The sequence below is a fragment of the Magnolia sinica genome, chromosome 11 (assembly GCF_029962835.1).
Source record: "Magnolia sinica isolate HGM2019 chromosome 11, MsV1, whole genome shotgun sequence".
In the NCBI taxonomy this organism is placed as follows: domain Eukaryota; kingdom Viridiplantae; phylum Streptophyta; class Magnoliopsida; order Magnoliales; family Magnoliaceae; genus Magnolia; species Magnolia sinica.
The window spans coordinates 13,222,244-13,325,278 of NC_080583.1; the positions used below are offsets into that span (position 1 = coordinate 13,222,244).

General features: G+C 40.5%; 2 protein-coding genes across 3 annotated transcripts; both read left to right on the plus strand.

Annotated features, from left to right (window-relative positions):
• Positions 1–28,472: 28,472 nt before the first annotated feature.
• Positions 28,473–81,431, plus strand: LOC131218842 (IQ domain-containing protein IQM2-like). The gene is made up of 12 exons (XM_058213695.1): positions 28,473–28,595; positions 28,709–28,789; positions 41,163–41,365; positions 73,698–74,289; positions 74,382–74,496; positions 75,386–75,451; positions 75,535–75,623; positions 78,802–78,889; positions 79,393–79,539; positions 79,837–79,929; positions 80,017–80,118; positions 80,531–81,431. Exons 4-12 carry the CDS (start codon positions 73,793–73,795, stop codon positions 81,263–81,265), a joined length of 1,932 nt encoding a protein of 643 aa, XP_058069678.1. The 5' UTR covers positions 28,473–28,595; positions 28,709–28,789; positions 41,163–41,365; positions 73,698–73,792; the 3' UTR covers positions 81,266–81,431.
• Positions 81,432–90,142: 8,711 nt separating this feature from the next.
• On the plus strand, positions 90,143–99,201 carry LOC131218843 (amino acid transporter AVT6B-like). Of its 2 annotated transcripts, XM_058213696.1 has the most exons (5): positions 90,147–90,816; positions 92,864–93,016; positions 94,441–94,644; positions 97,022–97,487; positions 98,674–99,201. In XM_058213696.1, the coding sequence occupies exons 1-5, from the start codon at positions 90,258–90,260 to the stop codon at positions 98,810–98,812; spliced, it is 1,521 nt and encodes a 506-aa protein (XP_058069679.1). In that variant the 5' UTR covers positions 90,147–90,257; the 3' UTR covers positions 98,813–99,201. The 2 variants fall into 2 exon arrangements, with proteins under 2 accessions (XP_058069680.1, XP_058069679.1); XM_058213697.1 differs by lacking the exon at positions 94,441–94,644 and having other exon boundaries at positions 90,143–90,816.
• Positions 99,202–103,035: the final 3,834 nt, after the last annotated feature.

The window sequence follows — 103,035 nt, forward strand, 5'->3', positions numbered from 1 at the left end:
CCACAGAATCTTTGTGTCTAATCTGTATCCTTGTTCGGGTAATAAATCTAACTTGACTTCATTTATGGTTCGTGTTATCCATGCTATTTCCAATGGTACTCAGATTTGTTTGTCATCCTTAATCTGTCATTTCATTCTTCAGTTTCGACTCCATCCTGGTCATAGTGACATTCCTTTTGCCTATTTAATGACTATATTGGCTACTCATATGTTAGTCGATATGCTGGTTGATGAGGCACCTATCCATCATCTGATTTTCAACAATACTAATATCAATAAGATGAAGCTGGATCTACTTCCTGAACAAGGTGGTGGTGGTGGTGGTGGTCATGAAGAAGCTGGTGATGACATTAATATGGATGACATTTTTGAGGAACTGGATTCTGACTCAGCAAATGATTCAGATTTTGTACCATCTGATGTTGATGCACGTCTGAGTGCATTAGAGGGTAAAGTTGAGAATATAAATGTAAAGTTGAAAAACATGTCTATTGCTCATGATTTGCAATTCAAGTACATGTACAAATATCTTAGGCGCTTGAACAAAGGCATGCACCAACTTGATCCCTCTATTCCTGCTCCATCATCTAGTTCTGGTTCTAACTAATTTTTATGAGTCTTCTGGTCTGTAATATCTTTATAACTTAGCACTTGGTTGACTGATTTTGAGTTGGATACTATCTATGTTTTATGCTGGATATTTATTCTATGTGATGCTATGCTAAGTATCTCTATCATTCTTTTGCTACACTCTCTTACCTCCTCATGTTTACTCTCATATATTCCTTTATTTAGTTCTCCTTTGTCATATTGTGACAAAAAGGAGGAGAATGGTTTGTTCATAACGTTGTGATTGTGAGAGGAGTAGCATTGATTATGTTACTCAGGGGGAGTGGGGGAGTATGTTTGAGCTTGTTGAGAGGAGTATGTTCTTAACGTTGTGATTGTGAGAGGAGTAGCATTGATTATGTTACTCAAGGGGAGTGGGGGAGTATGTTTGAGCTTGTTGGAGTATGTTTGAGCTTGTTGAATGGAGTATGTTTGAGCTTGTTGAATGAAACTGGTTGAATGTTGAATATTGTATATTGATTTGCAGGTATTAACCAGTTGTTTTACTTTTTGTTTATCTTGGTTATGTGTTTTGTCACTAATTTGACAAAGGGGGAGATTGTAAGTGCTATAGTTTATATCCCCGTTTGTTGTCAAATTTGTGGTGCCAAAATCACTGTAAGTGAAGCTCTCTCAAGGATCAACATTCATGAACAAGCTAAGCTCACATCAAGCAAAGCTCACAAGTACAAGGATCAATCTTGAATGCAAGAACTGCTCACAAGACAAGACTCAAAGCATCAAGACTTCAAGAAGAGTACAAGGCAGTTTGTAAATATCTCAAAACTTCAAGGCTCATACTTCAAGGTCACTTGTTCCTAATGTTTCAATGTCCTTACTCCTTGGTTGAGGTTTGACTGACCATAGGTTGACCTTAGAAGTAGGTCATTTTGGATACATAAGTCAAATGTTTATTTTACATAATTTTGGTCTGTTCTTCGACTAGTCCTAGGCCTTCTTCGACTAGTCCTAGAGTTGCTTCGACCAGTCTAAGAAATTTCTCGATCAGTCGTGAGTTTGTTACAAATTTCGGATAAAATCTGTTAGGCTTCGACTAGTCCAGGAATCTGTTCGACCAGTCGTAGGAATAGTGTCGACTGCATTTACGACCAGTCGAAAATCTTCGACTCGAAATACAGTGATGTTTAATAGGTTCTTCGACCAGTCAAAGGAAACCTACGACCAGTCGTAGGTGACCTCGTAGAACGGTCTGAGCATATCACGATCGTAGAACGGTCAGAGCTTATCCCGCCGGATCTTTCAAATATCTGTCATTGCTTCGACTAGTCGAAGAGCTCCCTAGACCAGTCGAAGACACGATCTGCTCACCTATAAATAGTGCACGAATCTCAGAAGAAATCATCGAATTAATTAATCCATTCAAGCCAATCTTCGTCGAACTTCTAAGAGATAATTCTGTGCTCCATCTAAGCTAAGTGTGCTTATTTAATATTCTCTTTCCTTAGCTTTATTTTAATTGATTTTGTTTCTGCTATTCCAATCTGATTTGATAAGAGGAATTATTATTCCCTTTCTTTGGAATCAAAATCAATTAAGGCAAGCCCTATTCGGTTTAATTTAAAATCTATTAGAATTAGAACCATTGTAATTGAGTACTGGACATTGAACTTAGACATTCAATCATCTACTCTGATTTGGTTCTACCGGGCTGCTACAACGAAGGAGATAATCAGGTATTTTAATTTAATTGTAAATTCCTTTCTATTTTGATTTCTTTCAAGATTTGTCAGAAAAATCTTGTTGTATTGGTTATCTGAGGAGAGTCAGGAAAACTCAGAAGTGGGGTTTTTTTAATTGTGTAAGCCCACATACAAAGACACAATTGTAAAGGTTTTGGGTGAATCTGGGAAAACCTATTTTTAGTGAACGCTAATATCCCCTGTGTGAGGATATTAGGAGTGGAGTAGCATTTTATGTGGCTGTTATTTAACAGTTGGTGAACACACAGGCGAACCACTATAATCCCTTGAGTTGTGGTTGAATGATTTATTCTTCTGATTTTTAATTATTCTTTTGTGGGATGTATGTATGGTGGTGAATGTTGTAATCATTTAATTCAAGCATTGTGAGAATGTTGTAATAGTTTAGAATTTATTTTCTGTTATTCCTTTATCGCTTGATATTTTAATTTCTTTTGAAAGTTGTTCCAGCAAGGTTGCCCTGCCATTTTTATGGTGTATGGCTGTCCCTAGAACAATACATTTGTGATTCAATTTATTTCAATTCAGTTTGTATTTGTTTCTGTATTCCTCTTCGATTTGAGATTTGATACAAAGATCTTTCTAGAAATAAGGTTGTCCTACCATAAACTCTGGTTTTTGGTGTAAGGTTGTCCTTAGAATAACATTTGTATCAACCTCTCAAGATCTGAATTTTGAAGTTATTTTACTTTCCTGCATTGTGATTTACTTTGGCTATCATATTCTTTTTAATTCCGCTGTTATATATTTTATTTGGCATTGTCCTATTCACCCCCCCCCCCCCCTCCCTCTAGGACATATAGCTTGGCCTTTTCAGTATGCCTCCCATTCGGCCGTTTAGTTTGTCGGCTGGCTCAGCAGTATGGCATGGGCGGATCAGATGGAAATTATATACCGACGCTGATCTTGGGAGATGATATGTTGAACAATATGAAGATAGGCCCAAAGCAGCGACAGGCCCACATCGATCGATACGGGGACCCGATCGAAGAAGAAGGGGATAGTGACGGAAGCGAGGAGGATGAGGATGAGGATGAGGAAGAAACTGATGAGGTTGAAGAAGCTGGTAGGGAGCCACTTACCGTCCCAGACATACGTGAGCACCTGGATGCGCTCAATGCAGAAGTAATAGAGATCAAGGAAAACCAAGCAAGGAACCAAGCGAAGCAAGAGAAATGGAACAAGAAAATGTACCGAGCTATAAAGGCCCTGATCTACTGCAGCAAAGGGGAAGAAGCGCCGCCACTTCCGCCCGACTCAGACGAGTAGCACCCAACTTTACTGATAAGTAGTAGTTGTTATAAGCCGATTAGGCCAAAATCTCATATACTAGGAGATAGTGAGGGCCCTGGCTTGACTAGACTATATTTTTCCTTTTGTTTGGTGTGATTAGTAATGCTTGTAATCCATGTTGTAACATGTTATTGGTCATACCTATGGCATTTTGAAATTTATGTGAATGTATGGATTGCCTCGAAAACTTTTGTTGCCATGGAAATGCCTATATGAGAGTCGCTAATGTGCACAGATGGATTGTATATGGATCTTGCATATGTACACATAAACCGGGTATGAGCGATGTTTTAGTACCTAACCTATACAGGGACGTTTTTTTTCAGGAATGCCTCCTCGACCAAAGGGTCGATTCATCCGCCTACCTCATGGCGGCTTGGTCGAGAGGGACCAAATCCTCGACGATCAACAAGGCGCACAAGGGGCTAGCGGTTCCCAAAATACAGGTAGTACCACTCAAGAGGTGGCCCCAAATGCACCGCCACCGTAAGCCGCGTCACCCACACTTCCCCCACCACAGGCCATGGATCGAATGGACCAAATGTTACTCATTATATAACAACAACAACAAATGATGGTCACTATGATGGGGGTCATGGCCCAAAACTTGGGCATGCCGCAACCTGAAGCACCCGGATTAGCCACGCCCATGACCAACCCGAATAACCTTTATGAGCGGTTCCAGAGGCATATGCCGCCTACTTTTGCTGGCACCCACCGCCCAGAGGAAGGGGAATACTGGATCAACCGAGTCACCAAGTTACTATGACCTCTCCACTGTTCTGAGGTGAAAAATGTAGAGCTCGTCTCATATCTCTTTAAGCAGGAGGCGGACCTGTGGTGGGAGAGTGTCCTCCGATCCATTCCCGAGAACCACATATGGAGTGGGAGGCATTCGAGGCCCACTTTAATGAGAAATATATCCCTCAATCGTATCAGCATGAGAGGGAGAATGAATTTCTCCGCCTCCAACAAGGGGGGATGAGCATGGCCCAATATGAGAACCGCTTTACGGAACTCTCCCGCTACGCTTCCAAAATGATCGCCAATGAAGCAATCAAGATGAGACGGTTCACGACAGGGTTGAGGAGTGGTATCCGCTCCAAGATGTGTTGTGCCAGCATCAGAACATATGCTGAGCTCGTCGAGATGTCGATACGGGCGGAACAGGACGAAAAGCGGGTCGCACGGAACCGTTTACAGCTAGGGCCACGAAACAGGATGGAGGGACCGTCCTCCTCTTTTGCAGGAAAAAGGACGCGTCCTAGTTCACCACCCCAACTAGCCACCACACCAGCCCCTTCTTCACAACCGGCCTAGATATGTACTTATTGCAGGAGAGCAGGAGACTCTGAGCCCTACTGTTTTACGAGGATGAGAGACCTTGGCTTCACACCGCCACAGCGCAATATTAGGCCCTCGCAGCAGGCCTTGCAGATTCCGCCCCTACGGGCAATGGAGCCTAGCCAACAGTCTCGTCGTCCACCACCACCGTGGGTTAAGCCCCCACAACGGCCCATGCAGCGGCCGAACTTTCCACAGCAGGCTCAGGTGCATGCCCTAGCGGTGGAGGGCCAAGATACAGCAGTCCCTACTCTTACAGCCTTTGAGGTGACGGCCCACATTCATGGTATTCCCATATTCCTTTTGGTGGACACTGGGTCCACTGCTTCTCTTATATCTCATGCAACTGCCAAGCATCTGGTGCTACGCCCTAGCCCCTTCGTGGGGGTGAAGATCATTGCAGCCGCCGGTACTTTCTCAGAAGCGACAAAGATATGCTATGATTGCCCCATCGACTTGGGATGCAAGGTGGCATATGTGGATTTGATAGTGACCAAAATCTTCCATTATGACGTCATCCTGGGCATGGACTGGTTGACAGTGATGAAAGTAGAAATCAATTGTGATACAATAACAATGAAGATACACGAGGACGACGGCACTTCCCTCACATTTTCGGTCCAGGTCAATTACGAACGCAAGATTTTATGTTATGCTTCATTGGAGGACGGATATAGCGGACCCTCGATAACGGACACACCAGTGGTCTAAGATTTCTGGGACGTGTTTAAAAACATACCTGGACTTCCGCCTCGATGTGAGATAGACTTCACGATTGATCTGGTTCTTGGAGTCAAGCTCATCTCCTTGCCTACTTACCGCATGCCCCCATGTGAGATGGAAGAACTGCGAACTCAAATCGATAATTTGCTAGAGTCAGGCTTCATCCGGCCCAGCGTGTCGCCATGGGGAGCCCCAGTCCTATTTGTAAAGAAGAATGACGGTTCTTTACGACTATGTGTGGATTACATAAGACTAAACCAAGTGACGGTTCGGAACAAATATCCGTTGCCCAGAATCGATGATTTATTCGACTAGTTGAGGGGTGCTCAATATTTCTCAAAGGTCGATTTACAATCAGGATACCATCAGCTGCGAGTTAGGGACGAGGATATACAGAAAACGGCCTTCAGGACCTGTTTTGGCCATTACGAGTTCCTTGTTATATCGTTTGGGTTCACCAATGCCCCAGCAGTCTTCATGGACCTCATGAACAGAATCCTTAGGCCATTCTTATACAGATTTGTCATCATGTTTATTAACGACATATTGATTTATTCAAAGAGCCGTGAAGAGCATGGAGAACATTTAAGGGCAGTCTTCGAAACTCTAGAGAAAAATCGACTGTTTGCGGAATTTAGGAAATGCGCCTTCTAGAAGGAGGAGGTCAAATTTCTGGGTCATGTAGTATCTAAGGAAGGGATATCTGTGGATCTCGCTAAGGTGGCGGAGGTACAAGATTGGAAGCAACCGAAGTCGGTTACGGAATTGTGAAGTTTTCTTGGTCTTGCAGGCTATTACCGCAGATTCATTAGAGATTTCTCGAAGATAGCCCGACCGCTATCCCAGCTAACTCGGAAGGACCTCAAATTTGCCTAGAATGAAAAGGCGGAAGCGGCCTTCCAAGAGTTGAAAGATAAACTGACGTCGGCACCTGTGCTTGTGCTACCTGAGCAAGGGGTCAAGTACACCATCTATACTGACGCCTCTCATGTGGGCTTGGGTTGTGTACTCATGCAAAAAGACAGGGCAACTGCGTATGCGTCACGACAGCTAAAGAAGCATGAGGAGAACTACCCTACACATGACCTCGAGCTTGCGGCAGTAGTTTTCGCATTGAAAATATGGATACATTATCTCTATGGTGAGGAGTTTGAGCTCTTCTCTCATCATAAGAGCCTCAAATACATCTTCACCCAGAAGGACCTGAATATGAGACAGTGTCGCTGGATGGAGACGTTGAAAGACTTCAAGTTCGATATTTCATATCATCCTGGCAAGGGCAACTTGGTGGCAGACGCCTTGAGTCGCAAGAAGATAATTGAATTTGCGGCCCCGCTAATGGTGAGAGAGTGGGACATGGTGGAGTTCGTTCGAGACTTCGACACGAAGCTAACCGTGGAGGAGTCGTACGAGATCATAGCCCACATTCAGGCCCAGCCCCTGGTTAACAGTAAGATTATTGAAGCCCAGAGGGGCGATGAGTTATTGAAAAAGATGAGGGAAAGAGCAAGGAATGATAGGAAGTCCGAGTAGAGGATCGGTACCGATGAAGGGTTGTGGTGCCGAGGCCGCCTTTGTGTTACAAACCTTCAGGGACTACGAGAAGAAGTTTTAAATGCTGCTCATAACTCCAAGTTGGCAATGCATCCTGGTAGTACAAAGATGTACCGAGATCTAAAGCGAACTTATTGGTGGGACAACATGAAGAAGGAAATAACGGAGTATGTGTCCCGATGCCTCACCTGTCAACAAGTTAAGGCTGAACACCGCCGACCACTGGGCCTATTGCAGCCCATGCCTATAGCAGAATGGAAGTGGGACTTCATATCTATGGACTTTATTGCCGGTTTGCCCAAGACAAGGAGGGGGCATGACTCGATATGGGTGATTGTGGACAGGCTAACCAAATCAGCCCACTTCCTGCCGATCAAGACTTCTAGCTCCGCCGATGATTTGGCTGAGCTATATATCAAGGAGATAGTGTGGCTCCATGGCGTCCCATGGGAGATTGTGTCAAACCGGGATACTCGGTTTACGTCGATCTTCTGGACCCGCATTCAAGAAGCTATGGGAGTGAAACTGAAGTTTAGCACCGCCTTCCACCAGCAAACAGATGGGCAAACCGAACGGGTGAACCAGATTTTGAAAGACATGTTGCGTGCTTGTGTTCTGGACTTTCAGGAGAGTTGGGACGATTGTCTCCCATATGCCGAGTTCGCCTACAACAATAGTTTCCAAACTAGCTTCGGTATGACACCTTACGAGGCCTTGTATGAGCGCCAATGCCGAGCCCCGCATTGTTGGGAGAAAATTGGCGAGAAGAGTTTACTAAGACCGGATCTTGTGCGGATCACGACTAAAAAGATTAGAATTATCCGACGCCACCTCTTGACGGCTCAAAGCAAGCAGAAAAGCTATGCCGACACAAGGCGAAGAGACTTAGAATTTGAAGCTGGGGACCACGTATTTCTCAAGATCTCCCCAATGAAGGGCGTTTTACGCTTTGGCAAGAAAGGAAAGCTCGCGCCATGGTTCATCGGGCCATTCCAGATTTTGGACCGTGTGGGTGCGGTTGCCTATCGCTTGGCCCTACCCACGCCTCTAGCCGGAGTGCATAACGTCTTCCACGTATCAATGTTGAAGAAGTACGTCCCCGATCCTTCGCATATCATCAAGTGGGAACATATGGAACTTAAGAAAAATGCCACATACATTCTTCGACCCACTCGAATACTTGATAGGAAGGAGCAGGTCCTACGCAACAAGGTCATCCCGTTGGTCAAGGTACTATGGATCCATCACGATGAAGAAGAGGCCACTTGGGAGACGGAAGCAGAAGTCTGCAAGCATTACCCAACCCTGCTTCAGCAATACGAACAAGTACAAATTTCGAGGACGAAATTTATTTGTAAGGGGGGCAGATTGTAACAACCCATCCAACCAGTACAGTGTCATGGGGCGTCCACGTAGGATTTTCCACAGGACCGATCATTTAAACCATGCACGGTGAGCTACCACAAGCAAATCAACCTAGGATTAGCCCATTCGAATAAACCGGTCGGGTCATGACAGGACTCGGTGCGGGCCGTCAAGCCAGATGGCTCATTTGCCCTTAGCGACAGCCCGTATGGGCTACATCGTGACGCAGGAAGGTCAGAAAATTCTTAAAATGAAGGGAACCATAAATCTCACTGGGCTTGTGGACCATCACGGACCACGGACTCAGCAGACACCTAGAAGTGGGATCTGGTACTGACTAAATGCACCCCACCAATGCCAGGACCGGAATCTGGCGCTTGCAAATGAAACCGAGATGTCAAGCTATCCAACCGTCGAATCTCTTCTACATTTACGGTGGAGGTCTAATGAATTTTCCTACACCCGTCCACAAACTCTGGGACCCGATCGTGGAACGGTGACCGTCGATCCCAAATCGGACCCGTACGACCAAACTCCAGATCTGATTGTCCCCAAATTTTGCATGGCCCTTCATCGGGCCATGAAGTAACTATTCTAGGAATTTCATAGCTAGAGGGTCACCCGAACCACTCTAATCACCAGAATGGACCCCTCAGGGCCGTTTAAAGATTAGAACCGTTGACTCAAACCCCACAACCGTCCATCCGTTTGTTTTCAAATTTTACACGGGCCCTAATCGGGCCATAGGGCACTTACCCACTAAATTTGGTGCCCAAAGGAGTGTTTTGGTGCCCAAAGGAGTGTTAGGGCCACGCCAACTTCAAAAATAAGTCCTAGTATGCTATTTTGAGAATTTGAGGAAACTTAAGGCCAAATGGCCCAAGTCTAAGGAATAAACCCTAGCTCTCATAACTTTCTTTCAATTGCTACAACCACCAAGAGAGAAAGAGAGTGAAGGAGAGTAAAAGGAAGAAAGAGAGAGGGAGGGAGATTTAAGGTAGACCCTAGATCGAGGTGGGGACTAAGGAAGCCGATCTTGCATCTCCCTATCATTTTTCCAAAGGAAAAATCCAACACTACAACCCCAAGGATCATCCGTTGATCGTCTAGGTATGATCATTTATCCCTTTTGCTTGAAACCCTTGTATAGAAGAGGAACTTATATGAGATTCTAACATACAATGTATGCTTTAGGGATTCCGGCAATTCGATCCCAAAATCCACGCTCCTAGGTCATTCCCAAGCCTTCAACGAATCCAAAGGTGCGGACTATTGTTCTTAGGTGGCCTAGCACCAATTTTAATACGAGATTAATGATTTTGGTTGCTTGGATGTCATATTTGGGGAATCTAGAGAAACCCTAGGAATTGTGGGTTTGTTGAAATAATATGGAATTGTTAGTTTGACTCTTATGATGATTGTTATTGCTTCTCACATGATTTGGTGTATGGATGATTACATGTTCATGCCTTGTGTGATTTTTCCATGTGTTGTTGCCTCATAGGATGTATGATTTATTGCTCTTGTACATATGATTTCTCAACATGGAGGAAGTGTTAACTTCCTCACCAATCCACATCACACACATACACTTTATTTATGATATTAATAGTTTGCTTGTTAGAGAAATTTGAATTGTATGTTGAGCAACATGAGAACATGGTGTTGAATATGCCTGATGTTGCATTGGTTATTGGCATGCTATGAGTCACTATTCTTACCCCTTGGGTTGGTCAAGAACTTGAGGAGAGATGGTAGTCCCATCGGTAGGACTACGATGTGGTTGGACTTGTGGGTTTGGGCGGGTGTGATCGGGTGGCTGTAGTTCGACTACATGAGACCCTCGTGCCCGGTGTCACACGCTTCACGCTCGCTTGACTCGTGAGGTCTAGCCTACCGTCTGACCAACCTTGATTGTTAACCCTGTTTGCTCACACATGTATGGAACCTGTAATACCCTACAACCGTGGTAGCCCATCAATAACCCACTTGAAATTGGTCCACAGCCTCGTGAGCAGGGCATGGTGGAATGGGACATTGTGTCCGAGTTGTCGGCCTATGTTAGGGTACCGCGCCTCCCCGTAGTGACCACGAGCGATCCCTTTCTCATGGCACTCCTCATGTGCTTGAAGTCGGGGATGAAGAACCCGATGAGATCACGGACCGCGGGGTCTCGGCCTCACGCATTGGGGGGTCTTGGCCTTGCAACCTGTTTAGGGCATTGATACGTGGGGTGTACCAGATTCCCCAATCGGCTGGATGAATAGACCTAACTAATAACTCGGCTAACACGATCGCATTGCATCGCACTAGTTAGGGTGGCGACTCGGCAATCGAGGTCGCACTGAGGGAGTGTTGTCATTTGCGATCGTTAGATGGTGTCGCTCGAGGGAGCGTTGTGGTGAGGGCATGCATCATGTCATGCTGCATGCATGCGCATTAATAAGATTACTTAGACGTATGTGATTGTCTGCTTTTCATTAAGATCATATTATAATTGATGCCTGTAATAACTTAAGGTTAATAGCACCCACTAAGTTGATCACTCACTCCCACTCTGGGACGGTGTTTTAAAACACCAACAAGACCCGTTTATAGATGCAGGTGACTCGGGACTAGAGGAGCCTGGTAAGGCGAGCCTCGATGAGGAGGACGAGCTATCTTATTTTCAGTTGATGGATGGCTCTCCATCGGCTTGATGGGCAGGATCGAGATTGCTGGGTTGTGGGCTCAGCCGTATTATTTTTGGACATAGTATTCTTTTGTTGTTTTGGTTGGGCAACGCTTTGTGCGACCCATTTATATTTTGGACCTGTATATATGATAGATCTCTTTCATCTCAGTAGACTTGTGTGGTTATGTTCATGTTCCAGGAAATTTCAAGCTGCGCAAATTAAACCGGATGAAATGCTCATTAATGAAAGTTGGTTATAAGTGACTCTCGGGAACTCGGGAGTTGAGCGCATGCGTGACCCCCGAACTCCAGGGCGTTACAGTAGATAAGCCCTGTCTTGGTTCGAATAGTAATTCATTGGTCCACCTGAAATAGGGGTAGAATCTCAGTTTGCATGATGCGAAGATTTACACATTTTCGGTTTGACTGAAGAATGTGAATCAATTTGGTTTGATCTAAGGTCTCATTCGGTTTGATTAGGGCTTAGCACGGACGAGTGTTTTCTCTCTAAGGGCAAGGGTTTTACGAGGTGAGGGGGTTTTAAACACTTATCAGGGCTTGGGAAGAGATTTTCCTAAGGGACTGGGGTTTTTCCCAGGGTTGCGCATCACAAGGAGAGATTGGGTTTTTGTGTAATCGAAAAAAGTGAGTGGTGTAAACTCTTAAGGTTTTTATTATAGTAGATTTCTGTCCCTTTGTGTCATGCTTTTTTTCCAGCAAGAGTGTTTCTACATTAAATATCTTGTATTATTTTGTTTATTGTGATTGTTATATCTTTGTTAAACGTGCTTTCACAAAACGCACAAACTAGCAGTATTAAATTCAAAATTTTAATACGTAAGATTAATTTGGGTTTATTGTGGCTCGAGATTACATCACAGTTGTGTGATATAAGTGCTATATCTCTAATAGATATGAGTCTTTTAATTATTGTAATTGATGTCTTAAATCAAGTTAGTTACAAGGCTTGTCGATGCCATCGATAGACTGTTCAATGTCACCTTTGATAGCATCGAACAGTACTCGATTCCATCGAGATTTTCCAAATTTTCTCTAGTTGGTCGCTCGATTAACTGGGTTTGATGCCATCGATATGTGTTTGATGACATTGAAGTTTTGTTCGATGCCATCGAACAAGACTCGATGCGATCGAAGAAAATCGGATTTTCCAATTTGGTCTCTGTCACGCCCCAAACTCGGAAATCGGATTCATAGGAATCCCGATCGCCGAATCTGGTGCCGACAGCCTCCGTAGTACCCCATTGTCGGCTCCTAGTGTCCATACACCAGATTCCGATCCTGGGATCCTACAAGGAGGATTTTTTTTTTGTACATTTAACTCATAATAAGCATAACCACAAGATTACCCAATTCACAAAGACAGCATCATCATCACATATCCACTAATATAATCGTTTGAGTACAATGCTAAAGAAAAAAATACATCAATCGAAAATCAAGCTCCAAAAGACCGCTGCTCGCTCTAAGCTCAACACTGCTGCAACCTAACATCACCTGCACGCATCTATCGTGCATAAGCTTATTGAAAGCTTAGAGGGTGGTGTAAGTGTGTGCACAAGGTTAGTGCCAAGTATTCAATACAATGTCATCATCATACAATACCGAAAATACTGGTAATCCATAAAGCGTACAATATCAGAATAAGCAGAAATACTGACAACAATCATGAATCATCAAAGTAAGTAGAAATACTGACAAGGGCATGAATTATCAGAGTAAACAGAAATAGTAACAAGATCGTAAATCGTATGATAACAGAGTAAGCGAAAATATGGACAAGTTCATGAGTCAATCAATATCAGAATACACAATATAAAACAGCTATGCAAATGAGGAGTCATAAAGAGCTAAATATCAGATGCCGAGGATACAATACAATATGTAAATCCTGCTAAATCTGTCTAGGTCATATAAGTATAGAAAACATAACCCAAAATGCCATATGCATGCGGATGCAATATGCGATGCAATGAAATGACCAAGCTGGATTGTGAGGTCGGGATGATAGTACGTAGTATCGCAGGCTACGGGGTCCATCACAAGGGACTTCTATCCAAACCAGTCTCATACCTAAATTTGGATAGTCAGACTCAATGTGGTAAACTCCTGGTCTCAGGTTAGTCGCGCGCCCAACCGAAATCCTGGCCATGCGAAGGTACACGTAACAAATAGTTACGCACCACCAGCCCGAGTGGATAGTGAATGAATGAATATGCAATTTCTGCTCAATAAGTCCACATATTAGTATGGTTCCTCTCTGGAAAATCACCGGGGTCTATTACACTCCAAACCAGGTTACCGCCCCATCGCGCGCAACAAGGTGAGTGAAAGAGACCTCACTATCCGCCTGCCAATATCGGGCTCAGCTCGTCGATAGCGGACCCATTCCTCGAGCTGATCAGACTCAGCCTAGCATTGCCCCCTCCTCTCGGGCAGGTAAGGCCATACCCCCTTCCAACCGACCACGACACAGTGGGAGATGCGGCCTAACGGTATACATCCCTCATGCGCTCGTGCATCCACTCGGTCTAGACGTTGGAGCAACCTCTGGAACCAAGAGGGTTTAGGGACTTTCACCCAGGGATATCTATAGCACCCCATGTAGAACAGATTTCGGGTATCCCATCTGGCCATCCACGATAAGCCTGTGGAGGCTACGACCCTGATGTTGCTAGGGCGTACAGTAATCATAATGCAAGATGCATGAGTCATACAGTCCAGTCATGCATCAATCCTGCGCATACCGTGTGCTCATGTGAGATTACCTCCGCCTATCAGGGAGTCTCATAACAACATGCTCAATGACATATGTAATGATCAACTTCATCTCATAACAAATATGCAGATGATGCGTACGAGCATGTATCATGATGCTATGCTATCACATACTCGTTATCGGCATCAACAATCAATCTCGACAATGTGGACATTTAACCAGCATTGTCTTCGAGGAATGACCCGCATAAAGCCTAATATATAGTAGACTCATGGCCTCATACAAGAACCTAATATACAACACCATGGGCCTTACTCAAGAGCCACATATACACAACAGGTGGGCCCTCCTCATGGGCTTTAAATACATGACATGTGGGCCCTACACGTAGGTCATGAATACATCAAACGCGTCATACATCACAGGCCTAATACATATCACAATGGCCTTACCCATAGGCCACGAATCACAATAATGAGCCTTGCCCATGGGCCATGAATACATCATAGTAGGCCTCAACTATGGTTCGCATATACATCATATAGGTCTCGACAATCGGGATTGATCGATAATCAGAGTCGACAAATCGGTCACGACAGTCGGATTGATCGATAATCAGAATCGGCAATTCGGTCACGGCAATCGGTCTCGACAATTGAGATCGATCGATAATCAGAGTCGGCAAATCGGTTACGACAATCGGATCGATCGATAATCAGAATCGGCAAATCGGTCACGGCAATCGGTCTCGACAATTGGGATCAATCGATAATCAGAGTCGGCAAATCGGTCACGACAATCGGATCGATCGATAATCAGAATCTGCAAATCGGTCACGGCAATCGGAGTCGGCAATCGGTCTCGACAATTGGGATCGATCGATAATCAGAGTCAGCAAATCGGTCACGACAATCGGATCGATAATCAGAATCGGCAAATCGGTCACGACAATTGGATCGATCGATAATCAGAATCGGTAAATCGGTCAATCGGAGTCGGCAATCGGCCATGACAATCGGGATCGATCGATAATCAGAATCGGTAAATCGGTCACGGCAATCGGAGTCGGCAATCGGTCTCGACAATTGAGATCGATCGATAATCAGAGTCGACAAATCGGTCACGACAATTGGATCGATAATCAGAATCGGCAAATCGGTCACGACAATTGGATCGATCGATAATCAGAATCGGTAAATCGATCATGGTAATTGGAGTCGGCAATCGGTCTCGACAATTGGGATCGATTGATAATCAGAGTCGACAAATTGGTCACGACAATCGGATCGATCGATAATCAGAATCGGTAAATCGGTCATAGCAATCGGTCTCGACAATTGGGATCGATCGATAATCAGAGTCGGCAAATCGGTCACGATAATCGAATCGATAATCAGAATCGGGAAATCGGTCACGACAATTGAAATCAATCGATAATTAGAATCGACAAATCAGTCACGTTAATTGAAATCGGCAATCGGTCACGACAAATCAGAATTGATCGATAATCAGAATCGGCAAATTGATCACGTCAATCGGAACCGACACTCGGTTACGACAATCAGAATCGGCAAATCGGCCTAACAAAGGGCATAAGAGGAGGTCACAATGTGGACATCAAACCATCATTGTTCATCAATGTGATCATTTAACCAACATTACTCCCAAGCAGTAGCCTATATAGGGTCAAACATATAACGGCCTATGACCTCAGACAAGGGCCACATATACATCACATAGGGCCCTAACACATGAGCCGGTTATACATCATATTGAGCCTTATACACAACTCAATGAGCCATGCCAAAAAGGGTCATAAATACACAACAGGTGGGACCTGCACATGGGCCTCAAATACATAACAGGTGGGCCCTACACATAGGCCTCACATGCATCAAATGGGCCACATCAATGGGCCGCACTAATGAGCCACATATAGATCACAATGGGCCTCTGACGCGGGCCACATATATATCACAAAGGGCCACATCCCATATGCCTCAAATATATCACAATGGGCCTCTACCCATGGGCTCCAAATACATCACAATGGGCCTCAACCCATGGGCCCCAATACATCTCAGTGGGCCTTAACAAATGAGTCGTAAATACATCATATCGGGCCTCTCAAATACAACAAGTGGGCCACACTACTTGGGCCACACCATCTACACATTCATCTTTTTTTTTTTTTTGAGATCATTATAGAGCATTGCCTAATCATATCAAAAAATCATCTGGGCCATACTACAACTAACATTGATGATAATGATTTCCACCGTTAAAATCCTACGGGACCCACTATGGTGTTTATTTCCCATGTAGACTATTCATAAGGTCCCATAAACCTGAACAGTGAGGGAAGACAATGTCATATTGGTTCAAAACTTCTGTGGCCTAAGAAGGGTTTCAATGGTGGACGTTCAACACCACTATTTTCTGCAGTGTGGTCCATCTGATACCAGGATCTGTCTCATTTTCGGTCTCAAGCTAGAGACGAATTAGCCAAATGAATGGACGGCTGGGTATAGCACATCCCTCAAGCAGTGGGTCCCACCCGTCCAGCATGGTGGACAGACGTGGCAAAACCCATACGTCACGGTGGCCATATAATAGATGGACAGTAAGGATACAACTCACTCATCACGGTGAGGATCCAAGACCGTGTCCATTGGATGGACGGTCAAGATTACATACCTGCTGCACCATCCAGCAACTGGACGGTGCAGGCAAAATCATACATCATGGTGCGGTCCACATAGTGGCCCACCTTTAGTATAATATATATTATATATTACATAGTTAAATATAATATAATATATAATATATATGAATATACATTTCACACACAGAGAGGAAGTGGTTGCCCACCGTCCAGATCCATCTGGACAGTGCAGATCACCTATGTTAAAGGTGGGCCCCACGTAGGAGTGGCCCACCATAATATATACATTAATATAATATTAGTGTATTATATATTATATAATATAATATAATATAATATTTTATATATATATACTCCAGATCCACCGTCCAGATATATCTGGACGGTGTATATAACGTAAATTAAAGGTGGGTCCCACATGGGCCCACCATCCCATATATACATAATATGAATATTATATTACATAATATATAATATTTCCCCTTCTTTTTTTTTTTTTAAAGGAACAACGTCTAGACATCTAGATCCAGGCCTGGACGGACGACCTGGATGTAGACACATATATCAAAGTGGCCCCCACCGTCCACGCCATGGACAGCATGAATATACCTCACGTGTGGTTCACACATGGATGGGTGGCCTGGTTCAAATATATACACGCAAGGTGGGCTCCACATGAATGAACGGTCTAGATCACTAGACCCTGCTGGTGTGCGGGTCATTGTTGTATTTTCCCTGCATCCAGGCGGTCAGCAGGGGACAGCATTGCTGCTGCTCTGCTGAGATCTGGACCGTGAAGCTGAACGGTGGGAATAACACCCATACATCGGTGGGATCCACGAGTGTGGCCTCACCGCTTAGATCAATGCCAATATTTATATTTGTCCTCAGCAGCCATCCTACGGCGAGTGCGGAGTCAGCTACCCACATGCAAGTGGTAGCCACAAATCGAGAAAAGGAGGAGAGAGAATGAGAGAGACGATACATCAGGAGGTACCCACCGGTTAGATCTCTTCTTCATCGCTTAGATCGAGCCAATGGATGGACTTCAACGGTTGAGATCGGACTTGGATAGTGGAGATGGAAGGAGTTTGAGTGTGGTAGATCAGGTGCATGCATTGGTGGGCCACAAATGCTTGGAGAGAATGAGGGAGAGAGATGAGAGAGAGATTGAATAGAGAGTACCCGATGGGTGAGTGATCTGGTGGGTTACATTCTGCCAATATAAGAGAGAGTTTGACTTTGGGTTGCAAATGGGGATGGGGTTGTACTTTGACATGTGAGGGATGAGAGAATAGGGATAGATGGAGATGGATAGGATTTGATGTGAAGTTCTCTTGGATTTGCCACACGTGGGTTTTCTCTCCCATGGAACGCGCCCACATCTCGGCCGGTATCGCCTCGTGCGAGGCAATCGGAACGCGGACGGCAGACGTCTCTATGAGTAGAGAGATCTGAAAGGTTGAGTCGACTCGGGTTAACGGCATGTGAATCGTGGTCGCCTGTAACTATCGGTATAAGGAGTCGAAGGTTGCGAAATTGGGAAGACGTTAGTCTATGGGAGTGGCAGGATCGGTGCTTACAATCTTGACATGTGAGGTGATATGTAATTGATTGATAAGATTGATTTGATGGGATTTGATATGATGTTCTCTTGGATTTTGCAACATGCGAAGTGTGTTTGCCATCGAATCGAACGCGCCCACATCTCCGACAGTATCGCCTGTCGCAAGATTTGTTTCGCAATTTCATTCGGAATTCCGTTGTAGCGCGGTCTCTATGGTAAAGGTCTTAGGATTGAGTCGAAACGGGTTAACGGCATGTGAATCAGGGTCGCCCGTAAATATCGGTTAAGGGTCGAAGGTTGCCGAAATTCGACTGGGAAGACCGCGGAAGTCTATGGAACGGTACGGTCTAGGATACGGGGCTTACAATCTCTGTACAGTTTAGGTGTTAGTTCGATGTTATCGACATGACTTCGATGCCATCAAAAGATGAGTTTCGATAACATCGAAGTGTGTTCGATGCCATCGAACTGATTGATGCATATTTACACAGAACTACGATTTTGCAAGATTTGTTTCCAATTTCATTTGGAATTCCTTGTAGGCTTATAAATATGGATGTAAACGGGATTAAGAATGTATCCTAGGTTTTCTAATTCGTCCAGAGGGTTTCGAGGGTGTAGTAAGGGTTGATTCGAGTTTGTTCAAATTAGATAAGCTCTTTTCTTTGTAATTTCTTCTTTCATAGTGATATATGTCACTTTATGCCGTGGTTTTTTCCCACAAGAATTTTTATGAGTTAAATTGCTATGTTCTTTTCATGTTTGTTTGGTGCAATTGGATTACTCTCCTAAATTAATCTCTACGTGCTTTCACGGTCCCCCAACATTAACCATTGCTTGGACCTAATCTTTTGGCTCCAAAAAACATCCAGGTTAGGTCAGGCTAATCGACCGACCCAACCCAGAACCAGCCCATTACCACCCATGACTTTTTGACTCAACGACGTCCAGACTCGTTCAAGTTCAAGCCGGGTAGCAACTTTTTTTTTTTTTTTGGTTAGCTTGTTAGTGCACACTAACTGTCAGTACATGCACTGTTTGCCACCCCCACTAGGGATCGATACCAAGACCTCAAGTGTTGAAACGAGGTATATCCACTCAGTCTACCAGTTGAGCTATGGATCAGGGTGTAGCCGGGTAGCAACTTGCCTGCGGCAGGTGTGAATCGGCTCGAGTCGGGGGTGAATCGGCGTACTGACCCACAATAGTCCCCACCTATTTCCGACTCGACTCGGATCGGTGGGGTACAACTCGGAGGTGTCCGAACTCGAACATGACCATTGATACTCAGTCAGCGAACGATGCTTGATACACCGGCACCAAGAAACTGTACACGTGTCATGCATTAACTTATGTTAGACCGCCTAAATTGTGGATCTTACTATCCTAAAGTCGCCATCCCATGATCCAATTGGTTGAACAATCCTAACATTTGATTCGTGGACATTTGTTTGTTAAAATAATACCCTTGGATATCGCACACGTGCCACATGAGTATGTGTTGCCACCCTGGCCTGAGAAGAATCCAAACTGTTCATCTTATGCAAGCCCTCATGTTAGAACTAGATCCCAAAATAAAGCCTTATCCATAACTCAGGTGGGCCACACCAATGGGAAATATGGGGGACAGTGGGGAGGCTGACACCCACGATATAAACGTCCAGATGGAATATGGGGTCCACTGTCTTGTGTATGTGACATCCAAGCCATTCATCTGGTGCGTCTCTCCAGAATGAAGGGACAGTCCAAAACTTAGGTGGGCTACGCCACTTGAATAACAGGCGTGATTGTAAATTGTTCATGTGTTTTTTCCCACCTAAGTTTTTTAATATTTTGTTTATCAGGATAATTTCTTAGGATTTGTGGTAAAGACAGGGAGAGGCACCAGATGGACGGTTTGGATTCAATATACAGATCACACGTGGGCCCCACACAGCACAAAGGCATGGTAATTACCATAGGTTCGAATATACGCGATCATTTCTCTGTTTACATGGCCCATTCGTCCGGTGGGCCCTCTGTGGATGGATAAATGCTCTTACTCATACTGGAATTGCATCCGAACCGTCGATCTGCCACGGCGAACATGACAGTTCAGCTTACAATTGCAACGGTGCACATTCACTTCATCGGTCAAAAGTCCATCAATCTAACGGTTAGGATTGTTCAACTGGTGTGGCATTTCTCTGGGGACCCTTCCACTTTAGTGCCTACTGGACACATGGCCCCCACAGCAGCCATACTGTCTATCTGGGACGCGTATTAGCTACTGACGGCTTCAATGGCTAATCTAGCTACTGTAGTGACGTCACCAAGTTCTATGGGCCCACCATGATGTATGTGTCGTATCCACACCGTCCATATATTTTGGGAGATCATTTTAGGCCATGGTAAAAAAAAATGAGACAGATCCAAAGCTCGAGTGGGCCTCATCACAGGAATTAGTGGGTATTGAACACTTACCATTAAAAACTTCTTGGGGGCCATAGAAGTTTTTGATCAAGCTGATATTTTTATTTTCCCTTCATCCATGTCAGTGTGAACTTATGAACAGGTGGATCTCAAATAAACATCATGGTGGGCCTTAGGAAGATTTCAACGGTGGGCATCACTGTCCCTACTGTTTCCTGTGGTGGGATCAACTGAACTTTGGATCTATCTCATTCTTTGTCTCATGCCTTAAAATGATCTCTCCAAATGGATGGACGGTGTGGATATAACACATACATTTTGGTGGCCCACAGAACTCGCTGACGGTCACTTCAGTAGCTACCGTCAGTAGCCAATCGTCTCTCTGCATCATTGCCATGGATTTCTCTATCTACTCTTTATACAGAAGGGTTTATTCAAAATTCATATATTGAATTGAGAACTAGACCTCCCATTTAAGATATTAAATATTAATTCTAAATTGGGAATCTTTTACAAAAGATTTTCTAGGTTGCATTGAATTTACAATTTACATTGACGCCTTTTTCAAGAAGATTTTATAAATACTACCTCATTAATGAGGATATAATTATCATTTCACTGCTTTCCATCAGGGACTTATGGCTTGGGTGGGCCCCACTGTAATGTTAATATAAAATCCATCCTGACCTCAGATGCATCAAAGTTTGGATAAGGACCAAAAAATCAGCTCCATTTGTTATTCAGGTGGACTACATAATTGGAAAGAGTGTGCAAGATAATGCTCACCCTCCAAACTATTTCCATTAGTGTGGCCCACGTGAGTCATTATATATTTTTGGACTACATGGCTAAAATTTTGTGTGGAATCTAATGGTTGAAGTGGATTTCATATAATTATGAATGCGGGCTCTGCAAAAATTAAAGGTGGATGTCTCTCCCAATTGTTTCCTCCAGTGTGGCCCGCTTGAATCATAGGTTGGTTTGATTATTTTTTTTGTCTCTGCGCCTGATATGAGACTAATATCTAATAGCTAAAGTGGGTCTTATATAAACATGGTGGTTCATGTCAAAAACAAGAGAAGCGTGGTATGTAATTCTTCTTCTTTTTTTTCCAAATAATCTCTCCACCATTGGAGAGGATATTCTTATTTTTTAGGGGCCCCACCATGATGTTCATGTGGAATCCACTTTGACCATTAGATGAGTAACCCCTGTTTAGGCTCAAACCCAAAATATCAGTTTAACTTGTAATTTAGATGGGCAGCAACAAAGAAAAAGGTTGTAGAGAGACCTACATGCTTTATTTTTACAGGTCCACTTTGATGATTATATGAAATCCACTCCAATCATTTTATAAAAAAAACCAAATTTTAGGTCTAGGGCATAAAAATCAGGCCCATCCATGATTCAGGTGGGCCATACTATAGGAAAAAGTTTGGAAGGAGATCGATGTTTTGTACACTCGTTCCAGTCATATGGTCCACCTTAACCAAGTATGGTGTTGATTTATGGGCCCTTGGCCTACCATGAGGTGATGCACCTGGTGGTAAGGTAAGGTGTATTTTACATAAGAATCATAGTGGGCCCACCCAAGCAGTCGGCTCATTTGCTCGCATGCCCTTCTAACGGGTCAAAATGCCATGAAAGGCAGTGGAATGATAAGGCCGTTAAAGAAATGTAGTAGTGTCAACCGATCAGGTTAGGGCTGGGCCACGTTTTGCCCAAGGCCCACAAATTTCAACCTAGGCTCAAACTTGGCCTAAGCTCATGATAGGCCGAGATAGTCCAACTTGAGTTCGACGTGGATTGGTTATACAGGCTTGGAGCGAGCAAGGGCCCAAAATTTCTCTATTTTCTAATTTTCTCCAATATTTATCATGAATATTTTAATAGCAAAAAGGAGAGTTAGAAAATTACCATGTAAAGCCCGTGAAATTGATTATTATTATTTAAAAAAATAAAATTGAGAGAGAGATTTTGTATGCATCTCTCTCTTATTCAAACCTAATCATTAATCTCATATCTGATTTCTATTCATTTCATCTCTCTAATTCTCCCTCATATCTCTCAACCTTCCAATAAACTTTTCTTTTTAAGAAATGTATTGTAGGAAAAGTTTTACTCCAATTCAAATATTAACTAAAAGGCACACTGCGTGTAATTGAGAAAAAGAGAAATGGAAGATTTGGAAACTCATATATGGTATATAACATTGTTTTATTTTCTTTGTGCATTTAATTTATCTTTAACCGATTTATATAATGAACAGTGTGGATTGGCTACACGTTCATCGCATTTGATACGTGGATAAATACGATGTAAAGACGACGGAAAGTTAAGATTCCATGCGAAGTTTCTTATTGCAAAGATTGATTTATATGTATCTAGTCGAATTAAATTAAATTTATATGGATCATACAATCCCTAAGGCCAAAATCTAAAAGGGCCCTAACTTCCAGATCGATCTGACCATCGAATGGGCCACACTAATAAGATCTGTAAGTATTTAATAAAGAAAGCTTAGATTTTTTGCATTAAGTGTTAGTATCACTTGTAATAGAAGGTCAAGATGGGTCATCGATATATATGTGGTTAGATCCACACCATTCATCAAATGTGTAGAGGTAAAATATGCTAATACTTCAAGAATATAGATGATCCAAACATCAGTGAGCCACCTTAATCAATCATTTGCCACTCAATTTCAGAATCTACATATAAAAAAAGCATATGAATGGTTCAGATTAACAAATTAATGGGTCTTCTCTGGCGTTTGAACAAGGAGTGGGCAATGATGGATGTATATATGTCAAAATTGGTTAAATGAACCCAAGACCCCTAAGCAAAGAAAATCTCTCAAAAAAATTTATTATTTTAATCCAGTTAATTTGAGTATTGTCGGTCGATTTTCAATCGATTAATCAAAGTTCTAAATTTTATCCATCGATATATGTACCTTAAAGTGTATTTTCTCGATTCAACGACATTAATTAGCAATTGTCTAAATAGAATTTTGATAAATTGAATTTAATGAACATATTATATATGAAATTTTCAATTATTTAATCATTTAGGGTTTGCCCACCTACGATGTTAATCAAAGGTGGGCCCCACTATGTAATATAATCGAATGAATAGCAATGTCGTGGAATTAATTCATAGGATTTATGAATTCAAAAAAGCTTAATTACCTTGTGGATTCTACACCACTAGACTCAGGTGAGTAACCCGACATGTCTCATATTCATGAAAATTAAAATGGAATTGTTTGTGTAATTGATTTATTGATGTTTTGATCCAGCTGATGTTAATTTATGAAATTGTGTCACATTTTAATTAATGTTTTTACATTTAATTTTTGAAGTAAAAAAATAAATGATGAAATCACATGTTTACATTCTGAATAAACACAAGTGTTTATGAAATGATGAAATTATATAATATCCATTGTATCCGCATGTTGCATGGTCGATCATGAGGGCCCTCCTTAGGGGCATGTTTGGCCGGGCGGATTAAGAGGGATTAGGAGGGATTGGATGAGTTTTAAGGTTGCAGGACTGTGTCCGTGGATGTCAGTTGATCCCATGGGACGGGATAGCTCATGGGATCTGTCCCATGGACGTTTGGACAATCGGTGGGATTGGACGGTTCTCATCTGATCCCACAACAAACGTGTTTGGGAGATGGTGGGATGGCTGTAGACGTCCGACCGAATTTGTATTACAATGATCTTAAAATAGAGGGAGAAAAAAAAAAAAAAACCTCCAACTCCCCAACTCCATCAAGATCTATGACAACAATAACAACAATAAACGACGACCAATCATGTGCATTTCTCTTTCACTCATAAGAAAGCACAATTAGATCTGATATACATTATTTGAAATGAAAAAAACACTCAAACAGACATTAAAGCAATTTATTGCAATACCTTACAAGACCGATCTGAAAAAGAGATCTAAAAAACCACAATGCAAGTTGAATGTACTCAGATTTGGGATTGCATAAAAGTTGGCTAAGAAGGAAGAGGATGCACGCTATCCACTCCTGAGATGCAGGATGTTGTTATATGCATACCATGCCCAAAACAGAGATTGTAGTACATACTTCCTCAGTTGAATATCAAAGTGTAGGAGATACCCACATTCCATGCACCATCAATTCCCTTTTGTGATATCCCAAATCTCCCAATTGGTGTAGGCAAAACGAATCTATGTGCAAAATAATCATAGGCATAACTTTTTCTACGATTATTTAAAAAGAAGAGATGCAGCTATTTACATTTTCATGTCAAATGGTGGGGTGGCACTAATGGTAGAGGGATATGGTGGGATGGCAATAATGGCGGACGGATTGGATCGACTGTCTAATCCCCTGCAAAAGCCTGTATTTACAAACATCTTCATCAACAATATCGGATATCCACTGACAAATCCCCTATAATCTTCAAAGTCATCCCATCCCTCCTAATCCCTCTTAAACCACCTGGTCAAACATGCCCTAAAACTGACAACAGTGGCAAAATTTGGGATTTTTTCTCCCAAAGGTTCAGGTACCTACCTGTTCGATGACCAGGGATCACTGGCCTTATGAAGGGTAGGATGAAGATTCACCTCAGGGATCTGCAATAATGACCACAAACTCCGTGAGTGGCTGGATACATTGTTGGTCGAACTCGTCCGACCGTGGCTGTGAGACGAGGTTGTTGAAGACGATTGAAGATCACCCACCTCAACGCCGATGAGGGAGTCGGACAACCAAACCCATACGATCTTCTGCCCAAACATCACCCGCCATCTACCTTATTTATACATGCACCACCATCCAGGCCGCAGTGCCTCGTCTCTTCCATCAGCCGACCGAAATGCTTGAGCTCGCCGTCTGAAAATCGCATTCAATCCCATCGCGAATCCCATGGGATTTGGTGGGATGGAGAGAAGAGGGGGAGAGATTCGTTAAATCCTGTTGAAATCCCAAGCAACGATTATGAGGGCGGCAAAATCGCCCATACAAGGTCTGCCCAAACAGTTGGTAGGATGGGGGGTTATGGGATAACCCCCGTATGTCGCCGTAAGTCGACATCTAGTGCCCGTCCAAACACGCCCTAGAAGAAATGTCAATCTTAATAGAGCGTTACCGAATGCGGGTTATGCCGATCCTACTGAAAGGTGGAAGCCTACCCAATAGGTGGATGCAGGTTGACGATCTCCAACCTAAACAAATAGATAGACGATCACCCCATGTGGCGTATTCATATATCATGTGCATATATTTTTTCATTCAGTGTTTTGTACTATTTTAATTATTATGTTTATGAACCATGCTGAGTTATTTCAATAAGTCTGACCAACTTATCCTTTTATTGATGGAAAAACCATACAGATGAGTTGTTAGCTGATGATGTAGTGTAGGAGCCAAAAGGGATTACTGAACTAGAACACGACCCACGTGAAACGTGATTATACTTGTCTGAAGATGAATTGACATCATTAGACTATTCTTGAACATTTAATTTATTTGTTAAGGTAGTTTGATTGGCGTATAATGCATATTGGCGTTAATTATGAGATTTTAAACAATTGTTTAAATTTATTTGATTGAGACATTGTGAATATGTAATAAATATATTTATATTAAGATAATACAACAAGTGAATGATGTTTGAGATTTATGTTATTTAAATGGTTATGGAGATTTATATATGCATGGTTGATTGGTGCTAAGTGTTATGTATGCGTGATTGGAATTCAAAAAACTTGGGTGGAACTTAGAATGAATATAATTCTCACATTTGATTAAACTGATCAACATTGAACACAATACACTTTATGTACGAGTTACAAATCGAAACTCATGTATGGGAGAGAGAGAGAGAGAGAGAGAGAGAGAGAGAGAGAGAGGTAATTACCGGGGTGGGCCGGCTTAATAGGCTTTTGGATAGGTAAGTTCAAGCTGACCCATAAACGGGTTTAAGCCTAAAGCCTCAACTCGACCCATAGGTATCAAACTCAAGTTTATGCTCGGCCAAAGGCTGACAAAGCCCAGAAGGCCATCGGGCCAGCCCAATCCATTGACAACCTAGAGAAATGAGAGTTCGGAAGACAGTGAAATTAAAATTATATTCATAACTGGGTAGATAGTTTTTGTATCATTCATTCCAAATTTGACGAACGGTCCCAGTGAGGGCTCTGCATGGCCTACCTTGATTTATGTATTTTATCCACTTTGTTCATTCATTTGAAAGTGAGCTTAAAAATGCGCAGATGGAAGCCTTGAGTGAACCACACCATAAGACCTACTGTTAAAACCTTCATAGGGCCATAGAGATGTTATTTGCCATCTAATGTATTCGTAAGGTGATATGAACCTCGATGAAGGGACATAAATAATAGTTTAATCCAAAAAAATTTTGTGGCCCCTGGAAGGCTTTCAATCCTCACCATTCCCCGTGGTGTGGTCCACTTGAGCCTTTGATCTATCTAAATTATGAACTCATTATTTAAAATGATCTACCAAAATGGATGGACGGCTTGGATGAAACACATATATCATTCTAAATTATGAACTCATTATTTAAAATGATCTACTAAAATGGATGGACGGCTTGGATGAAACACATATATCATGATGGGTCCGTTCTAGCTAGGTCCTGGTGGGGGTAGTATATGGGTTAGTGGGGTAAGAAAGAAGCAGGGATGGAAGGATCTATTGGGAAACGGATTGACCACTCCCCCTGCCACCGACCAATAGCTGATGGTCTGTGTTCTGTGGGCCCCATCATGATTTATGTGTTTCATCCATGCCATCCATATGTTTTTCTAGACCATTTCATGGCACGAGGAAAAAAAAAAGAAAAGACAAAAGACGTATATAAAAATCTCAAGTGGACTACAATACAAGAAATAGTATTGAATGAACGTCAACCATTAAAAACTTTTTGGGGATCATAAAAGTTTTGGATAAACCCGATCTTTGTTTTTTCCATTCATCTGAGTCTGTACGACCTAATAAACAGATTTGGATGTCAAACAAAAAGTACACCGGGCCTTAGTAGGATTTTAATGGTGGATATCCAATCACTATTGTTTTCCTAGTGTGTGATCCACCTGAGATTTATATCCCTTTCATTTTTGGGATCAAGCCCTACAATGATCCGTAAAAATGGATGAACGGCATGGATGAAACACATACATCATGGTCCACGGATTGGCTACTGCCGGTGCTCTGTGGGGCCCACCATGATGTATGTGTTTCATCCATGCTGTTCATCCATTTTTACAGATCATTTTAGGGCTTGAATCCAAAAATGAGAGGATATAAATCTAAGGTTGACCACACTACAGGAAAACAGTAGTGATTGGATATCCACCATTAAAATCCTCCTAATGCCCACTGTACTGTTTATTTGACATTTAATCTGTTGATTAGGTCATACAGACCCAGATGAAGGGAAAAAACAAAGATCAGCTTGATCCAAAACTTTTATGGCCACAAAATTTTTTTAATGGTGGACGTTCATTCACACACGTGTCCTGTAATGTGGTCCACTTGAGATTGCTATATACTTCAATTTTGGTCTCATACCATAAAATGATCTATAAAAATGGATGGACGGCATGGATGGAACACGTACATCATGGTGGGGCCCACAACGTACCGACCATCAGCCACCGGGCTGGTGGCAGGGGAGGAGCCAATCTGTTTCCGATCGTTTGCTGCATGCATGCATCAAGTGCATCAAGTGGGCCCCACATATGTCTGGTATTAGCGGTGGTACGGGTATCACTGTAGCGCTGTCCATTTTTGGCGGTGTTTTCCGATTCAACAGCCGGGTTTCCGATATAACTCTGTAAATACCCCAACCCTCCGCTCTTCCCTCTTCTTCTTCCTCTCTCTCCGTCTCTCATGCGGTCTCTGGTTTTCAATCAAAGGTGATTCTCTCTCTCTCTCTCTCATTTCCCTCTCCTCTCTCTCTCTCTCTCTCTCACACACACACACACACACACACACATTTTTGAATGTGTTTCTCTCATTTCGATTTCAGGCTTTGGTATTCTGATCCTCCAATAGCATTTTTCCTCATTTCGCTGAAGAAGGTTGCTTTGGTTTTGGATTCGTGAATCAGGTGCGGTTGCCTTTATCCTTCTCACTCAAAGCTTCTTAGATTTGAACGCAATGCTGCTGGATTTTTACTTATGGAACGTAGAACCCTCATTTCCCATTATGGTCTGCTTGGATTCGCGGAAAAAATAAATAAATAAGACTAAAAAGAGGAAGTGGTGGAAAGCGGTGAGAAAGGAAAACTGTTTACTTTGATTGTTTTTCCATAAGTTTTTTTTTATATTTTTGAAAATTTTTATTTCATTTTCAAATTTATTTTGTGGGGAAAAAGGAATTTTAAAATTTAGGCAAGATGGAATGTGACACGTGTGCGTTGAAGATGGATTGTGGCACATGGGTCACGTTGTTGGGATGTTGGCACATGTGGACTGCTTGAAGATGGATGGCAGCTCATGTGGCATGTTGGCAGGTGTGGCCCGTGTGGAGCATGTAGAGATGGATGGTGGTATGGCATGTTGCTCAATAGCAAACATGGTACATTGACACGTGGGTTGCCTGCAGATGAGGGTGGCACATTGACATGTGGGGTACTTGAAGATGGGCAGTGGCACATGTTGTGCATGTGACAGATTGGCACATGTATGGTGCTTTGACATGCATGCTGACACATGTGGAGTACTTGAAGATAGATGTTTGCACGGCACTTGAAGATTGTCAGTGGCATGTCTCACATTGGTGCATTTGCACATGTGAAGTGCTTAAAGATGGACTAGGCATGTGGCATATGTGGCTGATTAGCTCATGTAGCACATTGGTACATGTGGGGGCGTTTGAAGATGATACATGGTCCATGCAGCACATTGGAGCATGTGATACATTGACATGTGGGGGCGTTTGAAGATGGCACATGGTGCATGCTGCACATTGGAGCATGTGATACATTGACATGTGGGACACTAAAAGATGGATGATGGCACATATATGATGCTTTAAGATGGATGGTTTTAATGTGGGTTGATGTCGGACGTTGGAAGGTGGGGCACTTGGAGATAGATGGTTGCAATTGCGAGACTCCAATTTCCCCCAATTTCTTGGAAACAACGTTTCTTAGGTATGACAAGGAAATGAAAATGGAGCATTTTTAAGGAAATGCGAATGCTGTTTTCAGAAAATTTTTGAGAAAAACAACAGAGATTTTATTTTCATGGAAATGACATTTCCTCAATTTACTTTCAGTGAATCCAAACAGGCCCTAAGATTTAGGTTTTCTTTTTATGAAAGCTATTATTCCTGTGAATTGATTTCCTGATAATCATAGCTGCCAATTGTTTTTGATCGATTATTGACTTATTTGTTCTATTATTCTTATGAGGCATGCATTGCTGCTTCCGGATGTGAATAATAGGGATTGGGTTTATGGATTTAAGTTTTGACGAGGTTGTATAGAGATGAATATTGGTTTATGCATATTGAGTTATCTTGGAGATGTATTTTCACTACAAGTCGGGTTTTAAAATCTCATTGAATGTTGTTTTATTCAAGTTGAATAATAACTTCTGATGTTTTTTTTTTGGTCTTAGGCTATGAGTTGGAATGTTAATATAACAATAGCCTCTATTTGAGATGATCTTCTTGGTTAGTGTTTTCGGTTCATTGTTATTGCAGTAGTTGATCTAATGCCTGAATCACTGTCAATGTTCTACTCCCAGGATTTCTTAAGGGCACTTTGGTTTCTGCTCACATTTACATATGTAAATTGATTTGCACATGCTTGTTTGCACTAATTTACAGACTTACCCATTTACAAACATAAATGACCAAAAGTTTTTCACATACCAACCCATTAGAAAACACTTTCCTACATAAATTGCCTCATTTGGTTTTACCACTTACAATATGGACTGTCCATCTCCCAAGCCACTAATCGGAAGATTGGTTAGATCATCCAATTAAAGTGATTTGCGAGGGATAGGAAATCAAAGGTGCGCCCCACATGATAGATGGTACACATCAATGCTTATACCTCTTTAGCATATTTAGTATGGGTTGTCCTTATTGAACCCAATAATCTAGTCACTAGGCTCATCTGATCAAAGTGATTTCATAGGAATGAAAGGTCAGTCATACATGATGAATGGTTCACAACAATGCTAAGACCTCTCCAATATGCTCAAGATGAATCATCCATTTCACTAATCAGATAGTTAGGATTATTTGATACAAGTCTATTAAAGGGCCTGTTTGTTTCGTTGACTTCTATAGTAAAGTGACGTAAATGGCCCATCATTACTTTTTTCACAACGTTTGTTTAAGCAAGTATTATGACATATATTTCTTAGGTCAAATACAACTGTAATAGGAGATAGGTAAATAAATTTGTAATCATTATAATTTTACATTGTATCACAATGGAAACTCCAATCCAAACACCAACATTAGTTTATTTTAGTGTTGATTTGACATTGAAGTAATGTAAAATTACCATTATTATATATTTACCATGATAAACCAAATAATGTAATTGATACCATTATCATGGTCAAATGCAGCTCATGTTACCTGATAAGTAAAGTGATTTGTAATCATTGCCTATTTCCTTTATTGTCATAATGGGTAAAACCAATGTTGTCAAAATCCTTATCGTATCGTAAATCATAATAGGGGTTGAATTGTATCGAATTGCAAAGTGTATCGTAAATTGTAATTTTTTTTTCTGATTTACAATATATATATATATATAGGGAAAAGGTACTATGCGCTCGACCTCACGATAAGCTCCCGTGAGGTCGAGCTGTGTGGGCCCCACCGTGATGCGTGTCGACCATCAACACCATGCATTTGATGGGTCCCCTCTAAATTATGGGATATCCCAAAAATCAGCCGTATACGGAACTCAGGTGGGCCATACCATCTAAAATCATGTGAAGACACCGTTAAAACATATAAAAGCACTTGGTGGGGCCCACTTGAGTTTTGAATGTCGCTGAAACTTGGTCTGAACCCTCATCCAAGTGGGACACACATAATGGATGGGCTGGATTTGCAAACCACATCTCGGTGGGCCCAAAAAATGATTATGAATGTTTTAATGGTGCACGGCCCCTCCCCACTTCTATATGTGGTGTGGCCCGCACAAGTCACGGATTGACTTGATTTTTGAGACCCAGGCCCACGATGGAATGGTGCATCTGACTGATGGGGTAGATGTTCGAAACGCATCACGGTGGGGCCCACACAGCTCGACCTCATGGGACGGACTCGTGAGGTCGAGCGCATAGTACCTTTTCCCATATATATATATATATATATATATATATATAACACATGAAAAGATATAAGTAAATTAGAAAAGATTAAAAACTCATCAATCATCTATTTACCATCAACATGTACCAAAAAAGTAATACATGATATTGTCAATTGAGAAAATGTATATGGTATACATATCATGATAGTAAAGGATTCTTGTCCTTTTCCTTTGTTTTCTTTTGTTGTCCTTCGAAAAATTTACTTTACAAGATATACAAGAGTCCTTTAAATTTTTTATTCTTTTGTACCTTTCTTTTGTAAAATCATGTTAGGAAAAATGGCATTTGATGCCATTGTGAATAAAAATATATCTTGATTTCTTTGTTTTGGGATTTTGATAAAAATAATACCTTTAATAGGGGAGAGCCTTTTTCCTATTTTATGAGCAAAATGGTGCAAAGAAAAAGAAAAAAATGAGTAAAAAATAATGATAAATTGATTTTTAAAGTATTTTTGGTCCCATTTACACAGTCCACGGTCATCTTTCGATTCGATATGATTCATATGATTATTTAGGATTTTGGGTGTACGATTCAAATCATACACCCATACGATACGATATGAATCGTATGATTCATATCGTGAATGATACGATTTTGATAACATTGGGTAAAACAAACAAGCCCAAGAGGAATGGGCAATCAAAGGTGGGCCCCACATGATGGATGGTCCACATCAATGCTCAAACCTTTGCAATATACTCAATATGGACTGTCCATTTCCCAAACCACTAATCCGATGGTTAGGCTTATCCAATTACATTGATTTGAGAGGGATGGGCAATCAAAGGTGGGCCCAACATAGTGGATGGTCCAGCAATGCTTAAACCTCTCTATGGCTGTCCATTTCAACGAACCACTAATTGGATGGTTATGATCATTCATTCAAAGTGACTTGAGAGGGATAGGGGATCAAAGGTGGGTCCCACGTGATGGCCAATCCACATCAATGCTTCGACTATTATTCTCTATATGGATCATCCATTTCACTAAACTCCTCTCCAATGGTTAGGATCATCCATTCAAAGTGATGTGCGAAGGACTGTAAACCAAAGGTAGGCCCCACGTGATGGACGGTCCACATCAATCCTTAGACCTCTCTAGTGTATGTAATATGGACCATTCATTTCCCATCCTGTTAATATGAAGGTTAGGTTCATCCAATAAAATTGATTTCAGAAGGATGGGCAATCAAAAGGTGGGCCCCGCATGATGAATGGTCCACATCAATGCTTAAAGCCTCTCTAGTATACTCGATATGTTCCGCCCATTTCCCAAATCACTAATCCAATCATTAGGACCATCTGATCAAAATGATTTTGGAGGGATGGTTAATATTGATGTTTAGACCTCTCTAGTATACTTAATATGGACTGTCCATTTCACCAAACCACTACTCGGATGGTAAGGAAAGTCCAATCAAAGTGATTTAAAAGGGGTGGGAAATCAAAGGTGAGCAGGCATGATGGATGGTCCACATCTTTTCTTAGACCTCTCTAGTATACTTAATATGGGCTATCCATTTCACCAAACCACTAATTGGATGGTTAGGATCACCAATCAATTTGATTTGAGAGGGATGGCAATTAAATGTGATCCTCACGTGATGGATGGTCTATATCAATGATTAGATCTTTTCTAGTATAATAAAATTTTCGTTTAGTATCCAGTAGGACAGTTTTCCAAATAGACCAAAATTTCTTTTGCAAGTTTTCCTCCATCCTTGTAAATACAAGTGGGCAACCGTCTTGGCCAAGAAATTTATCAGCATTCGTTCTCTATTATCTGTTTCCTACATCTTTTTTTGTATGCAATTTATGATATCATTGTGCAGAAAATATATTCCAAGTTCTGCAATTGAAATATAACAAAATAACTGAATTTTTGGAGAAAAAAAAAGACTGAATTTTTGGAAGGATTTTGATTCGAGTTACAAAAAGTTGCTTCAAATAAGTGGTGTTCAAACAGCTATGATGCCAACAGAAATATTGTTAATGTTGTTGCTTGTCATAGATCATGTTGGAATCTAGGTTTCAAGATGGTCGTTCTTTAAAGGATCAGCTAGCTGTTTGGGACTCTTCTGCGAAAGATGAGTTCCATAGAACTAGGGGTGGCAATAGGGCCCCAGGCCTGCTCTAGTCCCCTAAGCCTTGGTCCTAATCAGGCTAAAAGAGCCTTGGCCTGGCCCTATAAGGAAAATAGTGACATAATCAAAGGTTTGAAAAAGTCTAAATCTAAGAAATGATTTCTTATATCCCCTCCATCTGCAATGAGTCGCATCATATAAATGGTTTTGCTAATAGAAACATGATCCCCATATCAAAAAAGCAGACCCTCATGAGCATCTTCAAATAGGGCATCCTTTTGCATAACAATGACCCACTTGATTACACCAGGCCATTTATCATTGGCCATTGGGCTTATATTTCAAGCCCAAGCCCAGCCCAGCCCTTGGGTCAAGTTTAGGGGCCCAAGACTGGGCCTACAGCGCAGGCCTGCTGCCCTGCCCACTACCACCCCTACATAGAACTCTATGATTGGATGCCCAGGTTTGCTTAAGCAACTGGTACCAAAATGTATTATTTCAATTCCCAAAGTGCAAGTGGTTGTAGGGAAATCAATCGGGGTGGGTGTACTGTGTACATATCAACTCCCATAAGGAAAGCCCATATTGTTTCAACAGTACAGTATGAGAAAGTTCAAAGAAAACACACAACCGGCTTTATTCTAACAACACAGAATCAAAAGTGAATGAAACATACACAAGCCCAATTCCCATAATGGCATAAAACCTAAACAAATTAAGAGAAATAATTAATGCGTAATTCCATTTGAACTGCATAAAATCTGTAATTTTAAAGAAAATAAACTCCATAATTTTAAAGAAAGTGTGCAAAGCCCGTTTCATTTAACTGCACAAATCAATAAGATGAATGCTACATGCAATTCTTGTGAGGTCAGATTGAAGGGTGTGAATTGCAACCTTTCAAAAAAAGGGGGAGGGGGGGTGAATTGCAAACCTGCCAACCTGGCACATTGCGAGATCTATACCAATAATTACATGAGGAAAATATCCTGCCTGACCAATGAGGTAGGCAGCAATTACATGAGGAAAATTGATGGTTAGAAAGAATTATCAACTGCCTATGTGCAATGTACACGTATAGCCCGCATGATAAGTGGATAAGCCTAACTTTTGGGATAGGGAATGTTCACTTTACGCCCACTGGATACAGGCTCCGATTCACCTCTTCAATCTTTCATGCAAATCCCTTTAATATTTTCCAACTGAGAAACTCAAACAAAATAAGCAAAACCCATTTGCATTCTTTTTTTCTTTTTTTTCTTTTTTGTGTTTTTTGTGTTTTTTGTTTTTTGTTTTTTTGTTTTTTTGTTTTTGAAAGACAAATAATTATATTAAGAAAAAGCCCGAAGGCAAAGAAAACAACAGAAAAGCAAAACGGAAGAACATAAAAAACATCCTAATAGAGGATCCCAGTCCCTTAAAAGGGAGAACACCTTAGAGACTGCTACTGAGGGGGGACCATTCATATTCCTGAAACAGTGGTTATTCCGCTCCCCCCAAAAGGTCCACGAGGCAGCAAGCATAACCAGCCTCCACTTTGTCATAACGCTGGCCACTGGCATACCATTGTGCCAAGTCCTAAAAAGACCTTGCATGGAATGAGGCATGGTCCAGGAGATATGCACAAACTTAAGGCATGCTCCTAAAGAAACCCATTTTCATTCAACTGCATAAATCAACAAACTCGAAGACAATAAGCGAACTCCATTTTCTGTTAACAGCACAAATCAACAAAATTCAAAGACATTACACAACCAACGTCCATTTAACAGCACCAAATAAAAAAAATGAAAAAGAAGAAACGCAACCTATTTCCAAGTAACTGTAAAAAACCAGTAAATTTAAAGAGAACGCACAAAACCCCTTTCCATTTAACTTTGTAAAATCAACAAGTTCAAAGAAAACACCACAAACCCATTTTTTATTTAACTACAAAGAATTCGAAGAAAACAACTAAAACCATTTTTCTCATTTAATGACGCAATCAACGACCTAAAAAAAAAAATCCTCTATCAATCTCTCCTTGGTTTCCTCCAAGATGAGAATCTCATAAGCTATTAGAGAGAGAGAATTTTATTTTATTTTTCGAAAGGAAAGAGAATTAGTTTTCTTAGATAGCTATTTTTGAGCAATCTACAATGGTAAATTTATATGAGGTTGGGATGTACGAAATAAAATGGGAAAACGTCCTTACACGTACAAAATATCAAGAGTAGGTTAAATGCGCATACGACTATATGCTTCTTCTTCTTCTTTTTTTCTTTAACAAAAAAAAAAAACACGTACACACACACCCACAGTAGTGGGATTTCACCACCTATGGATACTCGAACCCTTTACCGGGTGTCGAAAGTCCTGAGAGTCTACCACCAGAGCAAGAATAAGGATCCATATGACTATATGCTTCTTAAAGATAGTTAAAGCCTTCCAATTGTGCAAGAGATTTGGCCGTACTACCCTCGGGATTCATTTAAGCTTGGCTTGAACCAGTCTTCTAGACTCCAGTGCAGTTGCACTAGCCAGGAAGATACAGTACTTGACCTTAGCTCTAGATGCCCAAAATGAGTAGAAAAGAAGGAAATGTAAGTTGAAGTGGTTCAAGCACCTATCTCCATCTGTTTTTATAGAAGGGGATTGACTATGCAACTAATGAAATGCATAATTCCAATGCAGTCATTGTTAGATGCTTTTAGGTCAAGATACTGTGTAGCTTACCTAGGGGACTTCGAGACTGATGACCTTTCATTTACTTCATTAGAGTTGAGGTCCAACAGATAGGTCCATCTAGAAAAGAGTTGGGTCATGGTGGAGGCCCAATAGTCCGGCCTGACCCTGCTGCGATGTGCCAAGTGCCAAGTGCACTACTAAAGAGCCACAATGTGCCCAAGTAGCCCTACAACCCACTGCCCATGCACGCACTCGGTGCTTCGCACCTCGCTAGACCACCATTTACTTAGTAAAATCTTAAGTAATAGCTTTCTTGGAATGATCCTATCTAAACCAAATTTCAACTTTACTTCCAATAGAACTTTAGAAAACAAGTTTTCGAAGTATGCTTATATACAAAAAATTTAAAAACTAAGTTAACATGGGAGAGGAAGAGGCTATAGATTGCATCTCCTGACTACATGGCTTTGAATGTTGCTGCATTTCGTTTTGCATTGTGGAGGACAAACGGCTATGAAATGTTTTCTTTCCTTTTCTTTACTCAACTACTAGAGATCTGCAACAAGTGCAGGTGCATAACACAAGCGACTTTAGAAAGTTTTCCAATGATCTAGTTGGTTAACATGTGGACCTTGCTCTTAACATCCATTGGATAAAAAATCAAGCCCAATGTACCACCTTTTTCTTCTTTGAGTATGTCATTAATAACCAACACTCCAAGTGGTTACCAGGAGAGAGGAAGAGGTCATGGATTTTTGGAAAAGAAAGGAAATGTCCTTTCCTACCCGAATAGTTTTCCTTATGCCCTGGAAGTCATTTTCCAAAAAGGCATTTTGCCATCAAAGGAAACATTCTAGAAGTCCATTTATTTTCTCACTTCCTCTTGAAAATATGTTCACACTCCTGGTAAAAATGATCTCCAATGTGCCAATATGTCACGTGCAAAATGTGCTAAGGTGCCATGTGTCACATGTACCATGTGCCAATCTCCCACATGTGTGACCCAACTGTGCCAATGTGCAGCATGTGCCACCGGCTAGCTTCAAGTAGCTGTATAGATTTAAGCACCCAACATGTTCTACCTGCCAATGTTTCACATGTGCTTCAAGCATCCCACGTGCCGCATGCCAATATGGCAAATCCCCACAATTTTGCTACTATTGCCTAAGCCTTAGCCCAATTACATGGGGTCGATCACACGAATCCTATTCTGTGATTGTCAAGATTCGTGATAAAATTAGTTTTAGAAGTTTCATGCTAGATGCAAGCTTGACACAACCCTCGTGTATTTAGGCTTGAGACTGGCAATGAGAGCACAAAGCTCCCAAAGGCAGAGTTTGTGTGAAGGTCTATTTTTATCATTGGCAAATCCCAACAACTACAAAGTAAATTTCGCTTGAAAATTTTGTTTTTCCAAGTTAGATTTGAAAATGGCCACCAATTTTGATGAAGAATCTATACTACTATATAAAAGTAAATAGAGTTTTTTTTTTTTTTTTTTTGGACTTCTGCATGAAAAAAATATCCCCTATTAAAATGCAATGTCTCCTCTATCCCCTTTATACTCACACCATCTAACGATTTTTTTTTCTGGGTGGCAATTTCTCTGTAAGAATACTCGTAGGAGCCACACTTCTATGAGGCATGATATATTGCCCTCTTAAAAGTTGTACAGATGACATATATCCACTTTTTCTAAACCAACTAAAATTTGGGGCCTAATGATTTTAAGCCATAGTTTCAAATCAGATTGGTGGGACAATCCTGTCCTTTGATTTACGAGGTATTGGTGTGTTGAAATAAGGCCATTAGGTATTTTTATTTTAACCCTCTAATGAATGTCCACCAATCCAGCAGTTTGGTGCTCAAATGAGCAATCTTTTGGTTCATGATAGGCCTAAACTAAGACCAACAACCCGGACAAGTGAATCTGAATTAATTGCATTGCACTAATCTGAATTTTGGAGTGCACATATGCTATCAATCATGTTCTGCCAAAGTGTCAAAATCATCTTTTATAAAGAAGTCAGTTATTGAGAAGAGGTCGAAGTAGCAACATCTTCTTATATCAAGCGATTTTTCAGCTGGACAAAAAGAACAATTTTCTGGGGATGATGCAGGACATGAAATTCAAGTATGATGTGTAAGATTTTAGGCTTTAGATCACACTAGTTCAGAAACAATTACACAAAATTCCACATCTCACACAAAAGTTCAAACATTCAATCAGGGAAATCTTATGCGGGTCCAGGCCTACACATGCTAGGGCCGGATCAATCAAAATTATAGATAAAACAAGAATTAAAGGAGGGTAAATTCATCCACACATGCACAGAAATAATTCCCCCAATCCAAGGGATTCAGAAATTTCAATTCGGGGAACCCTAAGGTTGAAGAAAGGGCATAAAATTGGAGATTTGAGTAATTTAGGGTTAGGTTTAGGGATTTTGGGTGAAAGAGGAGTGAAAGAGAGGAGAGAGACGAACCAGAGAAGTACTGCACGTGTGGACTGCAGTAAGGGCCCAGACGCACGTGCGTGTGATCCCGACCGCATGTGTGTGGGGCCTACTATTCAGAAAAAGGCCACCTTGGCCATGGTCAGCCAGGGATGGACTCCAAAACTCCCAAATCTCAGCTCGATCCGATGCATGGTTTGTGCGTGGTGCTCCGCCGAAGTTTCAGCCCTCCTGCAGTTCCAGATTCTGGAAATCTGCTATAGAGAGAAAAATGGCTGTAATAGAGGATGGATTTGAAGCATAGATGATTGTAGGAAAAGAGAAATATGGATGGAAGAAGGTGGGGGCGAATCGGGATAGGTGTGGCTTCGCACCACGTTAGTCAGCCCTTAGAGTAAGGGAGGGTTTCGCTTCGAGTAAGGGATGGTTTCGCATCCAATTGAATCTCTACAACTCAGAAATTTAGCGGAGCAGAAAAACGCAGCAATTTTGTTAATCTTCATTGAATGAAAAAGACTACAGGGGGTGCCTATTTATAATGAAACCCTATACCCCAAAACTCGCGCCATGTGCACAACCTATTACTTGGTGACGAAGTAATAATAAGTAACAACTAATCAAAGCAATCTAAACCGTTCATGATACTCCTAATAACAATAATAAGCAAAACCCAAAGTATTAGATTAATTAGAATAGTGGGCCATGATCATGAGAACCCATGGTGGGATTCACATAACTATCGGGTCCACTCCAATGAACCAAAACGTAGTCCTCTAACTAGGAGGCCCTTCTTGGACGTCGTCATCGATCCAGATTGATGGTGGGGCCCTCCTCCTCCTTGTGTATGTGCGTAGGGGGCGTGCGTGTGAGTTCCCCATCAGGGGATCCAAACTGTCTAAATTGTTGGACCATTAATGGATGGATCATGGTCCAAAAATAAGACTGAAGATGTGACTACCATTTGACCTTGCCTTGAAATCTGGGTCCCTTACTATTTCTATTGTACACTTGATAGGCATTAATTAGGTGGTTAGGATAACTTGATTGGTGTGAACTGAAGTATGGCTTTCTATATACATGTAAAGCTAACAGGTGGCCCATTGATCAGGTGGGTGAAAATTTATAAAAAATTTCTGTAAGGCATGGGTGATAACTTATAAAACAAATACAGGTTGAAAAACTATGTCAAAACTTTTTTGCTATCCATTTGTTTTAGACATTATGACCCATGTAAATGGTGAATTCCATCGTGAAGCTAGCCCAATGCAAAACCAGGATGATCGATTCATCAAGTTGCTTACACCAGTAAAATCAACTGACAGTTGATAATGGAATCCCATGTACATGTGCGGCCATGGTTTTGGATGTCAGTATCGGTCGACATATCGGCCAAGTGGAATATGTTATTATTGCTGAATTTTCCTTAGTTCCTTCCTGTTTTATGAGATATAATGCTGAGTTTTTATTGTTAATGCTTGCATAAATTTGCCCCTTTTAAATTCCGCATTCATTTAGGGTTGGATTAGACCGTCCTTCACTTCAATGCGTTTGACTGTCACCACAAGATATACCACGCTTATCGCAGTTGCATCTCTCCTTAGAAACTCACGGCCATGGTAGTCACAACTCCATATCTGATACTACATGGTATATAGAACTGTGCTACGAACAACATAATGTTTGATCTGGCTAATCTTTTTGTTTGGTTTGATTAACATGGAAGTGATAGAATCTCATTTGGTAATTGATGATTTTTGCATATATTAAACGTTGGATCTTTGATTTTTACTGCTTCCAATTCCTCAAAACTTAATAACATTTTGCATGTGCCTGAAATTTTCAAAAATTTACTTTTGGTTAACCAATTCTCAAAAGAGTGATTGCATTTTCTTATTTCATTCTACTTTATTTTCTATATAGGACAAACATTGGGGAGGACACTTTTATGTGGGCGGAGAAAGAAAGACTCTACCCCTTATGTGTCTCGCTTCCCACAAAAATAAGTTTGGTTCGGTTGCTTTTATTGGTGAATGGGTTTCTGCTCCAACTTGGCACCTTTGCCTTGGGCCTCCATCCCCTCCCATGTTGAAATCACTCTCCAGATCTAATTTGTCACTTCAAGGGTCATCTTCACAACTTCTTGTTTATCATTTTTTTGTTTGAATAAGAGTATGCATTTATCCTTTAACATCTTGGATATTGTTTTTCCTTTTCGTTAGAATTTATCCACACAGATGTCTAAGGTTTGACTCCCAAAACGTTGTGTTTTTATATTGCTTACATGATAACTTTTCTAAATATTGTTGCATAATTCCTATGAATGCTAATTTGGAAGTTTTTGATATATGTTTTTTTCTTTTTTTTCAAATTTAAATCAATTGTTGAAAACTTGTTAAATTTTCCAAATCAAAATTTTACATTATGATGGTAGAGGGGAAAACACAAGCCTTCGCCTTCGGAATGTTCTCCACACCTATGGGTTGACCCATCAGCTGTTGTGCTCTCACACTCTCACGAAAAATGGGATGACTGAAAGGAAACACTGTTGTATGATTGACACGGAACACTTTTGGCCAATCATACATGCTTTCATCCTACTGGGTCAAGGATTTTAATATGGCAGTCTTTCTTATCAACAATATACCCTCTGAAGTGCTTAAGAATGTCCCCCTAGAAATAATTGTTTCATCGATCCCCAAACTATTCCTTTTTTGGGTGTTGTGGGTGTACTCGTTTTCCTTGGGTGCGCTTGTATACTTGTCACGAACTTTAATTTAGATCGTAGTCTGTTTATTGTCTATAATCTTCTGATCATAAGGGCTATATGTGCGTCGATCCTGGTACGGGTCCGTTTACCTATCTCTGCCTGTGGTCTTTGACTAGGCTCACTTCATCACTCCATCCTAGGTCCACTCCACTCCACCAATGACAAAGGACACCTCTGTCGTATTTGGTACTATTGCCATGGTTGCAATGCTTACAATCCATCAATATTGACAACTACCTTATTGCCACTCCTTCCCTGTTGGGCTTACCCCCTTCGGCCCAAAGTGTCCAGCTGACTATATGCTTGTAAGAAGATGTTTTTGAGCATCAAACATCCCCTTCCTACTGCACTTGTTACAACCTATGATCAGATTGAGACTGCATGTTTCACCCATGCCTCTGAAAGCCCAGCTTGGGGAGCTGCAAGCCGATGGTAGATGAGTTTAGAGCTCTCCAACAAAATGGGGTATGGTCTCTCATCCTATTTTTACCGTCTATGATTTTGGTGGGATGACGCTGGATTTACAAGATTACGAGTCATATTTACAACTTGATTAGACGCTACAAATCCTAGCTCATTGCTGAGGGCTATCATTAATAACTAGGGATAGAGTACCCTGAGACATTTAGGTTCGTAATCAAGCTGCCCATGATTTGGATCGTACTTGCACTTGTGGTCCTTTTTTGGTGGCCTTCCACATAGGTATCAATTACACATTCAAAACACCTTCCTACATGCGTTATTACATGAAAATAGTTAACATACATGCATTCGTGGATCCGCATCACCTAAATCATGTTTGTAAGCTTCATGAAGTTCTTTACGGGCTCAAGCAAGTGCCCCATGCATGGTTTGACCAGTTCACCACTTATATACGGGAGCTTAGGTTTAGCAGGTAGGTCCCATGTAAACATCCCTCTGTTTGTATGTCATTGTGATTGCACTCTCAATGTCCTTCCTATATATTTGGATGACATTATTTTCACCAGTAGTAGCTCATTCTATTTGTCAATCTTGATCCAGCAATTGGAATCTTTATTTGTCACGGAGGATCTTGGACTCCATTCTTTCTAGGCATTGAAGTTCATTGTGACACGTCAGACATCTTTCTACCTCAAACTAAGTATGCGATTGATCTTTTAAAATGGGTCTCAATTGATAGAGCCTAACCTTACACCTCAACAACCATTACTAAAGGGAACCTGTCCATTGATTTTGTTGAGCTTCTTCCTGGTCCAACAGAGGACAAGTGCAATGTCTGTGCACTTCAATACTCAACTCTCGCTAGGCCCAACATTGCAATTGTCATCAACTAGGTGTGTTAGTCCATGCTTTCACCCATTGTTCGAAATATCGGTATCGCGTTACATATCGCACCCTTGGGATACAGATACGTATTGGTTATCGCATGGGAATGGGATACATCGATTGTATCGTGTAATGTATCAATGTTATTGGAAACATGGGAAAACATTGGGAAATTGGTTGAATTTTTCAATGAAACTTCAGTGATTGTTAAAAAAGACATCAATACACACTTATAAATCAAAATATTATAAAAAAAAAGTGCACATAATAGGTTAACAAGTGCACATAATAGGTTTTCTTTGTATGGGTTCCTAATCTATGTCCTGTCTAACTGAATTGATGCAAGTATATTGAAAGTCTATTTATATAATTTATAAATATAAGAAAATGTGTGGAAACATAAGCAATACATTCAAAAGCAAAAGAAGAATCACTAGATTAGGTTGCATACATGTTTGATTTTATGTTTGGGCACAAAGATTGCAACCGATTAGCGAGAAATTGAAAATTTTTGATTTTACATGCAAAACCATGGATTTGTAATAATTTGACACTAATTTAACATGATTTACGGAAAGAAGAAAAAAAAAAGATCGAAAATCGAAAATGCTCACCTGATCGAACATGTGGGATATATCCCACTACTTGTGCGTTTCGTATCGCACAGGTAGGATACAAGATATATTAATGCAAGGGCATTTTCACACCGGGCTTGAGTGGGGTAGCCTGTGGGATGCAGGGTCACACTCTGGGTGGCTGGCCTGTGTGAAACGGAACCCATGTGAAGTGGGGCCCACGATGTTCGGCCAAGGTCCTAACCCATGCAATGTGGGGCCTGGGCTATGAGATAAAGGAATTGATTCGCCACTCTCTATCAGTTTGAGCTTTTAGAGCAAGTGGCTAATTGCCCTGCCTCATATATTGTGGGATATATCGGCCGATATCGTCAATACTTAAAACACTGCTTTCACCTATTATGACCATCTTATCATGATTAAATGCATTCTTTGATTTTTTATGGACATCCTAAGTTATGTTTTACAGTTCCAACCAAGTGATTTCTAGTTTCTAGCTAGATTATACACACACACACACACACACACACACACACACACGGAAACGCTCACCTGCGAACCAGTTCGTACCTGTTACATACGAACTTTTTTGAGAACCCATCATACGTGATGTGGATCCAAAATCTGAACCGTTCATGTGAAGCAGCACCTCGTGAAACCCCCCAGAACCAAGTTTTACTTTGATCTAGAACTTTGATGGGCCATGAAAAGTTAAAACAGTTTCCTCCCTTGATTTGCATTTCTCTTTGCTATGGCCCACCAGAATTTTAGATTAGGGTGAAAATTTCCCACGTGAGGTTTCATGGGATTCCGCATCACATGGACCGTCCAGATTAGACACCCATGACACGTGTGCAAAGGTGCGCACGTGCGTAGGTGCGCAGGGGAGCATGACTCTCTCTCTCTCTCTCTCTATATATATATATATATATAATGTCGATTGGGCCAGAACCCATATGGAAGATCAACTGGTTCATATCGTGTATTTTTAGGCCCTAATCCAGTCTCGTGAAATGCCAAGAAACAAGCTATGGTGGTTCGTTCTTCCAAAGAATCAGAGTATCACTCACTTGCCCATGCAACAACTGAGCTCTCTGACTTTGGATGCTACTCAAGGATCTCCACAAATTTCTTAGGTCCACTACCATTATTTAGCACGATATTATCAGTGTTATCTCTTTAGCGTCCAACCCTATTTTTCATGCCCATAGAAAGCACATTGAGGTTGATTATCATTTTATACAATGGAAAATTGTTCAAAAAGACATTGATGTTCATAATGTGACCACCCAAAATCACCAAGGACCTCTCATCTTTGCAGCTCCATGTTCTCAAGAACAAGCTAATGGTTCGTGATCATTTGTTATTCTTTTCATATCTTTCAATGGCAAGCTCATTTGTTACTCTCCATATCTTGTAACTAATGTAATTGCGTGTACAAGTGTAATATTTATTATGATAAATACAAAAAAGACAACCCTCACGATACTAGTTGAATGGGAGACATTTTCCATATTCTCTATGTCAAACAACCAGTTGCTTTAAAAGCTCGAGCCATCAGAGGATGGCATTTCAATGTATATCAAGGGACTTTAACACTTCCTCACATGTGCGGGGTGGAGCTCCCGAGATTCAAACACAAGACCTTCTACTTTGATACCATGTCAAACAACTAGTTGCTCTAAAAGCTCGAGCCGTCAGAGGATGGCATATCAATTTATATCAAGGGACTTTAACACTGTAAAACACTTTAATTAGCACCAACTATCTAGTTGCCCCTACCGTGTGTAGACAATGTTTGAAAATACACAAATTGGATGGTTTAGCCATTTAATCATGGCTTTCAAAGGGAATGTAGAAAACAAAAATAGTGAATGACCATCTTTAACCGAACAAAGGCGGTAAAAGTGATGCATGGATTTGTCTAAAACAGGTGGCTTTTAAAACATACTCCAAATGTCCTATGAGATTGGATGTCCCTAATCAACAATTCACCCTACCACTTGGATTGTGAAAGATGGCTCCAATAAGTTCATGTTCTTACCTCTATACTGCATAATCTCCCATAGCTTAAATGCCAGTTGGATTCATTTTATGTATGAATGCAATGAGGTTCATCCAAAACAAAATATTAATATGGGCATATCATGCACCAAACTAATTGTTGAAGAGGTTTGCTACAACACATTATGATGCCTTCTTTTTTCTCTTGTACATAGGGACTGTAGCTTTTTGATCTGGGGTCATTTTGAATGTTCAATACCATTTATATGAGGGGCCTCATCATGGATGGGGATATCCAAAAACATATTCAAGATTCAAGCATCTTATAACGGCCCACAAAATAACTATTAAAGGAAATGTTCCATATTCAAGGAAAAGAGTAAAATGATTGAAAGGTTAGAATACTTCCAATGTGAGAGTTTATTTATTTATTTATTCATATACCCCCATCCATAATGAAGCCCATCATATAAACAGTTTGGATCATTGAACATGATTCCGGATCCAATGGCTATAATCATGATGTAAAAAAGCAAAAAAGAAGAAAGAAACAATATGTTGAGATGTATTACTTTTTTTGAAAGGTAACACTACTAGGGTTTAGGTCACTCATACACACTACAGTCTCCACCAGCTCATCTAATGAGTGGGAGATGCAACAAACCTCTTACTCAAAATTAATTCTCTTTGATGAGATTACAGTGGTTACTCCACTATTTGGAATATTTCATTTCCCATGTACAAGTGCACGCATGATCTGGTCCTTCATTTTTTATTTTTTATTTTCACACGCACACACACCACCACACACTCACGCCATAGTGGGATTTCACCACCCATGGATACTCGAACCCTTGACCGGGTGTTGAAACTCCCGAGAGTCTACCACCAGAGCAAGAGTAAGGATCCATCTGGTCCTTCATTTGTTTTATACTATAAAAATTAGACATTCTAGTAGCTTACAAAGATAATTAACTTATAAATGTTAGATTTTATACAGTTTAAATGGAAGTTTTCCCATGTTAGATACATAAGATGCATATTGTGTACAAGTGCATTGCTATTTAAGGTATATGGTTGTGTTAGGAGTCTTGTTAAATAAGTCTTTTGTTTTTTGTTTTCTACATATCTAGTATTGGTTGGTTTCTTTTGCAATGACTTGAATATGGAGTAGTTAGAGGGAACATGAGATGCAAATTTGAGTTTTTCTCTATTGTCTTTGATATGGCTATTTTGTTCATGAGATCCATGTATTTGGTCCATCAAGTGATATCAGAGGCCAGGTGAAGAGGCTTATTTTTTTGTTCTATCAATTCAAAAAATGTTGCAATCGATGGTAATCATGACCACGAATGGGATGGTCCAGCCATAGTTCCCAAGGTTTTGTAGGACAAGCTACAATTAGTGGAGCTTCCAATTGAAGGTTCTCTTCAAATCCCAATATTTATGCAATTTGGTGGAATGTGGCTACACCAATGTAGCTGATACGCAAGCATTCAAAGTCCTTCCACGTGAGAAAAGAAGCGCTTTGAGATGCTTGAAAGGACCAAAAGTCACTCAATTTCATCTTCCGGGTGGTAGATAAGACGATATTTGATAGAATCTCAAGAGTTACAACAATGAAAGCAACATAGGAACTTTTGGAGAAAAGTTACAAAAGTGTGGATTGAGTGAAAAAGTATGGATCTAAACACTCAAAAATGAATTTGAAGCTTTAAAGATGGGTGACATCGGAAAGATTGCCGATTATCCTAGCAAAGAGATTTCCGTTGCAAATCAGTTACGTGCAAGCAGAAATGAAATCAATGATGTAGAAGTCATAGGTAAAAAAAATTATGAACATAAACAAAAATTTGACCATGTGGTGTGTGCAATCAAGGAAGCAAAAGACGTTTCTGCCATGTCCATCGAAGAGCGCATCACTTCTTTAGAAGTCCATGAACATTGAATGAATTAGAGAGCCTCTCCATCGCTTAAGCATGCGCTCAAAACTCAATTGTTGATGTCCAGCAATTCCAATTGTGGAAGAGGGAGAGGAGGATATGGCTATGGTCATGGCCATGGTCATGGTAGAGGATCACCTAACAATTAAGAAAAAGGAAACCAATGCTTGCACTCATTGAGAGCAGGGGAGGATGTAACGCCCAAGGAAACACTTAAAGGAATGACAAATCTAACATTCCGTGTTATCAATATGGTAAATATGGTCAGTGTCAATCTAATTGTAGGAATAAATTAGCTGATAAAAAGGCTCAAAATGCTAATTTTGTTAAAAAAGTTGAAGATTTGATTGCTCGTATATTGTTAGGGTGTGACATTACAGTGAATGTGAATGTAACATCAAGTACTTGGATATGAATGCAATAATCATGTGTGGAAAGGAAATGTTAGTAAAGCTGAATGAATTAATCAGTTCTATGGCTAAGTTTGGTGCCATGAGGAAGATACCAATAAAAGGAAATGATAAGATTCTAATTTGTGCAAAGAATGATGATTGTTGTTACATTTGTGCTGTATTTTATGTTCCTAGATTAAAATGCAAATTTTAAAGTATTGTCTAGTAAAGAAAAAGGCACGTTGTGCATATTAAAGATGGTGTGGCCTTAAATTTGATAGAAATCAATTGATTGTTGGAGTTCCAATGATGAAGAATCACATGTTTCACTTGAAATTTTAAAATTATTCTATGCCATGTGTTAAAACAATTATGACATGATGATTCACGGTTTTGGCATTTTTGTTTTTGTCACTTAAGTCTTGATGGTTTGAAGAGGCTAGCTAGCAGGAATATGGTGACTGGGCTATCTCTCATAAATCATGCAAATCAGATTTGTGAAAGTTGTATATATGGAAAGCAGCATAGAGATCCATGTTGCTACTTTAGTTTGTGCATTTAGATCTGTGTGAGATGGGTTGCCATTTGAATGGTTACAACAAGATATTCCATAACGGTAATGGTGGCTGTAACCAATGTTTTAAATATCGACAATATCGGCCGATATATCCCACGATATATCTTGTATCCCACTAGTGCGATACGAAACGCACGAGTAGTGGGATATATCCCACATGTTCGATTCAGTGATCACTCTTTATTTTCTATCCTTTTTTTTTCTTCTTCCGTAAATCATATTAAATCAATTTCAAATTGTTACAAATCCATGATTTTTCCTGTTTTGCATGAAAAATCATGGATTGGGAGATTCGATTTCAAGATTTGGAGAAGGACCAAGTTGCGGAAAATTGAAAAAAGTAAAAAAAAGTTCCCAATTTTTCTCAAATTGGTTGCAATCTTTATGTCCAAACATAAGATCAAACATGTATGTAACCTGATCTAGTGATTCTTCTTTTGCTTTTGAATGTATTGCTTGCGTTTCCACACATCTTTTTACATTTATAAATTATATAAAAAGACTTTGAATGTACTTGCATCAATTCAGTTAAACAGTGCATAGATTAGGACCTCATACAAAGAAAACCTATTATGTGCACTTGTTTTTTGCAATGTTTTGATTTATAAATGTGTATTGATGTCTTTTCTAAAAACCACTGAAGTTTCATTGAAAAATTCGACCAATTTCCAATGTTTCTCCATGTTTCAACAGCAACGATACATTACGTGATACAATCGATATATCCCATGTGATAACCGATACGTATCCGTATCCCAAGAGTGCGATACGTAACGTGATACTGATATTTCGAACACTGGCTGTAACGACTACCTTGTGTAATGGTTGCTAGCATTATTGCTATGTAACGGCCATTACGGCATACCATGAGTTACAAGTTATTTTTATTGATGATTCAATAGGAAGAAGAGTTTATTTTCCAAAAGAGAAATCTAAACTTTTGAGTATTTTTCAAGAGTTAAATTGTTTGTGCAAAAAAACAAAGTGGCTCCCAATCGAAAGTTATCAGAACTGATGGAGGTGGTGAATACACTTCAAATGCCTTTGAAAATTTTTGGAAGAGAACAAAATTGAACATCAAACCACCATGTGACAGAATGGGGTGCACAAAAAGAAAAAGTTGGAACAATTGTGGAAATGGAAAGAAGTATGTTGAAAGGAAATGGTATGCCTAATATCTTTTGTTTAGTAGCTGTAGCTAGCGTTTTGTGTGTACTTAATTGGTTGCATACAAAAAGCCTTAGATCGTGAGGCACCTGAAGAAGCACGAAGCAGTAGCAGTAGAAAGCTAAATATTTCTCTTCTCCGTGTGTTTGGTGCCGTTGCATTTGCACGTTCCAACATAAAAAAGGAAAAAGTTGGATAATAAAGAAATTGTGTCATCATTGGCTATTTAAGAAGGCATACAAACATTACAACTTGATTATAGATAAGGTAATCGTTAGTAGAGATATGAAATTTGGTCAAGCCATTGGCTGGGAGTGGACTAAAGCAGAGAAGCACCAACTTGGGATACACATCGATTTTGAAGATAATATGGTTGGTCAGGGTGAAATTAGTCGATCATCCAAGTCCATCTCCACCAAATAGTAGTCAAATGTTAGCATCGTCATCCAAATCATTTCCACCTTCGGGGCCTGTGAAGAAATTCTCCACGTACATCTAACTTGCCTGTAGATCCAAGAGATTTTGAAATAACTCATGATAGTGAGATATTGCTGCTGACGGTGATCTGATTAACTATGTTTATTCTCAAAGTGCGATTCTCTTAGGTTTGAAAAAGCATTAAAGAAGAAAAGAGATGCATAGGAGTTGACTCAACTTCAAGAAGAGCATAAATCAATTGATGTGAAGTTAGTCTATAAGATAAAAGTATAAGGTAGATAGGTCCGTTAATTAGCATAAAGCAAGGCTTGTGGTGAAAAGGCTACAAATAGAAACCATGTGTCGATTATCATGAGGTATTCACTCCCGTTGTTTGAATTGAATATGATGGATTGCTGATTGCTTTAGCAGCACAAAATTAGGAGAATCCATCAGATGGATGCAAAATGACATTCTTAAATAATATTGTTGAAGAAGTTTATACTAAACAATCCTTTGGTTACATAAAGAAGGCGCAAAATCACTTAATGTACCGATATAAAAAGAAACTTTATGGGCTCAAGCAAGCTCTAAGAGCACAGGACATTTACATCGGCTCATATTTTCATTATAGTGGGTTTCACAAGTATCATAATAGGCAATGCTATTTATGTCAAGTGTAATGACCGTCGTGGTGTGTTGTTATATTATTGTACATTGTTGATTTATTCTTCATAGGCAGTGACAATAATACAATTGATGAGTTCAAGAAAGCTATGGTTCGTGAATTTGAGATCATAGACATGGGTCCTCGGGATCAAGGTACATGAGACAAATGATAGGATTTTTATATGTCAAAAAAAGGTATGCCTGAAAAATTCTAGAAAGGTTGAAGATGGAACATTTGAAGCCAGTGTACATGCCCATGGAAATTGAGGAAGGACAAGAAAGTCAATTTAGTTGATCCTACAAACTTCAACTGGTTAATCGAAAGCCTTCAATACTTGACCGCAACAAGGACAAACATTGTGTATGGGGTGGAGTTATTTAGTCCTTATATTGAGTCTTCAAGTCATATTCATCTACAAGTAGGAAAAAAGATTTTGTGCTACTTAAAATGTACACTCAATCATGATATTCTTTATTCACATGTTAAAGAATATACACTTTTTGGCTTCACATATAGCAAATGGACAGGTGATATGGATGATAGAAAAAACACTCCAAGCCATGTGTTCCATCTGGAAAGCGGTGCATTCACGTGGCCAAGAAAGAAGCAAGATGTGGTTGCTCTAATGGCTACAGCCGAGTACACTATAGAGACATCATATGCAAGTCTAGACATTTGGCTAAGGAGAATGCTTGAGGAGATATACCATCCTCAAGATGGCCCCACATCGATTTATTGTGATAATAGTTTTGGCGATATCTCTAACAAAGAATCTTGTGTACTGTGGACATACCAAGCACATTGATATTCGTTATGACTTTATTCGAGAACTTGTGAATAATGAAAATGTCAAGCTTGAGTATTGCAAGTTAGGTGATCAAGATGTTGATGTGTTTACAAAACTATTTATGTAATGGCCCAACCGACATTGTACGATATTGTTCGCTCTGGGGGACTCCCCCGCACGGTTTTGTTCTTGGGGGACTCCCCCAAAAGGCCTCGTACAAGGAAGGTCCTAACCACACATATAACCACCATTATTTCGGATAGCACTTTCGATGTGGGACAAGTTCAACCTTCCACTGCGTACACAGTAGCTTGCCAGCACAGTAGCCTACCAACCACTGGTAGCTCGCCCAGGCCCTTAGGCCCCGCCTATATCAGCGTCCGCACACATGTGCAACAGTGACGGGGCGTCACAATATACCCCACCGAGGGCAGAGCCGTCCTCGGCTCCGATACCATTTGTAATGGCCCCGCCCACATCAGCGTCTGCCCACATGCGCTCGCCCACATGTGCAACAATGATAGGGCATCACAATATCCCCCACTGAGGGCAGAGTCGTCCTCGGCTCTGATACCATTTGTAATGGCCCGACCGACATTGTACGATATTGTCCGCTCTAGGAGACTCCCCCACACGGTTTTGTTCGTGGGGGACTCCCCCAAAAGGCCTCGTACAAGGAAGGTCCTAACCACACATATAACCACCATTACTTCGGACAGCGCTTTCGATGTGGGACAAGTTCAACCTCCCACTGCGTACATAGTAGCTTGCCAACCACTGGTAGCTTGCCCAGGCCCTTAGGCCCCGACCACATGTGCAATAGTGACGAGGCTTTCTTTCTTCACAGCCTTGGCAAAAGTGTCTCATTTAGTAAAGGGGAGTGGGCTTTCAACTTTAGTGCAGGAGCTAATGGCACTGCCTTGTACCCTTCGGCTCGCCACGATCGGTCAATGATTGTCCATGGCGATGATGACTTCCAGACTCCTTGAGATGAATTTCAATGGGTTGTTGCAAAAGCGGCTGAATTGGAAGTTCTCAATAGGGATCCTCAAACTCTTGAAGACCTGAAGGTTGGAGGCTTTCTATTACATAGAGGTGGGGCATTTGGGGAGTGCCTAGAAGATGTGGTGTTGGTAACCCCTCTCTGTGCAAAGAAAATGGCATAAGACTTTGGTTAGAGACCTCACCTTATCAATGGTATGACAATTGGCAGTTCCATTCTTGCCAATCAGGAGGGAGCAATCTTTGAAGAGCAATTTTGCTGGGCCAAAGATATCCTTAAGAGAGTGGGAGGGAAGGTGAACCTATCTTTCAGAGTCAATGACAAAGACGTAATAGAGTTTTTTCATTTTGTTCGATCTTGAGCTACCTTGTGACAAGAAATGCATAAAAAAAGGCCTAAGAAGAATCCTAAGGGCTGGAGAGAATTACTCAGTCTCGCTTGTTCAATTAATTTCAATGTTGCAAGCAAAGCAAGTGGTGGGAAGAGGGTGTGTCTGGGTAAAAGTGGTATCCAATTATCATTTTATCTTGGAATGTGCGAGGCCTTGGTTGTAAGGTCAAGAGGGTTCAGGTGAGGAAGGTGTGCAGGAAAGCTAAGGCAGATATAATTGCGATTCAGGAATTGAAACTTTAATCTGTTAACAAAGATGTTATGATTCTATTTGGGGATTTTCTCAAAAAGGTTGGGTTTCAATTGATGCTTTTGGGGCTGCAGAGGGGCTTAATAGTAGCCTGGAAATCGAATATATGGAGGAAAGTTGACGCTTTTTCTGGTTCCTTTTCTCTCTCTATTCTGCTTTGTGAAATTGCTTCTGGTTTCCAGTGGGTTTTTAATGCAGTATATGGTCCCTGTTTGTATATACTACATGATCTGTTTTTGGTGGAGTTAGACATTGTTCATCAGAAATGGGGTTCTCCGTGGTGTGGGTGGCAATTTCAACATGGTGAGATTCTCTCATGAAAAATCTTCTGGAGATTGTGTTACTCGAAGCATGAGGAATTTAGTTGGTTGGGTGAATCGTCATGAGATGGTTGATCTTCCTTTGACTGGGGCCAGGTACACATGGTCAAATGGGCAAGCTAACGCATGTCTATCTTGGTTGGACAGATTTATGGTGTTAGTAGATTGGTTAGAAAAGTTCCCTGTTGTTTGTCAATGAGGGCTTCCTAAAGAAGTGTTAGATCATCATCCCATTGTGCTGGAAATTGAGGATGAAAGTTGGGGTCCTCGGCCATTCAGATTTGAGTTCTGCTGGCTAGAAGTAGATGGCTTTGAGTAGTTGGTTGTCGAATGGTGGGCTTCTTTCGCTGTAGAAGGATATGTTGGTTTCAAGTTTAGCAGAAAGCTCAAGGCGTTGGAAGATAAAATTAACTTGTGGAAGAATGAAGTTTTGGGGTACAAAGATGAGAATATGATATAATGGCGGATGAAATAAATGAGCTGGACCTTTTAGAGGAAGACGATAGCTTGTCAGAGGTAGATAGGGCAAAGAGGGAAGATCTTCAATTGTTGTTGGCTTCCCGAACTAAAGAAGAGATTAAATGGAGCCAAAGTTCAAGGGCAATTTGGTTGAAGGAGGGGTATAAGAATGCCAAATATTTTCATAGCATTGTGAGCGCCTGAATGCGTGGAAACAGATCCAGCTCCTTCGATAAAAATCAAATTTGCAATGCGATAGTCAAATTTTATGAAGGCCTCTTTTCCACTAATCATTGGAATAAACTATGGTTAGACTCTCTTGAGTTTGCTAGTTTGTCAAGTGAAGATGTCTCGCTTCTCGAAAGTTCTATTTTGGAGGAAGAGATTAGAGAAGCTTTATTTTCCGTATGCGGGGAGGAGGCCCTAGGACCAGATGGCTTTCTGTTGTTATTCTTCAAAATTTTTGGCAAGAGGTAAAGTAGGATGTTTTGGACTTCGTCATGGAATTTTCGCATCGGAGTCGTCTATCAAGACAGTTAGGGGCAACTTTCATTGCTTTAATCCCTAAGTTGGAGGGTGCATACCATCTCAAGGACTTTAGACCAATCACCCTGTTAGGGGGACCTTACAAAATTCTGGCCAAGCTTCTTGCTACCGGATTTAGGAAGGTTTTATCAAAGGTTATATCTGATTATCAGGGTGTGTTCATAGTAAGAAGGAAGATTTTGGATTGCGTGCTTATTGTTCATGAATGAATGCTTAGATTCGAGATATAGGGAGGGTCAGAAGGGGTTGGTGTGTAAGTTGGATATAGAAAAGGCTTACGACTATGATGGGGACATCATGTGCATACGCGTATGCACACCACCCCCCCTACGCACGTACGTACGCAGAAGGAGAGCCCTACCATCGATCTGGCTCGATGACGACGTCCAAGGAGGGCCTCCTAGCTAGAAGACGAAGTTTTGGTTCAAAAGGGTGGGCCCGATAGTCAAGAAAAACCCATCATGGGATCTCATGATCATGTCCCACTCGTCGGATTGATTTCATATTTTAGGTTTTTCTTATTGTTATTATTTAGAACATTGTGAACGCTTTTAGATTTCTTTGTTTGATTTTCATTTTAGTTTACTTCATCGCCAAGTAATAGGTTACGCACATGGTGCGAGTTTTTGGGGTATAGGGTTTTCCCTATAAATAGGCACCCCTTGTAGTTCTTTTCATTCATTCAAGTTTAATAAAAATTCCTGCTTTATTTTTTTGCTCTTTTCGTGAGTTGTGGAAGAATTCAAAAGTGGGTGCGAAGCCCTCCCTTCTTTGAAGGGCTAACTACCGTGGTGCAAAGCCACATCTATCCCTATCCGCCCCTATCCTCTTCCATCCATATCTCTCATCTTCTATCATCATTATTGCTTTCAATTTCCCAGCTTTTGCAGCTATTCATCCCCCTACAGCCAGTTTCCAAAATCTGGACCTGTAGGAGGGCTGAAACTTCGGCGGAGCACTGTACCTCAACCTTACGTTGGATCGTCGTCAAACTTGGAGGGATTGGAGGTCTCGCCTAGCCGACCAAGGCCTAAGTGTTATTTTGGGAGACGGACTTCCATCATACATGCGGCCAACCCACCCGCGCACGTGCGTCAGATCCGGGTCACCATCTGCACGCAGGAGCTTTTTCCGAGTCCGGTTTTTCTCTTTTCATTCATATTTCTTAAACCCTAGCCTTAGTTTGTATTAGCCCTAGTTTATTTGCCCCTTTTTTTCACCCTAGGGTTCCTTGAATTGAAATTGGGGAATCCCTTGAATTAGGGACTGATTTTTATGCATGTGTGGTTGATTTCTATTTCCCTTTGACATCGTTTGGTTTATAATTTTTTATTGGTCCAGTCCTAGCCTGTGTCGGCCTGGACCTGCATAGATTCCCCTTTTAATTGAATGTTTGGACTTTCATGTGGGATATGGAATTTGTGTAATCGTTTCTGAACTAACGTGATCTTAAGCCTGAAATCTCGCATATCATATTTAATTTTCATGTCCTGCATCAGACTGTGGATTGGGATTTTTAAAATTATGTGCTTCTTCGTTTGGGATGTGGAGAGAAGTGGAGAGGGTGGATCATGGAATGCTTACAAATGTGTCATTTCTCCATTTTAGTGAACGGATCTCCGAAAGGGTTTTTCAGGGCCTCAAGAGGACTTCAACAAGGGGTTCCATTGTTCCCCTTATTTGTTTGTTGTGATAGGAGAAGCCCTTGGTATGATGCTTCATAAAGGAGAAGAAAATGGTTTATTTAGTGGATTTAAAACATTTACCAATGGGCCCCAAATTAGCCACATTTAGTATGTTGATGTTACTCTCTTGTTTCGTGAAGCGGATGCGGTTTCCATGGATAATTTGCATAAAGTTCTAGTTTGTTTCAAAGCAGTTTCAGGGTTGAAAATTAATGTTTTCAAATTGGAAATGTTGGGTATTCATATTAAAGGTGATGAGTTGAGTAGGTTGCCTGACATCTTTGGGTGCAAGCCGGGGTCCTTTCCTTCAACTTATTTAGGGCTCCCTTTATGTATTGGGAAGCCGAGACTTCATCTTTGGGATAAAATCATTGGAAGTTAAGAGGAAGTTGGTTAGCTGGAAATGCGGGTATCTATCTCTAGCAGGGAGACTAACTCTTCTCAAGGTGGCATTTTCTAATATGCCAATTTATTTTATGTCTCTTTTAAAATGCCCCAAATCTGTCTTGGAGCGGCTTGAAAGGTTGAGAAGTGATTTCTTTTGGAAAGGAGCTTCAGATGCTAGAAAGTTTCACCTCCTTAAATGGGAGGAGGTTTGCAAGCCTATTATTAAAGGTGGTGCTGGGCTTCCTGAGTTGGGTGATATAAACATAGCTCTCCTTGGAAAATGGGTTTGGAGGTTTGCTCTGAAAGCGAGAAGACTTTAGAGAGAGATAATAGCTTGCAAGTATGGTATGCAGGTGGGGGAATGGCTCGTTAAGAGATCATCTCTATATAGAGCCTCCAATATGTGGAAAGCAATTGCATTGACAGAATATTTGGTTCGTAAAGGGATTTCCTGTGCTTGGGAATGGCCTCTGTATCTGGTTTTGGGTGGATGTTTGGTATGGAGATAAGTCACTCCAGGATCTTTTCCCTAGAGTGGCTTCCCTTGCCCATTACAAGTTCATTGTTGTGGCAGACTGTTTCATTTGAAGTGGAGGTTTGTCATTTGGAGCCCTCATCGCCGAAGAAATATGACGGAAGAAGAAATTGTTGAGATCTCTGGCCTTCTTGCTCTTTTGCAGAAGTCATGCCCGTCCTCTTTTGAAGGAGATTCGATGGTTTGGGCGGTGCATAGATCTGGGAGATTTTCTGTTTGGTTTCAAGTTGATTAGTGAACCGAATGGAAGCAATCTTGAGCCATACCCTTATCTCCATTTGTTCTATGGAGCCCGTCCTAGAGTGGCAGCCTTCGTTTGGTTGGTTGGGTGTAAGAAGGTTCTCACTATTGATAATCTTCAGAGAAGAGCGTTAGTTCTCCCCAGTATATGTATCATGTGTATGGAAAATGCTGAATTGATAGATCATTTTCATTGTTCTTTTGTGTGGAGAGTGTGGGAGTATTTCCTTCGTTTGCTTAAGACTGATTGGGTTATGCTGGACTCAGTGGAGGATTTCTTTTGGGCTTGGGAGGAGTGGGTAAAACTGAAAAGGCTAAGTGGAGGATGATTCTCATGGCCATGTTTTGGGTTGTTTGGGGAGCCCGGAATGGGCGGTGTTTCTGTAATGAGAAGATCATTATAGAGGCTATTATTACCACAATCAAGTTTCTTGCCACGGGTTGGGCTGGATCTGTAAATGCAGACTTAGCTTCTAATTTTTCTGATCTCTTTGGCCTGTGATGTTTTTTGTTTCTGTTTTTTTATTCTTTTCTCGCTTTGTGCGGGCTTTTCAATAAATGTTGTTACCTCTCAAAAAAGAAGAAGAAGAAGCTTGTCTTTCTCGCTTTGTACTAGTCTAATTGCTACTTGGTTGTCACAGAATATGTGAGCTGGCTTGTGAATTGTATCAAGCTTTATGTCCTTGATAAGATGCGTTATTTATATAGAGAAATATAGGTTGTACCGTACGTAATATCTCAGCTTTTTGAGTGTACAAGGAGCACATTCTTGCTTCTTGCTAGACCTAGTAGCAACAATTAATCTTAATAAGAAAACATGATCTAAGGTGGATTTACTATCATCCTCATTCATAACAAAGTCAACATTTGAATATCTTACGTCCTCAATCTTGTCTTCTTGAAGATAATATTTTAAGTGTTTTTTCTTTTAGATATATGAGAATCATTTTAACTGGTTGTCAAGTTTTTAATCATTATCACTTTGATATTTACTTACAAGACCTACTGAATAGCTGAGATCCCGTCTCCTACATCACATAACATACATCAAGGGACCCATTGCCTGGGCATGGGGTGACAACCGAGAGGAGCTGAAGCTTTTCTGTATTTGAGACAACCCAAAGGGGTTGAATATATAGAGATTACAATCATCTATACAAGGAAAATAATGAAATCGGAAATCGGAATCCTCTACATATGGAAACTAACTATACAAGGTAAGTGAGCCTGTCTAACATCCCCCCTCAAACTAATGCTGGTCCTCGACAAGTAATAGTTTGCCAACTAAAAATGAGTGACTTGCAAAAGTGAGGGACTTGGTGAGAATGTCTGCAATCTGATCATGGGATGCAACATGTGGAAGAGAAATGAGCCCAGACTGAAATTTTTCGCGGATAAAGTGACAGTCAACTTCAATATGCTTTGTCCGTTTATGAAAAACCGGGTTAGAGGCAATCTGAATGGCACTTAAATTATCAACATAGAGCGGAGTAGGATTCTGCAAAGGAACACCCAAGTCAGAAAGAAGTCCACGTAACTAGACAAGCTCACTACATGCAGCGGACATCACCCGATACTCGGCTTCTGTGCTTGATTTGGAAACAGTAGCTTGCTTCTTACACTTCCAAGAGATGAGAGAAGTGCCGAGAAAAACACAGTAGCCAGTGGTAGATCGTCGTGTGAGAGCGCAACCAGCCCAATCAACATCCGAATAAGCACGAAGATCCAGAGTCGCCGTGGATGAGAAGAATAGAGATCGATCTAGGGTTCCACGTAAGTACCGTAGGATGTGCAATACTGCAATCATATGAAGAGTCCGAGGAGCAGAAATAAACTGATTGACAACTTGGACAGCGTAGGCAATATCAGGGCTAGTCATAGTTAAGTAAACTAGACTCCCAACCAAACGGCGGTATAGGTCGGGCTGTGTGAGCAGATCACTATCATCACGGCCATATTGAATGTTAAGTTCTAAGGGAGTCTGAACTGTCTTTTGATCCGTCAATGATGCCAGGGCAAGAAGATCCTTGGTATATTTACACTGGCTGACCAGGATCCCACGTTTAGAACGTGAAATTTCAAGCCCAAGAAAGTATGTGAGATGGCCGAGATCCTTCATCTTGAAGGAGGATTGCAGAACTTCCTTTAAAGCCGAGATGCCAGTAGCATCACTACCAGTCAGAAGTAGGTCATCAACATAGACGAGGACAATGACAATTCCGCGAGCAGTGGTGCGCAAAAATAAGGATGGGTCATGACCACTTTGAGTAAAGCCGGCACCTGTAACAACATTGTGAAAGCGTTGGAAACCGAGGTGCCTGTTTGAGGCCATACAGGGCTTTCTTTAGGCGACATACCTTATTGTCAGGGATTGAGGAACCAGGAGGAGGTTTTAAATATACTGTTTCTTGGAGGTCTCCATGAAGAAAAGCATTTTTCACATCCATCTGAGAAAGTGGCCAAGAGCAGACGGACGATATTGCCATAAGAGTACGAACAGTTTTCATCTTGGCCACGGGAGCGAATGTCTCATCGTAATCAATTCCGTATTCCTGTTTGTATCCGTGAGCGACAAGTCGAGCCTTGTATCTATCCAAAGATCCATCAGACTTGAGTTTGACAGAATAAATCCATTTGCTACCAATTAGCTGTTGGTCAGCAGGTCGAGTAACAATGTCCTATGTATGATTATCATCCAATGCCGCAAGTTCTTCTGCCATAGCTTTCTTCCAACAATCATGAGTGGCTGCCTGAGAGTATGAAGTAGGAATAGAAACAGTATCCAGAGTAGCATTCATGGCAGACATAGAGCATATCAAGCGATCAGGCGCTCGATGTACACGATCGGAACGACGTATCGAGGTAGGTTCACGATCTGCAATAGGTACAGTGGGTTCGGGTTGAGTAATAGGTGGCGGATCTATACGTGGTCAACGTGAGTAAACCTGTAATGGACGAGGCAGAGTACTCGAGGCAAAAGGAATATCAGGAAAGGTGGTTAGACCAAGAGATTTTGGGGCATGCGCAGGAGGAAGATCTTAATGAAAGGCAATATGTTCAAGAAAAACAACATGTCGTGAAACCCGAACACGCCGTGCGACCGAATCATAACATCGAAAACCCTTCTGAGTTTCTCCAAATCCCAAGTACATACATTTGATCGATTTTGGAGATAGTTTATTACGCTCACGTGAAGCCAAGTGAACATAACAGACACAACCAAAAACACGAAATGTGGAATATGTAGGAGGTGAACCATTGAGAACAAAGTATGGAGATTTACTGTTCAGAACATTGGTTGGCATCCGGTTAATCAAGTAGACTGAATGTAACATTGCTTCCGCCCAGAAAGAACGAGGAACACTCATAGCTGTCATCAGGGTGTTGGCGGTTTCAACAATATGACGATTTTTTCGTTCAGCCACCCCGTTCTGTTGTGGAGTATCAGAACAGGTGGTCTGATGAATAATCCCATGACTCTAAAGAAATGTACGAAAATCGGTTGAGAAATATTCCCCCTGAGTCAGAGCGAAGAGTTTGTACTGGAACCCGAAATTGAGTCTTCACCATAGAGTGAAATATCTTGAATTTTTCAAAAACCTGTGACTTTGAGTGCAGAAAGTAAATCCAGGTGTAACGTATGAAATCATCAATGAATATAACATAGTAACGTAACCCAGAGAGAGACAGAATAGGTGAAGGACCCCAAACATCTGTATGCACTAGTTCAAACATAAAGGATGATTTTGTAATACTTAAAGGAAAAGGAATACACTTACTTTTTGAAAGACAACAAGATGAGCAAGAATAATCCAAATCATTTTTATTTAGAGAAACATTCCCTAACATGTCAGAAGAAAATAACTGAATTAAATGATCGGAATGTGGATAACCCAGGCGAAAATGCCACAGTTTCCACAATTTATTTGCCGAACAAATATCTAATGAAGATGGAGAAATAAACAACGAGCCGGAGTGACAGATCGATCAAAGTCCAGCACGTACAGACGACCATGCCGCCTACCCATCCCAAGTACCTTCCCCGTTGCCAGATCCTGCACAAAACAACAGTTGGGAAGAAATATGACTAAGCAGTTATTGGCTGTGAGTTGACCAACTGAAATTAAATTGGAGGAGAGGTTAGGAACATGAAACACATCATGAAGGGTGAACTGGCGATGAGCAGATGGAGAGAAAGTCAATGATCCAACGGACTGAATAGGTAATCTAGTGCCATCCGCAGTAGAAATAGCCTGATTTTCGGTGTATGGACGAATATCACGAAGATGGGATACAGCACCAGTCATATGATTTGAAGCACCCGAATCAAAGAACCATGTAGAAGATGGGGATATACCTGACATCCCGGCCGCAGAAAGAGCCTGAACAATTTGCTGGATCATCGCAGGAGTCAAAGGTGATGAAAGACCTTCAGCAGAAACAATAGATGCAGAATCACTAACAGACGGCTCGGAAGAAATAGTGGTAGCAGTCGCAGAAAGAGCACGACCACGACTACGACCACGACCACCACGTCCACGGCCAAAAGAAGATGCATAGGCACGTGTACGGCAGTCCTGAATACCATGACCAGTCCGTCGACAATAAGCGCACCATTCTTTGCATTGAGCAACAACATGTCCTACCTTGTTGCAGCCACAACAAGTCAGAAGATTGGAACCACGTGTAGTAGTGGACACAGCAAGCACCAAATCAGATGATCCCGGAGTTGAGGAAGGAAGAGAAAGAACTTTCAGTCGTTGTTCCTCAGCCAATAAATCATTAATAACCGAATTCAAGGAAGGAGGAGGACTACGGTTCAAGAGAGCAGCCCGACAATGCTCAAATTTCGGACGTAGCTTCATAAGAAATTGTCTTACTTGCACACTCTCGCACATAGATTGGAATATTTTAAAGTCATGAGGAAATGTTGGATCCATCATAGCCATCTCCGTCCAAATAGTGACAATTTTGGAGTAAAATGATTGAATACTGTCATCACCCTGAGTAAGGTTAACGAGATCCTGTTCCAGGCGGTATAACCGGGCCGCATTACTCTGTTGATAAATTGTCTGGAGATGCTCCCACATTGCCTTAGCAGTGCGATGAGGTGTGAGGCCAACAGCAATGGAACGATCGACTGAATCAAGAATCCAGGTAATAATCCGTCCATTGTTCATTTCCCAATCAGCTAATTTGTCGGCATCGGTGGAAGTGGGGATAGTAACAGATCCATCAATTAGTCCCCACAAACCACGACCCTTAAGGAAGTTCTGAAAATGGATGGCCCATAGAGAATAGTTGGTGCCATCAAAACTACAACGTGGGGCCTCTTGACGTGATAAGTTCTTGTCCATTGAGCTGAAGTATTATAAAGCACCTAAGGAGTTGCAATAGAATAAAGTTTTAGATGTACCGCACAACAACAACAACAGCAACAGGTTCTGTATTTGGATCTGGATCTGAATCTGGTTCTGGATCTGGAGCGAGATGATCAGAGGGGCGCTGGAGCGGATCGGATCTGGATCTGGATCGGGACCAACAGCAACAGGTTCGGATCTGGATCTGGATCGGGACGATGCAGATGCACAGATGGGTCGAGCAGAGACACTGGGCAACGCAGATGAACAGAACCAGATGCACAGATGCAGTGGGATCGAGCAAAGGGACCGGACGATTCAGAGGGCAGAGGGGTCGGACGAGCAGAGGGGTCGTCGGACGACGCAGTAGGGGCGGCCGGACGACGTAGGGGCGGTCGGACGACCAGGTACAGTGGCCGGACGTAGCAGGGATGGCCGGACGACACAGCAGGGGCGGTCGAACAACGTAGGGACGGTCGGACGCAGCAGGGATGGGGGCCGGACGATGCAGAGGCGGTTTCGGATCAGTGTAGCTCTGATACCATGACAACCGAGAGGAGCTGAAGCTTTTCTGTATTTGAGACAACCCAAAGGGGTTGAATATATAGAGATTACAATCATCTATACAAGGAAAATAATGAAATCGGAAATCGGAATCCTCTACATATGGAAACTAACTATACAAGGTAAGTGAGCCTGTCTAACATGGGGGACATCTAATGATCCATTGTTGAATAATATCTATTAGAAACTTCTAAACCTTTGTTCACTGAAGTGGATAAAGGTTTGTAGTTGTCCATCCTAAACCTTTCATGAAATTGTCAATGTATTTCTTTTAACTCAAAGATAATGCTCGAGATTTTTATTTTCATTTCTATCTCGAATCCATTTACACATGCACATTCACGCGCATATATGGTAGGTTCTAACCCCTTTTTGTATCTGACTGCAAGACGAAAACTTAAACACTATTTTAGTCACTCATCGCCTATAAACTACTTTAATAAAAGGATTCCTTATGTTCCATGCGTTCACTTTCCTAAACAAACACATGCACATGCATGACCTGTGAGTCCGAATTATGGCATGTTTTTAATTATACTCCCTCCTAATCACTAAGGTATTCCGTAACGGTCACCATCATTACCGTTATGATACGGGCCGTGATGGGTCATTTTTTCCATAACAGCCATTACGACCCAATAACTGTTGCCACCATTACCGTTACGTAACCGCCGTTATGGCTATTACGGCACACCATGCTAAAAATGGTCAACTGTTGATGGGAACCAATGCACTAGAGTTGTGATGATGGGTTGCATGTAAGTGACGATGTGTTTTGTCATATTCATTGGATGGTAGGATGAATCATGCAAATCCAAGTTCCTATATTACTATTCGCACATGCTAACATGGCACATGGTCTTGTCATCACTCCCATAATCCAATAATCATGTATGCTACTTAAGTGGTCTCAAAGAGGTCTCATCCTGTGATCCATGACATTTCTATCGATTGCATCCTCGTATTCAAAAGGATGATATTCTAATCTGGGAACTCACACTACAATCCAGGAGGATAATCTTCCAATTTAAAAAAGATCCATCCATAATCTAAGAGATAAACATCTTGTAATCCAAGGGGACATTCTGAAACGAGAAGCCAATGGCCAACACATGTTTCCCTTTCACATGATTCAGTGCATGAAAAATATCACAATGTCAATAGGTGATCTCTAACCAAGGGTTAAAATCATCATATTGGGTATCATATTGTCCATAAACAGTAGCCACATCGCCTGATACACCTAATTTTTTTAATAAAAAATTGGCCAAAAATATCATAAAATATTTTATAATTTATTAAGAAACTTTTATGAACACATCTCTCAAATATTAAATTATATACGGCAATACAGGATGTCCTTGATAGGACTTATTTGTAACTGATAAATATGGTTTTTGATGGTACTTTAAACCTTGGCTCCAGCTGGAAGACATGTTCAAGTATGCATGAAAATATTGGACTCACACTTTTCACAGAGTCCATAGGTTTATCACCCATTCAATCAGATGTGCATATCAATGTTTGACTCGAGGACCTTACATATCATTGATTGGACCTTCGTGAGGCTCATCTTGTACATGCTTGTGTGATTCTAATTATGATTAGGTGGATAATTTTAGCTATAGTATGACATAAGCTCACCATTGGTTAGGTAATTAATCAAACCAAGAGATGAAACTACTGAACCATGCCCTCAATAAATCTGGTGCTTTTCATGATGATCCAATGGTTGGATTGCTTTTGGTAGAGGAAGTTTTCCATTGGTATGATAATCATGATGATCATGATGATGATTATGAATAATTATGCATACCGATCCTAGTCATCATCTATTTAAATTCATTGAATGTGACTGAAAAATGTAAGGACCCTGTTGAATCGTAAAATATCTTATACTCATTAAAATATGATGAATTTGCCTATTCACATGATGTCACATACACAAAAGGTAACCCAATTAGGGTTGAATGGTCGCACCTAAATGATCAATTAACATATCAGGTATAGGCATTATCTCTTGTTTCAAGTCATTTAGACGTTGGATTATTGATGTATATTGGATTTACCACTAGATTTATCCAACAATCGATCTCTCAATATGTTCGAGTCATAGACTGAAAAAAAAAATCTAATTTTAATGTGAGGAAGTGGCCTCATCGATCTGTTTCATCAATATTTTGGTTCCGCACACATGTAAGTGACTACTTATGATATCTACAATGGTTATCATGATGGCCTCGATACTGATGGGGCGGCTATGACATCCATGGTTATTGCATGCAACAATGTGGCCACAATTCACAAGGGTAATTTCTTAAAGGCATCATCCTTCATGCATTCACTTTGTTGATGCATTGGTATGTAGATGTGTAAAGGCAAGATTAATTGGTAGCAGTGTTCGAAGTATTGGTATTGCTACAAGTCTTGCTGGCCGGGGATACAGAAACAGTATCAATATCATTGATAATCAGAAATACCAGGAAACATTGGGGAAACATGGGGAAAATGGTGGAATTTTTCAGTGAAACTTCAGGAGATGCTAAAATACACATATTTACATATTTAGGAATAAAAATTTGCGAAAAGAATGCATATATAATAAGTTTCCATTTAATGGAGGGCCTAAAAGCATGTGTTGTCGTAAAAAAATCAGTCCAATCATCCCATCCATCCCATCTATCCATCCAAATCCAACCTTCCATCCAAACATCCATTGATACAACCATGCACCCATAAAAAAAATTTTGAAATGGGAATTTTTTAATAAACAGATTTTTGGCGATATCAATACATTGGCGATATTATTGAAATATCGCCGATACACTGACGAAGCAAGCAATACTTGGAATATGCTAAGTTGAAAATCATTGTTGTTATCAATACATTGGTGATACAAGCAACACTTGGAATTTACACAGTAAAAAAATATTGACGACACATTGGGGATACTTAACAATGTATCTTCAATGCCTAGAATTTCTGATACTACCAATGTTATTGGTTTTGCCGAGTTGGACATACGGATAATATCAGGGATATTTCGATAATATTGGGGATACTTTGAATAATGACTAGTAGTCACATTTTTTGTCTTATTTTTGGACCTTGATCCATCCATTAGTGGTCCAACGCTTTGGACAATTTGGATCACCACAAAACTGTTCCGTTTATCTAGCCGAAAAATCATACGATTAGAAGAAGTTTTTGCTACTTTGGTCTCTTCTTCATAATTGACTTCAAGATGATGTTGATGCTTTGGTAGAACATGATGGATGGTACACATGCACTTAAAATACGAATAAGTGGCATGCAATTTATTTAGATTAAATTGTCCAAGTTGTGGGTCTCAATTTAGGCATATCTTGAACCAAAAGTATGCTGATTTGAGCACCTGATTGTTGGATTGGTGGTCATGTATTGGATAGTTGAAATAAAAATACCAATGGCCTTATTTCAATAAACTAATGCCTCACAAATCACAGACACGATTGTCCCACCAATCTCATTTTCAAACTATGGCTTAAAATCATTAGCCCCACAATTTAGTTGTTTTAGAGAGAGTGGATGTATTGTTTCATGTACAACTGTCAACAGGGTAATATGTCATCCCTCGTGGAAGTGTGGCTTGTAAATTTGTGTATTCTTTGAAGAGAAATTGCCAAGAAACAAATATTTTTTTTTGGTTAGATGATGCAAGTGTAAAGGGTATAGAGGGGATATTGCATTTTAATAAAGGGTATTTCTTTGTGCAAAAGCCTTGAAAAGATGAGTTGTATTTGCTTGTATGTAGCCGTATAGATTTTACATCAAAATTGGGGGCCATTGAAACTCTATTATTTGAAAAAGAAAGAATTTTTTTGGTGAGAAATTTACTTAATATTCAGTGGCAAACCCCAACAACTACTAAGTAAATTTCTCATTGAAATTTTGTTTTTGTTTTTTTGTTTTTTTTTCCTTTTCCAAACAATAAATTGAAATGGCCCCCAATTTTGATGTAAACTTTATACTGACAGCTAAAAGCAAATAGAGCTTATCTTTTCAAGACTTTTACACAAAGAAAATACCCTTTATTAAAATACAGTTTCCCCTCTATCTCCTCTACATTTGCTTCATCTAACAATTTTTATTTTATTTTATTTTTCGTTCCTCGGCAATTTCTCTTCAAAGTATACACAAACATACGAGCCACACTTCCATGAGGGATGATAAATTACCCTCTCGAAAGTTGTACATGAGACATACATCCACTCTCTCTAAACCAATTAAATTGTGGGGCTAATGATTTAAAGCTATAGTTGCTAGTCCCACTTGTAGTAGTTGTTGGCATTTTCCAATGAAAAATTAAATAGACTAACCTTCAAACTAACACTGCCTGTGGGAGCTTTGTGCTCTCGTTGCTGGTCTCAAACCCAAATAAATGAGGGTAGTGTTAGGTTGGCATCTAGCATGAAACTTCCACAACTACTTTGCTCACAAATCCAGATAATCGTGGAATAATATACTTCTGGCCGACTCTAGGTAGTTAGGATAGGGCTCATGTAATAATATAAAATTGCTAGGAGTCGCAACTTGCCAACGTTGGCATGTGGTATGTGGGATGCTTGAAGACCAATGGTGGCACGTGCAATGCAACATATGTGGAACATTGGCATGTGACACATGCTGGGTGCTTAAAGCTATATGGTGACATACGACACGTGGGCTGCTTAAATTTTGTTGGTATCACATGTTGCACATTGGCATGACTGGGGTGCTTGAAGATGGACAATGGGACATGTGAGATGTGTCACATTGGCAGATTCTGCACGTTTGGAGCTTAGAGATGGATGGTGTCACGTGTTACATGTCTAACATATTGGGACATTAGCACATAGGGCACATTGGAAATCATCTTTATGAGTGTGCACATAGTTTCATGAGGAAGTGAGAAAAGAAATGGCATATTTTTTAGAAAAAAAATCTTCAGTGGCAAAATGTCGTTCTAGGAAACGCACACACAAAACACAAGGAAAATTAGTTAAGTAGGAAAGAGCATTTGCTTTCCTTTCCAAAAGTCCATGACCTCTTCCTCTCTTCTCGTGTAACCACTCAGAGTGTCAATGGTCCAATGGACTATTCAAAGAAGCAAGGGATGGTACACTCATCCTAATTTTTTAGCTAGTGAAAGCTAAGAACATAAGTGTATTGCGTACTAAGTAAACTCTGTGGGGCCCACCATGATGTATGTGTCTTCAATGTTTTTCGTATTGTTATCGTGTAATGTATCACACCCTTGGGATATAGATACATATCGGTTATTGCATGGGATATAGCGGTTGTATCGTGTAATGTATCACCGTTGTTGAGAAACATGGAGAAAAATTGGGAAATTGATCGAATTTTTCAATGAAACTTCATAGATTGTTAAAAAAGACATCAATACACACTTAAAAATAAAAATATCACAAAAAAATTGCATATTATAGGTTTCCTTTGTATGGGGTGCTAATTTATGCGCTATTTGACTGAACTAATGCATGTATATTCAAAGTCTATTCATATAATTTATAAATGTAAGAAGACATGTATGGAAACACAAGGAATGCTTTCAAAAGCAAAAGAAGTAGAATAGTAGAAATATACCTATGAATAATGTGTATGACCGTGGCTTAGACCCACGTCGAGCTGCGCAGTGGTTCAAAATCATAATTTCTATCTCGACAGTGTTGGGAATAGTATTGTTGCTCCACAAACCAACAATATTAAAAGCAGAAAAAACAATTATTAAAAAAAGCAGCACAACTGCGGTGAAGAAGAGTGCTGGCTGTGATGAGAGGCAAGCGAACGGATGATAAGTGGAGGTGACGGGACGATCAATAACTTTAAGTGAAGATGCACTTCTACAATAGTGATATGAGCAATCGGAATAGCCATCTAGCACAAACGAGCATGGATTAACTATCTAGCTAAACCAAGGCTGGGTCAACTACCCAACATAATCATTAGTCCGAACAACTATCCAAAATAAAAAAGAATTGACCAATTGTCTAATGTAAACAATGAGTCTGAGCCAACTGCTCAAAGTAAACAACCCTGGTACAATCATAAGTCTAAGCCAAGGTTGGGACAATCAACCAGTCCAAACAAGCCTGAACTAACTATTCGGTATATAAACAAGCTCGGGCCAACTGCCGGGTATAAATACTGGCCACAACATACATCTTGGCAGGGAGAGCCTGAAACGAAAAAAGCTACTAGTTGTCGAAGGAGTTGGTGGAGAAGAGGCGAGCACACGTCACACAACAAGAGACAATCCTCTCAAATACCTCCAACCTGAATGTCCAGCAATACCTCCAACCATTCAATAAAAAACAACAAATTCCTCAGAAAACTTCTTTAAATCAGCAACCGAACAACAGAAAAATCAGCAAGGGTTTCAACTGAATATCAAAGAGCTTCAAATCCAGCAACGCATGATACAAAACCCTAAAAAAAAAAGAAGCCACAAGCCACCTACTTCTCACGAATTGCAAGGAGTCAGTGAGGAAAAGGCCTCATGACTCTCAAAACAGAAAAATAATGAAAAAGAAGAATGAAGGGTGAAGGGAAGAAGGTTAATAAGAAGCTGTTGTTACGTAGGTAAGGAAGGGAACCATCGCTTGTTATTTCCTCTTTCCCTCAGTAGGAAACGAATGAGGGAAAGAGGAAAGAAAAGAAAATTAGGAAGGGAAGGAAGGAACTGCTGAAGACTAGAAATGGAAGGAAGGGAAACACCACTTGTTGAGAAAGATTAGAAGAATAAAACTCATAGAGCTAAGACAGGAAGACGAAGGAAAGAAAGAAGAAGAAAAATAAAACTGAAGGAAAATAAGGGAACAACTGAGGATTAAGGAGGAAAACACATAAAATACTAAAAAATCTGCCTTAATAGAAAAAATCAGTAAACCTTATCCAAAGCTACATAAAAATCTACTACAACGAGAAAAATCCAGTGGGCTCTAGCAAAGGCAATGCAAAAATTTGCTTTAATGGAAAAATCCAGCAAACCCTGGACAATGCAACACAAAAATCCACTTCAACGGAAAAATTCAACAAACCCTAGCCAAGACAACACAAAAATCGGCAAGTTCTTCAGAAAAAAATCTTCAATAAAAGAATTGAAGAAGAATAAGAAAAAAGTGAAGGAAAATGAAGAAAAGGGAAAAGTAAAAGAAACCCTAGGAGCACTTAGGCTCTAATACCATGTGAAACAACTACATGGTGCTAATCTTGAAGGCATGTGAGAAGCTACAATGAGAAGAAAAAAGATGGAAGAAAGACAATGAGAGGGATAACAAGAACATGATATCCTTAGGGTGTATTAAAACCCTTGCCCTCTACTCTTATTTATAATAGTAAAAACGTGAATGGGTCCTATGGGCCTTATTACATGGACTTGTGGTGGGCCCCTTAGGCCTTGATACACGGACTTGAGCCCAGTAGGCCTTATTCAACTATCAACCTTTCAACACTCCCCCTCAAGCTGGAGGCTTGGAGCATCCTAATGAGGCCCAGCTTGGAATAAGGGCTAACGTGATCAAACCTAAGGGAGAAAAAAAAGGTCAACTGATAATTCTCGTGTTTGGTTTGGTAGTTGTAAAATCATAATGATGGCACATTTCCCTTACATTATCGGGATAATTGGCGAAACAAACAAGCTCTTAATTTGTTTTTATTTTATGTCATTATCAGAAATGGGGTTGTGCATATTTCTTTGACTTTTGATTTTGTGTTGTTAAAATGAAAGGCGGTTGCATGTTTTCTTTAAACTTTCTCATAACTTTGTCATATTGTATTGTTAAAAGAATATGGGCTTTTCTCATGGGAGTTGTTTTGTATACCCACTAATTGATTTGCTTACACCTACTTCCATTTTGGGAATTGAAATTTTACATTCGTGTGTGACTTGATTCCCAAGATTGAGAACAAGTTTAGGGGAAGGTTTGGATAGTGTCTCCCTTTCTTATTTTCTTTAAATTTATTGATTTCGTGCAGTTAAATTAAATTAATTTTCCATTTGAAGATCTCTTGGAATGTTTTGTTGTTTGTGGCCTTTCAAATTAGTTTATGAGATCTATATCATATTTTTTGTGTTTCATATTGATATCTTTTTATTTTAATTTTCCTTGGTTGAGAATCTCAAGCCTCTCTAACCTTACAATATCTATGTATTATCAAGGTTTAGGATATTGGAATTGGAATATCATCATCATCATCATCATCATCATCATCATCTAAGCCTTTCCTAATTACTTGGGGTCGGGTACATGAATCCTGTTCTGGTGATCCACTCTATTAAGGGCCAGACCATCAGTTAGACCTTAGGTCATGAAATATTTTCCTACTACCTCCATCCACGTCCTTTTAGGCCTTCCTCTTGTCCTTTTAGATTCTTCAATTTGTACCAACTTTTTCTAACTTGTGCCGTTCTTGGTCTCCATTACACATGACTAAACCACCTGAATCTACATTCCTTCGTCTTATTATGTATGGTGCTACTCCTAAATTCCCTTAAATGCATTCATTTCTAATTTTATCTTTTCTCATCTTGTCACTCATCCATCTCAACATCCTCATTTCAGCTACACTCATCTTATAACCATATTGTTCCTTAATTACCCAACATTCTCTCCCATAAAGCTTGACTGGTCTTATAGCTAGAGCTGGGGATGTCTGACCCGATCCGGTGGATCCGACCCGATTTGAACCGAATCAACGGCCTGGATCGGGTCGGATCCAGTAGGCCCACTCAAATCCGACTGTACATCGAGTCGAGTTCGGATCAGTGGCCAATCTGGACCGATCCGATCCGATCCGCACAATATTCATTCAACATTGTTTCCTGTAATGTTGTCCACTTGAGATTAGGATATACCTCATTTTTTTTAAATACCATAAAATGATCTAGAAAAATAGATGGATAGCATGGATGAAATAAATACATCATGGTGGGGTCCACAGAGCACTGACCACCAACCATTGGCTAGTGGCAGGGGGAGTAACCAATCAGTCCTCTCCTCTCAGGCAGCGCATGGCTCGAGGTGCATTGAGCACCGAGCTTGCCAGGCTGCCAGGGGGAGTAACCAATCAGTCCCCTTCAAATTTCAATGCAATCAAGCTCATGGGAACTTTCCCCGAGGTCGAGCTGTGTGGGCCCCAACTTTTGCCAGGCTGCCAGGGGGAGTAACCCAAAAAATGATTATTAATGTTTTAATAGAGGGTAACCCGTAACGTCACCCAATTTTTGAACGAGAAGTGAACCGGCGGGTGTACGTGCATGTGTATTGACGTCAGCAAGTTATGTGGGTCCCATCATAAGGTATATGTTATATCCAAACCGTCCATCCATTTGGCGGGCTCGTCTTAAGGCCTTAGCTAAAAAATAAGACAGATCTAAAGATCAAGTGGACCACACTGTAAAAAAAAAAAAAACAGAAGATTTGATCCGAACCGTACCCAATCCGATCCGACTCGGTTTCCTTGACTGAGTCAGATTCGGTTCGGGTCAGGCCAGCAGTGCACCGGATCGGATAGAGTCCGAGGTCCCGGATCGGATCGAGTTCGGATCATGTATTGAAAGTTTCAGACTGAGTCGAGTTGGACCCAATCCGGTCCGACTTGACTCGATGCCCACCTCTACTTATAGCTATCCCATAAAATTTCCCTTTTAGTTTAAGCAGCACACGAACAATCACATACCATTGAGAATTTGTCATGAAAGCTAGTTGGGCTATACATGATACAAATGTTCATATTGATACATAGGAATATACAGAAGTATAATTTGTATCATTTTATACAACAGATGCATTCTGCTACAAAAACATAAGAGCATCAGATAATGCATTCTTGGTGCAGTCCTCTCTAATAAATTCGATTAAATTCAGTTCATCACTAAAGTCGATAGCATTGAAAGGTATCTTGAACCTTGTTTCTCTGTTCTGCTTTTTTTTTTGGCAAACTTACATGATTTTGTACTCTTTTTTAAAATTTTTTTTTTTTTTTCCTTTCTAGAATCTGGACTTGTAACGTCAGTTAAGCATTTGAACCTTTAGCATTTAAACTTTTTTCATTATTCCTGCTAACAGGGATTGAGAGATCTCTTTGATACGGATCATTTCAATAGAGATCTTGGGCTTTTGTCAGCTGGAGTTGAGGAGATACGTCCTTTTTCTTGATAAAAATGGGGATATCTTTTTCATATCCATTCGATGATCTTGATGAGTTAGATGATTTTGATGAGGACTTTGAAGCGCTCATTAGGAGATCTCTCAGTTTTAAGGGCGAAGATGTGCAGACAAAATGGCAATCACTCAGTTTCAATGGCCGAGATTCCAAGGCCGCCGTACTGAAATCATTCGGATCTGGAAAAATGTTCATTGAAAGATCTATGAGTTATAAAAGAAGGGAATTGGAACCCTTCCATTTGGAAACTATGATTTCTTTGTCTCCTTCGCCCAAAGAAACTGCATTAAGATCATCTACCTTCAAGAGCAGAGAGACCAGTGATGTGTGTCCATCTCCGGCGTCGAGCTTCTTATGTGAGAGGAGTCCCAGCTCGTCTGTATTGGGATCGAGTGGGCCCCGACATGAAGCTGCACTGAAGTTGCAGAAAGTGTACAAGAGCTTCCAAACAAGGCGGAGACTTGCGGATTGTGCAGTTCTCGTGGAGCAGCATTGGTACACTTCCCTGCCTTCTTTTATTTTTGCAATCATCTCTCTTCTTGACATCCTTTGAACCCTAATTTACATCTCTTTAATGCCTAGTATAGGTGGAAGTTGTTAGATTTTGCATTACTTAAACGGAGTTCGGTATCATTTTTCGACATTGAGAAACAGGAGACGGCTGTTTCCCGCTGGTCGAGGGCAAGAACTCGGGCTGCTATGGTAACAGATCCTATCTGATGTATGTTGATGAATGTTAAAGTCTATGTTTGGATGCACTATGGAACTGAATTGCAGAAAATGTAGGTCAATGAAATTATCAAACTCTAATTACCTTCTTCAATATTCATATCACAAAGGACTGCATTCTGCATTGCCATTAGGTTGCAAATTGCCTATAACAAGGTTTACATGTCCTATAAACCCTGACATGGGCCAATGAAAAAGTGCCATGCATGCATGTCAGAGGTGTGACATGCAGTGAATATGGCAAAAAATGTCATTTCACCAAAGGTATCTGTGCTTTTTCACTGCAGGTTGCACCTCTGGCACATGCATGTGGCATTTTTCCATTGGCCCATGTTAGGGTTATAGTGGATTCTTGTATCCCTTGGTTACTGGCAATTTGCATCCTTGCTATTATGTTGCTTCCAAGTTGGACTTGAAAGAGTGCCAAGTATCATTTGAGGGCTATTTCCTCCTCGTGAAAGGAAGGTAATTACAACGGACGTGGATTGTGTGTAACCGGACAAACCTTCTGAAACAATGACATATCCCAATGGAAAAGCATCATATGAACATGTCAAATGTGAGACCCAGAGTGAAAAGGACAAGATTGTCATCTCACGTGGGGGAAATCTTTACTTCTTTGTGGGTCCCACATCTGACATGTGGATATGATGCTTTTTCATTCAGCCACGTCATTGTTGCATAGGGGATTCATGTAACCCCACACAATCTGTGCTCAATTACAACTTGGTTATTTCATCTTCTGAATGAAATTATTGCAACTCTATTCAATAGCACATCCAAAAATATCCCGAAGAGTTCGACACGAGCTTCTATCTTGGACGAGTTAGACCTTAATTCTTTCTATGTTCTTCTGTTGCAGGTGGGGAGAGGTTTATCAAAGGATAAGAAAGCACGGAAACTTGCTTTACAACATTGGCTTGAGGCGGTGTGTTTCAGATTCGATGTCTTTAAGATGGACTTTGTACATGTTTGTATCAAAAGGGTAACTTTGGTGGTTTTCGTGAACAGATTGATCCACGCCATCGATATGGGCATAATCTCCACTTCTATTATGTTAGTTGGTTGCAATGTGAGAGTAAGCAGCCATTCTTCTATTGGTAAGTTGAAGGACACCCTTCCCACCTTTAACTATCAGAGATATGCATGTGGTCTCATGATGTAAGTATCACCAGTTTTGTCAAAATCCTATGATTTGTGATTTAAGGTTTACGATATGATTTAAGCTGAATCTTAGGGCCTATTTGGATTCATGGAAAGAAAAGGTAAGAAAACGTAGTTTCTCATGAAACTCACTTTTGTTGTTTGGGAAACATTTCTTCATGAGAATTTGTGGGAAACACCATTTCCCACTTTCTATCTTTGTTTGAAAATTAACAAATTTATTTTCCCACCTCCACCCCTAAGAAAGGCATTTTCCTACAATGGAAGGAAAGACGGTTTCTCAAAGGTTAAGCCCAAATGTGCTGTCATCTAACTTCAATAGCCTCATGTGAGCCACATGTGTCAATGTGCCAAATGAGCCATTGTCCATCTTTGGTCATGGCCCACATGTGCCACTATGCCACATGTTGATGTAGACCGGGTTGCAAACACTTTCGTGGCGAAGATGGACTAGAGAAGGCCTAATCAGAGGCGAAAATGATCCGGACAGTCGGAACCTTAAAACAATCGTTTCTCGCAAACTAGGATGAGTTTTTTGACATATTATATATGATTTTGGGGTAGGAAAAATAGTAAGTGTCCAATTTAGCCCATCCATGTTATTCTCCCAACTTTTCTAGGCCCTTTTCATATTGGGCATGACTTCTACAACTCAAAGGATCAAAAGTTATACTTGAATTAAAACTTGTTATTTATAGAAAAAATGAAAATAAATGGGACTTTTGACCGTCGATCTGATGGAATTTTGCAAATCCAGCGCGGGTCGAGTTCAAGTTTTAATTCAAGATCGAGCCGAGTTCGGCATTGAGGCATTTCCACAAACACCTGAACTGCAACTTCAAAAACCCATTGTTTTACAAACAGAGGCAACGGTTTTACGAGTGTTTTATCAAACACCTTCTAAGTAACATAAAAACCCAAAAAGAAGAAGAAGAAGAAGAAGAGAAAAAAGGTATTTGTTTAATGTACATACCTTGCTTGCCACCAGCCACATTTCATTGAGTCATTTTATCAAACAGTTGGTGAGCAACATCAATGGCAAAGTAACCGAGTCACCAAACTGGTTCGATCCGAATTCGATTCGAGCTGGATTCGACAAATCGAGCTGGGGCTGCTCTAACTCGGCTCGAACTCATTTTCGAGCTCAAAAAATCAGCTCGACTCGGCTCGAACTCAACTTCAAACCGAGTCGAATTGAGCTTTTTCGAGTCAAGTTGAGCGAGCTAACCGAGGTAGCTCAATTCGTGTACACCCCTATGTGTAAAGCATTCCACGTGTTAATGTGCCACATGTGACACAATCATCTTCTCTTGCACCCCACATGAGCTAATGCGCCACATGTACCACCATTCATGTCTTCTTGCGCCCCACTTGTGTAAAGCACTTTACATTTGCCAATGTGCTACATATGCCATCTTTCATCTTCAATCGCTCCAAATATGCCATATGCCGATGGTGCCAATGTGCACTAGAACGGCCATCTAGCTTCAAGTGCTCACGTGTTGAATGTGCCAATGCATGTCTTGGGCTACATGTGCCATTGTACAGCCTCGAGCACCTCATATGTGATACTTGTGCCACACTTCAAGCCCCCACATCTGCCCCGTATGCCACATGTATCAGTGTCCTTCTTTAAGCATCCACATGTGCCACGTGCTATTTGTCACATGCTAGTCACTACCTTAAAAAAATTCTCCAAAAAGATTTTTGTTTTGCCAAACAACAAATTTGAAAATAAGGTTTCCCACAATTTCTTTGAAATAAGGTTTCCCAAGAAACACTATTTCCTTTGCTATGCTTTCCATGAAGCCAAACAGGCCCTTATGCAAAATGATTTGAATCTCACCTTGAATCCCTTTTTTTATATGAATCCTATGATTCTATTATTTGAAGCCTATGATTTATGATTCAAATCCCGATTTACAGTTCAAATTATACTTGCTCTCTTATATTTTAAGCTTCACTTGGTTTTCATTTTATGTTTTAAATTGGTGGGGCCTTTAAGAATTGTTTAGAAAAAATAAATTATTTTATTTGTTCTTTATAAGAGATTAAATGATATATATTCTCTTCAACATTAAATCATGGAGCTTTTTTTTTTTTTTAATGACTTCTTACTTATTAAATGGTTGAAACACCAAAATGATGTATGGCTTATCTATAGAATGTTCTTATGAATGGTTCTGATCATATTGGCTTATGTATTGTGGAATAATATTTAGAGATAAATATATCTTTTCGTCAGTCTATAGTATCAAATGCCACTTTTCCAATGTGATTCTACGTTTAAGAAGGTAACTAGAATGTAAATTATTAAAGGATTCTTGTATGTTTTTAAAGGATATTTGTTGAAAGACCAAAAAAGTAAAGGATCCTCGACACTATCATGATGGGGTATTACTTGGTGCATATTGATGGCAAAAGGATGATTGATGAGTTTTAAACCTTTTCTGATTTATTTATATTTTCCCATTTTTAAAATTTTTAAGAAAAGTATATAAAAAAAAATTTACAGTTTACGATACGATTCAACCCCTATTACGATTTGCGATACAATAACAATTTTGACAACATTGAGTAGCACTTATGACTAGGGGTGGCAATGGGCTGGGTTTTGGCTAAGACAGTAACCTGGGCACTCGAGGCCCAAGCCTGGCTAAAGCTCGGCATGGGCCAAATGATACAGACCCAAGCCCAAGCCTGAAAAAATTGGTTGGGTTCGAGCCCGACCTAGGTTTGCCTATTTGAAAATTGATAAAATCCTTATTTCCCACTTGAAGGCTGCTAATCAATCCATTGATCAAGTGGGCCACACATGAATAAAGAAAGAGACATTTTAGAGGAATGAAACCATGCATTCTACATGTATGAATTGCCTAACTAAGGATTGGAATGGCATATTGGTAGGACAACACATGTACGTAAAAAATCGGGTTGGGTCGGGCTAAATACTTTAGCCCAAGCCCAACCCGAAAATTGATATAGGGCCTTGCATGTGAGGGCCAAGCTAGTAGGTCCAGGCCAGGCCCAAGGCTGGGTCGGGCAGGCTACCCGACGGGCTGCCACCCTTTCTTTCCAACTCGAATACATGAGAATTGCATTTTGGAATTGTAGGCTAGATGTGGGAGACGGGAGGGATGTCAATCTCGAACAGTGTCCTCGATCAGCGCTTCAACATCAATGCATCAAATATCTTGGCCCAGTGAGTCTCTCTTTTCTTTTCCAATGTCAAAACTCTTGTATTATAGTTAAAGGACTCTGTTGGGACATATTATATGATGCTCATCAAAACAAAGGGCCTTTTTTTGTTCGACCCAGTAATGGTACCCGTGGGCCCACTTTCTAGTTGTGTGAGCCATTGATCTGATGGTCCCATCAAGGGTTAGGCCATGCCTTCTTCTCCTTCCTACCAAAAATTCAATGGTCCAAATTTAAGTGCAGATGAATTGAATGGTTAGGATCATCTGAGATGGCAGAGACTTTTTTGGGTATCTCCCATCCTCCATGGGCCCTTACATATGAACTTGGGTCACCAAAGCCTGGCCCCACCTGTACAGTTTGTTGGGCTGAGCAATTGCTTGAGAGAGCATGTCTCCCCTTAAATTGAATGACATGGTGAATTGGTCTGAGTCTTCTCTTCATATGTGCCGGTTTTGATGACACTAGAAGCTCGACTCACTGAAAATGTTTTGGCCCATGTTGTAGAAAGAAAGGGAAACCTATGAAGTTATTGTGGAGGACGGTATATTCCGCTACAAGCATAACGGGCAGCTTCTCAACACATCTAAAGGAACCACAAATTCTAAATGGATCTTTGTTCTCAGCACATTGAAGACCTTGTATGTTGGGCAGGTGAATTTCTGTTCCCGCAAAATGAAAGTGAAGGGTCATTCAAATTCCCATGAAATTTTAAGTTTAAACTGTTTATATGCTATCCTTTTTACAACAAATGCACATGCTGGATGGATTGGATGCCCTGCACCCATTGCAGTGGGCCTCACACACAATCTAAAATGTTTGGTGGGCATCGCCCACTTGATGATCTATCAACCTAGTGTTTACCTTTTACAACTAAGGATTTTATAGGCATCCAAACGACCTGTAATTTTCATAAATTCACTCCATCTATTTGATGGTCACTCCCTGCAGAAGAAGAAAGGCATGTTTCAACATTCAAGCTTTTTGGCTGGAGGAGCGACATCTGCAGCTGGAAGATTAGTTGTGGAAGAGGGAATCCTGAAGGTAAATATTCTAGCACAATATTCTTGAGATGGCTTTACTGTAGGGTGTTGATTGATTGACGAGGATGTTTGTTTCCTGTATGGGCAGGCTGTTTGGCCCCACAGTGGTCATTATCGCCCAACCAAAGAAAACTTTCAAGAATTTGTTAACTTTCTCAAAGAAAAAAATGTGGACCTCACCAATGTCCAGGTTAAAACCGTAACTTTCAATGTTTGATTTGAAGTAATCTAAAAGACTAGGCCCACGAACTTTGCATGTAGGGCCCACCATTTACTGATCCAATCCATCAATATCATGTGCCCCAAGATGGATGGAAGAAATCATCTTATATGGTTGATCCTGAGGTGGAGGGGAGATTAACCAAGAAAAAAAAATCCCCACTCAAATGATCATAACCATCCGATTGGGCCGCATTAGATGCAGTTGTCCATTTTCATTGGATGGCTGGAATCATCTTCATCATAGGGTCATTTATCATCAGATGGGTCCTACCTGCTAAATTCAATTAAGCCTCATGTAATACCTCCACAAAGAAAGCACCTATTAATCTCTCTCTCTCTCTCTCTCTCTCTCTCTCTCTCTCTCCATGGTACCAATTCAGGATAGTCCGACAGATGACGACGATGGTAATGGGCACCATTCAGAACTTACGAAGGACCCGTCTTTAGCAAACTTAGGCGAACAGATAACTGATATCTCAACAGATAACACGAACACAAAACATGTTCCTGAGCATAAGCACTCTCATACTACTCGGTGGAGACCTAGTAAGATTGCCATACCAAATAACACAGTTACATTTGAAAGGCCAAGGCCAAAGAGTGACGGTGGCGAAGATCAAGCAATGGGAGATTTCTCATTTCAAACTCAACCAGGAAGAAATGAAACAACACCAACAAAAGGATTGTCTGTTCCCGAGCAAAGTTATATGTTCCAGAAGCACAATCTCTATGAGGATGAGGAGGACGATGAGGAAGAAACTGTACCACCCGAAAAGATACTACTCAGGATCACCTCAAGGAAGGGAACAAAGTCATATCAGTTAGGAGAGCAACTTTCTTTCAAGTGGACAACAGGGGTTGGACCCCGGATCGGGTGTGTGAGAGACTATCCGTCAGAGCTCCAGTTTCGCGCTTTAGACGAAGTGCATTTGTCCCCAAGAGAGCATGGGAGTTGTAGGCCTTCCCCTCGAAATTTTGCATACAGGAGTCCAAGGCCATCACCGAGATCTAATATGATGTGCACAAGTCCAAAGCCGCCGGCACTATCTTTATTAAAAGAAAGCAAAGAAAACAGCTGCATCAGCAATGACAACAGTCATGGCAACCAATGCTAGATTAAAGGTACCCTTCCTTGATTCATTTATTCTTGTGTGATTGGGAAAAATATAGAAATTCATTCATTTGCATTCTTTTTGGTAGATCTTGTAGTGAATATGAGGACGGTCTCTGTAAAATTTTCATGGGTCCGACAGCCCCTTAATATAAAATTCATTTTCATTAGTTTTGAAGCTTTTTTTAATGGTGCTTAGAGAGATTTTTATCGCCCTCATGGTCCTTGTGAGCAATTCATTTCATAAACTACCCACACACACACACCCACACGGTTTGAAGTCCAACATGTTGGATCATAATTTTATGGTCCACCCAGCAAATAACTTGCAACCTATCATTTTTGTGCCACAACAAACCTTCCAATAGGTTGGCCCCACAATGAAGATTGCCTAGTGCAAAAATCAGCTCCATCTACTCATCATGTGGGTCAAACCATAGAAAACCTTGTTTAGCCATTGATAAATAGCAAAATACAAGTTTGGTCCACTCAATGAGAGGATGTGGCCGGTTTCTTCAGAAGGTGATTCCTATGACGGAGCCAACCTATTAGTGAGGATTTTTATGAAATTGCCTTATTAGATAAAACTACATAAACTATTTATTTATTTATTTTTATGTAATCGCTTACATATTTAGGAGTGTTTATTTTACTACTTTCTATCGAATCCAAGTACTGGCAATTAGCCTATTTCTGAAAATGATAAAAATGTCCCCGGGTAGTATTCATGGATGATAATATGCACTGTTCAAAAGTACATGAACAGTAATATGGACTATTCCAAGATGTTGGGCAAGGATCTAGCCCATTCGACACCGGTGGTTAGTGTTCTGGATGATTTAAAATAGGTGGATGGCTATCTGAACTGTTCAAAAGTGCGCGAAATGAAATTTGGACCATTCCAAGACTGGCCGATGAGCTAGACCGTTCAAGAGTAGGTGGACAACCATTTGGGCTGTTCCAAGATGGTGGGCAGCAATCTAAACAAATCTTTCCATCAATATATGCAAAGATATGACCATTTCTTACATATATTTTCATCATTTTCAGAAATAGGCGACCTAAACCTGACTTGGATTTGATGAGGTGGTAAAGGAAAGAGACCCTTAAAAATTTTTGGGTATGATATCTAAAGAATAATTTTTGGGTGGTTCTGCCTAATTATGCATAAAAACAGGTGGCATTTTGTAAAAATCCATTTTTCTATAATCACACAGATGATCTGCGGAGTCCAGAAGTAGCATTCATGCAAATGGCAGGGGATTGAAGATCAGCGGTACTGATTGTTTCTCCAACGAAGCACGCTCTTCAAAGATGTAGGGCCTGTTTGGCTGCCACTTGAAAATGTGTTCAACTTATTTTGAGGTGCATTTGATTGCACCCAATGTCATGAAATTTAGTGATATTTTGCACCAAATTCGAATAATTAATCATGAAATATCATGATATTTAGTGCAACCAAATGCGCCCTTAAGGATTAAGAATAATCTTGATAATAAATAATCATGATCTCTAATACATAATTACTGTTGACTAAAATGAGATGAGCTCATTTGAGTGGCACCCAAAGGGGCCCTTAATATTGAGATTAGATAGAAAAGAAGGGGAAAAGAAAGGAGGAGAGAAGAAAAGTACATCTCAATGTATCTTAATTAATGGGCTCATCGGGGCTATTACGATCCGATATGCCAATTTGAGCTCCATTTCGTCCAAATCAGATGGTTAAAATTTCTTGAACAATGATTTAGAGATATATTTCATCCACAACGCGGCCCAGAATTTGGACGGCTTAGATCGCTATATCCAAGTGCCACATCTGAGAATGATGAATCTCCATCATGGTCCATGGTCCTATTTCAACAAATCAGTATCAATTAAAGGTTATAATCATTAAACCAATCTGATTTTTAGACTGAATAAACAAGTGGATTCCACCATTTAATCGGTTTAATTGGAAACGGATTGGGTGGTCACCCAACACAATGTGAGGTGCATTATGATGTATGTGTTTTATCCGCACCGTCCATCCATTTTGGCAGCTCATTTAGGGCAAGGACCCGAAAATAAAGACAATCCAAATCCCAGGTGGACCACACCAAAGGAAACAGTGATGATTGAATGCCCACCATTAAAAAAGTTTTGGATCTTGTGTTTTCCCTTTATCCTGGGTGACCTTATCAACAGGTTGGGTGGCAAATAAACATTACGGTGGGCGCTAGAAAGGTTTCAATGGTGGGTGTCATTATACCCACTATTTCCTGTGGTGTGGTCCACTTGATCTTTGAATCTGCTTCATTTGTGGGTTTATGGCTTACAATGAGCTGGCAAAACAGATGGACGGCCTAGATATAAAACGCATACATTGCCCCACAGCACCCAACACATCACCTAATCTGCTACCTAATTAACCCTCGAAGATCAACCTCAAAGTAGCTCTCTCCAAGCCTGGCCTGCATGGTTCAACATAGGCCAACCCTGGCTTGGGGTTTTATTTATTTATTTATTTTTGTTTGGTACATTGTATTAGATGGGATTAGGTGGGATGGAATTGCATTTGGTCCTGTATAAATTCCATCCGATGCTTGGGGAGGATGGGATTAGCTGGGATGAAATTGCATTCAGTCCTATGTTGGATTTCCACGGTTTTTGCAAAACAACGGGTGAAAGACACTTCACATTGATGTGAAATCTAGCACAAGGCGATGTCCATGTTAGTAAGATTTGTGAGTCCCACTATGATATATGGGCCATATCCACACCATCCATCCATTTTCCGAGATCATTTAAGGCATGATCACAAAAATCCAATAGATCCAAAGCTCAAGTGGACCACACCACAAAAACTAATGGGGATTGAAGGCCAACTATTGAAAACTTCTTGACAGCTACAAAAGTTTTAGATCAAGCTGATATTTGTGTTTTCCCTTCATCCGGGTCCGTGTGACCTTATGATGTAGAGCGGGTCGCGGACAGTTACATGGCCAAGATGGATCAGAAAAGGCCTGGTCGGTGACAGAAGTGATCCAGACCATCGGACCTTAAATAGGGCGTATCTCGCAATCCGGAATGAGTTATCTACGCCAGGTTGCCTAAGTTGGATTTGCGAAATACCGCCAGATCGACGGTCATTTCCCTGTTTTAATTCCATTTTTACTATAAATAGTAAGTTTTAGTTTGATTATAACTTTTCATCCGTTGGGCTTTAGGAGTTGCGTCCAGCATGAAAAGAGCTTAGAAAAATTAGAAGAACAACTCGGTGAAGCCAAATAGGACACTTACTATTTTTGGCTGAAAACCTTGCCCACTAGTAGACATCACAACCATCTATAAATAGTAAGTTTACTATTTATAGCAAGCTGCGAATTCTAAGAGCTTTAGTTGTAGTTTGATCCTGATTTCTTTCTCATTGCTTGGTACCCCTATTTAATGGGTTGTGAACTCGTTTTTATTCATTCATTAATCAATTTCAAATTTATTAGAATTTATTTTTATTTTCTTGCTTTCTTTTCTCATGGATTCAAAATGCCTCTGTGAGGAGTCCAGAGAAGTTCCATGGATTCGGAATAGTTATCCTCTTGAGGAAGACGGTGCTCGACCTCACATCCTTCCTTGTGTCACCTTATGAACAAGTTGGACGGCAAAGAAACATCATGGTGGGCCCTAGGAAGGTTTCAACGACGTGCATCATTATCCCCATTACTTTCCATGGTATGGTCCATGTAAGCTCTGTATCTACCTCAATTTTTGGTGACCTCGTAAAATGAATGTGTGGTGCAGATATAAAACATACATCATGGGTCAAAAACAGTTTTTTAACATCATCACAACATGAGATTAGACAGTTGTGCGTGATTTTTGGAAACAATGTACTTCCTGGGATGGTAGATTTTTGTTGTATCCATGTGTGAATCCAAACATAGCATACAATGGAATGTAATGTCTTTTGAAACCAGGGATTTCAAGACAATTCCTAAGAGCGGGTAATCATTACACTAAAGCAATTCTATCACACTTAATTCTAGATTTATGTCGAAAAGTGTATGGATGGTATGGATATAACCCATACATCATGATGGGACCTACAGATTTTGTTGAGAGCAACACCGCCTTTTGGTGGATTTCACATGGATTTAGAACATCTCCTACTTCTGGTTTATAAAAATCATGTAAATCCTGCATGGGACTAAATGCATTTCCATCCCACCTAATCCCAACCTTTCTCATCCTCTGCAATTGTAGATGGAGTTTGCAAGGGAGCAAATACAATTCCATCCCACCTAATCCCATCTAATACGATGAGCCGGACCAAGGTAGACTCAGCTGAGTTATGGGGATCTTCCCAACCCTTGAGCCTTCCATAGGATTAGTAGACCTCAATTAGTCAACCTTCATACTTAATTCCTCCTTTGATCTCCATTTTCACTTTATAAGACTAATAAAGATTGCAATTCAATTCAATGATGCATCTAAAACACAACTTCAAAGCTAATTCAAAGAAGATCGTGAACCATCCTTTGTGCCAGACAATCAGATAAATTCCAAAACAAACAATGAATCTTTTCAGGATCACTAGTTAAAAGAAAATATGAGTCTTTATAGAATTTGGTTTCTATGATAAGACAGGGCAACTAAGATTAGAAATAAGAGAACCTTCGCCCTCTCTCTCTATACTAAAAAACACTAACACCCCCTTCATTGTCACTACACAAAAGATAAATAAGAGAAGGTAAGCTGAGGGATGATCCAAGCCATTGATCCGAATCATGGCAATTGATTATCAAACCTATGGTGAGAATTAAGAAAGCATCTCATCCAGTAGCCCAATATTCTTGGCTCAATTTGGATGATTTTCTAAATTCACGATGAATGAAATATAACAAATACTTACATGGTGATTTTTTGTTATGCTTTTGTCATATGATGATTTTGAGAAATCCCATATCTATGTCCCATGATCTCATGGTTATCATTCGCTTGGTCGATCGGCTCCCTTCCTGGCATAGATTTTAAGTCCAATGTAGGAACATATCATATTATCAGCAATGTATGTATGTTATGATATGCAATAATGTATCAATGTTGAAATGCAGCCACTGAACATGTTGAATTTTGGGCCACCCCCGACGAGTGGTCAAGATCTTCACCACACATGTGCATCGCCTTTCCCTCTTAAACACAAGTAATCTCAACAGTTCTCTAATTCAAGTTTTGATAATGATAATTAGGGCTATCTACAGGCCGAGATCGGTCCATGCAGGCCTGGCCCGCAACGTAAAGCTAAACCTAAAGTAAGCCGTGGTCTTGTGATGGGCGAAATGAAACAGGCCTGAGCCTGGGCTAGGACACCCATTTTTGTGGGTGGTTCATTAAGTGGGCCTCACCGTGCACGATATATGACAAAAATGCCCTTGAAATCAAGCCAGGTCGTGGTGTCATGGACACGGCCTGAGCCCCTCTAATTAATGTAGAGTGGGTCGTATACAATTTCATGGCTAAGATGGACCAAAAAAGGTCTAATTAGAGGCGGAAGTGATCCAGACCATCATACCCTTAAAACGGGCAAATCTCACAAGCTAGAATGATTTGTTGATGTGTCATATATGATTTTGGGGCAAGACGAGCCACTTTAGCCACCCAACCCGCCCATGCTGAATTTGCGAGATTCCATTATATCAACCGTCAAATTTTTATTTTATTTTCGTTTTTACTATTTATAGTAAGTTTTAGTTTGATTATAACTCTTCATTCGTTGGGCTTTAAGAGTTGTATCCGATATGAAAAGTGCTTAGAAATATTAAGAGAGTAGCATGATTAAGCCAAATAGGAACTTACTATTTTTGGCCAAAAACTAGGATGTCTATTAGAAATCACAACCGTCTATAAGTAGTAAGTTTACTATTTATAGATTTATAGTAAGTCACGGTTTCTAAGAGTTTTAGTTGCAGTTTAATTCCGAAACTTCTTCCTAGATTTTCACATTATTATTTAAGAAGGCTTGGAGCTCCTTTTAATCATCAAATACTTTATTACAAATTTCTAAAAATAATTCTTTTTATAAAAAAAATAAAAATAAATTCCTTGTGGATTCGAGCTCTCTGTGAGGAGTCCAGATAAGTTCCATGGATTCGGAGTAATTACCCCCTAAAAAAGATTGTGCTCTACCTCAACAGGTCCTTTCCTGGGTCGTCCATTGACAGCCCTGGTGTTGCCTTGGGCTTGAAATTAAATGTCCAATGACCTTTTGTTTTGGACCATGGTTTTAAGGCTCATACATGACTGATGTGACTCGTCTGAGTCAACTCAGTACTTTGCCTGACCCAATCTGACTCAATACCCTCAGTCACCCTGTCTAAAGCGAGTCAGCCCTACTCAACCATGACTCGGGTGAGTCCCAACTCGAGAATGAACAAGTCGGCCCGAGTGGCAGGTCTTTTAAACCATGGCTTGGATCTAACATTTTGGCCCGGATAACACCAGACCAGACCCGAACGCGCACATCGAAGTCTTGAAAAGTCACCGAACCTGGCCGTGTTGTATCAGCTCTCCCACCAACTTGGAAGATTGAAAATTGAAACTTCAAGCATCAAAATTCAACACGTACAGACACCCCTTGACGTTGACTTCAATGTCTGTGTCGCTCTTGTAATAAACCTAAAACGCGTGCATTTGGGTAAATCCTAACGGACGGATCCTTCCAGATTTGTTAAACCAAGACAAGAAAATAATAGTCTGGCAGTGCGATGGATGATATCCAGGCCGTTCATCAGGAAAACTCTTGGTTGCATGTATCATTTCCAAAATTTTGCCAGATCTCATCATCGGACGGACCATATTTCTACGAAATGTAAGCCATTGGTCCCTTTTTCACGAACGGATCTGCTTACCCAACTGTTCTACACTATGAAAACCCACGGGAAAGACACCTATGGCATCGAACCGTGAATAGGAAGTGGATAAAAAGATTTCCAAATATTTAGAGATTTTTTTATGTAACTACGGCTGATATAAAATTAAATTTACACGCTTAGTGGATGGTTAGTGAAGTGTTGTGATTGATATAAAAGAAGTGCAATCAAGTGATTTAAAATATAAAAGCTGATCGAGGGTAACGAGACTTTTGTTGAAGTGAGTGGAACCTTTGTAAAGATAAACATATTAAAAAATAATTTATAGAATAAAAGAACTTTAAAAATATTTTGTACTACTAGAAAAGCTTTTAAACTACTATAACCGTTATAATAATAGAAGAATAAGCTATAAAAAAAATCTATAAATAATAGAAAAATACGATAGAGAAAATTATTTCTCAATTGTGAAAAAAAAAAACAAAACCAACTAACAACAAATCTATTAATTTATCTATTATTTCAACTTATCACAGGACTAGCAGTAATTCTTAACTATAATCTTAATTGTAATTTTATATGCAAGATTTATTCTTTATTCAATATCAAATAGTCATCTCAACAGATGTATTCTCGTGGTTACTCTTAGTGATTGATCGTAAATTTTTTCTCTCACTTTATTTATATTACTATTTTAAAAGTTTTTTTTTTCTTTTTGTGAAATGTATACAATAACTCATCTTTAAATGAAGAATTCCACCCTCTAATTATTACTTGATTGTTATAAACTTTTACAAGTAATTGAGTAATTAACTAATCTTCTTATAATATAATTAAATACATTTATATTGAATGTATGCGTTTGTTTTGGCATCAATCAGTTTGGAGCACCAATTAGCTAATCAGAGCCCGTCCTCGGGCAAATACCTCCCATTACTTCCCATAGTAGCTATTTTAAGTTACTGATCCCCTAGTTAGATATTATGATGCACTCCCCGATGTCTCCAAAAACAAATGTACCTATAATTTGAATTAAAACATAACACTTGAATATATGATCCTATTTAAAAGATTTTGACAATGGGTCTTTAAAATCGGATCGAAATACAATGGTGGGATCGGGCTTCTGTACTTATCCATCCGAAAAATTGACAAATCAAGTCATCTTTTTTTCTCAACATTCAACAGTGAATTACAACCGTTGACTACTTTTGCATTCCACCGTCCATTTGAATGCCACCTGCAACTACTTCAGAACATCTGTTTTAGGAAACACTTTATCATTGGTCCATCCATGGTGGGTCCTCTAGGTTTAGTTTCTCGATCCATCCATATCATGCCACGTGGATACTGCATGGAGGGTTCTATCATATCAGCTCTCGAACCTAAATAAATAGTTCCCGCGTAAAATACCCGCCATAAATAGAAAATTAAAATGGGAAATTTTCGCCAACATGCAACGCTTTCTTTCCTGTCCACGTCTCACTCGTATAGAATTTCCAATCCATGAAAAAGGTGGGCCACACCATAAAGATCACCTGAGACAGAAACAAGATGAATCGTTCATTGGTTGGGCCACGTGTCAACATTGAGTCAAAACAACGGCTGTTCATTTATTTCTATGGTGTAGCCCAGATAATGAACGGACAGATCTTATTTTCATCAAAATATATTTTTATGGTCTGTTCCACATTTTGAACGGATCAGATTTCTACATGGATAATAAAGCATCCGTAAAAAAGGCGTTGAACCTAAAAGCTTACTGATAACGTTGTATGTTAACAGTTCGCGAGTTGTATTTGATACTCTGGCGGCGTTTGACCCTTGATACGCAGGAAATTTTACACCTGTCATACATTAACTCAATCAAAACCGACTAAATTGTGGAACCCACTATGGCTAAGTCATAATCAGAAAATTAGATTATTTGAGCAATATTAACCTTTGATTAGGAGACACTTGTTTGTTTAAATTGGACCGTTGGATGTATTCTTCGTTTTCAATAAATATCCACCAACCGATTGTCTGAACAAACAAATAACCGTAACCTGTGGTTGAGGGTTCTTCGTACACCTATAGTGGGACCCACAATTTGGAGAGTTTCATTTGACTGCTTGTATAGCCGCGTATGCAATTTCTAAGTAGTTTCTAATGGCCAGCGTATCAGTCATCGCTCTCCGGCAGAGTATTAAATGCTTTCCTTCCCCCCTTTGCCGTCCCTCCAAAACCTCCCAAAATTTCCCCTTTCACAGGGAGAGAGAGAAGCAGCGAATTTTCAAAATGACAATATTGCCCTTCGCCCGAGAGAAGAAGAACCGTCGACCCCTGCGGGCCCCACTCCTGGCCCATAAGCAGTGCGAAGATGCAGCCAGCATCGATCACGGCTTCGGTGAGGCGTCATTCGCCGGAGCCGTCTTCAATCTATCGACGACGATCGTTGGGGCCGGAATCATGGCATTGCCGGCCACGCTGAGGGTTCTTGGCCTCATCCCGGGGCTTGTGATGATCGTCCTGGCCGGAATCCTGACCGAATCATCAATCAACATGATCTTGCGGTCGGGACGGGCAGGGCCGTCGCTGAAATCGACGGCCGGATCTTCGTACTCGGGCATCGTCGGTGAGGCCTTTGGCGGAGCGGGCCGTGCGATCTTGCAGACGTGCATCGTCGTCAACAATCTCGGGATGCTCGTCATCTACATGATCATAATCGGTAAGAGTTTCGGTTATTTCGTTCGCAGCGGCCGATATTTCGGTTCTGGTTTTATTGAGAATATCGGCTTCGGATTTTTCTGATTTTTCCGAGGAAGTGAAATCGATGATGATCTGTTTTACTATTTCCATTTTGGGTTAAAAGTCTTCGCTAACATGCGCCAATGGGGTGCACTCGATAACATGAACTAACGTATATATGGTAGAGCCTTTTCTCCACAGGACACGTGGCAGGTGCTGGTCCACTCATATACTGCTGATTGCGTGGTGCCCCACATTCTCTGGGCCCCACCATGATGTATGTGTTATATCCACACCGTCCATCCATTTTGCGAGATCATTTTAGGGCATGGGCCCAAAAATGAATGAGATCCCAAGCTCAAGTGGACCACACAACAGAATGCAGTGGGGATTGAACGCAAACCATTGAAAACCCTTGATATAATCCTATTGCTTGTGGGAACGTTAACTGTTTTAGTTTTCTGCCGTCCATTTAGTGGCCATAGATTGGATGGATAGGATTTTTCTAATCGGTTTGATTTTTTAGTCATAAACCATCCACTCTCAGGCCCTGGAAATGGGCCGACCTGATTTTCACACCACTCTGCCACGTTTACTGTTGAGAGATGGCTCTATCATGTAACGGTGGTATTGTCTCCCCCTTGGGGTTTGCTTGTGATCTGAACCGTTAAAATAATGTATCCCATTTTTATAAAAATCGTTGACGTGGCTATTTAAACCTTTGAAAAGGTTGGGAAACAAGGAAACGGTTAGAAAAAGGGTATACACCAACGGTTCCCATTCAAGTAGTAAGATGATTAATATTCTATGGCTAGGATCTCCCAATCTAGGGGAATTTTTGGAGCGTGGATTTGTGAGTCCCATCAAATCAACGTTTTGGATCACTTAACCATGGACACCACTTATAGAAAAAACGCAATGTGGGAGCATTGTATAAGCTCTTTGCGTCAATCGCGTCTGACCCTCCAATTTGTGTGTGATGGCTATCTAAACTTTTCATCATTTGTAGAATCCTGACCAGTAATCAGTTACCTCCTAATGGATGTTTAAGATTCAAAATGGGTTAGACAATGTTAGAAGTGTCCATGATTGGCTAGAATGATCATAGATGCTACAGTTGGACGGTCCAGATCTACCTAACATGCCACCACGTTAGCTACAGCCCTGAGCAGTAAATCTATATGGGTTAGCCGCGTTGGACAAACAATGCACGAGATTCATTGGTTTTGACTAACATGCGCCTCTTATAGGTGGGCACGCACCAAACACTTCGTTGACCGTGCCCACGTGGCGCGATCCAGTAAGAGAAATGCTCCAATGCCCTAATTGCATTGAGACACTTGGAAAATCCAATGGATTGATCTAGACCATCCATTAGCTCTAACATAAATTCCATGTGACATCATATACCAATCTTAATATGGACGGTCAAGATCATTCATACAATACAAGGTTCAATCTACAAATTGATCAATCCATTCGTTGGGCCCACCATAGATTGCTATGATTCTAATGAGTCAGATTTATTAGGCCATACTAACCAGTCCATACACGATCCTGTAAACAGATGGTTCCAAAATTCAGGAAAAATCAGGGATAGATTGGATCATCCAATCAGTGTGATTTTTGCATAGTGGCCACTAAAATGTGTTCTAGAACAAATAGACCGTTCAGATTGATCGATCCGACTGTCCAAGTGACCGAAATGCAATCAAGAGCACTATACTTTATGGTCCTCTGAGAGGACTGGAGGATTTATTTATTTTGCACGACTTCAGTACGCCCGAGTAGCACGGATGGTTGGTAGGCACATCATCTCCTCCGTATAAATATAGCTGGCGGGAATCTATCAACACGTCGGAATTGAGAATTCAAAAAATCCATTTTGAAATGAGTGTAAATCTACCACACGGATTATTGAATGGTGGGAGATTTGTGCTCACCAACCCTCAGTGAGCACCGAGTACACACGATCTATCTTTTTTTTTTTGGTAAATAATAAATAAACAATTCTATCGTGGGTGCAGGGGATGTGCTGGCAGGGAGTTCAAGTGCTGGAATTCACCACAGCGGTGTGATTGAAGAGTGGTTTGGACGGCAGTGGTGGACCACACGCTCTTGCCTATTGCTTCTCACGACCTTCCTGGTTTTTGCACCGTTGATTTCATTGAAACGTGTAGGTGAGTCATTCTTTCAATTAATGTAGAGATTAGGTGAGATCCCTGACTGTGGGGCTCACAGTGATGTATGTGCCTTAAATCCACACTGTTCAACCATTTTCAAAGCTCATTTTAAGGCATGATCCAAAAAATGAAGCATTCCCAAATCTTAGGTGGACCACACCACAGAAAACAGTCGTGATTTCAATCTCTACCATTAAAAATCCATGGAGTCCACTGTAATGTTTATTTGCCATAGATTGATAAGGTCACAAAGATCTATATGAAGTGACCACACAAGTATCATCTTGATCCAAAGCTTTTGTGGCCCATGAGAAAAATTTAATGGTCACTTACTTAGTGTTTCCCGTACTATGGCCTATATGAGATTTGGATCTGTTTCATTTTCTGGGTCATGCCTTAAAATGAGTTTTCAATACAGACGGACAGCGTGGATGTAGTCACGTATATCGAGGTGGGCCCCACAGTCAGGGGTCCCACTGAAGCTGTGCCCATATAATTCATCATGTGGGGCCCTCAGTGAATGGGACGGATCAGGCTGGTCCACTCCGAAACGGATTGGCTGCTCCCCTGGCCGGTGCTCTGTGGACCCCACCATGATGTATGTGTCTCATCCATGCCATCCATCCATTTTTCCAGATAATTTTTATGGTATGAATCCAAAACTAAAGTAGATCAAAATCTCAAGTGGGCCACACAGTGTGGATTGAACTATCACCATTAAAAACTTCTTGAGGCTACAAAAGTTTTGGATCAAGCTGATATTTGTTTTTTGCCTTCATCCAGGCCTGTATGACCTAATCTACAGGTTGGATGTCAAAAGGACATTACAGTGGGGCCTAGGAGGTTTTTAATGGTAGATGTTCAATCACTACTGTTTTCTCATGGTGGGGTCCACCTGAGATTTTGATCCACCTCAGTTTTGAGTTCATACCATAAAATTATCTGAAAAAATGGATGGACGGCATGGATGAGACGCATACATCATGTTGGGCCCACATAGCACCGACCACTAGCTAACTTGGCTAGTCACAGCCTCACTAACCAAACTGCGTCCAGTCCACTCATCAAGTGGGCCACCACATGTATATGTTGAGGATGGCCCATCTGATCGACTCTTGATCTCTGATAAGGGTTATGTTCATGGTGGGCACCATGTGATGAATGCCTCAGAATTCAGCACGAGTTGTAAGGAGAATTTTAATATGACAAATGATCTGGTTTAAGACTCCCTTTAGGGCTTTAATGGTTGGCCCACTTGATGATCGGGTCGGGTCTTGCCATTGATTATTAATTAGCCCGACTCCAGCTAGACCATGGACCTACATTTCAAGCCTGGGCCCGACCCTTTGGGCTAGGGGCTGAAGCTCAAGACTTACAAGGCTGAGCTATTGATAAATTAGATTCTTGATTGTTTTTGGCAGACTCTTTGAGATACACATCAGCAGTATCGGTTGCATTGGCCATGGTATTCGTAGTAATCACGGCCGGGGTCGCGATCATCAAGCTGATGAATGGAAGTATTGGAATGCCACAATTGCTGCCTGAAATCACAGATCAGACCTCATTTTGGAAGCTTTTCACAACGGTGCCGATTCTAGTTACGGCCTATATCTGCCATTATAGTGGTATTGTTTGGACTCTCTTTTATTTTGTTTTCAGCCCTTGATTTGGTTTCCACATGGGACCCGCTGTGGATGGACCATACCGCGCGCCCCCCCCCCCCAAAAAAAAAAAAAAAAAAAAACACATTGGTTGGATGTCCACCAATTTGCAATTAATGGTAAAGATATCCGCCAATCAGCAGCTAGGATCATCTGACTATTTTGAGCAGCGTATATTCTTCATCCACAGAGGGCCCAGTAGATGAATGGTCCAGATCTTGTACATGTGTGCCACATGTTGGAACCTTCCCTTTTCTCTGAGATTGATCCTGTGCAATGAATTTTACACTGCAAGTCAGTACATGAGCTATTGTGGAAGCGGATTCTGGACAAGTGGCAAGCATGGATCGGATCGAAACCGCCTTTAGAATCTCCAGTAGTGAATGGGCCATGGTCCAAAATCACAATGCCATGGTCCATTAAGTGTGGGAAGGCCCATTTATTAGATGGTTAAGATGGTAATTTGGTGGGGGAGCCAATTTCCTGCAAACAAGTGTTGTAGGGAGCCCTGGACAACACAACACTCTGTGGGGCCCACCATCATGTCTGTTTGAAATCTACTCTGACCATCGGTTGCACCAGCTAATGATCATAGGTGAGCCAAAAAATCAGTCAGATCTGAAACTCAAGTGAGCCACAACCCAGGAAACATTGGGGATTGGATGTCCAACATGGAAAATTTCCTGGGGCCCACTGAAGTTTTGGATCAGGCTGATATGTTTGTTTGCACTTCATCCCAGTGGGGCTCACCTGATGAACGGGTTGGATGGCATATGGACATTAAGGTGGGCCTCCATCCCCACTGTTTCCCATGGTATGGCCCATTTAAGTTTTGGATCCGCCTGATTTTTGGTCTCAGGTCTGAAAATGAGCTGGCCCAACTGAAGGATGGAGTGACAGTGGGACCCACAGAGCCTTTTGTTGTACGGACTCCCTGGACCTTGCAAGAAAACAGGATGCTTGGTTTGGATAATTTGCACATACCCATCATTCGAGACCATCCGATTGATAGGCCACCCCTTCCATCGGTCAATTGCTAAAGATTATGACTTCTACTAACCGTCGGGGTGTTGATTGGATGGTTTGGGAGCACCTAATGGGGTCGGGTGGCCTAGATGGCCCATTGAGTGGACGCTTCAGATGTATGTGGTCAGTGGAGACGATTTTTAACTGTATTAACTAACCTTAATTCAATCTGCAGTACATCCCATAGAGAATGTCAAGACGATTTTTAACTGTATTAACTAACCTTAATCTGCAGTACATCCCATAGAGAATGTCAAGACGATTTTTAATTGTATTAACTAACCTTACCTCAATCTGTAGTACATCCCAGTGTTTTAAATAGCGGTAGTGTGATGCGTAGCGCTCAGCCCTCTATAGCGTGTAGCGTAAATACGTAGCGTGTAGCGTAAGCTACACGATATTTCTATTTTTTAATTTAAAAATAGGATAAATATAATAAATAGTGGAAAAAAAGGGAAAAAAATATAAAAATGCCTAAAAGATGATTCATTTTATCAATTGTAAGCATGTTCAAAAAAGTTATTAGTTATCATTTATCAAAAGTCAATCCACATATATAAGCTAAATCAAATAATTATCACATCAACAACTTCCTAAGTAAACCACTTTAATTAATAATGTCTAATTGAAACCACAAGTCACAATTATGAAAAGAAATAAAAATCCCATGGGTTAAAAGTATCAAGTACAATACAAGTGTCACATTGCTCAACATTAGAAACAAAGAAAACGTAAAAAAATTAAAAAAAAAACTAAAATAGTAAAAAAATAGATGGTAGCTTACGCTACGGACGCTACGCGCTACGTAGCTGTAGCATACGCTACAGGGGATTTACGCTATTTGGGACGCTACGTAGCGCTACGGCCACGCTATGCTACGTAGCGTACGCTACCGCTACGCTACGGGCGCTATTTGAAACACTGGTACATCCCATAGAGAATGTTCAGACGATTTTTAACTGTATTAACTAACCTTAACTCAATCTGCAGTACATCCCATAGAGAATGTTCAGATGATTTTTAACTGTATTAACTAACCTTACCTCAATCTGTAGTACATCCCATAGAGAATGTTGAGAAGATTTTTAACTTTATTAACTGACCTTAACTCAATCTGCAATACATCCCGTAGAGAATGTTGAGACTATTTTTAACTATATTAACTAACCTTAACTCAATCTGCAGTACATCCCATAGAGAACGTTGAGACAATTTTTAACTGTATTAACTAACCTTAATTCAATCTGTAGTGCATCCCATAGCGAATGTTGAGACGATTTTAAACTGTATTAACTAACCTTAACTCAATCTGCAGTACATCCCATAGAGAATGAGCTCAAGGATCCCACGCAGATGAAGTCGATCGTGCAGTCATCAATTGTTCTGTGCTTGTCAGTCTATGTGGCCACCAGCTTCTTTGGGTTCCTCCTCTTCGGAGATGGGACAATGGACGATATCCTGGCCAACTTTGATGGCGATCTTGGGATCCCGTACAGCTCCCTCTTCAATGATATCGTGAGGATCAGCTATGCAGCCCACCTGATGCTTGTCTTCCCCATTGTCTTCTTCACACTCCGCCTCAACCTCGACGGCCTACTCTTCCCGTATGCGGTCCCCATCGCATTTGACGGTCAGCGATTCTTCTCAATGACTGTCGCTCTTATGGGCCTCTCCTTCCTTGGTGCCAACTTCGTTCCAAGCATCTGGGATGCTTTCCAATTCACTGGGGCGACGGCCTCGATCGCCATTGGATTCATCTTCCCAGCTGCCATTGCTCTCAGGTATTCTAATCCGTTAAATGTCAGGGCCCATCATGTGGTGGGGCTGGACCATGATAAAAACTACATATTGCACGTGTAGATGAGATCAGGATCTTGATTAATGACTGATAGGGAACTTCAACCATGTACATAGTTTGTACTTGTGGGGCCCATGGTATGATGATGAAGACCATTGAATTTAATGGTTCCATCATAACCGACCGTGCTCAAATAATCTCCTCCATCGGACAATCCCAACCTTTCAAATGGTTAAGAAGAATGAGACTAATAGTCCGCATTCAATGGCAAAGAAAGGAAAAAGATTGACAGCAGACTTCCAATGCTGGAAGAGATTTGGGGGTGTAACCATGGGCCCCACATGAAAGCAATAGGAAGTTGCCTATCAGGGGTGCCAGTGGGTTTGGGCTCAACCCCAGCTTGACACCTAAGACCCAAGGCTTGTGCCTGGTGTGGGCCAGAAAAATTGGTTGGTCCAAGACTCGACCCGCCTGGACCAAAAATTAACAAAATCTCAATTTCCCACCTGAATGTTCTTAATTTATTCATTTATCAAGTGGGCCACATATGCACAAAAAGATATTTTAGAGGAAAGAAACCAAAGGTCTGCATTTCAAGATGGATGGGTTGCTTGAGGATTGGAATGGATATTTGTAGGACATAAGACTCTGTTTGGGCTAAAATGACTTGAGCCCAAGCCAACCCAAAAATTGGCTGGACCAGACATCTGAGGCCCAATCCAGCCCACAGGCTAAGCTTAGGTTTAAGCGCAACCTAGAGCCTGGTCACGCTTGTCAGGCTGGGCAGGCAACCATTGTTTGGATCAAGAATTACAGTTGCAATGTAAAAACACCATCATTATGATTTTACATCGGTAGTCAAATGCAGATTGTACTATATATTGTATTGCAGTGGAAAATCTCCCATCCAAACACGTGTTTTAGTGTATTTTTTCCGTTGATTTGACATTGTAAAAGTATCATTATTATGATTTTACTACACCTATCCAAACACGGCAATTGTTAGTAAAATTACCTGTTTTTCAGGAGACTTGATATTGTAATTTGTAACCATTTCACTTTTACAATTCATTATGCTGTAATTCGCAATCCAAACAGGCCCTTTTTGAAGCCAGTAATGCTTGAGCCATTTTGGTCGAACCCATGCTGAAATCAGTCCTTTTTTGCAGGAATGTTCATGGAATTGCCACAAAGACAGACAGGGTCTTGTCATGGTTCATGATTGTGTTGGCTGTGACGTCTAGCACGGTGGCCATTTCGAGTGACATTTACGCTACCTTGTCCAATGGAGGTGAGATGGGCCGATGATCTTAAGGAGTGGGCATGGTGGTTTTGTTCATGAAGCTCTTGCATGCTTGAATGCTTTGAGCTACGGCATCTTTGGAGTGAAGAGGGTTATCGAGATGGTGGATCATTGGAATTTCAGGTATTGCATTTGTCCATGGATTATTTACAACACTTTTTGATAGATATACTCTTTATTTTATATTTTTGGTAATAACACAATAAGATTTTGTGATGTTGTATTACCAACAGTAGAAAGAAAAGGGTGTATTTATCAACCAGGGTGGGTGTAGATGTCAGTTCTTTGTGCAATGCCTGTTCTCCTTTCTCTCATTGTTATGATTTTGTAAAGCTTATATCTAAAAACGAAAGAATTTTTGTTATACAAGAAAAATGGAGTTGCAATTGTACAATATGTGGAATGTGCATTGTGCTAATACACCAAAGGATATTCAATGAAAGTTGTAACAAGTAGAACCATAATTCTGAAACCTGGCGACTCAACTCGAAACTCGGTCGATTCAACTTGACTCGATGAGATTTTGAGCCAAGTCATCAGGAAACTCACTTGATCCTGAAACAGACACGGTCCCAACTCGGGAAGACTTGTCGAATCATTTGATAGACTCAACTAATGGAAATAGTAACCAGAGGCATGAGCCTTAACCATTGCACCACACATTGATTTGTCACTTATTTGACTATTTTATATTATAGGAATGTAAAAAGATTATAATTTACAAAATAATTTATTTTAATATTTTTTTATTATTAGTATCGAGTCAATTCGGGTCAAGTCTTCTAGTCAACTCAACCTGGTTGAACACTGAGTCGAGTCGATTTTTCAGGTGTTTGAACTATGAGCGGAACTCCATTGGAACTCATCTGTCCAATAATCATATAATTATAGGACGGCTTCACCAAATTACCTAAATGTATATTATTTTGATTTGAAACTTCCCTCATATCCACATGAAAATTTCCTCCTCTAACCATCCGCAGTACTTATATTAGAGATTGTAGGATCATTTGTTGTTTATTTATGTGGAGTTATGCCATGTTAATGGATATGGCACTTGCAATGCACATCAAGAGAGCCAGGAAGCGGTTTGCAAGACATGGAGAGGTGGTGGAGGTATGGTTGAAGGGGAGTTATTTTGATAGAATTGCTCCATTGCTCTCCGTGCACTTATACGTTATGGTGCTCCTTGTTGCATTTAGTTGCAATGGGCCACCTGGACTGTACAGTCCATTGATCTAGAATGTTCATTAGGTTGAATGTACGGTCATGGGCAACCATGCAAGCATACCATTCAATCAGTGGTCTTTAATAAGGATAGCCCAGATCAATTACATAAAAATAGGTCTAACCAACAATTTTATTCATCCATTTGCAGCTGTGTTCTAAATAGCAATAGCGTGTTGCGTGGCATTCAACTCTTTGTAGCGTATAGCGCAAGTAGCATAGTGTGCAGCGCTATTTTTAAATTTAAGAATAGAAAAAATATGATACATACTAAGGATGTGTTTTATGTGTGTGTGTGTGTGTGTGTGTGTGTGTGTGTGCCTAAAAGATTATTATTATTTTTTAAGTATAAGCATGTTTAAAGAAGTTATTAATCATCATTTATTATTAATGTCTAATACATAATGTCTAATTGAAATCATAAGTCACAAGTATGAAAAGAAATTAAAATCCCATAGGTTGAGAGTATTAAGTACAAAATACAAAATATAATTATCTTTAAAAGAAATACAAAATATAACTACCGTTTATTAGAAAAAGGTATAGCACATGCTACATACTAGTTACATGCACGCTACATACGCTATGACCATGTAGCATAGGCTACAGGAGATTTTTGCTATTTGCTAACACTATGTAGCACGCTACGCTAAAACACTGAATTGTAGAGACCATCCCATCATGGATTGCTTGTGATTTTAAAGAATCATTTTTGTTGGGTAATAGCCATCCCATCCATGGCTCGAAACACGACAACTATGAAAATAATGCCAAATAGGGGATTGATTGGATCATCCATGAATTTAGTGTTGAAACTCTTGTGAATCTACCACTAAGCCATGAATAGGGACCCAAAGCATTTCTCATTGCTTAATACTCTAGTAATATGATACCTGATAGGGTATGTTTGGGAAATCAACCAATGAGTCCTATTCAAAGATTGAAATTATCTATATGAGGTGGCATGGCATAAGTATGAGTAATGAATACCAAATATTATTATTTTTATTTAAAGGTTATAGACTGTTCAAAAAAAATAAAATAATTGCAAACATGTGCAAAACTAAAGTTCAGACATCCAATAACACAATGTTCAGATATATTCAAGCAAATCTCATTTTGATGCAAGTGGTGGCTATGCATGACTGAGGGATAAAATATCTCAATTGTTAGTATTGATTTTAATTTTTTAATTTTTAATTTTAGATATGCCATATAAAGGACCCATCATATAGCGGTTTGGATCATTGGAAGAATGGACCAAAATGAAAACTGATTGTTGGTGCTTAATATTAGAATGGACGGTTAGGAAAAATTGTCAACAGCCAGATAGGCGAAGTATAATGTTCCTATGGTGAGGATCATTCCAAGCCGCACGGTATGCTAGAGTACGGTACATTTTCCCTGAGTATTCGATAATGAGATTTGCTACTATCTTCCCGCCAGCATACTTACCCAAGTACCAGTACATGTGTGCTAGACCTGTGTGTTCTATCAGGTAGGCCACGCTGTGCACATTTTCGGGTCCAAAAGTAAGGCAGGGCAACTCATCAGAGTCGTTGAGCAATGAAGATGCACTCAAAGGACGGTCTATATTCACTTTCTTTACATGTACGTTAGAAAATAACGGTGGAGCAATTGCGCTCACGTATGAGAGAACGCACATACTCTTGCAGTGTCATGATCCATACTCATGCAGTCTTAGTACACGTGGCATAATGCAACCTCAATCCAAAACGTTCAAAATTCTTCCTTGATTTAGATACGGTATCCTTCCAGAAATTAGGTTGATTAAACATTTGTTTGTTAAATGTGGACCGTTGATTATTTCAAACATTGAACGACCACTATTTGGTAGTAACTGACTTTGAAGCATGCGGATTGCGTGGTGACCCAGCACTACTCTGTGGGGCTCACCGATGTATGTATTTTATCCATGCTGTACATCTTTTTTGCCAGCTCATTTTAGGGCATGAGCCCAAAATCGAAACATATCCAAAGTGGACCACGCCACAGGAAATAGGGGATAATGACATCCACCATTGAAACTTTCTTATGGCCTACAGTGATGTTTATTTGTCATCATCCAACCTGTTTATAAGGTCACATGGATCCTTGGTCTTGCTCGGGTGGTAGACTCTCAGGAGTTTCAACACCCGGTCAATAGGTGGTGAAATCACACTATGGCGTGAGTGTATTTGATTGATAATCGTCTAACGTGATGATTACAAGTTATTATTAAAAATGAAAAAAATTTATAACTTTAGAAATAATAAAATATTAAAAATCAAAATTACTAAATATAATAATTTTTCTCTGAAAATTCATTTTTGAGCTGAAAGCATGCGTTTTCTAACTAAACGGATGGATGTGACCCATTTCATAGGTTGTTTCACCTCAAATAGTCCATTTAAGTAGAAATTAATAGGGAGTGCGTGCCATAACGACACCCAAATCAAAAGTAATAATCAATTTACAGTCTATCTTCTTTCGGTCCAACCATGCTAGGAATGTATCTTGAAGCCTTCTACATAAGAGGGAATTGTAGCTAGATTTGCCTGCCACACCCTACCTCAAAAGCCAGGTGGGGCTCACTGTGATGTTTGCGAGGAATCCACCCTGTTTATTGGTTTTGCCTGCTAATGTCAGGATGAGTTGAAATTTTTTGCTGATCCAAAACTCAAGTGGGCTTCACAACAAATATAAATAAGTACAGGAATGCCTGGAGTCGAAACCTTCCTGGATCGACCGTGATATTCAAAACTTGTGGCCCCATGAATGTTTCAATGGTGAAGGTTTAATCACCACTGTTTTCTATCATGCGACCCACTTGAGTTTTGGATCTATCTCCATTTTTAACTAACGTTCTAACTTGAGGCGGCGAATTGAATAAAAGGAGTGGATTTATCATAATGAAGTGGACTGATGGCTCACTTAGCTTATGAGCTCTGTCTCAGGAAATCCGCTTCCTATTTCATATCCCAATCCTAGTGGGCCCACC

Bases quoted from the DNA above. Each gene is read 5' to 3' on its own strand.
- LOC131218842 (XM_058213695.1), top strand. From the start codon at position 73,793: ATGGGGATATCTTTTTCATATCCATTCGATGATCTTGATGAGTTAGAT. The intron at 75,624-78,801 runs GTAAGTTGAAGG...TTGGAATTGTAG, and splicing joins AAGCAGCCATTCTTCTATTG to GCTAGATGTGGGAGACGGGA. The intron at 79,540-79,836 runs GTGAATTTCTGT...CACTCCCTGCAG, and splicing joins AGACCTTGTATGTTGGGCAG to AAGAAGAAAGGCATGTTTCA.
- LOC131218843 (XM_058213696.1), top strand. From the start codon at position 90,258: ATGGCCAGCGTATCAGTCATCGCTCTCCGGCAGAGTATTAAATGCTTT. The intron at 90,817-92,863 runs GTAAGAGTTTCG...TCGTGGGTGCAG, and splicing joins CATCTACATGATCATAATCG to GGGATGTGCTGGCAGGGAGT. The intron at 93,017-94,440 runs GTGAGTCATTCT...TGTTTTTGGCAG, and splicing joins GATTTCATTGAAACGTGTAG to ACTCTTTGAGATACACATCA.